The sequence below is a fragment of the Narcine bancroftii genome, chromosome 1 (assembly GCF_036971445.1).
Source record: "Narcine bancroftii isolate sNarBan1 chromosome 1, sNarBan1.hap1, whole genome shotgun sequence".
NCBI lineage: Eukaryota > Metazoa > Chordata > Chondrichthyes > Torpediniformes > Narcinidae > Narcine > Narcine bancroftii.
The window spans coordinates 265378622-265522800 of record NC_091469.1 but is presented as its reverse complement, the minus strand read 5'-3'; the positions used below and the strand labels follow the sequence as shown (position 1 = coordinate 265522800).

Genomic DNA, 144179 nt, shown 5'->3' with positions numbered 1-144179 from the left:
CATCAGCAAATAAATTAATTTTATATTCCTCATCTAAAACTTTCATACCTTGTATCTGTGTATTTTGTCTTATCAGCTGTGCTAAAGGTTCGATCACTAATGCAAACAAAGCTGGTGATAAAGGACAACCTTGACGAGTTGATCGAGTCAATTTAAATGGTTCCGAAATCAAGCCATTCGTCAATACTCTAGCTACCGGTATACTATATAAAGCCTTAATCCAACCAATAAAGAAAGGACCAAAATTAATTTTCTCCAGAACTTTAAACAAAAAATTCCACCCAACTCTATCAAATGCTTTTACTGCATCTAAAGATATTACCATCGGGTGATCTGAAGATTGTCGAAATGTATTAATCAAACTAATCACATGCAGAATATTATCTGAAGCATATCTATTCTTTATAAAACCTGTTTGATCCATATGAATCAACTTAGGTAAAAATATAGCCAATCTATTTGCTAATATTTTAGCTATTATTTTATAATTTACATTTAACAATGAAATTAGTCTCTGAAGATACTTTCAAAGGATCGCTATCTTTTTTTGGGATTACTGTAATTAAAGCACTACAACAAGACTCAGGTAATTCATAATGTTCTGCAACTTGACGTTATACATCCCCAAACACTAGATAAATCATCATAAAAAATCTTATAAAATTCAACCAAAAATCCATCATCACCAGGCGATTTACCATTCGGCATTTCCATCATAGCCATTTTAATTTCCGAATCAGTAAATGGTTCTTCTAACTCCTGTTTATCTGCATCCTTTAATATCAGTAAATTCAACTGTGACAAAAAAAGATGAATTGATCCAGTTTCTTGTTTTTCTTCAGATGTATATAACTTTTTATAAAATGAACAAAATTCATCATTAATTTCACGAGGTTTATAAGTAATAAGAGAATTCCGTCTAATAGCATTAATAGTCCTCGAAACCTATTCTTTCTTTAATTGCCATGCCAATACCTTATGTGCTTTCTCTCCCCATTCATAATACTGTTGTTTAGTCCTATTAATCACACATTCAAATTGATAAGATTACAAAGTATTAGATTCCAATTTCAACCTAGATAATTCTATTTTCTGATCTTCTGTAGCATCTTTCTGGAATTCCTTTTCTAACTCATCAATCTGTTTCTCTAATTCAAGACTCTGATTTAATTGATTCTTTTTTATTTTAGAGGTATAACTAATTATTTGTCCTCTCAAATAAGCTTTCATAGCATCCCATAATACTAACTTACTTTGTACAGAATTAGAATTTTCTTTAAAAAAAATTGATTTGTTTTCAAAAAATCAATAAATTCTGTATTTTTTAACAACATTGTATTAACCCTCCAACGATAGGCCACTTGAATTTTCTCAGAAGTTGCATATGCAAAATATAACAAAGAATTATCTGAAATCACCCTACTTTTATATTCCGCTTGTTGTATTTTCCCTTGTAAATGTGCCGATACTAAAAAAAGTCAATCCTTGAAAACGATTCATGTCTAGATGAATAAAAGGAGAAATCTTTCTCTGTCGGATTAAAACGTCTCCAAATATCTACTAAATTAAGATCTTTCATCAATGCTTGAACCTGAACTGCCATCTTAGATTTCTTAACTTTCTTCAGAGATTTATCTAAAAAAGGTTCCAAAACATTATTAAAATCACCACCAACTAAAATATTATCATTAGCCTGACCCAAGTATAAAAATGCATCTGAAATAAATATTTCATCATCTACATTTGGGACATAAATATTAAGTAAAGTCCAAAATTCACTAAAAATCTTACAATTCAATTTAAGAATACATCCTGTCTTTTCCTCCATTGATTGTAATTCAAAAGATAATTTTTTATGTATCAAAATTGCTACGCCTTTAGCCCTAGAATTAAATGAAGAAGAATTTACATGCCCAACCCAGTCCCTCTTTAATTTTATACTTTCCTTCACATTCAAATGTGTTTCTTGTAAAAAAGCAACATCAATTTTCATTTTCTTAATATACACCAAGACTCGCTTACGCTTGATCGGACTGTTTAAACCTCGAACATTAAAAGTAGCAAACCTCAACTTTGACATATCAACTATTATGACTAAATACCAATAATATCTTTATATAAAAACTCAAATCAACATATATAGGCCCTCCAGTAGGAGAAAAAAACACAAATTAAAAGCTAACTAAAATGAAAATTAAAAAAAATAATTTAAAAAAATCCCCCCCAAAAAAAACTACCAAAAGGTAGTAATCCCGAAACAAGAATTGGGTGTGGGTCACCCACCAGTGGCTGATGACTAGTAAAGAACTTAGAGCAAATCTCTCCCTCCCCAACCAAACAATGAATAACATCAAAATATCATAATAACAAAAAAAAGTAGAATAAGAATACAAAAATTCTTCTGTTCATCCAAGAGATTCCAATCTCGGAGATCCCATTTCAGAAGAAGTTGGACTCTTTCCATTCACGTTTTTCCCATTTCTGCCATTTCTTCCGTTTCCAAAACAACCAGATTTTTCTTTAGGAGACAATGGTGGACTACGCCTTTGTCCTCTTATATCTGGCAATGAATCAGCAAAAATCATTGCTTCATGATCATTCTCAAAAAACCAAAATTGATGGTCTCCATAAAACACCTTCAACACTGCCAGGTAGTGAAAAGAAGACTTATAACCTTTAGGCCACAAAACTTCTTTAACTGGATTAAATTGACGTCGACATTGAATGACCTCTTGACTCAAGTCAGGATTTTAAAAAAACTCTGCTATTCTGAATCAATAACGGAGTTTGTCGTTGTCTCGCATTTTGCACTGCTAGTCGAAGTATTGCTTCTCTGTCCAAATAATTCAAACATCGAATTATTACCGGTCTCGGTGGTTGACCACGTAAAGGTGTTCTTCTTAAAGCTCTATGAGCTCTTTCCAGTACCAAGCCTCCAGAAAAAAATTCTTGCCCTAATACTTCTGGGATTCAGTCTTTAAAAACACTAAGAGGATCTTGTCCTTCTATACCTTCTGGCAAACCAACGATTTTCACATTATTCTTTCTGCTTTGATTCTCCAAGTAGTCTATTTTCATCTCTAACTCCTTCTCGCGTTCTCCCAATTCTGTGACTGATTTTTCAACCTTCAACACTTTTTCTGTGTTAGAAACCACTTGTTGTTTACAGTCCAAAAAAGCAGTCTGAACTTTTTTAAATTCTTCATAAAATGGATCCACACGTGCTTTAACTGTATTCAATTCTGAACTTATACTAGCATTCATTTGAACCATCTCATTCATTAAAGGTTGAATGACAGCATTTAACTGCATATATTGTAGCTCAGAAAAGCTCAGCCCTGCTTTCTCTGACATAGTGGCAGAACCAGGTTAACAGCAGCTCCTGCTGCAACACAACAAAAGGCATTTTAGAAGTTTTACTGCAGGTCTGGACTCCCAGCGACGGCACACCGACTTCCTCAGGGGGTCGCCGCTGGTCTCCCCCGCAGCTCATTATTTTTTCATAAAATCATAGAGGAAAGCGATATCTGCAGAATGAAATGCTTCCTGATGCATTTCCCACAATGGAGTCGTCTTCCTGCATGCGCCCTCCATTAAAATCGAAAGGCTTTCAGAATCGGGATCCATTTCTTGGGAACACGCACCTTCTTCCAGAGAATGGGTAATTCCAGCGCCATCCTTCACTTGGTGAGTAGTAGACATTTTTTTTTCAGCTCCCACAGGCAGTCTTTGTGGTTTAGACACTGAGGAAATTAAACCTGAAGCTGTAACAAGTTGTTTAGGCCCCAGATCTTCAGCACTTCGAAAATGTAACTTCTTCTGCACTTGAGGTTTAATCTTTTTACCATTAATGGCCATAATAGTTCCTTAATACTTTAAACTAAAATTTAAAAAGTTTAAACTTGAAAACAAAGAGTTAAAAAATGAGTACTTAAAAGTCTGGCCAGAGAGGTCGAGATTACACGTCTAGACTCTATGCCATCTTGCCATGCCCCCCATAAATTGCCTTAATTAGCACAAAGACCAGAATGTGATACCTGGGCCAGGGATAGATATGCTTCAATCTTCAACAACATAGAAGAAATGAAATCCAATGCAGGTCCACATGGATGTAGAAGTCTCTGCCATCTGCCATTGGCCTTGACCTTCATCCTCTTTCTTTCAGGCAGCAGTTGGGAATGAAGTGAATCATTCTGATAGAGATGGAGAGGGGAAGAATGCACCTGTTGCAAACTATTTTTGAGAACAATTTGCAATATTCCTACAAAAAATGAAATTGGAACCTTCATTGTCTTGGATATGAACATTGAAAAGCTGGCCAACTTCCATAAAAATGGAACACTATGTTCTTCTATGTCCACCATGTTTGATCAAAAGGATCAGATATATTTCATGGGGGTTCAGAGCCATAATTTCTCCAAAGTTCAAAAAAATTGCCTGACCTGCAACATCATCATCCTGATATATTTTTTTTTACAGGATTTGATCAGGCCCTTGGGAATGCTGTGAATCAATGTGTGCCCTGTGAAGCTGCTTGAAATCAACCTGCTTCAGCACCTTTCCATCTGTGGCCCAGGATTACATTCACAAGCTCTCTGCTGAAATGGACAAACACCACTTTCAGGTTGTGAATGATGTGGAGGCACTTTTCACACAACTGACTAGATTGTGAATCATCTGCGTTATTTCTTTGCATTTTTTTATATGATCAAAATGAGTTTATGTCAGATTATGGTCCACATCAGGTTGCACATGTTTGACCTGTTGCAGAACCAAAATGTTATCCACTATACTATGTCCTTGCCATATGAGTGCAATTGAGTGACTCCAACAAGTCCAGGAACAGTAAAGCCCCCAGAAAGAGGTTCAATGTTGGAAACCTGCAGTCAGACGAAGTGAGAGGAAACTTCCAGGCAAACCTCAAAGCAAAGCTCGAGGATGCAATCCGCCTCACGGACTCGTCCCCTGAAACCCTCTGGGATCAGCTGAAGACTACCATACTGCAATCCACTGAAGAGCTACTGGGCTTCTCCTCCAGGAAAAACAAGGACTGGTTCGACGAAAAGAACCAGGAAATCCAGGAGCTGCTGGCAAAGAAGCGAGCTGCCCACCAGGCTCACCTTACAAACCCGTCCTGGCCAGAGAAGAAACAAGCCTTCCGTCGCGCATGCAGCCATCTTCAGCGGAAACTCTGGGAGATCCAAAATGAGTGGTGGACTAGCCTCGCCAAACGAACCCAGCTCAGCGCGGACATTGGCGACTTCAGGGGTTTTTACGTGGCTCTAAAGGCTGTGTACGGCCCCTCACCCCGTCCAAAGCCCGCTGCGCAGCGCAGACGGCAAAGTCCGCCTCAGCCACAAGATCTCCATCCTCAACCGATGGTCAGAACACTTCCAATCTTTTTTCAGTGCCAACCGTTCAGTCCAAGAATCTGCCCTGCTCCAGCTCCCTCAACAGCCCCTAAGGCTAGAGCTGGATGAGGTCCTCACCGGGGAAGAGACATATAAAGCAATTGAACAACTGAAAAGTGGCAAAGCAGCAGGTATGGATGGAATCCCCCCAGAGGTCTGGAAGGCTGGCGGCAAAACTCTGCATGCCAAACTGCATGAGTTTTTCAAGCTCTGCTGGGACCAAGGAAAGCTGCCTCAGGACCTTCGTGATGCCATCATCATCACCCTGCACAAAAACAGAGGCGAGAAATCAGACTACTCAAACTACAGGGGAATCACGCTGCTCTCCATTGCAGGCAAAATCTTCGCTAGGATTCTCCTAAATAGAATAATACCTAGTGTTGCAGAGAATGTTCTCCCAGAATCACAGTGCGGCTTTCGCGCAAACAGAGGAACTACTGACATGGTCTTTGCCCTCAGACAGCTCCAAGAAAAGTGCAGAGAACAAAACAAAGGACTCTACATCACCTTTGTTGACCTCACCAAAGCCTTTGACACCGTGAGCAGGAAAGGGCTTTGGCAAATACTAGAGCGCATCGGATGCCCCCCAAAGTTCCTCAACATGGTTATCCAACTGCACGAAAACCAACAAGGTCGGGTCAGATACAGCAATGAGCTCTCTGAACCCTTCTCCATTAACAATGGTGTGAAGCAAGGCTGCGTTCTCGCACCAACCCAACCCTCTTTTCAATCTTCTTCAGCATGATGCTGAAACAAGCCATGAAAGACCTCAATAATGAAGACGCTGTTTACATCCGGTATCGCACAGCTGGCAGTCTCTTCAATCTAAGGCGCCTGCAAGCTCACACCAAGACACAAGAGCAACTTGTCCGTGAACTACTCTTTGCAAACGATGCCGCTTTAGTTGCCCATTCAGAGCCAGCTCTTCAGCACTTGACATCCTGTTTTGCGGAAACTGCCAAAATGTTTGGCCTGGAAGTCAGCCTGAAGAAAACTGTGGTCCTCCATCAGCCAGCTCCCCACCATGACTACCAGCACCCCCACATCGCCATCGGGCACACAAAACTCAAAACGGTCAACCAGTTTACCTATCTCGGCTGCACCATTTCATCAGATGCAAGGATTGACAATGAGAAAGACAACAGACTCGCCAAGGCAAATAGCGCCTTTGGAAGACTACACAAAAGAGTCTGGAAAAACAACCAACTGAAAAACCTCACAAAGATTAGCGTATACAGAGCCGTTGTCATACCCACACTCCTGTTCGGCTCCAAATCATGGGTCCTCTACAGACATCACCTACGGCTCCTAGAACGCTTCCACCAGCATTGTCTCCGCTCCATCCTCAACATTCATTGGAGCGACTTCATCCCTAACATCGAAGTACTCGAGATGGCAGATGCCGACAGCATCGAATCCATGCTGCTGAAGATCCAACTGCGCTGGGTAGGTCACGTCTCCAGAATGGAGGCCCATCTCCTTCCCAAGATCGTGTTATATGGCGAGCTCTCCACTGGCCACCGTGACAGAGGTGCACCAAAGAAGAGGTACAAGGACTGCCTAAAGAAATCTCTTGGTGCCTGCTACATTGACCACCGCCAGTGGGCTGATATTGCCTCAAACCGTGCATTTTGGCGCCTCACAGTTCGGCGGGCAGCAACCTCCTTTGAAGAAGACCGCAGAGCCCACCTCACTGACAAAAGACTAAGGAGGAAAATCCCAACACCCAACCCCAACCAACCAATTTTCCCCTGCAACCGTGTCTGCCTGTCCCGCATCGGACTTATCAGCCACAAACGAGCCTGCAGCTGATGTGGACATTACCCCTCCATAAATCTTCATCCGTGAAGCCAAGCGAAAGAAGAAAAGAACATACCCTTAAAATAGTTGTGGCAAAATCGAATGCTCAGACCCCTCTTCCCAAATATTTGGTACTTAGTTTCATACCACAACACATCTCATATGATATCTGAAAGCACACTTGTAGAGTTCTTTTTTAAAACATGAGCCTTGTTCTCAGCTGGTCTTGATAAACCATAATTTGTCCTTCCTTCTTTCTAAGTATTAACTGCAGTAATTGAGAGCTCATGACAAGATGATGAAATCTGCCTAAGTCTGGGGCCTGGACATCAGGTGATGGTCTGGGCTTTCAGACATTCAAGGCACTGTGAATTTCTTCAATAACAATCAAATGTAATAAATGTTTGACCTGCACAGAACAAGTAGAAAATATTGTTCACCTCTTATGAGTTCCAACGTTATCAGCAATTTGTTTATGATCAACCAGCCTCACTGTTACTCTCAAATGAAGATCGCTTTGCAGCAACGAAAAGTGCCAAAGGAATGACCTTTCAATGGACACGTCTGTGTTTTGTTCTTTGGAAATTAGATCAATTGTGTAATAATTCTCCAAATTTTTAACTGCGACGAATTGATAACTTATCTGTTCTGTGTTGATGTGAAGTTGCAAGCTCTCAATGTTCAGGGAAGTTTCATCTGAAAATACGCAGTAATATGTTATGTTATGGTAATTATTAAATTTAGGCTTACCAACAACTAACCAGCAGAGGGAGCCAATGCGCACAGGAACAATCTCCCTTTGGCTTGGCTTCGCGGATGAAGATTTATGGAGGGGGTAAATGTCCACGTCAGCTGCAAGCTCATTTGTGGCTGACAAGTCCGATGCGGGACAGGCAGACACGGTTGCAGCGGTTGCCGGCGGCAAATTGGTTGGTTGGGGTTCGGTGTTGGGTTTTTCCTCCTTTGTGTTTTGTCAGTAAGGTGGGCTCTGCGGTCTTCTTCAAAGGAGGTTGCTGCCCGCCGAACTGTGAGGTGCCAAAATGCACGGTTTGAGGCAATATCAGCCCACTGGCAGTGGTCAATGTGGCAGGCACCAAGAGATTTCTTTAGGCAGTCCTTGTACCTCTTCTTTGGTGCACCTCTGACACGGTGGCCAGTGGAGAGCTCGCCATATGACACGATCTTGGGAAGACGATGGTCCTCCATTCTGGAGACATGACCACCCAGCGCAGCTGGATCTTCAGCAGCGTGGACTCGATACTGTCGGCCTCTGACATCTCGAGTACTTCGATGTTAAGGATGAAGTTGCTCCAATGAACGTTGAGGATGGAGCGGAGACAACGCTGGTGGAAGCGTTCTAGGAGCCGTAGGTGATGCCGGTAGAGGACCCATGATTCGGAGCCGAACAGGAGAGTGGGTATGACAACGGCTCTGTATACGCTTATCTTTGTGAGGTTTTTCAGTTGGTTGTTTTTCCAGACTCTTTTGTGTAGTCTTCCAAAGGCACTATTTGCCTTGGCGAGTCTGTTGTCTATCTCGTTGTCGATCCTTGCATCTGATGAAATGGTGCAGCCGAGATAGGTAAACTGGTTGACCGTTTGAGTTTTGTGTGCCGATGGAGATGTGGGGGGGCTGGTAGTCATGGTGGGGAGCTGGCTGATGGAGGACCTCCGTTTTCTTCAGGCTGACTTCCAGGCCAAACATTTTGGCAGTTTCCGCAAAACAGGACGTCAAGCGCTGAAGAGCTGGCTCTGAATGGGCAACTAAAGCGGCATCGTCTGCAAAGAGTAGTTCACGGACAAGTTTCTCTTGTGTCTTCGTGTGAGCTTGCAGGCGCCTCAGATTGAAGAGACTGCCATCCGTGCGGTACCGGATGTAAACAGCGTCTTCATTGTTGAGGTCTTTCATGGCTTGGTTCAGCATCATGCTGAAGAAGATTGAAAAGAGGGTTGGTGCGAGAACACAGCCTTGCTTCACGCCATTGTTAATGGAGAAGGGTTCAGAGAGCACATTGCTGTATCTAACCCGACCTTGTTGGTTTTCGTGCAGTTGGATAATCATGTTGAGGAACTTTGGGGGGCATCCGATGCGCTCTAGTATTTGCCAAAGCCCTTTCCTGCTCATGGTGTCAAAGGCTTTGGTGAGGTCAACAAAGGTGATGTAGAGTCCTTTGTTTTGTTCTCTGCACTTTTCTTGGAGCTGTCTGAGGGCAAAGACCATGTCAGTAGATCCTCTGTTTGCGCGAAAGCCGCACTGTGATTCTGGGAGGATATTCTCGGCGACACTAGGTATTATTCTATTTAGGAGAATCCTAGCGAAGATTTTGCCTGCAATGGAGAGCAGCGTGATTCCCCTGTAGTTTGAGCAGTCTGATTTCTCGCCTTTGTTTTTGTACAGGGTGATGATGGTGGCATCACGAAGGTCCTGAGGCAGTTTTCCTTGGTCCCAACAAAGCTTGAAAAACTCATGCAGTTTGGCATGCAGAGTTTTGCCGCCAGCCTTCCAGACCTCCGGGGGGGGGGGGGATTCCATCCATACCTGCTGCTTTGTCACTTTTCAGTTGTTCAATTGCCTTATATGTCTCATCCCGGGTGAGGACCTCATCCAGCTCTAGCCTTAGGGGCTGTTGAGGGAGCTGGAGCAGGGCGGAATCTTGGACTGAGCGGTTGGCATTGAAAAGAGATTGGCAGTGTTCTGACCATCGGTGAGGATGGAGATCTTGTCACTGAGGAGGACTTTGCCATCTGAGCTGCGCAGCGGGCTTTGGACTTGGGGTGAGGGGCCGTAAACAGTCTTTAGAGCCTCGTAAAAACCCCTGAAGTCACCAATGTCTGCGCTAAGCTGGGTTCGCTTGGCGAGGCTAGTCCACCACTCATTTTGGATCTCCCGGAGTTTGCGCTGAAGATGGCTGCATGCACGACGGAAGGCTTGTTTCTTCCCTGGCCAGGACGGCTTTGTAAGGTGAGCCTGGTGGGCAGTTCGCTTCTTTGACAGCAGCTCCTGGATTTCCTGGCTGTTATCGTCGAACCAGTCCTTGTTTTTCCTGGAGGAGAAGCCCAGTACCTCTGCAGTGGATTGCAGTATGGTAATCTTCAGCTGATCCCAGAGGGTTTCAGGGGACAAGTCCGTGAGGCGGATTGCATCCTCGAGCTTTGCTTTGAGGTTTGCCTGGAAGTTTCCTCTCACTTCGTCTGACTGCAGGTTTCCAACATTGAACCTCTTTCTGGGGGCTTTACTGTTCCTGGGCTTTGGCTTGAAGTGAAGGTTGAGCTTGCAAACGAACCAGCCGGTGGTCAGTGTGCATTCCACGCTGGGCATGACCCTGGTGTGGAGCACATCTTGTTTGTCTCTTTCTCGCACCAGGACGTAGTCCAGGAGGTGCCAGTGTTTGGATCTGGGATGCATCCAGGTAGTCTTCAGGCTGTCCCTCTGCTGAAAAAGGGTGTTTGTAATGACAAGCCACTGTTCTGCGCAGAGCTCCAACAGGAGGCACCCATTGTCGTTGCACTTGCCGACACCATGCCCCGGTCCGGGCAGTGGGTAGGCGGCGGCGGCCCCGATCCGGGCAAGAGCTAAGGGGAGGCGGCGGCCCCGGCCTTGGTCGAGTGAGGCAGGCGGAGGCCCCGGTCCGGGCAGAAAGTAGGAGGCGGCAGCCCCGGTCCGGGCACAGGGAAAGCAGCGGCGGCCCCGGCCCCGGTCCGGGCAGAGGGTAGGCGGCGGCAGCCCCGATCCGGGCAACAGGAACAATAGCACACTTGAAACACACGGTGCTCTTCCTGCATTATTTGAAACCTTAGCTATTCTGAATAGGCTTGATTTGGAACTATTAATTTAGAGCAGAAAATTGTACAAGAAACTGCTATTTCAGTAAGACTAGAAAGAAAAACCAAGGATTGCACACCAAGGGTGTGAGAATTTTGGTGCAGATGTACATTGAAGAGTCAATATGACAATAAAGTCATTATCCAGAGCAGTTAAATTCTAGAACTGCAGATTTTGGAACGTTGAACAATTAATGAGAAGCGTGAAGGATTCAGTAGGTCAGGACAGGAAACATGGGAAGGAGCATTTTGTCTCTTTCCATTCTATTGTTGAAAAAATATTGGCCATTCATTTCTTCCCAAGGATGCTGCCTGCTGAGTCCAGTTCCTCATTGATTGTACACCAGTTGTCCTCACATCTAATCACACGAATTGGTGCTGCAGGTAATGCAGCTGTGTCGCAGAATCAACAATGTATGCATGGATTTAACCATTGGTATTGTCTGTATTGAGTTAGCATACTTTCCCTGTGATCATGGAAAACGACCCAAGGTTTCCTCTGGGTCTTCCGATTTCCTCACACATCCCAGAGACATGTTGGTTGTGAGGTTAATGAGCAGAGATAGATGATCATGAGTGAGAGAATCTGGAGGGTAGGGTCTGGGGAAATGATAGACAAAGGGGAAATAGGTGCAGTAATGAAATGAATAGGTTTGCTCTGAGAGCCGTTATCGACGTGATAGGCTGAGTGGTCTCCATTTATATTAAAAGGAAATAATAAACATAATTTAAGTAATTGCAGTAATTAATTAAAGATATTGAAACACATTGAAAATATTCAGCTCATCAAAAAGAGTCAGCATAGATTTGTAAAGCATGTTGGTCTTTTAAAAAGAATATTTATGGGTTATTGATGTAAACGGACTTCTAGATGACATATGACAGGAGTATTGTGTATGTGAATCCTGTTCCGTGGGTCCTAAGGGCAACAAATCTGAACATGGACTGTTTGAAAAGTAGTTTTTATTTACATGCGTAGGGGAGTCACAACAGCCGTAAAAGATACACATAGTCGGTGGGTTCAACCACACACTCGCAACCACTCACAGATAGAAAGCTTTACAATCAAGTTACAACAAAAAATATCTGCCACCCTTTGATATCTCTTGCAGGCATGGCTCTTATCTAAACTAAACTAGGGATAGTAATCGCTAGACACACAATACTACAGCTCCCAACCCTTACCTTACCAACGATTACCCACGGTTCCCAACCTGAAGTGGAGCTAGGGCATCCCAGAAGAAAAGAGGAAGATGGCTCACATGTGGTGGGCTTTATAGTGCCATCAGCTGAAGAGACTGGCCCAAGTATCAATGAGGCAATGAAAGGGACCAATGACCATGTTCACCCTGTCATGAGGGAAAGGCTTGACCTTTATCGGTAGGTGAGCTAACTTCTGACTAGGTTCCAGATGGAGAGGCCACTGCAAGCTTTGATAACCTTCTTCACTGTCTGCAACACCACCAATCTTTGTATCATCTGCACACATAATAATCTAATTTACCACCCGATAATCTAGATCATTAATTATATATCACAACAACAATGGCCCTGCACTGATCTCTGAGGCACTCCACTAGTCACCGGCCTCCAATTTGACAAACAATTTTCCACCACTATTCTCTGGTATTTCCCATTCAATCATTGTTGAATTCATTTCACTACTTCAACTTTAATACCTAATAATTGAACCTTCCAAACTAACCTCATACAGAACCTTGTCAAAAGTCTTAATAAAGTCCATATAGACAACATCCACAGCCTTCCCCTCATCAACCTTCTTAGTAGTCTACTTGAAAAACTCTAAGATTTGTTAAACATGATCTAACACATACAAATCTGTGTTGACTACTCCTAATCAATCCCTATCTTTCCAAACAATTGTATTTACCATTTCTAAGAACACTCTCCATTAATTTACTCACAGGCCTATGATAACCAAGTTTACTTTTGGAGCCTTTTTTAAACAGTGGAACAACATGAGCTACCCTCCAATCCTCCAGCACCTCCTCCGTGGCCAGTCACTTTTAAATATTTCTGTCTGAGCCCCCACTATTTATATACTAACCTCCTTTAAGGTCCTAGGGAATATCTTGTCAGGACCCAGAGATTTATCCACCTTTATTCTCTTTAAAATAGCCAATACTACTTCCTCATTAATCTGTATATTAGCCATGGCCTCACTACCAGATTTCTTTACTTCACTTGACCCAATATTCCTTTCCTTAGTGAATACTGAAGAAAAAAATAATTTAGAATTTCACCCATCTCTTCTGACTTCTCACATAGCCTACCCCTCTGATCCTCAAGGGACCCAATTTTATCCCTCACTATTTTACTTTAAATGTACCTGTAGAAACTCTTTGGATTTAGTTTTACCTTGCCGGCCAAAGCAGCCTCACGTCTCCTTTTAGCCTTTTTAATTTCTTAATTAAGATTTTTTTAATACTCCTTATATTCCTCAAACACCTCATCTATTCCCTGCTGTTTATACCTGTTGTCCACATCCCTCTTTATCCAAAACAAATTCCCAATATCCCTTGAAAACCAAGGCTCCCAATATTTTCTAACCTTTCCTTTAATCCTCACAGGGACATATGACTATAATCTCAAAATTTCCCCTTTGAATAACCATTTATCAGTTACATTCTCCCCAGGCGCTGTCAATATCTGTCTCCCAGTACAATCAGCTATTTTGCTGAATATTCCCATGTCACAGGTATGTCCACCCGAGGTCCCACCATTCTCTGATGCCTCCCCATTCTGTAGGGTCAGTGGGGTACCCTTGAGGTGGGTGTGAAGGGAGCAGAATTCATGGGGCAGGTATCACTCTCGTCTCTATCCATTTACATGTACCCTTCCCCTGTCCATGTGTCAAGCCCATCCCCTTGCTAAATAATGGTTCGGACCTTAACTGGGTCTATATGCTAGTTGGACCGGCAAGCTGCAGGTAGCTATTGCATTTTAAGCAGCTTGTAGGAGTACCTCCATCTCCTTATTTTTCTGGGCACTCCTCTGATCTTTCCTTTCTATGACCTCACACTGGTGTCTCAGGAGAGATGCTAGCAGCCAAAAGGCACCCCTTTGACTGCCATGAGTTTTTGGGAATCCCAACTTCTTGAGGAGGGACACCATGTTGTCACCCATTTTCTCACCAGGTACTTAGACCAATCTACTGCTTGCCATAGTCCACCAGCATGCTTGCCAAGCTCCCAAACCCTGCACTATCGTCAGTCCACCTGGGGATCCTATGCTTGCTGCCTGCACTAGCTCTCCTGTCCCAATTCCAAAACATCTCCTCTGCATCTGTGTTCAGTCAAAACTCGAATGACCCCCGCTCATAGTGCCAATTTTGTTGTGTGTGTGAAACTGGTTTGATGGGTCCCAAAGGCAAGGAGTTTGAATAGAATGGTTGAACAGTAGGTTTTATTTACAGGGTAGCGCAGTTGCAATGGGTAAAAGACGTACACTTGCTGGATGAAATGACATGCTCGCAGCAACTTATGGATAGAAAGCTAAGCAAACAAGTTACAACATATGATACCTGCCACCCCTTGATATCTCTAGCAGGCAAGGCTCTTATCTAAACTAAACTATGGATAGTAATCTCCAGACACACAATACTACATATCCCAACCCTTTGTCTACATACCTTATCAACAACTCTCCAGCATTGCTCATGGTTCCCAATTTGGAGTGGAGCTAGGGCAAATGACTCACACATGGTGGGCATTATAATGCCATCAGCTGGAGATTCCAGCCCAGGTATCAAGGGGCCAATCAGCAGGTGTGCACTGACATTTTTTTTAAACTTTATTTATTCATTCAAAAAACAAATAGTAGATAACATATACAACAATTAACCATAAACATGAAAGTTATTTATTATATATAGAAAAAAAAGAAAAGAACCCAGCCCCCCCCCCCCCCCCCACCGCTTCAGCCAACTCTCCTAAGGAGAGCCATAAAGAAAGAAAAAGAAAAAAATATTAAGGAAATATTAAATATACATATTAAGATCTAATCAACATAAATTGAAATGTAAATATTCTGAGTATAACAACCACTTATTAATAAAAAAACTATAATTATCACACGAAACATATGTAATTTTTTCCATTATTAAACAATATTTCATCTTGTTATGCCATCTATTAACATCAATCATATTTGTATCCTTCCATGTACTAGCAATACATTTTTTTGCTACAGATAAAGCTAAATATACAAAAGCAAGTTGAAATTTATCTAATCCCAAACCTTTCAGAGGTTGCAAACTACCCAATAAAAATACTGTCGGATCTAACATAACAAGCTCCCTTAAGCAGCAGTGTCGAAAAGCCCAGATAAATATTGGGAACTTTTTTATTCCTCAGATAAGCTAAATATGATTTTGAATGAAGATCTACCGGACCAATGCCTGAAGAGGGCGCACAAAATCAGTGAACCGGGTGCGGACTCGAAAGGCCAACATGGCCTGTTTCTGCTCCGTAAATGGTTATATGGTTATATGGTTAAAGGCATTTTAATCTTATACAGGTATTCTAAAAACAATTGAATTTTCTTCCAAAAAGATACATGACCAAACAGCATGAAAAAAAGTTCCAACAAAATTACCACATCTAAAACACAAATCTGATTCATAAAAACCATACTTTTTAAATTTTTCAGGTGTTAAGTATAATTGATGTAGAAAATTATAGTTAATCATTGGATAACATGCATTTATCAATCTAGTTACACTATCATAACAGATATCTAACCAATCATCCTCAGAAAAAATAAAACCAATATCCGCTTCCCATTTACTTTTAGATTTATCTCAACCCTTTTTATCCATACCATCCTGTAATATTTGATACATAGATGAAATATAACCGTTCTCTGGTACCTTCATAAGAAAAGTCTCAAATTTAGTCATTTCAGGTAAAATCATATCTCTACCAAACATATGTTTCACCAAAGATCGAATTTGATAATAAAGAAACAAAGAGTTCTTATCAATACCAAAACTGTCCCTCATCTGATTAAAAGATAAAAATTTACCCTCTTTAAAACAATCTCCCAAGTTTTCCACACCTTTAAATCTCCAATGTAATAAACTTCGATTGTGTATTGAAAAATAAATAATTTGATTATTATACAATGGTGTCAAAGCCGATAATTCACCCTATCATTTTATTTTTCTTTATCCATAAATTCATTAAATGTTTTAGTATAGGCACATTATGTTGCTGTAATAAATTTATATTCCATCTAAACAAAAATTGATGTATTTCAAATTCAGAAATATTTGCCATCTCAATTTTGGCCCAACTCGGAGGCCGTTTCAAATCCATCAATGAACTAATAAATTTAAGTTGGGCTGCTTCATAATAATTTTGAAAATGTGGTAAACGTAATCCCCCTAACCCATATTTCCAAATTAATTTAATCAAAGCTACTCTCAAAAATTTACCTCTCCATAAAAAATCCCTAACCATTTTATTCAAATTAAAAAAATATATTATCAAGTAAATACAGAATAGATTGAAACAAATATTGCATATGTGGAAAAATATTCATCTTAATTGTATTTATCCTACCCAATAAATTAATTGGTAATTCTTTCCATTTAATCAAATCAGTTTTAATTTTTTAATTAACAGAACATAATTTAATTTATATAATGATTGATAATTAATATTCAAAATTATACCTAAATATTCAATTCGATTAGTCCATTTCAAATTAATAATATTCTTATAAACTGAATAATCTCCTTCACTTACCGGTAATATTTCATTTTTTTTCCCAATTAACTTTATATCCAGAAAGACATCCATATTGTATTAAACACTCCTTCAAGTGCAAAAGTGACTGAGCTGGGTTTCTTAAATACACCAATACATCATCAGCAAATAAATTAATTTTATATTCCTCATCTAAAACTTTCATACCTTGTATCTGTGTATTTTGTCTTATCAGCTGTGCTAAAGGTTCGATCTCTAACACAAACAAAGCTGGTGATAAAGGACAACCTTGACAAGTTGATCGAGTCAATTTAAAAGGTTCCGAAATCAAGCCATTCGTCAATACTCTAGCTACCGGTTTACTATATAAAGCCTTAATCCAACCAATAAAGAAATGACCATACTTAAATTTCTCCAGAACTTTAAACAAAAAATTCCACCCAACTCTATCAAATGCTTTTTCTGCATGTAACGATATCACCATCAGGTGATCTAAAGATTGTCGAAATCTATTAATCAAACTAATCACATACAGAATATTGTCTGAAGCATATCTATTCTTTATAAAACCTGTTTGATCCATATGAATCAACTTAGGTAAAAACTTAGCCAATCTATTTGCTAAAATTTTAGCTATTATTTTATAATCTACATTTAACAACGAAATTGGTCTGTATGAAGATACTTTCAAAGGATCTCTATCTTTTTTTGGGATTACTGTAATTAAAGCACTAGAACAAGACTCAGATAATTCATAATGTTCTCCAACCTGATGTAATACATCCCCAAACACTGTAGAAAAATCATCATAAAAGATTTTATAAAATTCAATGGAAAATCCATCATCACCAGGCGATTTACCATTTGGCATTTCCATCATAGCCATTTTAATTTCTGAATCAGTAAATGGTTCTTTCAACTCCTGTATATCTGCATCCTCTAATATCAGTAAATTCAACTGTGATAAAAAAAAAGATGAATTGATCCAGTTTCTTGTTTTTCTTCAGATGTATATAACTTTTTATAAAATGAACAAAATTCATCATTAATCTCACGAGGTTTATAAGTAATAAGAGAATTCCGTCTAACAGCAGCAATAGTCCTCAAAATCTGTTCTTTCTTTAATTTCCACGCCAATACCTTATGTGGTTTCTCTCCCCATTCATAATACCGTTGTTTAGTCCTATTAATCACACATTCAAATTGATAAGATTGCAAAGTATTATATTCCAATTTCAACCTAGATAATTCTATTTTCTGATCTTCTGTAGCATCTTTCTGAAATTCCTTTTCTAACTCATCAATCTGTTTCTCTAATTCAAGACTCTGATTTAATTGATTCTTTTTTATTTTAGAGGTATAACTAATTATTTGTCCTCTCAAATAAGCTTTCATAGCATACCATAATACAAACTTACTTTGAACAGAATTAGAATTTTCTTTCAAAAAACAGTTAATTTGTTTTTTTTCAAAAAATCAATAAATTCTGTATTTTTTAATAACATTGTATTAAACCTCCAATGATAGGCCAGTTGAATTTTCTCAGAAGTTGCATATGTAAAGTATAACAAAGAATGATCTGAAATGACCCTACTTTTATATTCCGCTTGTTGTATTTTCCCTTGTAAATGTGGCGATACTAAAAAAAAGTCAATCCTTGAAAACGATTCATGTCTAGATGAATAAAAGGAGAAATCTTTCTCTGTCGGATTAAGACATCTCCAAATATCTACTAAATTAAGATCTTTCATCAACGCTTAAACCTGAACTGCCATCTTAGATTTCTTAACTTTCTTCAGAGATTTATCTAATAAAGGTTCCAAAACATTATTAAAATCACCACCACTAAAATATTATCATTAGCCTGACCCAGATATAAAAATGCATCTGAAATAAATATTTCATCATCTACATTTGGGACATAAATATTAAGTAAATCCAAAATTCACTAAAAATCTTACAATTCAATTTAAGAATACATCCTGTCTTTTCCTCCATTGATTGTAATTCAAAAGATAAATTTTTACATATCAAAATTGCTACACCTTTATCCCTGGAATTAAATGAAGAAGAATTTACATGCCCAACCCAATCCCTCTTCAATTTCATACTTTCTTTGACATTCAAATGTGTTTCTTGTAAAAAAGCAACATCAATTTTCATTTTCTTAATATACGCCAAGACTCACTTACGCTTGATTGGACTGTTTAAACCTTGAACATTAAAAGTAGCAAACCTCAACTTTGACATATCTACAAATATTACTAAATTCCAATAATATCTTTATATGAAAGCTCAAATCAATGTATATAGGGCCTCCAATAGGATAAAAAAATCATGTTAAAAGCTAACGAAAATGAAAATAATTTTTTTTTTTAAAAATCCCCACCCCCCAAAACAAACTACCAAAATGTAGTAATTCCTAAACAAAAAGTGGGTGTGGGTCACCCACCAGTGGCTGATGACTATGTTCTGGGTAAACATGTACCTCTTACTTTGTTCGTTTTAGATTGGTCACAGTGTTTGAGCTACCGAAAGAAAACAGAGACACACACCGAAAGCACTTCAGTTTACACAAATCTTTATTACAAAGTCTTAAGCAGATTTCAAACTACAATATGGACGCCCTCCCTAATCATACTTAACAACGCCTGGACTGGTCCCAACTGCCAAAGCGAGGCAATGACGGCACACTTGTAGTAGGTTGCTGGGCGCCGGTAGCAGCTTCTTCACCTCCCCCGACCTGGACGTTGCTTGGACTCTGGCTGTTCTTCCTTCTTGACAAAGGGTGTTCCCACCCCTCGGAGAGTCTAAATTTCAGCAGCAGGACCACAGGCTTATATACGCCAAAAACAATTAATCATGTACCCACTCCCTCTAACATTTGTCAGTCAAAATCAAAACTGAATATACTATTCTACAATTTAGAAGATTAATTATTATGGAACCAGGATGCTATGATTTCCTGGTTTATCTCGTAGATACAAAGACTTATTAAAACTTCTCGAGCAAGACAGGTTGTGAACAATTCGTCAATTTCAGAGTGTCGCATTTGACAACTGCTTTCCTTGGGCCTCACAGTGGAATTCCATTTCAAAGTGTATCTTCAGATAAATCCCCATGGCTGAGTTTAATTACATCTGCTAGTTCTGAAAGTAAGGTGACCTGAATGTGCCCCCAGTGTCGTCAGTTCCACATAAGCAAAAAGCATCTGGGCACATGGTTTTAATCCTCTATTACAGACTAGTAGAACTTAGACCAAATCTCTCCCTCCCCAGCTGAATAATGAATAACGTCAAAATATCATAATAACATAAAAAGTAAAATAAAAATAAGAAAATTCTTCTATTCATCCAAGAGATTCCAAACTCGGAGATCCAATTTCAGAAAAAGTTGGACTCTTTCTATTCCTGTTTTTCACATTTCTGCCATTTCTTCTGTTTCCAGAACAACCAGATTTTTCTTTAAGAGACAATGGTGGACTACGCCTTTGTCCTCTTATATCGGGCAATTAATCAACAAAAATCATTGCTTCACGATCATTCTCAAAAAACCGAGATTGATAGTCTCCATAAAACACCTTCAACACTGCCGAGTACTGAAAAGTAGACTTATAACCTTTACGCCACAAAACTTCTTTAACTGGATTAAATCAATGTCGATGTTGAATGACATCTTGACTCAAGTCAGGATTTAAAAAACTCTGCTATTCTGAATCAATAATGGAGTTTGTCGTTGTCTCGCATGCTAGTCGAAGTTTTGCTTCTCTGCCAAATAGTTCAAACATTGAATTATTACAGGTCTCGGTGGTTGACCAGGTAAAGGTGTTCTTCTTAAAGCTCTATGAGCTCTTTCCAATACCAAGCCTCCAGAAAACAATTCTTGCCCTAGAACTTGTGGGATCTAGTTTTTAAAAAAACAAAGAGAATCTTGTCCTTCCATACCTTCTGGCAAACCAATGATTTTCACATTCTGCTTTGATTCTCCAAGTAGTCTATTTTCCTCTCTAACTCCTTCTCACGTTCTCTATAAGTGATTTTTCAACCTTTAACACTTTTTCTGTGTTAGAAACCACTTGCTGTTTACATTCCAAAAAAGCAGACTAAAATTTTTTTAAATCTTCACAAGATGCTTCCACACATGTTTTAACTGTATTCAATTCTGAACTTATACTAGCATTCATTTGGGCCATCTCATTCATTAAAGGTTGAATGACAGCATTTAACTGCATATATTGTAGCTCAGAAAAGCTCAGCCCTGCTTTCTCTGATGTAGTGGCAGAACCAGGTAACTGCAGCTCCTGCTGCAACTCAACAAAAGGCATTTAAGAAGTTTTACTGCGGGACTGGACTCCCAGCGACGGCACCCCGAATTCTTCAGGGGTCGACGCTGGTCTCCCCCCGCAGCTCGTTGTTTTTTTTTTGCAAAATCACAGAGGAAATCGTTATCTTCAGGTTGAAATGCTTCCTGATGCATTTCAAACAATGGAGTTGTCTTCCTGCGTACTCCCTCTGTTAAAATCGAAAGGCTTCCAGAATCGGATCCACTTCTTGGGAACACGCACTTTCTTCCAGAGAACGGGTAATTCCAGCGCCATCCTTCACTTGGTGAGTAGTAGACATTTTTTTTCAGCTCTCACAGGCAGTCTTTGTGGTTTAGACACTGAGGAAATTAAACCTGAAGCTGTAACAAGTTGTTTAGGCCCCAGATCTTCAGCACTTCGAAAATGTAACTTCTTCTGCACTTGAGGTTTAATCTTTTTACCATTAATGTCCATAATAGTTCCTCAATACTTTAAGCTAAAATTTAAAGTGTTTAAACTTTAAAACAAAGAGTTAAAAAATGGGTACTTAAAGTCCAGCCAGAGAGGTCGAGATTACACGTCTAGACTCTATGCCCCTCCTCCCCCCCCCCCCCCACCAGGTGTACATTGACATGTGGGCAAGACTTGTCACAGGTGAGGTGACTTCAGAAGAGTTTCCAGATGGAGAGGCCACATGACCCTGAACAATCCACCTTCCCATTAATTTCCAGATGGCAAGGTCACGTGACCCTCCACAATCCACATTTCTGCCAGGTTGCCAACAGGTCACATGACGATCTACAATCCACACTACAAGGAGTATGAAAGCATTGGGATTAATTATCCAAAGGTGTAATTGATATCCAAAAGCCTGGACCAGCCATTCTCAACCTTTTTTTTTGGCTATGACCCCTTTAGGACTCTGAGCAGTTTCTGGACTCCCTTCACTGTGAATCAATCAAGTGTAGTTGGTTACTTCTGTACATCTCTCCTACTGACTAAATAAAAAACTCTGTAGAAAATATTTTATGATATTAGTCCATGACTATCTTAAATATGCTGTAGCTCTCGTTGAGAATGTCTGACTGAGACAAATGATTTACAGTCACAAATTAAATTCTGACATGGCAGTTAGAAATTTAAATGTAGATATTTAAATAATACTTACAGTCATTGTGATCATGAAGCAACATTTAGTTCACTGATGACCTTAAGTGTAAGGAAACTGACATCCTTCCCTGACTTTGTTTATTTGTGATTACAGATTCCCAACACAATAGTAAAAACACAGAAATACTGGAGGAACCCAGCCAGTCTTGTCAGTGTCAAAAAAAAAGCAAAGATATATTGCTGACGTTGTGGGCCTGAGCCCTTCTTCAAGGAATAAGAAGAATGAGCCAAAAGCAGGATGTCTCTGAAAATCTCAGAATTCAGACAATGCTGTCTGGGGGAGGAATCCAGACCAACAAAAGGTGTTAATTGGATGTGATAAGGTACAGGTAAAAATTTATCATGTTTGTGTGAAGGGAGACTGGGGGTGGGGGGGAGGGAGAGACAGAGCTGGAGGAAGGCGATGGGAGGGAAAAAGTGGGGGGAGGATGACTTAACAAAACCCAGAGAAGTTGATATTAATGCCATCCAGTTTGAGGGTGACCTGTCACAAAATGTGTTGTTCCTCCATTATGCAGGTGATCTCATTCTGGCTATGCATGAGACCATGGATAGACATGTCAGCAAGGGGATGGGATGGGGAACTGAAATGAGTGTACACTGGGAGATCCATGCTATTGAGGTGGACAGAGTTGAGGTGCTCAACAAAGTGATCTCCCAGTCTGTGTCCAATCTCTCCGCTGTAGAGGAGACCACAATGGGAGCACCAGATGCAGTAGATGACCCCTGCAGAATCACGTGAAATGCAGGATAAGGTACAAAGCAAGAATGTCAGGATATGATTTGTGCTGTTCTGCATTGATCTATGTTGTGACAGTAACTGTTCATTACATTCATAAATGATGAACATGTTGGATGAAAAAAATCAGGTAAAAGTTGTACAGAAAGGTAGCTTTCACTGTAAGCACTGTAGATGGATATGTAAATGATTAAGTGATATCAGTTTCTTGATAAGAATAGACAAATCTGTTGGCAATAGATTTCCAGATGAATTACTCTCAAACTACTAAGATGGGCTGTTAAAAAAAGATAGAACAAGGTACTCCTTAAATGGTAAAAGGCAAGCAGTGGATGGCCAAAGATTTATAACGATATAAATTCAGGGATTTAAAACAATCAAGGAGCAGAAAATGATGTATCAGGCCATGGGAGGGACAGCCTTTATATCTAGTGGACTTCAGAACATCAGGATGGAAATTGTGTGGCTTCTCTGTACCATCCTGTTCACCACATAAGAGACAAGAAATACAGATTTATTGTCAGAGTATATGCATGACATGACATACAAACAACCCTGAGATTCTTTTTCCTGTGGGCGAGGCAGAATTACCATTTATTGGTAGTGCAACAAAAAATTGTACTCAATGTACATATCTAAACAAGTAAATAAATGTAAACAAATTATGCAATACAGAGAGGGGGGGATTTAATAAAGTGCAAAAGTAAGAATCTTTAAATTAGATCATGATTCATTTTATTGGTGAGAAATTTGATGGTGGAGGGATAACAGCTGTTCCTGAACCTATGGCACCTATACCTCTTTTCTGATGTTAGTAGCAAGAACAGAGCATGTGCTGGGTGTTATGGATCCTTGAAGATTGCTGTTACTCTCTGATGACATCATTCCATGTAGATGTTCTTGATGGTGGGAGGCTTTTGCCTGTGATGTCCTGGGCTGTGTCCACTACCTTTTGAAGGACTTTATGCTCGGGAATATTGCTGTCCCCATACCAGACCATGATGCAGCCTGTCAGCACACTTTCCATGATGCATCTGTAGAAATTTGCCAGGATTTCCAATATTATACCAAACCTCTGCAAATTCATGAGGAAGTAGAGGCACCAATGTGCTTTCTTCATGATGCCAATAGTCTGTTAGGTCCAGGAAAGATTCACTGAGATAGTGATTCCCAAGAACTTAAATTTGCTCATCCTCTCTACCTCTGCTCCCCCAAAGATTACTGGATTGTACACCTTTAGATTTCCTTTCCTGAAGTCAACAATCAGCTCCTTGGTTTTGGTGGTATTGAATGCGAAGTTGTTATTGGTGCACCATTCAGCCAAGTTTTCAATCTCCCTCCTGTGTGCTGACTCATTGTCCCTTTTTATACAACCCATTACTGTGGTATTGACAGCAAATTTGTTGATGGTGTTGTTGTTATTCTGAGCCATACAGTCATAGATGTAAAGTGAATAGACCAGGTGGCTAAGTATGCAGCTCTGTGGTGCTCCAGTACTGTTGAAGATTGTGGAGATGTTCTCACTAATCTTTATGATTGCGGTCTAGAGGAGAAGAAATCAAGGATCCATTTGCACTGTCGGATGTTGAGTCCCAGATCTCGGAGTTTGCTGATCAATTTTGGGCTTGATGGTGCTAAATGCTGAACTGTAGTCATAAGGAGCATCCTGATGTAGTATCTTTGCTGTCCAGGCATTCCAGGGCTTTGTGTAGAGCCAATAAGATGACACTATGATAGGAGATTTGGAACAGACCTATGTCGTTGCTCGGGCAGGAGCTGATATGCTCCAATACTAGCCTTTGAAAACACTTCATCACCATTGATGTGAGTGCCACTGGTCAATAGTCATGTTGGCAGGTTACCACACTCTTCTTGGGCTCTGGTAAGATTGATGCCTTTTTGAAACAGATGGGTACTACACCCTGCCATAGTGAAATGTTGAAGATGTCCATGAATATGTTGGTAAGTTGGTCAGCGCAGATCTTTAATATTCAGCTGGGCACTCTGTCTGGACCAGATGCTTTCCTCTGATTCATTCTCCTGAAAACAGTGGTGGTACTTTCTTGTTCTTGTTGTCTTGTGGCAATGAAGCCATTGAGTTCATCTAGGAGTTATTTCTGTCTCTTACTTTTCGATTTGATTTGATTTGATTTTGTACCAGAGGGTGCAGATGAGGGTTACAAAGACGTCATCAGCGCAAAGCTGCAACTGGAGCTTTCCATTGGTGCAAAAGACATTTTCCTGTATCCAGTTCAGGCTTCAAAAGATTTCAAAAGTTTTGATGCAGTAAAATTGCATTAGATTCTGTCAACTTTAACCGTGAAATGGAAACAAGACGTATTATTAGAACTAAAATGCAAAGTTGAAAACACTTGCGCAGAAAATAAGTTACAACGTTTAATACTCCGCTAGTCCATGGTAGAACCAATATCTTTATTTATTTATAGATAGATTCGTGACGTTGCTTGAAATAGACTTACAATAAACAGGGAGGGATCAGAAGGTGAAAATACAAATCCAATGCTGGAGAAACTCAGCAGGCCAAACAGTGTAGAGAAACATAATTGAAGATACCTTGATGAAGGACTCAAGCCCGAAACGTTGGCTATGTATCTTTATCTTTGCTACATAAAGGACACTGATGAAGTTTCTCCAGCATTGTGTTGTTACTTCAATCACGGGAGGTGGATGTGAAAGGGGGGTGGGGGGGATACAAACAGAAACAAATGGTTCGAATCATTCCAAATACCTGCTGGTTAAGTCTCCAACTAAATTATAGTCCGATACACTACTGTCAAATTTATTCATTACATCGGGAGACTTTTTCTATCTTGTCTAACATCAAATTTAAAACTCTAAGAGATCCTGATTGGAGGATGGATATTTATGGTCCGACAGACTGAACTAAAGTTCAATCTGATTGTTAATCTGAGATGCAAACTGGGTTGTAACAGTTCTGACGCGCTGTCGAGTCTTGTTGGAGGGTGAAGCGTGACGTGGCGGCCAGCAACGCGTTCCGTTTGCGTGCCTGCGCGGCCACCGTCCGTGGTGAGCGAGCGAGGAGTTCCACGTCAGCCGGGGGGGAGACCGTGAGCGTGTCCGGCCGCGGCTAGAGGGTGAGCGGTGGCTGCGGGCGGGCTGGCGGTCGGGATACAGGCTCCATCCGTGCCCTTGACAGCGGGTGCAGTGAACGCGCCGTCTCCAGGCGGATGTTGCCTTTGCGCCTCGTCGGCCTGTGGCGGTTGCGAGAGTCGTTGATGGCGGTCCGCGGGCGGAGCCTCGGCTCGGGGCCTACGCTGGGCTGTGTTCGAGCTCCACGAAGCGGAGATCCACGTACAAAGTTACCTGAAAGGGTATCGGTGGAGCCGGGATCCTTCTCTATTGCACTAGCGAGGGGTTGGAACCCGTAAACAATGAGCGTTCACAAAAGCAAGAGACGTCCTTCGACTTGTTCTAAACTGTGCTGCATGCAATCACTTAATGTTCTCGCAGCAGGGTCTTCCTTGTCTTTGTTAGATTATAACTTTTGTGGGATTTTGCAAGTTAGTGAGTTTTATTTTGTAAAACTGCCCTGAGACGTAACAAAAGTTAAATGGGCGAGCTCAAGGTTCTGTCAAAGATGTATCATGGAGCAGCACATAACAGCTGAGGGAGAGACCCACTGCACTTGAAGGCACCTTGCCAGCCTACCTTTCGTTTGGAGAAACTTCAAATTGTACCCTGTGGAGAGGAGAGCCCAGGAGTTTCTCTGACTTTCTTTTGTCGTCTGTCTTTTTTTTTCCAGTTTACTTGTACCATAATTTTTTTTTCATTGACAATCTCCTTTAGAGTTTGGTATATCCGGTTAAATCCAACTACTGCAGTTTTGACTGATTCCCTCTTGTATATTTTTCTGCATTAGTTTCAATTTTGCTTTGTTGCAGTTGGACAATTTCATTATTGAATTTATAAAAGCTTTTTCAATGCTGTGTATATTTATTCCCTATTTTTCCTTTTCATGCTTTAACCAGGTTACTACCCTTGCTCCTGCGGTTTTCACTGATCCTATATTTTGTTCTTCTGGATTCAGAGAATCAGGCAAGTTGCCTGCAAGAAGCAAAAAGTACTTGACAATGGAACTTCCCACTGACATTTGACAGCTTGCTGCTAACCAAAACATTTCAACTGTTTTTAAACGTCGTTGATGGCAGAGATTTCTAAACTGTCAAAATAGTAGAATAATTAAAATAGCAAATTGGTTAAAAGAATTACTCAGTTCAAATAAAATAATTCATTCGTTTACTTTGATTTTTTTTTGAAACAAGAAATGTGACCCAGTTCAGATGTACAGGTAGTGTTATGCTGACCAGCCATAGTGTTTAACTGAGGAGTCTGTCACAAAGTGCATTGGGCCCATCTGTGCAATGGGTTCAGTTGTGAGTTGAGTGCTTGAGTAGGTCAGGGACATTGATTATGAATTGCCATTTGCAATTCAAGTTTTTAACTTGTTTGTTTTGCTCAGAATGCATCAGAGTTTAAAAGTAAATTGAACAACAAATTGATTGACTTCTGGCTCAGTGTAGTTCCAGTACCACAGACAAGAATTTAGGATTTGTTTTACAATTTCCAACTAACAGACAATTTTATTTAAATATATAATTGTATTATTTTATAATTCCCATGAAGATTATTATCTGCATTCATGTTTTTTTTGTTGAGTTTATTAGAACAACTTTCCTTAACATTAGCCCTTGCCTTGATTCTGAATTCATATTATTCTTTATTTTTCTCACTGATTTTACTTTTGCCTTCAGTTTGATCTTGATCCCAGTTTGTCATATACTTGTATATAATAATCCAACCTCCCTTTTGTCTTTGCGACTTTTGTCATTCATTTATTTATGGTTATGTGAAAAGGGGTTGTTGAAGGAGACATGGTGAGCTGCTCCAGCCATGATAGTCGATCATGGCTGGGTATTGGGTAGTAGACAGGCGCTCATCAAGCTAATTACTTGGTTCAAGGTGACATAGTGTTTCCCAAATGCTGTTGTAGCTGTCCTCATTTTGCCTGGTGGAGAGTTTTAGTTTTCATTGCTAATGTACCTTGGAGGTGATGGGTGTCATAGGTGAGTGATGTGTAGTGGGATACCCAGCCTCTGCAATGTTCTTTACATCAAGGGATGGCACCTGGTGGAACTGCTGCTTCATAACTGAAGCAACCTGGATATTTTCCTATCCTCCAGAGTCATCTGTGTTGAGTTTGAATGTTCTTTTTGAAATCATTTTAATTTCCTCAGGCTCCTGTTTTCTCCCAGGTCCCAAAGCCATGCAGGTGATTAGGTTAATTGGCCTTTGCAAAATGCCACTATATGTGAGTATGTAATGGGTCTGGGATCTTGGGTGAACTTCATGGAAATCGGGTGAGAATATATTGCAGGAAGAATTAGTGGGCAGTGTGCTGGCTGGTTCATGGACCATCAACTTGTTGGGCTGAAATGGACTTAATGTATAAAGCAATGCAAGTTTTGGAAAGAACAAATTTATATTTCATCCTTATCATTTGAAAATTGGCAGCATTGTCATTGGTGAGGTAAACGTGGCAACGCTGATGCTTTTGCAGATCCAAGAGGACCAGGGATACAGCCTTTCAGCTCTTCTCTGCAGGGTCCTACTGCTCAACTATACTACCCAACCATCCCCAGAGCAGGTTTAATTGTCTGTATTAGAGTTTTACTATTCTTCTTTGGCTTGGCTTCGTGGACGAAGATTTATGGAGGGGGTAAAAGTCCACGTCAGCTGCAGGCTCGATTGTGGCTGACAAGTCCGATGCGGGACAGGCAGACATGGTTGCAGGGGAAAATTGGTTGGTTGGGGTTGGGTGTTGGGTTTTTCCTCCTTTGTCTTTTGTCAGTGAGGTGGGCTCTGCGTTCTTCTTCAAAGGTGGTTGCTGCCCGCCGAACTGTGAGGCGCCAAGGTGCACGGTTTGAGGCGATATCAGCCCACTGGCGGTGGTCAATGTGGCAGGCACCAAGAGATTTCTTTAGGCAGACCTTGTACCTCTTCTTTGGTGCACCTCTGTCACAGTGGCCAGTGGAGAGCTCGCCATATAACACAATCTTGGGAAGGCGATGGTCCTCCATTCTGGAGAAGTGACCCACCCAGCACAGTTGGATCTTCAGCAGCGTGGACTCGATGCTGTCGGCCTCTGCCATCTCGAGTACTTCGATGTTAGGGATGAAGTCGCTCCAATGAATTTTGAGGATGGAGCGGAGACAACGCTGGTGGAAGCGTTCTAGGAGCCGTAGGTGATGCCGGTAGAGGACCCATGATTCGGAGCCGAACAGGAGTGTGGGTATGACAACGGCTCTGTATACGCTTATCTTTGTGAGGTTTTTCAGTTGGTTGTTTTTCCAGACTCTTGTGTAGTCTTCCAAAGGCGCTATTTGCCTTGGCGAGTCTGTTGTCTTTCTCATTGTCGATCCTTGCATCTGATGAAATGGTGCAGCCGAGATAGGTAAACTGGTTGACCGTTTTGAGTTTTGTGTGCCCGATGGCGATGTGGGGGGTCTGGTAGTCATGGTGGGGAGCTGGCTGATGGAGGACCTCCGTTTTCTTCAGGCTGACTTCCATGCCAAACATTTTGGCAGTTTCCGCAAAACAGGACGTCAAGTGCTGAAGAGCTGGCTTGAATGGGCAACTAAAGCGGCATCGTCTGCAAAGAGTAGTTCACGGACAAGTTTCTCTTGTGTCTTGGTGTGAGCTTGCAGGCGCCTCAGATTGAAGAGACTGCCATCCGTGCGGTACCGGATGTAAACAGCGTCTTCATTGTTGAGGTCTTTCATGGCTTGGTTCAGCATCATGCTGAAGAAGATTTAAAAGAGGGTTGGTGCGAGAACACAGCCTTGCTTCACGCCATTGTTAATGGAGAAGGGTTCAGAGGGCTTTGGCAAATACTAGAGCGCATCGGATGCCCCCCAAAGTTCCTCAACATGGTTATCCAACTGCACGAAAACATACAAGGTCGGGTCAGATACAGTTTTACTATTATGTGCAAGTTAATTGTCTTGGAGGTGTTTTTTTTTAAATTAATCTGAGAGAACTGGTTCACAATCAATTTTTTCCCTCCCATAGATCGCCAATATTCTTGGGAAAATCCACAACCGCTGGCATCATGACAGCTGCAGAAAATGTCTGTTATACGCTCATAAATGTCTCCTTGGACTCTGAGCCTCCAAATGAAATTAGTTTAAAAGTAGACTTGGGTAAGCTTCTCCTCCACCTCCCCTTTCACTAAATGTTTATATTTATGTAATTGTGAAACAAAAAGAATTGTGCCTCATTTGTTACCTGAATTTTTTTTTTAATCTGCCAGGGTACATTTTCTTTAATCTTCAGACAGGGGAAAAAAAACCTCTTGTTTATAAGCACTTGAAAAGTGGATTCAGTTGCATTTTCATCTGTAGGTGATGCCAGGCCAGAAAATTCAGAGGAGACCTTAGCTTTGAAGTTACTGCAGTGCATTGGGTGGGTGTGGAAAGGGGAATGAAAGGGCCGAGTGGATGTTCCTAAATTAATAAAATGTTTCTTCAGGGCAAAAATTGTAATGAAAATCACAAAAAGATGCTGAAAGTGTGCCTGTTTTTCACTTGGTGAAGACAGCAAGAAAGATGTTAATGGAGCTAAATAGGTCAATATTTAGAATATTTAATCACTTGTATTTTGTGATAATGCATATTTCATCACTTTTAATTCTATTTATTAATTCATGGAACGATGACATTAAGTGCCAACCATATTGATCTGGAGTCAGATACAAATCAGTCCTGATAGCAACATCAAATTGCTTTACCTGAAGGACACCTCACCATTTAATGCTCACTAAGACTAAGAATAACTTCCAGGTTTATTTAATTTTTGAGTTGCTTGTGGCTTGAATTATATTTGTACAAAAACACAGAAAATTTAGATTTATTGTTGGAGTGCATACATGACATCACATATAACCCTGAGATTCTTTTTTTCTGTGGGCGAGGCTGAATTACCACTTAATGGGAGTTCAAAAAAAAACTGTAGACATGTAAACAAATAAAGAAGTGTGAACAGATAACATGTTCACTCTGTGCAGAGAGAATTTTAAAAAAAAACAATACTTCAAAAAATTCAAACAAGAATTTTTAAAAAATAGCTCTCCGAAAGTCTCAGAATTCAGACAATGCTTGTTGCTGGGAAAGGAATCCAGACCAACAAACGGTGTTAATTGGATACTTTCTGAGTCTTCCTGCTTCTGGCTTATTCTTCTTGTTCTTTGAAGAAGGGTTCAGGCCAGAAATGTTGGCAGTATATCTTTGCATTTTTGGGTGCTGAGTTCCTCCAGCATCTGCAAACTTTTGTGTTTCACTTATATTTGTGCAAGTCTGGCTTGTGCAGGTAAGTGTTTTGACAACTTATACTAACTCTTCTTTCAAGTCTGTGGCTAAGTTTAGTTGAGTCATTGACATTGTCATTTTTGCTTCTGTTTAGTTCCAACTATAATCAATATTTTGCAGCTAGAATTGAATCTAATACATTTTAAGTTTACTAATGACCACTGCCATAAAGAATATTAATTGCTAGTTTACCAATGTGGTACTGTAATTTTATTATCTTACTTTTATTCTTTTTAAATGTAATTTTCTATTTTATTCATGTTATAAAATCTTTAAAAAGTTTTAAAAAAAAGAATATTAATTGCTATATTATTTCTTTAACCTCTTAAAAATGAGTTAGTTTTTGTTACTCAACCTTGAATTTAAATTCCATTGACGTGGAAGTGGATCATGGGTTGATTATTCTGTTTACTGGTGTGGAGACCGTTTCTAGTGCTTTTGAAAGCAGCAATATTCTCTTTTGATATTAACTGCTATTGAGGCCTTAACTGTTGTCTTGTCCACTAAAATTATCTTGAAAACATTGCCCTTTGACAATTTTAATTCTTTTAATTTTATGGTTGCTTCATTGTTGCATTACGGCTAAGTTACTTTGCATTCATTCCAAAGTCTAGACAGTTGATGTTCAGACGCGAGTTCAAATCTCAGCATCATATCTGGAAAATTTAAATTCAATGAATAAATCTGAAATGAAGAAATTTAATTTACAGGATTGTCATAAAATCCATCTGATTTGCCACCATTCTTCTGGAAAAGATAACTTCCATTTTTACCAAATCTGGCCTGAACATGATAACAAATAAATAGCTTTTTGCTGTACTCTGAAACTCAAGCTTGAAGCCACATCAGTAGACATTTTGAACAGTGAATTTTTAGAATCTATCATGTGCTGCTTGGAAAAACTAAGTAGATTTGATCTGGAAATGGAATTTTAGAACATCAAAGGGATGTACTGTTGGAATACAGGAAAAAGCAAATTGGAAAGTTTTTTTTTGCAAAGCCTGGCTCAGGCATCGTGAACTTCATGGTCTCCTGCATTGCATAGCTCAATGTAATTAAATGGTCTTTTCAGTTTTTCTTGAATCTAACTCTCCCTGTTTTTTTTTATTGCTTGATCCACCATCTTCCCCAACTTCCTTGTTTACCATTACTCCAGAAAAGGGAGATGTGAAGACTAAAACTGACGCATTGAAGAAAGTGATCATCATGATTCTGAATGGAGAGAAACTGCCAGGCCTCCTCATGACAATCATTCGGTTTGTGTTGCCACTACAGGATCACACAATCAAAAAACTGCTGCTGGTCTTTTGGGAGATTGTCCCTAAAACTACAGCTGATGGCAAGTTGTTGCAGGAGATGATACTTGTATGCGATGCCTACAGAAAGGTACAGAAATGTTTGTGGTTTGAATCTAACAATTGAAACAAATAAATTTGACTCGAGACCGATGAAAGTATCAGTTTTTCTAGCATCTCTGCAGTCACACATTTTGTAATAACTTCAACAGCCTTAAGTACTGCTACAAGAAAATGGGGTGAATGCACCAAACAGGTTTGGCAGTGGATCTGATGTCCTTTTTGAAAACATAATTGTAATTTTTGATCTGAACAAGAATTTTTTATCTTTTGAGGGATAAACTTTGATTTGAGTGTGAAGTTTAATGTGGTTATTTTTGCATTATTTAGTGAATTAAATTAAACTGTTGGGAAAAGCAGCTGAAGAGATTTTTTTGTTGCTAAAATTTAATTTGAATTGTTCTTTAAAATAATGAGATTAAATTTGAGAGGCAAAATTAAATTGGTGATTGAAACATAGATGTACATTTCAAATGCAGCTCAAAGTAAGGTAATTTTGGACTAAATTCACTCTTCGGTGGAGAAACCTATTTCCCAGAGTTGAAAGTTTTCACGAGTTCTTTTGTGAGGTCACTTAGTGAATGGGCCAGAAGTATCCATTGGATGATGGTTTCTTGAAACTTGCTTTATTCATGCAAATTTAGAAAAGCCTAAATTATTGCATTGAAAATAACATTATCGGCTGCTTTCCACACTGGCTGGAATAGTTGAGATGCAAATTCTGCTGAGTTTTATTTTGCTTGATTTTCTGTATCATGCAAGTTTACCCATTACAAATGTAAAATGTTCCATTTGTATGGCAAAGTGATAGATTTGGGATTTTTTTTAATATCATGTCTTTAAAATTTTAACGTGTGTTAGTCAAGTGCTGAGATTGTAGAGTTGGAGAAATACATTTGTAAATGACTATTTCAAAAATCATTTTTAGCCAGAATCTGGTCTACCTTATTTTAAAATCTTTGAAAATGTTTCTTTTTTTTCGTATGGTGTTCATCTACAATAATCAGTATAAGAGTTGCCTGTGACTTAAAGAAACTAAAAAAAAGTGACTGTTTCTTCGAAGGTAAGAAATTAGCAGAAACGTGTGTTATGGACCATGGGCTGTTTTATTTCTGACCAGGGACGTTAATTGATTTTTGCAGTGAGAGAAAGGAGCACAATCTGTGAGGAGCACCAGAGCAGCGAGCTGGGAAAGTGAACAGCTGTGTGGAGTGCAAGAGTTGTGTGCTGAAGCCGGTGGGCTCGCTGAGAGCATGCTTGCTGCTGTTCGCCCCTCTCCTCCAATCAGGAGTGCAACAGACATGCGTGGTGGCAGTTAAACCATCCAGCATGATGTGCGTAAATGTGGATCTCTCTCTTTCCTGATCTAGAGGAAGAACAAACAATAATTCTCCACAAGCAGGAATCCTAGCAATAACTGCAACAACCCCAATTGCAAACTCAAGGGGCTTTTGACATCAGTAATTAAGCAACTTAATTAATGAATGACTAAAAGATGACAATATTTACTCTACTGGAGTTGTCAATGTGTTCACCTAGCAGCTCCAGCTAAAAGGTAGGAGACTTAGCTGCTCTGTTCATATCTGTTCTGACAGCAGATGTTACACTCTGATTCCCAGAGTGTGTGACTGAGCTAAGCTTCTCCAATCCCCTTTCGAGAAGAGGACTTTGTGTGACAAAAGTCACTTGGTATAACCCCAAAGCAGGGTTTTGTCCCAGAAGACTTTGTGTGACAGAGGGTCACCTGGTGCAACCTCAAAGAAGGCTTCGGAGGTGTGGACTTAGTGCTAGTGACTAGGAGGTTGCTGTGAGAAAACTGAAGGTGGTCGTTACCACTTGAGAAACTAAGGAAAGTCTCCTGTATTCACCTGCCATGGCCTTGTCTGTTCAGATACAACAGTCATATCTCTTCACATTCAACTCAAAGACCGAGGAGTCACGTGATGGAGTAGTGGCCGGACGGTGAACTCCAGCCCTCTCCAGAAAAGTCGGGAAAAACAAGAGAAAACACAAAGGCACAGAAATAAAAGTTACAGAAAAGTGAGTATAAAGGTGGAAAGAAGATGGCGACAAAAAAAGAAAAATCGAAAGCAACGGTAAGAAGAGAGGAAGAGAAGACAAAGGAGGAAAAAGGTGAAGGCCTTACCTGTCCGAAGAGGCCCGCTGCGGAGAGAGAAACCCGCTCCCTCAGGTCGGTAAATAATGGACTACAAAAATGGCTCGCAGAGCCGAGTAAAAGTGCGCAACCGCGCATGCGCGAAGTTTCGCGCATGCGCGATGCGAATGAAAAAAAACACACCGACGGGAGGGGGGACCAGCTGGGGAGTCGATCTCCACAGCCGGCAACGACAGCTGCAGAACACCTGCAGCAAGAAGAGACCACAGAAGACAACAGAAACAAGAAAGAAGAGGAGGAAAGGGCAACAAAGAAACAACAGATGGCCAACCCAGAGGAAGAAGAAGAGGAAGAGTATGGTGAAATAGAAGAAGAAAAGAGAGGCAAGGTAAAGGATATACTTGCTCTTATTAGAGGATACATGGAATCATTTAAAGAATGGCAAACACAGGAATTTAAGGATTTAAGAAAAAGAATAAACAACACAGAAGAGAAAATAAATAAAATGGAGATGACCTGAACAGAAATGGGAAAGAAAATGGACAAGATGGAAGAGCGGGCAGTAGCAGCAGAAATGGAGGTAGAAGACTTAAAAAAGAAATTGGAGAAATCTAATAAAAAAACTAAAGAGACACAAGAACTACTAGCTCAAAAAATAGATACAATGGAAAACCATAACAGAAGAAATAACATAAAGATAGTGGGCCTTAAGGAAGATGAAGAAGGCAAGAATATGAGGGAGTTTATAAAAGAGTGGATCCCTAAGACCCTAGGATGTCCAGAACTACAGCAAGAATTGGAAATAGAAAGGGCACATAGAGTATTGGCCTCTAAACCACAACCACAACAAAAACCAAGATCTATTGTAGTAAAATTCCTAAGATATACTACAAGAGAAAAGGTACTGGAGAAGACAATGGAAAAAGTAAGAGAGGGCAACAAACCACTGGAGTATAAAGGGCAAAAAATCTTCATTTATCCAGATATAAGTTTTGAACTCCTAAAGAAGAGAAAAGAGTTCAATACAGCAAAGGCGATTTTATGGAAGAAAGGGTATAAATTTATACTAAAGCATCCAGCGGTATTGAAAATATTTATTCCAGGACAACAAAACAGACTATTCTCGGATCCAGAAGAAGCACGAAAATTTGCAGAACAATTACAAAAATAGACTGAGGGAGGAAGACGGGTAATGAGAGTTAAGATGATCACAATTGATATGTATGTGGGTAAAGACAAAAATAGACTGAGGGATGAAGACGGGTAATGAGAGTAAAAATGATCACGATTGATATGTATGCGGGTAAAGAGGTATAAGAGTGAATAGAGACAAGGAGCATACGTGAATGTATCTGTACTTAGAGAAAAATATAGATAGTATAGACAAGAATTAATAAGGGAAGGTAATGGAATAGAGAGAATAAGGAGGGAATTAAAAGAGTGACCTTTGTGACATATGAAAAGTGAAATCTTTTCTGGGGGAGGCGGGGTGGGGGGAAATAGCGGTCACTGCAAAATCAGTTGACGCTTGCGAGTGGATTCGCAAATCCAAATGGAGAGGGGAGATGTGGTTGTCCGACAAGGGATAAAGGACAACTCAGGAGGTGAATGGGAGATTGGGAATAAATAAGATAGAAATAGGAGAATAAGGAAAATGTTGGATGTTGTAGGAATGTTGTCTTATAAAGAGTTGAAAATAAGAAAACAGAAATGGAAAAGGAGGAAAGGTAAAGATGGAAAAACGGAAAGAGAAGATAAACAAAATATAAAAGGGCTACGCTGAACTATATGTCTTTAAATATTAATGGAATACATAACCAAATTAAAAGGAATAAACTACCAAATTTAAATGAATAAATGTATTCCATTAGAAAAAATAACATATTGGTTAAGAAATAATATTGAAATATTCGAACAAGTATAAGAGCCTTACATTAAATACAATAGCGAAAACCTACCGGGGACAAACATTACCTAAGTTGATGGAAGGAGAAGGAAAGAAAAGAATGGACTCAGTAGAATTTCTGGTGTAATTTTGTTGAATGACAACATTGTCTGACTGGATTAATGCAACCTAGATTGTATACCTAAAATGGATGAGGGGGGGGTGGGGGGGTGGTTTGGGAGGAAAGGGGGGGGGGGGAGAAAAAGTCACTGTATATGTGTGAAAAAGAAATTGTGTATATCATGGCTAATGTGATTTATGGTGTGAAAAATAAAAAAAATAAAAAAAAAAAACAAAAAAAACTCAAAGACCTGTGCACAACTGAACAAAGACATTAAAGCCTGGAGACCAGATTCTGTGGGCTGTTATTTTAACTGACTTAATGAGACTGACTTGGGGTTTGGGGCATTTGGGCTTAGACTGTAATGGTCTGAGTATTTTTATATACACACTATAAATATCCATTGTTAGTATATAGTTTCCATAAAGGCTTATGTTTGGGTGTTGAGTTTATTGAGATAATTATAATATTGACAATTTTGTTAACAAATTTTGAGTTAAACTTAACCCATTTGTTTATGTGTCTTTCAATTGCTGCTGGTGAGCTGTAACACCTGTCAGAGCAATTAATTTGACCTTGGGGCCTGAATGGCGATAAGTCAATACCGAAGGCTATCAAGAACTTGATTTGTGCTGAAAGAAATTTTTGCTTGAAGTTTCTTGATCTTTTAAACTCATTTGGCTTATTTTGGGTGACAATTGATAGCTTTATGGAAACAAAAGACTCCATGCTTGCTGAACAGCTGATGTTTGCTGAAGTGTAACAGTAGCACTCATAAGATTTGTTTGAACTTCATCAGGATCTACAACATCCAAATGAGTTTATTCGAGGGTCCACTTTACGCTTTTTATGTAAGCTGAAAGAACCAGAACTGTTAGAGCCACTGATGCCAGCCATACGTGCCTGCCTGGAACATCGACATAGCTATGTGCGCAGAAATGCTGTGTTGGCCATCTACACCATATACAGGTAAAATCAGACTGATGCAGCATAAGAAAATGCCAGTTGATCTCTTCTGTTGGTGCATTTGGTAAATTAGTCACAATCTGCTGCTCTTTCCTCTGCATTTGTTATCTCTTCATTTTTTTTAACCAATTCCCTTCAGAAAGTTAGATTTGAGTCTCATTTCTGCCATCCTTTCTTTCAGGTCATATGTTTCTGAAACAAAGTTCACTCATTAACTCTCTGGTCACTGAAAACTATTTCTCATTTTTCAAAGTCAATTTTTTTTTCTTCACTGTGCAAAAGGAAATCCACTTTTTTTTAGTGTTTTTTTTTAGCAAACTTCACAAAAATTTGAAAATTTTCATGTTTTAAAAAAAAAAATTGTAAAGGAAAAAGCCAGGTTTCCAGATAATTTCTACGTTTGATAGTATTTTGTTATTTCTTATAGGAACTTTGAAAACCTTATTCCTGATGCTCCTGAGTTGATTCATGATTTCTTGGTGAATGAAAAAGATGCCAGTTGTAAACGGAATGCCTTCATGATGCTCATTCATGCTGATCAGGTAAAATATTTGTTTAACAAATTATGGTCAAGAATAATGAAGACAATGAAAGCTTTGACATTTTCTTTGACATACTTTGTGAATTGAGAATAAGACATCAGATGTGATAAAGAACAGGGAGAAACATTTTAAGGGTTTGGCTGCCTAGCTCAATGTGAAAGCATGGTCAGCAAAACTTAGATTGATGAAATCAAAGAAATGGAACATGTGTTTTTTTTTGTAAGAATATTAAGGAATTTGAAATCAAAATGGTTCAAATTGTGATCCCATATGATCTAAACGAATGGCGGCAAGACATTTAGATTCCAGATTTATTGTCGGAATACATACCATCTTCTTTCTTTGGCTTGGCTTCGCGGACGAAGATTTATGGAGGGGGTAAAAAGTCCACGTCAGCTGCAGGCTTGTTTGTGGCTGACCAGTCCGATGCGGGACAGGCAGACACGATTGCAGCGGTTGCAAGGGAAAATTGGTTGGTTGGGGTTGGGTGTTGGGTTTTTCCTCCTTTGCCTTTTGTCAGTGAGGTGGGCTCTGCGGTCTTCTTCAAAGGAGGCTGCTGCCCGCCAAACTGAGGCGCCAAGATGCACGGTTTGAGGCGTTATCAGCCCACTGGCGGTGGTCAATGTGGCAGGCACCAAGAGATTTCTTTAGGCAGTCCTTGTACCTTTTCTTTGGTGCACCTCTGTCACGGTGGCCAGTGGAAAGCTCGCCATATAATACGAACTTGGGAAGGCGATGGTCCTCCATTCTGGAGACGTGACCCATCCAGCGCAGCTGGATCTTCAGCAGCGTGGACTCGATGCTGTCGACCTCTGCCCTCTCGAGTACCTCGACGTTAGGGGTGTGAGCGCTCCAATGGATGTTGAGGATGGAGCGGAGACAACGCTGGTGGAAGCGTTCTAGGAGCCGTAGGTGGTGCCGGTAGAGGACCCATGTTTCGGAGCCGAACAGGAGTGTGGGTATGACAACGGCTCTGTATACGCTTATCTTTGTGAGGTTTTTCAGTTGGTTGTTTTTCCAGACTCTTTTGTGTAGTCTTCCAAAGGCGCTATTTGCCTTGGCGAGTCTGTTGTCTATCTCATTGTCGATCCTTGCATCTGATGAAATGGTGCAGCCGAGATAGGTAAACTGGTTGACCGTTTTGAGTTTTGTGTGCCCGATGGAGATGTGGGGGGGCTGGTAGTCATGGTGGGGAGCTGGCTGATGGAGGACCTCAGTTTTCTTCAGGCTGACTTCCAGGCCAAACATTTTGGCAGTTTCCGCAAAGCAGGACGTCAAGCGCTGAAGAGCTGGCTCTGAATGGGCAACTAAAGCGGCATCATCTGCAAAGAGTAGTTCACGGACAAGTTTCTCTTGTGTCTTGGTGTGAGCTTGCAGGCGCCTCAGATTGAAGAGACTGCCATCCGTGCGGTACCGGATGTAAACAGCGTCTTCATTGTTGGGGTCTTTCATGGCTTGGTTCAGCATCATGCTGAAGAAGATTGAAAAGAGGGTTGGTGCCAGAACACAGCCTTGCTTCACGCCATTGTTAATGGAGAAGGGTTCAGAGAGCTCATTGCTGTATCTGACCCGACCTTGTTGGTTTTCGTGCAGTTGGATAATCATGTTGAGGAACTTTGGGGGACATCCGATGCGCTCTAGTATTTGCCAAAGCCCTTTCCTGCTCACGGTGTCGAAGGCTTTGGTGAGGTCAACAAAGGTGATGTAGAGTCCTTTGTTTTGTTCTCTGCACTTTTCTTGGAGCTGTCTGAGGGCAAAGACCATGTCAGTGGTTCCTCTGTTTGCGCGAAAGCCGCACTGTGATTCTGGGAGAATATTCTCAGCGACACTAGGTATTATTCTATTTAGTAGAATCCTAGCGAAGATTTTGCCTGCAATGGAGAGCAACGTGATTCCCCTGTAGTTTGAGCAGTCTGATTTCTCGCCTTTGTTTTTGTACAAGGTGATGATGGTGGCATCACGAAGATCCTGAGGCAGTTTACCTTGGTCCCAACAAAGCTTGAAAAACTCATGCAGTTTGGCATGCAGAGTTTTGCCGCCAGCCTTCCAGATACCATACATGACATCAAAAACCAGCCTAAGATTCCTTTTCTTGCAGGCAAGGCAAAATTATCACAAATGGGTAGTACAAAAAAAAAACAACACAAAGCACACACGTAAACAAATGAAGAACTGTAAACAGATAATGAATGTAAACAAATTGTGCAATACAAAGAGAATTTTAAAAAAACATTCAATACCGTGCACAACTAAAACTCCTTAAATGAGTCCCTGATTGTGTTTGTTGTTGAGGATTCTGATGGTGGATTGGTCGCAGCTGTTCCTGAAGCTGGTGGTGTGAGTCTTGTGGCATCTATACCTCTTTCCTAATGGCAGCAGCAGGAACTGATTGTGTGCTGGATGGTGTGGATCCTTGATTGCTTATGCTCTCCTACGGCAGCTTTTCTGTAGATGCTCTTAATAGAGGGGATGGTTTTTCCTGGGCTGTGACAATCATCTTCTGGAGGGCTTATCACTCATGGTTGTTGACATCCCCATAACAGATCATGATGCAGCTGGTCAGAACACTTTCCACTACACATCTATAGAAATTAACCAGGGTTTCTGGTGTCATACAAAACCTCCATAAACCCCTGAAGAAATAAAGTAGAGGTGCTGACGTATTTTTTTTTCATGATGCCATTAGTGTGTTGGGTCCAGAAAAGATCCTCTGAGATAGTGACTCCTAAGAACTTAAATTTGCTCACCCTCTCAAGCTCCAATGATCACTGGATCAGACACCTCCTGGTTTTCACTTCCTCAAGTCAACAATCAGCTCCTTGGTTTTGGTGACATTGAGTGCAAGGTTGTTGTTGGTGCATCATTGGGCCTAATTTTCAATCTCAGCCTGTGGTATCATTGTCAGATTTGTGGATGGTGTTATTGTCGTACCCAGTCATACGTGTAAAGTGAGTAGAGCAGGGGGCTAAGATGCAGCACCCTTTGAAAGGATGAAAGGCTTACTCATAGGATGGTGTTCAAAATTCTGAGTCAGTTTATTTTTCCTTTTAATCTTGGATACCTTGCTCTGAATCTTCTTTTCATCGCATGGTATCTTCTATATGGAAATGACTGCTTTCTATTTATGATATCACAGACAATAAAAGTTTTGAAAAATTGCTTTTTTGGAAGTTTATTTGAATAAAGGTTTTTTAAATGATTGCATGTTTATTATCAGGTCTGGATTGGTAAGTACAATTCAATGAATGGTTTTAATGTAGTTTTGTAATGTTTCCCTAGGATCGAGCTCTGGATTACTTGAGTACTTGTATTGATCAAGTTCATACTTTTGGAGACATTTTGCAATTGGTTATTGTTGAACTGATTTACAAGGTAAGGAAAAAATATTGAACTCTGGGTGGTAGATTTGTACTGATAGGAAAAACCCGACCAATGCTTTCCTTGGAAATCAAAACTATGTGTATGCAAATAGACCTTCAGTTAAAAGGGAGAAGTAATAGGTCAGTTTCTGGAAAATGCTGGCAAAGTTTGGTAGTTGAGTGTGTTATAGGATATGTTAAAATAGTTATGGGTAAAATATGTCTTTAAAAGAGATTGTGGGGGTTTAGTGTAGGTCACACTTCACAAAAAACATCTCATTTAAAATGCAAGAACTTTGCTGAAGCTAGATGTTGAGGCTTTGGTTAACTTTGCAGAAGCAATGAAGAATGCTGATCTATTGTGCATGGGCAATAAAATCCAGGCTTAGAGAGGCTGATAAGATCTTTCAAAGATTAGGTTTGGAGCCCTTTAAGAAGTCGTATGGTTTTTACAAACAGAGAGAGGAAAAAAAACAAACAGGTAATTTTGCTTTTAAAGAGAGAAGTCAGTTCTGCAGTAGCAGTTGAGACTGCAAAATGGCAAGCTGGCAGGCTTGTTGAAAACCCCACTTTGAAGATGGGTTGGGAGTTCTGAGTTCAGCCTGTTAAAAATCCTTGTATCCTTACAAGAGGAAATGGCTGGCTAGAGTGTTTCTCCTGAAACAAGAGGAACTCTGTGATGACCTTGAAGAAGAGGTTATCGTTTGGAAAACGCATGATGGGGCAAATTTCTTCGGCAAAACACTGAAGTGACTGATCAGAGGAAATCAGTTTGTGTGTGCCCAATGAGCAATGAATTTTTCTCTAAAACCAACATGAACTTTCCTGAGTGGTAACCATTTAAATTTAAGCACCAGAGCCTGGTGAAGATTCATAAATGTTAAATTCTGTGCACAGTTTAAGAATTGCTTGATACCAGTGAACTTGGAGAAGTAAACAATGAATGATTAGACAGCGAAGCAGAGAACTTTCCTGAACATAAACACATGACTTGCACATGTGCTTAGAATTAGGAGGTTAAGTTAATAGTAATAAGTTTAAGATTGATCTTGTTATTATGTTTAAAGAAAGTTAAAAGCAACTTTTGTTTAAGTAACCATTGTCTTGGCAAATTTCTATTGCTGCTGGGTTTTGGAGTCCTCTTGACTTGTAACAAGTGTAAATACAGAAGTCCACTTAAAATTTTGTGATTGTGCTCATGTGGAATGAACTCCTGGACCTCAACAGTGGAACAGGAGGTTGTTGGAATTTCCAAGCAGGAAAAAGATTTGTGAGGCCGTTCTTGATTACATGATGAAGTTGGTTGGGAATAAAGCCACCTATGTTTGATTGGTATTCTAATGAATAGATTCAGACTCTTTTTATAGATTTTTATATAATGCTAAAAATTATTTTTTTCATACAAGGGACATATTAGGAGCATTGTTAAAAAGGGCGCATTTGAAAGATCTCAAAGGGGATTGATTTTCTTGCTGTCAAAATATAGCGAATAGGTTAAAATCTGCCCCAGGACTGAGACCCAGTTATTCAGTGCCTGAGACCTGCAAAGAACCCAGGGCTTTACCCAGGACATTCCAGGCTACCAGGATAGGCTAGGTTCATTTAGGGGAAATGAGCAGGGCGTGGCCAACAGGCTCTAGTCAGAAAAATCTGAAGTTGAGGATTTGATGTATATTAATTGAATTGTTTGTGTTATTAGGTGTGCCATGCTAATCCTACGGAGAGAGCCCGCTTTATTCGCTGCATCTACAACCTACTCCAGTCCTCAAGTCCTGCTGTAAAATATGAAGCAGCTGGTACTTTAGTTACCCTCTCAAGTGCTCCAACTGCCATCAAGGTATTAATTTTTCTATGATAAATTGACTGAAAAAGATTAAAAATGCTTTGTTAATACAGTTGAAATTTAACAACTCACCAAAGTCAATGAAATGTTCATTTGGAGTAATTAACTTTTAATGTATTTTGAATAAATCAAATTTATTCCAAAATAGCATCTCTGTTATATATGAACTACTGAAATGTAGAGGTGAAAAATGACTATGCATGTTTCTTAATTCTGACTGCATCTGCAAAATCTCAAACTTCAGAAATTAATATTCGAGATTGAACTTAGATCACTTTGAGTCAGAATGTTAAAAATCAGTGTATTTTCACTTTGCACGACAAAGAATAGAGTTTTTTATATGACACAATGTATTGATTTGTTTGTAACTGAGGTAATTGTGCAAATTGATGAACTCATTCTCCAACATGACATTCCAAACAAGTTACTTATCTTCATCCATGAATTAGGGATTTTTGTTTGTCAGTGTGAGAAGATGATTACTTTCTTGGTTGACGGTTCTGTCTGAAAACCTTCGGTAACATTTCAAAATATCAAATTAATAATTATTGAATGTCCCAGTGGTTCTTTGCCAGTTCTCAAGGGGTTGCCAGTGATTCCACATTATTAATTTTTATTAATTCAAAAGGTAACCTTGATTAGAGTGAGGGGGTAGATTAGAGTTAGCTTTAGTCCTTAGTTTTTAGTTTTTTAAATTTTGTACAAGTTATTTCAATAAATAGGTTTAGCATGGTTGTATTGATCATTTAAATCAATTATTTTTTGGTGCATTTCAAGCATTATTGATGTAGTTTTATTTACTATTTTTCCTCATTTACTTTTTATGTTCATGTTTACTTGTACACAAATGAATTATTATGTAATTGTCAATTTTATATTCATGTTGTATGTTAAACAATAAAAATATTTTAAAAAGAAAGAATATCAAATAAATTTGGTTTGTCTTTTTTCTAGGCTGCTGCTCAGTGCTACATTGACTTAATTATTAAGGAGAGTGACAACAATGTAAAACTGATAGTTCTTGATCGCCTGATTGAACTTCGGGAACATCCTACACATGAGAGGGTGCTGCAGGTAATAGGCCTAGAATTTGTGGCTGAATTTGTGACCATTATGCTTTTATTGTTTCGTGTGTAGTGATCAAAATCCATAATAAGCCAATGTGGCAATTAATGTTTTCAAACTGAAATTGTTTCCCATGTTTCTGCATCTCAATAATGGTGACCCATCAACCCTAAGAGCTTGATTGTTTTTAGAGCACTGCAAAGATCCCATGATGTCATGAAAGATGGCATCTACTTTTTTTTTTTTGCTTAATTTTGTCGTGAAAAATAGCATGAAAATACCTGTTTTGCTTTCTTGTCTTTCCTTTTTTTTGGTTTTCAATAAGTTCAAATTTATTGTCAGAGTACATAAATGACAGCACATACAAGCCTGAGTTTCTTTTTCCTGTAGATATGTATACAAAAGAGAAAAATGTAAACAAAGAAGGAAGTGCAAACAGACTGAAATACAGAAAATAAATATTCAATAATAAAAAATGTGCAAAGTAAGTTTTTAAATGAGTCTCTGAGTTTGTTTAGGAGTCTGATGGTGGAAGAGTAGCAATTGTTTCTGAACCTGTTGTTACTAGTCTTCTGGCACCTCTGCCTCTTTCCTGATGGCAACAGAGGAATTTCTTATGGAAATTTTGAAATGAAGATCTTTATTTCCCCCACATTAAATCAAGCCTAAGTTTATATTAAAAAAAATGTTTTTTTTTCAGGATTTGGTGATGGATGTCCTGCGAGTGCTGACCACAACAGATTTGGAGGTACGCAAGAAAACATTGCAGTTGGCACTGGATCTTGTTTCATCTCGTAATGTTGAAGAGGTATGACCTTTGAGCTTGTCATTTCAATTATTGTCAATCTTGTGTCAAAAATTTGAATTTGACAAATTGTGCATGTTTGTTCTCTGCAGCTTGTCATAGTTTTAAAGAAAGAAGTTATCAAAACAAATAATGTGTCGGAACATGAAGACACTGATAAATACCGGCAGCTTTTAGTCAGAACATTACATTCATGCAGTGTCCGTTTTCCTGATATGGCTGGAAATGTTATCCCAGTGGTATGTGAGCACAAGTTATTCTTTTATCCTGGAAACTTGTTCTGTGCGATATTCTTTTGTCCAGACTAATGCAAAATACTTAAGTATTGAGATATGGTTGTATTGGCAGGTAGACCTGACCATGGAATGGTCAGAAGTGAAGGCTTTGTTGGCAAACCTAATGTTCTCCTTATCCACATCCAGGGTGCTGGATGATCAGTTGGAAGCATGGCAAGGACAGGAAACCTAGCAGATAAGGTCTTGTTCCTCTGAAGTCCGAAAATGACTTTTGCACCAACACACTGAGATTACTCCCTCAACACTGATGCTCACTCCCTTCAGTGCTTAATGATTTAAGTGAATTCCACATAATGCATTTAATAATTTGGAGCCATTCCTATTTTGAAGTTGAGTTTCCATTGAGTAGCAATTTAACAACTTTTAGATCAGCAATGTCATGTGTTCTGTGCAAACATATTTTGCATTTTATAATGCAATAGGATGCAAGACCAGAATTAGGCCATTCAGCCCATTGAGTCTACTGCACCATTCAAACATCGCTGCATTTTCCTGCCTTTGACATCCTTACCAAACAAGAACCTGTCAATATCTGCTTTAAATATGCCAAAGGTTTTGTTGCAATACCTGAGAAAATGGCACCCTCTATTTCAAAGCATTTGCAAACAAAAGTGTTTCAATCTACTTGAATGGGTGCAGAGTGTTGTTGCTTTGTTTTGATTGTGATTTTTGAACCTTTAGGCTTTGCTCTTTGGGAGCAAAATCTTTTATCTGAAATTCTGAAAACCAAACATTTTTATCCCATGGATGTTGTCTGCACACCAAAGCTCACATTTGGCACCAAACATGACCCGACGCGACTCACCCCCGCCCAGCGCTGTATCACAGTGCTCCTACCAGTCCGATGTGCCGGGAGCCCGAGGTGATTTCTTCGACATGAATGGTCTCCCAACCCGTGCCTCCTGTCCCCAACTCTGTTCCTTGCTCTTACCTGGTAGCCCGAGATCCCTACTCCTGCACGAATCTGAAGTCAGTGCAATTACTTAACATACCGCCTTTACTATTATTCGAAAAATTCTGAATTCTGAGGTGTCTGGTCCCAAGGGTTTCGAATGAAAGATAATGTACCTGTGATGGAGAGAGCAAAGGAAGGAATTGTAGCAATATCCTACTTTTTGTACAAAGATATGACAAAATGATGTTCTATCTCTTTAAAAACATAAGACCATTCAAGGTGTACTAATTGTTGCAACAGGAAGTTGCAGACAATTTTATTTCTGTTCTGAGATGTATAATTTTTTTATCACAGCTGATGGAATTCCTTAGTGATAACAATGAGGCAGCTGCTGCTGATGTTCTAGAGTTTGTGCGAGAAGCTGTTCAGAGGTTTGATGGCCTTCGTCCCGTTATCGTCGAGAAAATGTTGGAAGTGTTCCATTCCATCAAATCTGTCAAGTTAGTATGGTTTTTCTTGGCGCGGAATAAAAAATGCAATTATTATGTAACTAATTTTCTTTGTTGCAAAATTTGACTTTTGTTCATCATGTATATATTGCATTTCTGAGCTTTTTAAATGATGGCTGATCAACAGGGTACTTCAGTTTTGCAATTTAAAGTGCATCTGATCTTTCCTTTCTAAGACCAGGCTTGAATTATTTGAGTACAGTGTATATCTAATTCTAATTTTAAACTAGATGTGTTATGGATGGTTTCTGTGCTCATTTACCATTAGGATACTTATTTTGTCTGAAATTGTTTGTGGGATGGAATATATATATTTCAGTTTAGTGCTTTTCATTTAGGATTCAAAGAATTTTTTTTGGATGTAGGTGATCATGACATTGGACTAGAGTATGAAATGTGTAAGTATTTCCATCTAAATCATGGAGATTGTCGCTGAGCAACGTGGTGCCTTTCTTTCATCTTCATCAACATTGCTTAACAAGCTAATAGAAAGATTATAATATTTCAATCAAATCATTCATTGAAGAATTTGGGAACAATAGAAGCAAAACAGCAGTCTTTGTAACCATTGAATAAGTTCAAATAAGCATACTTTGAATGATGACAGTGAAGGAGAGGGATATTTTTCAGTCCTTTCATTCATATTTTCATAATTCATTGTGATGCCATCACAGTCATAGAGTTAATTTTTTTGTCTGATGTTACCAAATTCAACTTTGTTTACTCTTAAACATCTTCATTTCATTAACCTAGAAGCCTTCTCTGGTGCTTTGAAAAGGGTCATTCAAAACTAAACAAACATCTGGTGAAATTGATTGAACTTGACAAAAACAGTAGTGCTATCTTGCAGTTCTCAGAGTATTTTGTATGCAGTTCTAACTCTACCTAAAAATTGTTTCTGTTTCTTTATTTCCCAGATCCTGACTGATTTGCTGAGTGGTTCCAATGTTTTGTGATTTTAAGGATCTGCATTTTTAAGGCTTTTTTTGATTTGATATGTTTTGTTTTTGCTACAGGATCTACAGGGGAGCTCTCTGGATTCTGGGTGAATATTGTAGTTCTAAGGACGACATTCAGAGTGTAATGACTGAAGTTCGACGGTCATTAGGTGAGGTATGTGTGGAGAAACACTTGGATGTTTTTCTCTTCTCTGGAGTTCCATGCTCCAATCCAGTTGCATGGAAATGAACAATACCTTCAAAATAATGGAATGTTGAACAACCTAGATTTTCCACCCAGTTTTCAAGATTCCTTTATTGTCATGCAATAAAACAGGTGTAATATCACACAAAATCTGCTCTAGTCTGTCATGAGGCAGACAGATTTGTCATCAGGAGAAATTACTGGGTGCTTCTTACATTCAGAGAAAGAGAAGCAATAGAGTCCCCCTGAGTGTCTGTGCATTCTCCTCCAGCACTCTCACAGCCTCTGCAGCCACACAGACTCGAGTCCAAACCATCGGCAACCCAAGCTCCAGATTGAAACTCTGATAAGATCATGAAGTCTTCAGCACCTTCTCTCATCCCGATTCTGTTACCTGTCTCCAGCTGTCTACAGCATGGTGTGGTCCTTTGACAGCAGTTTCCAGCAGCTCACAGCCTGCCTGGGTTCCTCGCCTCGAGTCACCAATACCCCACTCCCACCTGTGTGTTCTTCAGCCACAAATGCCCTCACTGGTCTGCTGCTATGGCTACTGTGCTGTGGGTTGTCTCCTCTGCTGCTTCTTCTCAAAAGGTCTCCCTATTTTCTGGTGCCCTCTGCCAGTTCCTTTGCTTCCCCAGAGTCTGCAACCCCTTGAGGCTGCTGCCAAACATCTTAGGCCCAGGCCCAGAGGCCACAGCTTTTTAAATAAACAACCATCAACTCTATTAACAGGCCGTTCAAAGCCTGTAGAGCGCCGTCGGTAGTTGGACTGGGTGGTAGAATCCTGTGGAGAAGCTCTGAGTCTCCTCCCCTCGCTTTCTAAATTCAGATGGTGAGTTGCTCAACCAAGCCCAATCTCTGAATTAAGTAATATTGGAAAATGGAAATAGAAGCAGACAAAAATCAATTGAATAATTAAAAATTGTATCTGATTGCAGAAAATTACCTATTAATATTGTGAATTCAATTGAAATGTATTCATTTCCGGCATACACAAAATCTTCAAGTTAGTCATCCATTTTCTTGAACTATGATTGCAAAGGAGAAAACAGCTTCGAAGAAGGTCACCTGAAAAATATTGTTAAAGGAATCCTTTTCTGTGAAACTTAAAAAGTGATTCTTATTGTGATTTTCCCTTCTTTTAAAAAAAAACACAATTGTGCAGGAATGGAGGATTGAAATCACTGAAGTGCTCATGGACACTTGATAACAAATCAAGTTGTACGTGTTTTCTGATTCCTGCACTAGATTCCAATAGTTGATTCTGAGATCAAGAAGGAAACTGGTGAGCTGAAGGTGGATGATGATGTTCAAGTGGTTCCAACACAAAAACTTGTGACAGAGATGGGAACCTATGCAACTCAGAGCGCTCTTAGTGCAAGGCTTTCCAAAAAGGATGAAGATAGGTACTGTTGTAATATTTTTAAAGCATATTTTAATTGCATCATGTTAAAAGATTTGAGGCAAGCACTTAATTCTGAAACTGAATCTGATATGAGGGGTCTCCCATCCGCCAAAACAATCATTTGAAGATTTGGTCACAAAATCGATAAATATGAGCACGTGCATTCTGGAGTTCTTATCCCACATTTGTGCAAACTTCTGGATTTAACCCTTTAGACTATGGTCATTTTTAACCTTTCCTAATATATACTCTTAGCTGGGGCCATAGGTAAACTACAGTATGAAAGGTTAAAAATCAGTATGAACCAGCTAGTGGTTGCATATAAAATCAGTTCCAGATGTTACAAGATCAAACCAGCAACCACAATGAAGGCATATCACACAGGGGTAAAGATGAACAATTATTAACAAAAATTCACCTTCAACCTTTAATTCAAACATCCCCCCCCTTTTATAACAATGCCCACTGGTTACTATGCAAATTTCTATAACAGTGTAAAACTAATAAATTCCTCACCCTAAATATAACATATGTAATTAAAGTCTAAGTTATATTTCCAGCTAGCCCACAGAAAAACTTAGACATAAAAACAAACAGAACACACAAGACTCACAAAACTTCAATCTCAACTGAAGCAAAGATCATAAGCAAAATTCAGTTTGTTTGGTAAACTGAAGCCAAAAGATCTTTGAGAGAGAGAGAGAGCACAAAATTGGAAGTTGTCTTGAGTTGCTTGCAGAGAGAGGAACAACTGACTTGGTCTGGATCCTTCTGGCTGCCTTCAAAATGTTCAACCTTTTTGAAATCCCAACATTCTAAACTGTCCTCCAGACCATGACTCATACTCTGGGCCACCTTCCACTCCACAGCACCACCCAGTGGTGGTTTATCGTTCAAGTCCAGAAATTTTTAGATCATTTTCTGCACATGCTCAGTCCATCTCCCACTCTCTCAGCAGTCCACCTTCACCTTGGCTCTCTAAGGCAAACTCACTTTTTAACATAAAACCACACAACACATAGGTCAATACACAACACAGAACTCTGTAACACAGAAAACAGGAGTCCAAAGGGTGAAGTAGAATTTTTTTCATTGCAATTTAGAATCATTGTTGAATTAATCTTTTCAAATTTGTCTGTTGAGCACAATTAATTTTGGAGGAGATACTGAAATTGTGGTTAATGATGCAAATTCACTTGAAAACAGTTATAAGCATACAAGTGTGTTAATACAAATTTTGTCTTGTTGGAATAATTTTGATTTAATTGGTGGTTTAAACACTATTTTTCATTGTTTTTATAAGAGCAATTTAGGAAAAAGTAAGATTTGAGGGACGATAAAAATTGCTTTTGTACTTTTCTGGCTTGCATTGCACACAAATTTTTTGAATGGATGCTTTATATTATAATTCTCCACCAAATGTGCATTTAAGTAAGAATTTTAATCTGTTTTCATGTTTGTTGTGTGGAAAAACAGTACATCTTTGATAATTTAAATTTGCAATATTTTCTTTTTAAATCTTGTTTAGAGAGGCATTTTCTTTGGCTTGGCTTCGCGGACGAAGATTTATGGAGGGGGTAAAAAGTCCACGTCAGCTGCAGGCTCGTTTGTGGCTGACCAGTCCGATGCGGGACAGGCAGACACGATTGCAGCGGTTGCAAGGGAAAATTGGTTGGTTGGGGTTGGGTGTTGGGTTTTTCCTCCTTTGCCTTTTGTCAGTGAAGTGGGCTCTGCGGTCTTCTTCAAAGGAGGCTGCTGCCCGCCAAACTGTGAGGCGCCAAGATGCACGGTTTGAGGCGTTATCAGCCCACTGGCGGTGGTCAATGTGGCAGGCACCAAGAGATTTCTTTAGGCAGTCCTTGTACCTTTTCTTTGGTGCACCTCTGTCACGGTGGCCAGTGGAGAGCTCGCCATATAATACGATCTTGGGAAGGCGATGGTCCTCCATTCTGGAGACGTGACCCATCCAGCGCAGCTGGATCTTCAGCAGCGTGGACTCGATGCTGTCGACCTCTGCCATCTCGAGTACCTCGACGTTAGGGGTGTGAGCGCTCCAATGGATGTTGAGGATGGAGCGGAGACAACGCTGGTGGAAGCGTTCTAGGAGCCGTAGGTGGTGCCGGTAGAGGACCCATGATTCGGAGCCGAACAGGAGTGTGGGTATGACAACGGCTCTGTATACGCTTATCTTTGTGAGGTTTTTCAGTTGGTTGTTTTTCCAGACTCTTTTGTGTAGTCTTCCAAAGGCGCTATTTGCCTTGGCGAGTCTGTTGTCTATCTCATTGTCGATCCTTGCATCTGATGAAATGGTGCAGCCGAGATAGGTAAACTGGTTGACCGTTTTGAGTTTTGTGTGCCCGATGGAGATGTGGGGGGGCTGGTAGTCATGGTGGGGAGCTGGCTGATGGAGGACCTCAGTTTTCTTCAGGCTGACTTCCAGGCCAAACATTTTGGCAGTTTCCGCAAAGCAGGACGTCAAGCGCTGAAGAGCTGGCTCTGAATGGGCAACTAAAGCGGCATCATCTGCAAAGAGTAGTTCACGGACAAGTTTCTCTTGTGTCTTGGTGTGAGCTTGCAGGCGCCTCAGATTGAAGAGACTGCCATCTGTGCGGTACCGGATGTAAACAGCGTCTTCATTGTTGGGGTCTTTCATGGCTTGGTTCAGCATCATGCTGAAGAAGATTGAAAAGAGGGTTGGTGCGAGAACACAGCCTTGCTTCACGCCATTGTTAATGGAGAAGGGTTCAGAGAGCTCATTGCTGTATCTGACCCGACCTTGTTGGTTTTCGTGCAGTTGGATAATCATGTTGAGGAACTTTGGGGGACATCCGATGCGCTCTAGTATTTGCCAAAGCCCTTTCCTGCTCACGGTGTCGAAGGCTTTGGTGAGGTCAACAAAGGTGATGTAGAGTCCTTTGTTTTGTTCTCTGCACTTTTCTTGGAGCTGTCTGAGGACAAAGACCATGTCAGTGGTTCCTCTGTTTGCGCGAAAGCCGCACTGTGATTCTGGGAGAATATTCTCGGCGACACTAGGTATTATTCTATTTAGTAGAATCCTAGCGAAGATTTTGCCTGCAATGGAGAGCAACGTGATTCCCCTGTAGTTTGAGCAGTCTGAGGCATAATGATTAATTAATCCACATTTTTGGGATATGTTAATTTTAAATAAATATTTATGTATTCTTAAAGACCACCGCTGCGAGGATTCCTGCTGGATGGGGATTTCTTTGTGGCTGGTGCCCTTGCGACTACATTGACCAAGATAGCTTTACGTTATATGGCACTTGTGCAGGATAAAAAGAAACAAAATGTAAGTAATAATTAGGATTGTTTTGAAAGATCAACAGGAAATCAGACTTGAGGTGCTTGAAACTGAAATATGTTTTTAAAATATGAAGTTGAAAGAATATTTAACTGGTTCATTATTTTCAAAATGTATTTGTTAATTATCAGATTTTTTTTGTAAAATTAGACATTGGAAAAAATTCATATTTGACCTGTTTAAGTTTAAAATCTGGGGAAAAGGGATATTATCTTCTCCAGGTTTGCTCTAATTCTTGCTGGTTCTTGAAGGGTGGAGCAGGTAAGATGAATGAATAAGGCAACAGTGATTTGACAAGAAAAAGAAAGGAATTTATGCAGTTGGAATTTCAAGCAAACAGAGGCTGGAAGAACACAGCAGGACAAGCAGCATCCGTGGAGAGAAATAGTCAATATTTCAGGTTGAGATCCTATATCTGGACTGGGATTTCAAATTTGGTGGGAAAGAGGAGTGATTTGAGCATTGTTGTGGCCGATGTTGATCACTGTTTCTATCAGCATCTCGGAGTTGAGAAGTGAAGGTATTCTGGTACATCTCAAGGATACTTGTGTCATTAAAAGTCAACAAAAAGTCTGGAGCTAATGGCTTATTTTTCAAGGAATTAAGGAGGTTACTGCAGAGATTATGAATCTGTTTGTACTCATCATCCAAAATTATCAAGATTTCAGGGTATTTAGTTGAAAAGGAAGAGAGAGAACAAATCTGGGTGTGATGTGGAGGGTGGTGGATATTTGGTAGAGTACGTTTTGGATGAATTGACAAATGGTTGGGCACCACTAAAATCAAGAAATAGATCAAGAATGTGCAGTTGGTGCAGAAATTGAACTATTTACTATGGTTCTAGTATTAATTCTTGGGTTTTTTAATTTTTTTTGGCAGAGTTTTATTGCAGAGTCCATGCTAATTATGGCTACCATTTTACATCTTGGTAAATCATCACTCCCAAAGAAACCAATTACTGATGATGATGTGGACCGTATCTCACTCTGCCTTAAAGTTCTTTCAGAGTGCTCCCCGTTGATGAGTAATATTTTCAACAAAGAATGTAGAAAATCCCTCTCTCAAATGCTTTCAGCCAAATTGGAAGAAGAGAAACTTTCTCAGAAGGTAATGTTGTCATTGCAAGTCTCTGATTCATAGTTGTTATGGATGTTCTGTTGGTTATTCCCTTATGAGTACACATGCAGTGGACAAAAGTGGTTATTACAGATGATCCCCCTGTTATAACCATTCTGGTAATGGAAATTTGCTCTTGGAAAATTCATAAATAACTCCCAAAATCTGTGAGACAAAACCTTTAGACATTGGAGCAGAACTAGGCTGTCAGACCATCAATCATGAGCTGATTATTTTCCCATTCAGCCCCACTACCTGGCCTTCTACTCATAATCTTTGATTCACTGGATGATTAAAATCCTATCTATAGCTCTCTTAAATACACCCAGCAACTTGACCTCCACAACCTTCTGTGGCAACAATTCCACAGATTCATCACCCTCTGGCTAAAAAATTCCTCCATGTATCTATTCAAAAGTGGATGCCCTTTAATCCTGAAGTCTACTTTCTTGTCTTAAACTCTATTGCCATGGGAAACAACCTCTCTACATCTATTCTGTAATGCCTTTGAACCTTTGAAATGTTTCACTCATTGTTCAAAAATTCCTTGATCAAGTGGCTTGAGATGCTTCAGTCCAACAAAAATATTAAAACAGTAAAAACTATGGACATGCCTTTAAATAGTTTTGAAGATAAACTATCCTCCATTCATTACATTTTTTGTTCTTAGACATTCAACTAGATAAGAGAAATATCTTTCATTGATAATTATGCTGATTTGGATTGAATGTGGAACAGGACAGCACTGAAAAAGGCACTTCAGTCCATGATTTCTGTGCTCAAACACCTTGTCAAATTAAACTAAATCTGCCTGCGCTTTACATTCACTGAATATTCCTGTGAACATCTAGAAGTCTCTTAAATAGAGTCTGGTTCCACCACTGCTGCTGGCAACCTGTTCCAGATATCTACCACTTTCTGTGCATTTTTAAAAAAAACTTGCCCTAATCCAGAAAAAACAACTCTCCTTTGTCCAACCTCTCCTTGTTGCTCATACCAACAAAACAACATTCCAGTAAATCTCTTCTGCATCCTTTCCAAAGTTTCCACATCCTGTTGGTTCTGGGGTGATTCCAGTTCACCAGGAGTGTACTTTGAGTTTTCATTGTGCTTTAGATAAACTTAATACTGTTGAATAATGTTTAAATGTGTCCTGATTATTTTTTTTCTTCTTTTGCTCCAATTAGAAACAGTCTGAAAAACGTAATGTAATTGTGCAGGCAGATGATCCCATTTCCTTCATGCAGCTGATGGCCAAGAATGAAATGACCTCCAAAGAGGACCAGTTTCAGCTCAGCTTATTGGCTGCAATGGGTAACACGCAACGGAAAGAATCCTCTGACCCCTTGGCTTCCAAGCTCAGCAAGGTGCAGTAAAATTATTTGATCTGCTTTAATTAGAAACGATCTGTAATCTTGATGAAAACCTTCTGCTTGTCATCATTTTTTTTAAATTATCTTTGGCAAAACCAACAGTTATTACCTTCAAAGGCCATGGTGTGGCACTAATATAAACTGCCTCAGTCCTTCTGGTGAAAGTATTCGCACCATATTCTTGGGTGGGAAGTGGTAGGATTTCGATCCAGCAGCAAAGAAGGAAACAGCAAAATATTTCTAAGATGGGATGGCGTGTATTCTGGTGGACAGTGAGTTGCTGGTCCTGCCCCTATGTACCCTAAGATCTTTATGTTCCTGATGGTTGACATTCTGGGTTTGGTTGGTTTTTGGAAGGTCCTAGATTTCAATGCATTTTTATTAATGGAATACATTGAATGTTCTGACAGTGAAGAAAATAAATTTTCCTGTGAAATTTACCAAATGGCAGGTCATTTTCATGATATGAAGACTGAAAGTTAGTGAGGAATAGAATATTCCTTTAAAGAATATGTAAAACAAAATAGTTTAGATTTAACAGGCTGAAATTGTTATTTGTTAATCCAATAGTCTCTTTTAAGCTAAGCTTGCACATGCATATTCCTGTGTGTGCTTACTATGTATGAATGACAAATTGCTGTAAGTACAAGGTGATCTTGCTACAATAAGAAAAACTAGGCACTTGTAATGCAACACATAATAACATTAAAATGGCAGGATTCAACAAGAGGTGGAGTGTGGGGAGAAGGTATCATCACTTTTGTAATTTGTGGTAAATTTAGTTCGTATTTACTGTATCTGTCTGGGGTTGACATCATAAATGAGTTGATCTTTCTCTGGTGCTATTTAAGATCACAAAATTTCATAGACAGCAAGGATAACTTGAAGATGCTTTGTTCGCTAGATTTGCATTGTTGAAAAAGAACCTGCCATTCTTTGGATGAATGATATGAGCAAATGAAATGGAGAGAATATTTGTGTTTGGAGCAGTTAGAACAGTTTAAATTGTTCATTGGATGGCATCAAAGTCACAAATAAGCATCTGCAGTAGTTTCTGGATGCAGTTACTTATCAAGTTTTTTTGAGGGAACTTTTATGGGAAACCATACAACAACTGGTTATACTTAAGGATAGTGCCATAAATGTCTGGTTTACAGTTGGTAATGCTGTAAAATGCTTTTTTTTTGTTTTGTAAGTCATTGATGGAGGGCTGATTTCTGGAATTTTCTTTTAACCACCTAATCTCAATTGCCTGAAGTTGTGTAACATTTAAGCACATGTGGTAGGAAGTGGTAGTGGAATTGTTTCTTTTTATTAATTTTTTTTCTTTTTCACACTGTGAACCATATCAATCAAAATATGTACAAACATTTCTCATTAAATTTACACAGTGGCATTTTCTCCCTTTCCCTCTCTCCCTTCTTCCTCCCTCACTCCAAAACCCATAAATATTCAACATATACAATACAATAAAACCATAAAACAATATCTTCACTCAAAGGAAAATAAACAAGAAAAATGTGTCATCTATTTGTTACACACTAGATCAAGTCGTTTTGTCTTCTTATCATTTTCATTTTAGGGGGTGGAGGTCCTAGGCAAGCTCTCTCTGTTATGTACCATGTATGTTCCCAAATTTGTTCAAACAATGTGACTATATTTTTAAATTATATATTATTTTTTCCAATGGAATACATTTATTTATTTCCATGTACCATTGCTGTATTCTTATGCTCTCTTCCATTTTCCAAGTTGACATTATACATTTTTTTGCTACTGCTAAGGCTATCATAATGATTTTTTTTGCTTTATCCAATTTGAGGCCTAATTCTTTTCTTCTTATGTAACTTAAAAGAAAGATCTCTGGTTTTTTTGGTATGTTATTTTTTGTAATTTTATTTAGTATCTGATTTAGTTCTTCACAAAATGTATTCACTTTTGTAAATGCCCAAATTGCGTGTACTGTTGTTTCCATTTCCTTCTTACAGTGAAAACATTTATCCGATAATGTTTAATCCCATTCTTTTAATTTTTGAGGAGTGATATATAACCTGTGTAACCAATTATACTGTATCATGTGTAACCTTGTGTTTATTGTATTCTTCATTGTTCCAGAACATAACTTTTCCCATGCTTCATTTTTTTATCTTTATGTTTAAATCCTTTTCCCACTTAGTGCTTCCTTCAGGTAATCTCAATCTGTTTCCCAATTTATCCTTTAAATAAGATTTCAATTGATGATATGCAAACATTGTACCATGAGTTATTCCATATTTGTACTTCAACTGTTCAAATGTTAGTAAATTATTTCCCAAAAACAATTTTCTATTCTTTTGATTCCTTTTCTCTCCCATTCTCTAAAGGAAAGGTTATCTATTGTAAAAGGGATTAGTGGAATTTGCATCAATAATAATTTTGGTATTTGGTAATTCGGTTTTTTTCCTTTCTAAGTGGATCTTCTTCCATGTATTAAGTCAATGATGCAATACTGATGAGCTTTTATATTGCACCAGTTTTTCATTCCAACAATAAAGTATATGTTCCGGTACCTTCTCACCTATTTTATCTAGTTCTATCTTAGTCCAGTCTGGTTTTTCCCTTGTCTGGTAAGAATCTGATAAATACCTTAATTGTGCAGCTCTATAATAATTTCTAAAGTTTGGTAACTGCAAACCACCTTGGTTATACCTCTCTGTTAATTTATCTAACACTACCCTCGGTTTCTTCCTTTACCACAAAAATTTCCTTATTCTCTTTAGTTCATTTGAAAAAAATTCTGTTAAGGGAATTGGTAACATTTGAAATAAGAATTGTATCCTTGGGAACACTTTTGTTTTAATGCAGTTTACCCTCCCTATCAACGTTAGCGGTAATTCTTTCCAATGTTCTAAGTCTTCCTGCAATTTCTTTATTAGTGGCTGATAATTTAGTTTGTACATGTGCCTTAAGTTATTATCTAACCTGATCCCTAGGTATCAAATTGCTTGTGCTTGCCATTTAAATGGTGATTCTTTTTTAAATTCTGTATAATCCGCATTACTCTTTGGCATCACTTCACTTTTATTTGTGTTGATCTTGTACCCCGATATTTTTCCATACTCCTTCAATTTCATATGTAATTCTTTTATTGATATTTGTGGTTCTGTTAGGTATACTATGATGTCATCTGTAAATAAGCTGATTTTATACTCCTTCTCCTTTATTTTTATCCCTTTTGTTTTATTTTCTGTTCTTATCAGTTCTGCTAATGGTTCTATTGCTAAGGCAAACAATGAGGGGGATAATGGACATCTCTGTCTAGTTGACCTACTTAATTTAAATTGATTCGATACGTTCATTTGCCAATGGTCCATTATACAATGCTTTAATCCAATTTGTATATTTTTCTGGTAGATTGAACTTCTGTAATACTTTAAATAAGTAGTTCTACTCTACTCTGTCAAAGGCTTTTTCTGCATCTAAAGCAACAGCCACTGTTGGTTTCTTATTTCCTTGAACTGCATAAATTAGATTAATAAGTTTACAGACATTATCTGGTGTTCATCTTGTCTTAATAAATCCAGTTTGATCTTGTTTTACTATTTTTGGTACACAATCGCCCAATCTATTTGCTAATAATTTTGCTATTATCTTAAAATCTGAGTTAAGTAGGGATATTGGTCTATATGATGCTGGTGTTGATGGATCCTTCCCCGTCTTTGGTATTACTGTAATTATTGCTGTCTTACATGAATCTGGCAAATTTTGTGTTTTTTCTACCTGGTTCATTACTTCCAGGAGAGGAGGAATTAATAACTCTTTAAATGTTTTATAAAATTCTATTTGAAATCCATCCTCTCCTGGTGGTTTATTGTTCAGCAGCTTTTTTAATATATCCTATACTTCCTCTGTTTCAAATGGATTTATTAGTTTGTTTTGTTCCTCTTCTTGCAATTTTGGCAGTTCAATTTTAGCTAAAAATTCCTCTATTTTATCATCTTTCCCCTCATTCTCAGTTTGGTATAATTGTTCATAAAATTCCTTAAAGTTTTCATTAATCTCTGTTGGGTTATATGTAATTTGTTTGTCCTTTTTCCTTGATGCCAATACACTTCTTTTAGCTTGTTCTGTTTGATGTTGCCAGGGTAATATTTTATGTGTTTTTTTTCACTCCCAGTTCGTAATACGTTTGATTTATTTTCATTATGTTCTTCTCCACCTTATACATTTGTAATGTTTCATATTTTATTTATTTTTTGTCTGCCAATTATCTCCTTTTCATTATATCATCCCTTTTTACTAATTCCTTTTCTGTACTTACTATCTCCCTTTCCAACTGCTCTATTTCCCGATTGTAATCCTTTTTCATCTTAGTTACATAAGTTATTATCTGTCCTCTAATGAAGGCTTTCATTGTGTCCCATAATATAAATTTCTCTTTCACTCATTCTGTTTATTTCAAAATATGTTTTAATTTGGTGTTCAATTAACTCCCTAAATTCCTGCCTTTTAAGTAGCATGGAGTTTAACCTCCATCTATATGTTCTTGGTGGGATGTCCTCCAGTTCTATTGCTAATAATAGGGGTGAATGATCTGATAATAGTCTAGTTTTCCTAACTAGAGAGTTTTCCTAACTCTCCCTTGAATATGGGCTGACAACAAAAACATATCAATTCTTGAGTATGTTTTGTGCCTACTCGAATAATATGAATATTCCTTCTCTCTTGGGTGTTGCCTCCTCCATATATCCATAAGTTTCATCCATGCATTGATTTAACCATATATTTGGCTACTTTATTCTTTTTGCTTGTCTTTTGTCCACTTTTATCCAACATTGGATCCAAATTAAGGTTAAAATCCCCTCCTATTTCCTTGTGTGTCTGCAATCTTCAAAAAATATCCTGCATAAACTTTTGATCTTCCTCATTAGGCGCATATATATTGAGCCAATTCCAAGAGTTTGAGTATATCTGACACTTTTATCATTACATACCTCCCTGCTGGATCTATTATTTCCTCCTCTATTTTGAATGGAACATTTTTGTTAACTAATATGACTCCACCTCTCGCTTTTGAATTATAGGATGCTGCTGCTACGTGTCCTACCCAGTCTCTCTTTAATTTGTTATGTTCTGCTTCAGTTCGATGTGTTTCCTGCACAAATGCTATATCCATTTTTTCCTTCAATAAGTAGCCTCTTCCTTTTAATTTGGTTATGTATTCCATTAATGTTTATAGTCATATAGTTCAACGTGGGCATCTTATATCTTACTTACTCCTCTTTTCCACCTCTTCGCCACCTCCATCCCCCTTTTTCCCATTTTTATCACTTAGTTTTCCTTTATTAAACTCAATGTACAACAATACATTTAAAACATAAAATACCCCAACAGTTCCCACACCCAATAATACGTTAACCCCAAATGCTTCCCCCCCCCCCCCCCCCTCTAAGTTGTCCCGTATCCCTTGCCGGGCAACCACAACTCCCCTTTCCATTTGGATTTCGATCTTGCTCGCAAGTGTCAACTGAAAACACTTTTTTTACACATATAACAAAGCTCTCTTTTTTCCCCCTTCCTTCCTTCCCTTCTCTTTTCCCTCTTTAGTTCTTTACATATACATTGTTTTTACATCTTTATATATACTTTAACACCGTTCTTCATTCTTGTTACATCTCCTCATCTCTTGTTTTGTGCTGCAAACGTCCTGGATCCAAGAACAGTCTGTTTTGCTCCCCGGGTATAAATATTTTAAGTACGGCTGGATGTCTTAACATGAATTTGTAACCTTTTTTCCATAAAATCATTTTCACTGTATTAAACTTCCTCTTTAAGAGTTCAAAAAATATTTTTTGACCCTTGTATTTCAATGGCTTATTATCTTCTCTAACTTTATTCCTTGCCCGCTCCAGTATATTTTCTCTTGTCATCTATCTCAAAAATTTTACTAAGATGGATCATGGTTTTGATGTGTCTGCGGTTTCGGAGCTAGTGCTCTGTGTGTCCTTTCTACTTCCATTTCTTCCTGCATTTCTGTCATTCCCAGGACCTTCAGGATCCATCTTTTTATAAATTCCTTCATGTCTGTGCCTTTTTCACCCTCCTTCAGGCCCACCATTTTTATGTTGTTTGGCCTACTATAATTTTCCAACATATCAATTTTCTGAGATAACAACTCTTGTGTCTCTTTAATTTTTTTTGTCACTTTCTTCCAATATTTCTCTTGTCATTTACTTTCATTTCTACAGCCATTTCCCACTCTTCCACATTCTCCACTCTTTTCCCTATTTGTCATGACCAGCTCTAAACTTTGCATTTTATCTTCTGCTCTTTTCATTTTCCTTTTAATTGCACTAAATTCTAATGATAACCATTCTTTAATGATCTCATTTGTTCTTCAAAAAAAGCTTTATCTATATTCTGTCCATTAGTTTTACCTTCTATTTCTCTGTGAAGATCTTGGTTGTCTTCTTCCTCTTCTTCTGTGTCTGTACCTGTGTTTGTGTCTTCTTCTTCTCTTCTTTGTGTCTGTGTCTTTTCTGTTTTTACTGATGAGCTGCTTCTATCTCTTTGTCGGGCCTCTTCTTGCTGGGCCTCTTGCTGCTGATTCTCCCCTCCTTGGCTGCTCGTCTGTCGGGCCTCCTGTCATTGATCCTCTTGTCGGTCACCCCTCTGTCTTTCTCCCTCGTCTGTTTCCTTGCTCCCACCTCTGCCGCCTTCCTCTTCCTCCAGCTGAGTGCCCTGGTGTCGGGCGTCCCTCAGCTGCTCGCGTTGTGGTTGTCCGCTCCTCTGCTGAGACCCCCCTCCCGTCGGTGTCCTCTTTTCCCTTTGATTGTGCACTGCTCATGCCCGACTCCTTGTGCATGCGCAGTTGCGCACTTTTGTTGGCTCCGAGAGCCATTTTTGAAGACCACCAGCTGGGAGGTAACGACTCCGCAGGGCAGGCACTAACCTTGGGAATCGGGCGCTTCTCACCACCACAGCTCCCTGTTCCTTCGTGCAAGTAAGGCCTTCTTCTTTCTTCTCCGGTGACTTTTCTACTTTTTTTTCCAATTGTTTTTACTTTCTCCTTGGGTGCCATTTTTTTTATCTTCTCTGTAACATTTTCTTCTATTTCTTATATTTTATTTTTATTGTGCTTTGTCTTTTCCTAACTTTTTTCCTATTTTTCTGGAGAGGGCTGGTTTTCCCGACCGGCCACTACTCCATCACGTGACTCCTCTCTCTCTTTTGATTTTCATCAATTTTTTTTCCATAGAAAAAATAAATTGTGAAATCTTATTGTCAAGATAGGACCCATATTTGAACTTGCCATGAACAGACTTAAAGTTGAATTCATTTGTTTGTTTTTTTTTATTTTGACCTGGCACAGAATACAATTTGAGCATTTTTTTTTAGAAAGTTCACTAATAGTCACCAATCCTTAACGAGCGCTGGTTTATAAATTTTATTTTTATTTTTAGGTTACGCAGTTGACTGGTTTCTCAGATCCAGTGTATGCGGAAGCATATGTACATGTTAACCAATATGATATTGTACTTGATGTACTTGTGGTCAATCAAACAAGTGACACACTTCAGAACTGCACTCTGGAACTAGCAACACTGGGTAGGTTTTACCAGTTAAGCAAGACATTATTTTGGCTTGTGGAATATATGTAATCTAATTCTTCTGGACACTGCTCTATGAACAACAGTTTAGGAAAGAAAACCAATTCAGTATTCTTTAGAATCCTGATTATTTTTTATTTATTTTTTCTCTCTCTCACCAGGCGATCTTAAACTTGTAGAGAAGCCTTCACCCCTAACTCTTGCTCCTCATGACTTTGCTAACATCAAAGCAAATGTAAAAGTAGCTTCAACAGAAAATGGCATCATTTTTGGTAATATAGGTGAGAAGGAATTTTGTTTATTCATTCATAAACAATTTGTGTGTAATTCTCAGGAAAAATATTGGATTTGTTGCTTCCTGTTTTGTTACAGATCATTTCTTGAGTTCCTTTTTACAGTTCTTTTTATCCTTGGACAAATATTAGGTGATTCAAAACTTGATCTCAGAAACAACTTTTTACATTTTGTGGTGAACACTGTCGGTTCACTGTTGATATCAACTTAGAGAACCACAGGTAATCCTCTCAACAGGAACTTACACCAACCGCAAAAAGGCAAGGCCCAGCAAGTTGAAAAAAAAATTCCATGCTTTAGGAAGAGCTCTGTGCTCTGTCTAATCATGATATTGCTCACAAAGTGAGTAAAATAAAACTAATGGCTATCAACCGACGACCCCTTTATACTTAATTTCAACTATTGTATTGACAAAAACACTTCAATGTTTGAGATGTTCAGAAGTGTGATTTAAAAATCATTTTCAAAAAAAAAAAATCCTCTCCCAAGTGAAAATCAACTTCTCAAGTGAAGTCTGAAGTTCATGCAACCATGGCCTTCTGTCCAAATCAGGAACAATCTCTTCCTGCACCTGATGAAGACTTTTATTTCATTTTTCCTCTTTTTGGTAAGTGGAGGATATTTATTCCTTCTCCCTTCTGACATGAAAGGGGATTCTGAATGTGGGAATCCTGAAATTATGCTTAGTCATATGAAGTAATGATAGTGGATGCCAGCAACTTTGCCATCTTTATCCTAGAAAATCTGGACCATTGTGTTTCAGAATGTCCAGAGGAAAATAAAACTTTGAACAAAGATTTTGGTTTCAAAACCTAAGAAATGAGAGTCAGCTAGTAGCATGACTCTCTATCCAGTTTGCTGTCCCATTGCTGTCTGCATGGAGTTGCTTGTTTTATTTGTGACCTTGTGGGTTTCATTTCATGTGCAAACAAGTCTATAACTTGTGTGAATTGTCCATAATTTGCAGGTGTTAGAATCTGGTCAGAGTTGCTGGAAATGTGCGAAGAATAAAATGGGATGAATGTGAAATGGGTGTTTGATGGTAAATGCAGACTTGATCATCTGTTTTCTTACCATGACATCAATTGGAAAGGATTTTTTTTCCCTTTCCAGGAATTGAGCAACTTGAATAATTTTGTCTTTGTCTATGCTTCCAGTTTATGATGTATCTGGGGCAGCAAGTGACCGTAACTGTGTGGTGTTGAGTGACATACACATTGACATCATGGACTATATTCAGCCTGCACTGTGCACTGATGCAGAGTTTCGTCAGATGTGGGCAGAGTTTGAATGGGAAAACAAGGTAGGGAAACCATATGAAATAATACTTGACTTGGATTGGTTAAAGTTAAACTTTTCATGGATAATTGATGTGATTGCCCCTAATTTGTTTTTTTTTCAAGGTTACAGTTAATACAAATATTACAGATCTAAACGAGTATTTGCTGCACATTCTTAAATCTACCAACATGAAGTGTTTGACTCCAGAGAAGGTGTGTACCTTTCGAATGTTAGACTTTTCTGTGCACTGACATTTTTGAAATGTGCTGTTCAACTGTTAGATTGTCGAATAGCATTTTCCCAGTACATTTCAATTAATTTGTGAGCTACAATTCTGTTAAATTCTGATTCACATTTTAATACTTTTGTTTATGCTTCATAAATTATGAATTTAGAGTTTCAAGAGACACTTTTTAAAGTGTTAACACTTGCAAAAATGCAGCTCGAGGGTAAATGAGCAGTGAGCGCATGAATACAGAACTGATTGTGAACAAGGCGAAGAGTGAGGGTGAATGGTTATTTCATCCAATTGTTCAGAAGGAAAGAAAAATTAAAAATGTATGATGTACATTGGAGTCTTTCAAGTCAAGAGAGTGAGGCAAAATCTTAAATGGTCAGCCGAACCAACCAATGCTTGACTGAAATCAACAAAGCTAATTAATATTGGACTGAATGAGCAGAGCTGCTTTAATTTATGATTGGACTTCCTCATTTTCTCAATATCCTGGTTCATGAGTACTTCATTTCGTCATCTGAGACACAAGTGTTGGAAGCTGAATGGTAAGATGCATTAAGTAAAAGCACTTAAAGGGTGAAACACTGAACAACTATGATCAAGATGTTTCATACTATTATAATGAGACTGAATTCTGCTGATGTTTCAGAGTTCAATTCTTTTGAGTCTGAATATTATTTACATTTATTAAGTAGGGTTTCATTTCATGTTTTGTTGGAAGATCAGTAATTCTGGTGATATTTGGATGATAGCATCAAGAACCTTCCACTGGCCATATCATTCCATCTCATTTCATATGAGTGGCATGGTTCGCGTAGCGGTTAGCACAACACCTTTACAGCGCCAGCGATCGGGACTGGACTGGGGTTCGAATCCCGTGCTGTCTGAAGGAGTTCGTATGTTCTCCCTGTGCCTGCATGGGTTTTCTCTGGGGGCTGCAGTTTCCTCCCATCATTCAAAACGTACCAGGAGTGTGGGTTAATTGGATGTAAATTGGGCAGCACAGACTTGATGGCCAAAATTGCCTATATGTCTGTCTTTTTTCTTCTTTGGCTTGGCTTCGCGGACGAAGATTTATGGAGGGGGTAAATGTTCACGTCAGCTGCAGGCTCGTTGGTGGCTGACAAGTCCGATGCGGGACAGGCAGACACGGTTGCAGCGGTTGCAGGGGAAAATTGGTTGGTTGGGGTTGGGTGTTGGGTTTTTCCTCCTTTGCCTTTTGTCAGTGAGGTGAGCTCTGCGGTCTTCTTCAAAGGAGGTTGCTGCCTGCCAAACTATGAGGCGCCAAGATGCACGGTTTGAGGCGATATCAGCCCACTGGCGGTGGTCAATGTGGCAGGCACCAAGAGATTTCTTTAGGCAGTCCTTGTACCTTTTCTTTGGTGCACCTCTGTCACGGTGGCCAGTGGAGAGCTCACCATATAACACGATCTTGGGAAGGCGATGGTCCTCCATTCTGGAGACGTGACCCACCCAGCGCAGCTGGATCTTCAGCAGCGTGGACTCGATGCTGTCGACCTCTGCCATCTCGAGTACTTCGACATTAGGGATGAAAGCGCTCCAATGAATGTTGAGGATGGAGCGGAGACAATAAAGGGCAGGCTTTTCAGATTGGGTTTGCTGTTACCCAGAGTCACCCCTCATTTGTACAAGGAATCCCTGCATTAGCAAATTTGTGTTCCTAGAAAACCAACCATATTGCTATTTTCTATAATGCAAACCTTTTTTCCATGGAGTCTGAGGTTGTGTGTTCCTGTAGGATGTTTTCCCCTCTTATTTTTTTCAGCAATGACAAAATGGACGCATTGCTGTATTTTAACAGCTGATGCCAACACTGGCCTCTGCTTTGGCAGGCTCATGAATAAGAAGTGGAGAAATCAGTTAAAAGCATGAGAATCAAGGAAGATGTTCATTGAGATAGATGAGAAGTCAAGGGGGTGTAATAGGTGAAAGCATGATGCTTTAGTGGAAGTGGAGTAAAGGCAGAATAATTACTTTAACCAGCTGGCCATGGATACTGTGAATCAAAACAATCCTGCCCATCACAGAAAATGCCTCGCAGATGAGGAGGCTGGCAGTCTTCCACTCTGAGGTGTTTGTTCACATTTCTGTTGGGGAATAAACCTTGCCTCATATTTTTGACTAGTTTGTGAATTTTCATGATCCGAACAGCTACAATTCAGAAGCCAGCTGCAATATGATGATCCAGGTGCAGAAGACCACCCCATTATATGTCATGTTAGTTGGTACCATCTTGAGAGTTGTGGCATGTGACCAACTGCTTTATGCAGTGTTTCAGTGTCAAAAGCTTTTTGGGTTTCTAGAGATTCTCTGCTTTGGGAAGGAACTGGCTGCTGGTATAATGATCTTTCATCTGACCCCTGTAATGTATATACTGGGGAATCTTGGCCTGCTTGCACTCAATCTGAATCAGAACCCCATGAACTTCTAAATTTGAGTGTATGTGTGGGGGATTATGTCAGTTAAATGAGTAATTTTCATTGATTCCTTTTGGGACCACCAGAATTGGCCTACAAAATCAGTCATTGCTCACTGGTTTCATTTACTCATGACATAATTATGTACAATGTCTGAATGCAAAAAGCACTTCATACTGGCTTTTGCATTTGGGGGGGTGGGGGTGTTTGAATGAAAGGGCCAATTGTGAGAAAGAGAGTGGTATTTGAAAATCCACTTGTGAAGTTGAATTCACAGAATATTGATTATAAAAATGCAGTCTATAAATTCTCTCATGACATCACCGTTGTTGGCTATATAATGGGAAATGAGTCTGAACATAAGATGGAGATTGAGAATTTGGTTTTGTGGTGTCAGCCAAACTACCTTGATCTCAACATCAGCAAAGTAGCTTATTGTGGACTTTTGGAAGTGGCGGTTGAGAGGCTACAGTGGAGAGGGGTAGTACCTTTTAAGTTTTTGGGTGTCCGATATTAGAGGATCTCTCCTGGAGCCAGCATATCAAGGCAACCATGAAGAAGGCGTTTGTGTATTTTCCAATAAGATTCTAGATTCCTTCATTGTCATGTGCAGAAGATTGCAGAATATGTAATATTGCATGAAATTGCTCTGCCTGCCATATGGCAGACAAGGAGTCACCATCAGTATCACTCAGCGCACCTTGCGAGAGAAAGAGAAGCAAAAGAAGTCCCTTCCGTAGATTCGCCTCCTGCACTCCCTCAGCCTCTGCAGTTGCAGTCTTCTGTTCACTCCATCGGCAACCAGAGCTCCAGATCCAAACTTGATCAGGAAGGCTTCAATGCCCAATACCCTTTGAGCACACTTCTTGCCCTCAGCACACTTTTGAATCCTGGTTCTGATATCTGGATTCTTTTAAGCCAGTCTCCAGCAAGCTAAAGCCTGTGTGCCCTGGTCATGGTCACCATCCTGTAGATTCATTTCTTCTTCTCCTTCTCGACAGTGGGGTGTTCTGATGCCTGAGCCAGTCCGCTGCTCACTTGGAGTCCGCGACCCCTCGTGGCTGCTGCCAAGCACAGGCATCGACATCTTGGGCACAGACCCACAATTGCAGAATTTAGTTTACAAACACTTTTGGCCTTTGAATGTCTATATGGAGCCACCAACATAAGGACGGGGCGGTTGACCCCTTTGGAGCAGCGCTGTCTCTCTTCTCTCCTGTGTCCATGTCGAGGGCAGGAATGCTCTTATGGTAGCTCCAACAGGAATGCTGTCGAATGCTCCATTGAATTTCCACAGGTGTAACGTGGAAAATATCACATCCTGGTTTGGTCACTTGAGGGCCCAGGCACGTAGAAGGCTGCAGAATGAATCAAACGTAGCCAAGTCCATCAGAGACACTGACCTCCCATTTGTTGAAAACCATTGTTAGATGCTGTCTCATAAAGGATCCTCATCACCCTGGACACAGTCTCTTTTTGCTGTTGTGTTCATGTAGAAGCCGGAAGTCTAGCACCTGGAGGTTCAAATATAGTGTTTTTTTTAAACTAACTTTTAACAGCTATCAGGTTCTTGAACCTCCCTATGGATTACTCTGGAACCACCAAAAGCTTCTTTTGAACTACTGGATCATCTGTTTCTCTTGCACAAACTGCAACTAAATATTCATTTATTCCTTTATTTTTATTTTTATTATTTTTTTTTCTGTCTCATGCCATATTTAATTTATATTCTTGTAGTTTATCTTGCCTATCAGTTTGGATGCAGCAAGTAAGAATTTGGTGCATTTGTACATTGTATTTGTGTAGATGATGATAAACTCAAACTTGCAGACTGGAATATATTTGATTAGAATCTTATTTTGCACTGCCACCCAGTGGAATTGTTAAAGATTTGTATGCTGACTTCAGTCAGAGTTGAAGAGCAAGATTGGTTAGACATACAGCACAATATCAGGCCCTTTTGGCCCACAAGTCCGTGCCACCCATTTACAGCCAATTAACCTACATCCCCCGGTATGTTTTGAATGGTGGAAGGAAACCAGAGACCCTGGGGAAAACCCACGCAGCCGTGGGGAGAAAGTAACTCCTTCCAGATAGTGTGAGATTCGAACCTCTGTTCCAATCATTGGTGTTGTAACGGTGTTGTGCTAACCATGGTGCCCCAAGATCTGATGGTTGTTTTTGAGGTAGTTGTTTCTTTCAAGGTTCTTCAACTCTATATTTAGGAAACCCAAGTTTAACTGAACATCAGTCTGGTGTTGTGCAGAATGAATTCCATGAGTTGCCATTTTGTCAATTAAAGGCATGGTTGGTATATGACAAAATTTGAATAAATTTAAATAAACAGTAAATGGAAATATCTGGATGCTGTTTAGCAATATAAAATTGGACATGAATCACTGGAGAGCTAGTTATACATCATTTCCCGAAACGGTGTGTAAAGGTGCTAATTATGACATTAATGAGATGATTGCCTGTAATTGGCTTTGTTGAGTCCATACGATTGTGGAATGATCATTTCTTGGTTTGAATTTTTTTTTTCCTCACAACTTTATAAAAACTGACAAATAGCCCATGATTACCTGTTGCAGAATAGGATGTGTGGTTGGAATAGAGCAAAGGGAAATGAATACTTTGGAGATTTTAAAATTAAGTATGGCTTGTGAAAGTTGTCCCTCCTTTTGCGTAGGGTTGGGTCACTGGATAGCAGGTTGGTATTGGTGCAAAACAAAAAAAATATACAGCATGTGAAAACAACAATGCAAGTCTGACCAGCTCCATATGTATACAGCAGCTTTAAAAATTAGAAATGAGCAAATACAATGAAGGCATTTGAAAAGGAACTATTCAGTGCAGTATAACTTAACAGAACAATTAAAATTGGCAGCCAGATATCGCTGAGATCCAATGAGAAGAATTAGAGGTGTGGCAATCTTAAATATGACAGGAAATTTAACATCCTGTTTCTTTGAGACTTTCACGTTAGTGACGATATACATCCTTCAAATTGATAAGACAAATAAAAGCATCCTGTATAAAGAAGTTAAAAAAAAAAATGTGTTCACCTTTAGTTACTGGGTATTGCTGTTAAGGCCAACATTTGTTGCCCATCCTTGTGAAGTCAAGCTATACTTGTAGAAAAATTAGTGAATAAATTAGTGACATAATTGGCATAAATAAGGCATTGTACTTGCACTTCAAATCGTTCGTCTAGTCGGAGAATTTCCTTGCATTGGAATTTTCTGAGAGACAGCTAATTGTCCACTAATGTAAAAGTAAATTTTGTAAAAATGTCTTTTTTCCAATTTCAGGCACTTTCTGGTTACTGTGGTTTTATGGCTGCCAACCTTTATGCACGATCCATATTTGGAGAAGATGCACTTGCAAACGTTAGCATTGAAAGACCAGTTCATCTTGGATCTGATGCTCCTGTGGCTGGTCACATACGTATTCGGGCAAAGAGTCAGGTAAATTGTAAAATGAACCATTGTGCATGATTTTATGGTGAAATGTCATATTCTTGTAAATACAGAAATTTGAAATTACTCTATGAAACATCTCCATCTGGTAAAACTACTTCTGATTATTAGGTCTCTTTTATGTTGCAGGGAATGGCTCTCAGTTTGGGTGACAAGATCAACCTGTCCCAGAAGAAAGTGAAAGCATAGTCCATTTTTAAAATATGATTTTGGCTTAAATTAATGTTTGTTTAATTTACCAATATCCAAGTTTATCTAATACAAGATCATAGATGCTAAGTATGCTGAAGAGAGCTTGTGACTTGTTGACCTTTCCATGAAATGAAGTTTCTATTATATAAGTGAAAAGACTGTAGAACCCTTTCATTTTGTCTTTGCCTTGCTGCAGACATCTCTTGTTTTACACTAATGTTTATTAATTATAATAAAGATAAATTCTGCAAGTGTTTGTTCATCTGGAATTGGGAATTTGCAAAATTTAGTATTAACACTAATATTTGTTCTGAAGAATATGGTCAGCAAGATAATCAAAAGATAGAAAATTCTTCATACCCGTGGTGCTTATGAAAATCTGCTTCTGGATCGGATGTAAAATTCCAGTTAGAAAAATGTTGCAATATGAATGGCACGAAGTGTTTTTTTTTTAATAATTGCAGATCTTTCATTTGGCTTCTAAAACTTGTGTTGTCCATTTGCCTCACTCTGAACTTAATCCCAGAATCAAACCTGTATTGACTCTTCCACAACTGGACCTCCAAATGATAGATTACATCTTGTGTATTGTATTGACTCATTTTCTGGTATTCTCTTTTGTTTTTTAATATTTGTCCAGTTCTCATGGGCATGAGCACAGGATTGAGGAGCAGACTGGGGAACATCTTCAAATAATCTCGAAGCACATATTTATTAAATAAGTGCATGATGTTGTTTTCTGGCTGTTAAGAAAATGTCCATTTTGTGAATGGAAATTGCATATACTATATCTTAGATATTTTGATACTCATTACCTCAAAATACTTGCAGATGTCCCTGGCTCAGTCACATTTCCAATTCTGCTGAGATTTTTGGATGAAATTTTTTAAAATTTTAAAATATGTGGCAATATGATAATTGGCTAAAATTAATATTTTATTAGCCTAATTAGAAATTTAAATTAGTATAGTGATAATTAAACCAAACTTTTCATAAATTGAGAAGTGATAAATTGGTCTGAAAAATCTGTGAGGAATGGTTGAAGGTTTTGCAGAGGACCACAAAACAATTTTGATCAACTTGCACAATTATTTTCATCTTTAAAAGAAATATATAAAAAGGCAAGCAAAGTTTATTCAGTTTATAAATATCCATTGAGGATGTGGTCATGATGCTGGGCAAGTGGCGTGGATCTTGAATTCAAATCTCAATGGCAATTTCTGAAAAAAAAAACATTGATCATTTCATCGGGTCTGAAGATCAGTCGTTTAAATGGACTAATTGTCCTGGGGTGTTTAGAAAAGTTTTGCTGCTATTTTAAACATATATGCAGGTCCTTGATATTCACCACCACCCCTGCAAAAAAAAAAATATTTCCAAAAGCATTTTCAGGTAATCACAGAGTAACTTGTTTACCTGTAGAGATTCTAATTATATTTTCCCTGAAAATATCAATGCATATGATGGCTCTATTTATTCATTTGCTAAATATGGATGTTGTTGGCTCGGCCAGCAATTTTCTATGTCACTAAATTTTAATCATTTCAGAGGGCAAATACAGAGTCAAATACATTGATCTGAATTTGAAGTTGGATGTAGACCAGACCAGATAAGAATAGCATATCATTTCCCTGAAGGATAAGAGTGAACCAGATAGATTTTAATGGCAAATTTTGGAATTTCACAGAATGAATGGTGATATATTTTCATTACAGAAGCTATTTAATCAAATCCCAGCATACACAATGATAAAAAGAACCTTGCATTCTAATTTTCCAGTACAAATATCTGTACAGTCATTATTTTGTCACATTTTCCAAGTCCCTGTTCAATGAACTTGCATGTAATGCCATTTTGTGGCCATTTTCAATCGGCTGCAAACCTGTCTTTTGTTCCCCAAAATGTTTAGAATATATTTCCATGACACCCTGAATCCTTTTCCCATACCTCCTCAACTTTTTTCTCATCTCCACTCCAGATCCAATCCATCCTCTCAAAACATAAACTCTGCTTGCTTCTCCATTCACTGGTCTACTATTCTTTTATATTTGTTCTTTGAAATCAGTATTAGATTTTTTTCCCATGAGTATATGGGTTTGAAATGGTGATTTAAGTAAAGGTTTCTCTGTGACATTTTTAAGGTGACATTCACACTCCAGATTAACTAAAAGAAAAAAAAGAGACTTCCTATTGCTTTGTGTCTTGCAACTATCCACACTAGTAATCTATAAATGTACCTTTTATCCGAGAAGCATGGAGTTTTACAACACAGAAGCAGGTCCTTCAGCCCAACTAGTTCATGCCAACCAAGTTGTTTATTTAGGATCGTCCAATTTGCCACATTTGGCCCACATCCTAAACTATTTATCTACCTACTACATTTTTTAAACTTAAATATATCTACCACTTCTGGAAGCTTCTATATGCCTGCAACCATCTGTGTGGAGGAAGTTGATCCTTGGATCCTTTTTCATTCCCCTCTCATCTTAAATCTAAGCCCTTTAGTTTTTACTCCACTACCCTTGAGGGAAAAAACTGCCTATTTATTTTATATCCCTCTTAAAATTTTGTACGCCTCAGAGCTTATTCTTGTGTGCTCCAGCGGGGGTGGGGGGTGGGCGGGCGGGGAAGGTTGGGGAATCCAGCCTCTCCTTATAACACAAGCCCTCCAGTCCCAATAACATCCTTGTGTTTTTGTGTGCTATTTTTCCAGTTTAATAACATCCTTTTTATATCTCTGTGACCACAACTTCATGCAAGCTCCAAATCTGGCCCAGCAACGCCTTGTTCTATTGTTACAGGACAACCCAATTCGTGTGCTCAATGCCTGACTAATTGAAGGCTAGTTTCTAAATCTTCACCACTTTGTCTACCCATGTCGCCATTTTTGAGGAGCTATTTATCTGTACAATTGGCTCTCTTCATTTTATTTAAATAATCTCGAGGGCTTTACTATTTACTGTGCACGGCCTATACTGGTTTGATTCCCCAAAATGCAACAACTTGCACTCTTTAAAGTTAAAATCTGCCTGCCATTCCTTGGCCCAGTTCAGATTTCAACAAGTTGTAGCTAATGGGATGTTTCAGAGTTAACTGAAAGGAGGAAGTGTTGTGAATCCATGTTTGTTGTCGGTACAAAGGTCAGTGTGAAACTAAGCTCTGAAGGGTATATTTTAGAAAGGTTAAATGAACATACGAATTGATGGCAGAGCAACGTGGAGAAATATGAAATGATGCACAAGCTGCTGACCAACTGCCACTTGGCTAGGCTGATGCTGCTGCCAGTGGGGTCCTAGTTGAGTCTTTTGCTTGCTGCACTCATTAAAGGCTTTGGCAACTTTACCCTCCACCGAGCTCACCACTAGCTATTGGGAAATTGGGTATTTTTGAATGTCTAATAATGTTTAAAGAATTTGTTAAAAGGAATTGAAATAGGTAGGTGGACATTTAAAAGCAATGTAAAATATTTGAGCAAATTTTAAAAACTACCTACTTTTCTGTTGGCAACTAATTTCTACTGTTCATTTCAATGGCCCTGCTATTTTTCCAGCAGGTTAAACTTGGGTTTAACCTGAGAGCCTGGGAAACAGGTGGAAGAGAGACCAGTCCTGTTCGACTCCATCAGGTTTCTTGTTGCCATTGTCAATCAAGTGGAAGTGATTCACCACAATTTCTTGGGATCAGGCAAGTTGTCAGCGTGTCTGACCGCAGATCCATTTGACTTAAGGTTCAGTGAGATAACTTCTTGTATTGAGAAGGTAGTAAGGTTGTTGGATTGGAAGGTGCTGTTGAAGAAATCTTGGTAAAGTGGTTCATTGGATGGATGTTTCACACTGCAGAATGGGGAAATGGAGATTTAGGGAATAAAAGTTCTTTGTTCTGGTTGGGAGGAATCCAAGTGTTGGTGGAGTAACTTTGCTTCATAAACAATGGTAAGGTTTTGGGGATTATTAGGGGACACCCAGCCTCTGATCTGCTCTTCTATCTTCAGTTTTTATGTGGTTGGCACAGGTTCTCCTCAAGATATTAATAAGAGATGTATGATGATGATACAATTCAGAATAAATGAGAGGTAGGTGTTGGAAGGGTGTATTGTTTCTGCTTTGCCTGGATTTGTCAAGGTCTTTGTGCATAGACTGCTGAAATTTCTCAGGATTGCAAATGGAATGGATGGCTGTCCAAACCACGGCCTCCTTTTATGTTCTTGTGATGGAAGAAGGATCATTAATAAAGCAAGGTCAACCAAGTTGGGTCTTGTATTTAACATTACTGTGAGAAATTCCTGCACTGATGTCCTGGGAATTGAATGTTTGACTTCAGCTAGTTCTGACTCTAGTCATGGTGTGCAGAGCCAATAAAGTTTACATCAGGATAGATTTTTCCAAATATCACAGAAAATTCAGCCCTGAATGGAATTTGCATTATTACTGCATGTTTACTGTTTTTCTGCAATTGCGTGTGACTGTTGAATTATATTGAATTTTGGATATATTGCACCTGTAAATTGGCATAACTTCATTTAGCTTAATAATTCTATTTATTTTAATCACTCATCTCTGTTTGATGTGGTCAATAACTTTGATACAGTAAAATGTTATTCTGTTTCCCTCACTCTGATATCTGACAAATCAGGAAAATTTAATAGCGATGTTTATAATCTTAATTCTGATTGATCAGATTTGCCTGATCAATAATTGTCTCCTGAAGTTAGAGGAGTCAGACTTGAATCAATTGGAAATGACATAAGAGCATTGGATCCTAGTGTAATGATTGAAGATCTATATAAAGATGAAAGGGCGTTTATATGATATAACCACACACACACACACACCCCCCCCAAGATCTTCAGTTACTTTCAAGTCCTTCTGTGCAGTGTTTGAAAATTTATGTAGAACAAATCAAGAGCTATTGTTTGTAACAAGAGTCTTTAAATTTTCTGTTGAAACATAAATAACAGAAGACAGTTAAAACAAATAGGACTGGTAATGAGGTGCATAATAAATGTTTTCAGTGCCTGCAGATTGCATTTTATCCAGCATAAAAGAGGCCTTGGATACCAGAAGCAGGGGAGCGCAATGCAAATGTTTCCTCCAAGTGCTACATAGTCCTGACTTGGATTTCTTTTGCCCTTCCTTTGTGCTGCTGGAACTCTTTATTCACTTGTACAATGAGTGTATTATCACCATTTGGATAAAAGCAGTTCATAATCTTGTCAGTAAAAGCAGCAAATAGCATACTGTTAAAAAGATGCATTCATTTTTTAATTTTTTCAGGACTGATCTGCTTCTTGCAGTTTTATATATTTTTTTTAACCTTAAGCAATACAAACAATACAAAGGAGTGATGGAGTGGAGTTTGACTTGAATTACTTTGGTTAGGAAATAAAATCAATTTAATTATCTGATGAATATCAAAATGAAAAGGAAGAATTGGCTGGTGCCTTGCATTTGCTGAAGAGTCTGGATCGAAGGAGTATATAAGAAACGTTAATAAATTCAATTGTGAAGACATTGCTCCTGTCTTCAAAAAAAGATGCTGGCTGTCTACCCTACATTTGCTTCTCAGAATGCTTGGAGACCTTCATCTTTCCCCCACGCTTCTGACTGGTATCAAAGCTAAAAGGTGACGAGAACAGGGTGATCTGAAGGTATTGTGTAGATGATTGAAAATGACAGGTGGATGAAGATGACGTTTAAATATATATGGGACCTTGAGATTAATCAATACATGAAAAAGGAAATCATGAAAATTTATAAAAGCTGCAGTTGTGTCTAGTTATAGGTACCACAATTCCGAAAGGATGTTAAGATTTCAAAAGGATGTAATGTGTATTTGGTGGAAAATTTAAAAAAACTAGGGTAAGAATGAAGATGACTGGTTGGGAAAAAAATATGAAGTCAAGAGTTTTTACACAGTCAATGGTGAGGTCTTGAGGTTACTGGCAGGATCAGAGACTGGGCGTCAAAATGGAGCTTGCCAGCTCTCTAAAGGAAAATATTTGCAGGACGGATGGAGAAGGGTGGAGTGGACAAGTTGGATTGACCTTCATAGTGCAGACTTGAAGGGTGGAATTGTTTGCTTCCCTCCTTGAACCATCTGATTCAAGTCAAGTTTATTGTCATCTGATTGTACAAGTAGAACCCGACCAACCAACATTCTGCAGTTCTCAGTGCAAAACACGCAAACATGCAACTAGACACATAAAGACAAGCAATACCGATGCAGGACGAGTATCTTACCGGTATTTTTTTAAATGTAGATATACTGCACTGTAGCAGGGCATTTCGGCCCACCAGTCCATGCAGCCCAATTTGCACCCAATTAACCTACAACCTCGGTACATTTCGAATGGTGGGAGGAAACCAAGACCCCAGAGAAAACCCACGCAGACACAGGGAGAACGAACAAACTCCTTACAGACAGCGCGGGATTCGAACCCACGCCAATATTGCTGGCGCTTTAAAGATGTTGCGCTAACTGCTGCCCCAACCGTGCAATAAATAAATACGTATAGTTTCAAGAATATAAACATCTCGGATGGTTTTTGGTCAGGTGTAGTGTATCCTTGCTGTTAAGGCTACATCATTGGATGGGCGTTCATCCGCGGAACTTCGCTCTCATTTTTTTTCCCCACAGGACACTGACAGGCTTCTTTTGATCAACCAGCGGATGTAACTGGAGACACAGGAGACTGCAGATGCAGGAATTTGGAACAACAAACAAACTGCTGGAGGAGCATCAGTCGTAGAAAAGGAATTGTCATCGTTTTGGACCAGAACTCTTCGACAAGTCATTGAACCAACCTGACTTGCAGTTAGAGACGCGGTATCACAATCGGTTTGATGGGGGCGCTAATAAGCTAAGAAGTCAGGGAACAGAGCTGAATATATTGCGCAAAAACATCAGGCAATTTAAAAAGAAATGGAGTCTACGCCACCCAAACTATGAAACATAGGTAACATTACACGTGAAATGACAATGTTCATTCCGCGTTAAAATTGAATTCTAAGAAACAGAATTAACAAACTGGTCGTTGCAATTTCAGGGCGCATCCAATGGCCCATTTTTCTTCAAGGGAAATGGCAGCTATTCCACAGCGAACTGTTGCCACTTGGTCATGCCGGTTCAGGATTTAGCCACTCATGCACCCAAATCCAGGGTTGCAAATCTCGATGGATCGATGTCCCCAACAAATCTGTTGCTGCCGGGGAGAATGAACTTGCCGAGATTCCCAGGTCTAATCTGCTGATGAAAGGTGATCTGCATTGCTCACCCTGCCCATTTTAACATTCAAAGATTCATTTCAATCTGTATCTTTGGAGTTTAGTTATTTTATTTCCTGTAATAATGAGTAGCTTGTAATTAAGAGAGGACAGCATTTGGACAACAGGAGAAACGAGTCTAAGAAACTCCCCCCCCCCCCCCCCCGCCGTCTCCTTCCTCTAGTTTTCCCTCTCTCCCCTTTTTCACAATTTAGCACATTTTGGCTGCTTGTCTGGACTCCCCCCCCCCCCCCCCCCAACTTTCTCGCGACTTTGATTAAGATGCCTGCCTGCTTTTTGCCTATATCTTGTCCAGTGGACGCTGCGAGATCGGCTGAGTTCCTCCAGTTTTTCTGTATGGTTTTAGAACAGGAGGAAATAATGACAAGTTGGGGACTTAGCGATTAGTTGAAATGGTTTCGAGTCGGGGCCTTTATCGCGAGGTAGAGAGTGGATTGGTCAATATTTAAAATGCACTTCAAATTAAAATCTACAAGGTTTATGCTCCAAACTGACAGTGAATAATTCTGTTCGATTCGCGAAACCTCATGCCAATGGTTTCAATATGGCAATACAAATCCATTTTAAGCTATTCTCAAGTTTTCATAATCATGGTACTTTGGATGAATGGAAAAGTTGAATAACTTCATTCCTCTCTGCCGAGACGTGTACATGTTACATTAATATTAAATAGGATACCATCATCATTCCTTTCTGCTGAGTGGCTATTGCAGTACATATATTAATATTAAGGAGGACGTTGCCGTTTAAGTTGGATCCGATAGAATGAAAGGGTCGTAACTCCGTAAAAATACAGATAACGTTCACTCGTGCATGATAAAATCTTAATTAGCGTGTTGCCTCAATTATAAGTGTGAATCCACGTGGAAAACAAGCCCCCCCCCCCCCCCAACCGTTGAATTACTTTCGGGTAAAATTTATGAACTAGGGAGTTACTGCGGGTGAACTCACAAAATACTCGAATTTTCTTTAAAACGGAAACAGATTTGCAAGATAATTTGGGACAAGCTCAAAGGAGTGAAATAAGAAAGTCTGCAGACGCTGTGATTGTAATGAAAACCCAAAAGTGCCGGAGTGCTGAGTTCCTCCAGCAATTTTGTGTGTTTACGACCTATACGCATTGTGGTCAGTTGACTACCGGTCAACTTTAATGTGCCCATATAAAGTTAATGATTTTTTCCCCCCAAAAAGCCATTTAAGCAACAGGAGCCCCCCCCCCCCCTCACTAACTAGGTTGACGCGATGTATTGTTTCTGTTCCACGTGCACATCTTCCCACTTTCCGTTTAGAGTCCAGTGATTTTTTTTCAACGGAAGTACTCCTTCCTTGGGTGAATTAAACAACATATCACTGGAGTTTTATCAGGGCTTCCCTCCTTTAAAATTGGCATCGGAAGACAGCCAGAAACACACAGGCTGCAGATCTGTAAACATCCATGGTCGGGGCGCGGGTAAACGTAAACACATCACATTTCTCTCGGTCAGCATTGATTTTTCTAGTTTTAAGCAAACCCTACCCCCCCCACCATCTGATTTCGCTGCTCCCATCTCTTTACCAACTCTTGTACTTTTTTTTCCTCTCTCTAACTTTTTTCCACCCCCTTTGTAGTGGTTTCTCCATCGCCTTTGGACCTCTCCCCATTTATACATGTAATTTCACCTTTTTTTAAAAAAAATTGACATACAGCGTAGCCCAATTATAGACCCCGGAGGAAACAGGAGATCCCGAGTAAAACCCACACAGACACGGGGAGAATATACAAACTCCTTACAGACGGCGCGGGATTCGAAGCCATCTGAAACCGCGCCGCCCGTACTTCATTCAAGGTTTACACCCGAAACTTGACCCGTGGATGCTCTCTGACCTGCCGAGTTCCTTCAGCAATTCTTTGTTTGCTTAAAACATATCAGTTTCCTTCTGTCGGAAAATGATCCCTTTAGCAGTCAGTGCATAAAGCGAATCATCAGGACGAATATTTTCTCAAGAAAATTTAATTCGTACATGTCGAAATGAACGAAAATAACTCGCGCTAATTAGGTGGTGGAGGAGGGAGGGGAGGGGATGGGGGGGGGAGGGTTGTCAAACTTAAAAGATGTGAGAAATCTCTTCCTGGAAGAATGGTAGCTGGAAGACACCGACGAATCGTAATTACCAAAAGGGAGGTAATATTTTTACTGCGAGATATTATGATTTGGAAACCACCGTCTTAAAAATGCGGTAATGCAGAAATAATTAATGTCAAACGGGGTTGTTGCAAAACTAAATTTGGAGTGCATTGGGGAAATAGCAAGCGCTGCTCATTTCAAGAAGCAGAAGGTAGACTGCACTTCTGCGCTGTAACTTTTTGAGTATTCCTTGGTACTGGAATGAATATCGGGTTGAATTTATAAAGGGCTTCAAACAGTCCAACAACAATGGCAGTGGTAGAGAGCGACAGTCGACGAGTTGATTTCCAGGTAGCACCTAATCCCAAAGTAATGGCATGACGAGGGGATTTCTGAAAGGGACGTGAGACGACGATGACGGGCGAGATGGGAACACCAAAGCTTACATTGGGGGAGATGGGTTTGCTGGCTGATTCATATTATGTTGAAATGCAAAGTTAAAACGTTTATGCACAACTAGTTGCCGGTGTAAAACTTCCAAAAAAAAAGGTGGGGGGGGGACATGATGGTTTGAACGTCCAGCGGGTTTATTTTGGGGGGGGGGGGGATATGCGTGGACTGAAAAGAGAGCAGATGAGAGGGATGCATGAACTGCAGCTCTTTTAGAAGAACACGATTGAAATAAAGATTTGCTGCTTTGCCGAATGTTTCTTGACCTTGGTGAAATTGGAAGCAGCGTCGGGCGATGCAGCGTGAAATCTATTACAGTCCGGATTGCTGATTCGAATCGGTTGCCCTGCTCCACGAGGAGTAACATTCGTCTTTTGCCTTCATTCAAGCCAAATGCAATGGGGTGGGGGGTGGGGGTTTAAAGTTTTATTTTAAATAATGGTCGAATGAAGAAAGCGAGCTGAATTCCGAACTGCTGGAGTGAACGCCGTGATTGGGAGAGCGTGAATATTCAGCAGCTCATTTGCGTGCATTATCATCTGCCGTGAGCGAGCGCCGGCCCCACAGCGGCCACCATTTGCCCGCAGTCGATGCTTTCATTTGCTCCTTCGGCGGCTGCGAGGCGCCGGTGTTGTGCCCGCCACCTGAGTCACGTCGCCCGGGGACGCCCATTTGTTCCACAAGGATAAAGTTTTCTGCTCTGAAGTGCGGGTGAAGTTTCCCCACCCCTCTCCGCCCTGCTGCCCGTCTCCCTCTCTCTGTCTGTGCTTCCCTCCCCCGTGCCTGGGTGGGTCGCCGGCAGCAAGGAGGTCGGTGCGGCAGAGCCGAGGCTCGGGCGGAGGCCCAGGCCTGGTTACCATGGCAGCCGCCAAGGACGGAGTGGTGCAGGAAAAGTACAAGCTGGTGGTGGTGGGCGGCGGCGGCGTGGGCAAGAGCGCTCTCACCATTCAGTTCATCCAGGTCAGTGCTTTGGCCCTCGGGCCTAATCCAGGCCGGGGGCTTTGGCCTAGTCGGTGTGGCGAGGGCGGAGATGGGGGTGCGGACGCCTCAGCCTGGGCCCGCTTTGACGAGTCCGGGCTGGCTTCACGGGGGTCGGGGAATGAGTGTGGACTTGTGCTCGAGTTTAGTTTCGGTCGCAGGCCGCTGTACGATTTCCACCCACAACTTTCGCGAGGATTTTTGGAAGTCCTGGTTCAGATAAGATCAAATCGTTTTCCTTACTCCTTCCCACTTCCCCTTTTTGGCCATTGCATTGATTTAGGATTGTGTCCATGACCGGGGGCTGAGCCATGTGCCGTCACCAGACTCGCATCCCTGTTCAGGCTTGGATACAACTGGTAACATTGTATTTGACGGGCATTAAAGTAGCCGATTGCCTCTTCTGTATGTGTCTCCGTGCGAATTTGGCTCAATTCGTTTGTGAGAGGTTGTAAAAGTTTCCGCACGCAGCAACGGCTGTGGGTTGCTGTTGTCAGAATGAAAAATCGAGACCATCTACGACTTGGTGATTCTCCTCTGCCCGAACCTCGTGCGGACGGTGTGTGCACTTTTTGTCGCAAGTATGCGAGAAATGAATATTTCGTGTCTTACTTAAGTGTTGGTTATCCTCCTGGAGTTGCGGTTCACGAGTTGTTTTCCCCCCTTCACTTGTTCGAAGAAGAGTGGGTAAATGGCAATCGCCTTTTATATTTAAGGGTTACGATGTGCTGTTTTGCGTCGGGAGTGAAAAGGCATTTGTTTCGCTGCCTTTACTCAATAATTTGTCACAACGGTTGAAATGGAGCAGCTGTTTAAAGTTGTGTTTACGACTGTTTGCCTTCGCCCAGCTGTCACTTAAACCTGTCCCTGACACACGCCCGTGATGATCTTCCATGGCGGCATTTACAATGCATTTAATTAGAGATGGTTGCTGGCTGGGAAAATATTGAGAATGTTACTCATAATGGCTGTAACCTTAGAATGCCGATTTCTTTTGCAGAAGGTATCTGTTTATCCGTAAGGCTGCAACATTTATTGTTATCACTGAATTTTCCCACTCAATCTGATGAGAGAGCAGATTAACCCAGAAACTCAATTGGCAAATATCGTTCAAACAAGAAAGTCTCCAGACGCTATGATTGTAGTTCACACAAAAATGTCAGCAAGTCACGAAGTTTTCTTTGGGTAGTAAAGATCAAGATGGATTGAGATGGGGAAGCAACCTAACAGCCAGAAGTTCGTTAAGGCAATCCCGTAGTTTTCTTTGGGTAGTAAAGAAACGGCGGCGGCCCCGATACGGGCAGGAGCAAGGGGGAGACGGCGGCCCCAGTCCGGGCACAGGGAGAGCAGCAGCGGCCCCGGCCCCGGTCCGGGCGAAGGGTAAACGGCGGCGGCCCCGATCCGGGCAGGAGCAAGGGGGAGACGGCGGCCCCAGTCCGGGCACAGGGAGAGCAGCAGCGGCCCCGGCCCCGGTCCGGGCGAAGGGTAAACGGCGGCGGCCCCGATACGGGCAGGAGCAAGGGGGAGACGGCGGCCCCAGTCCGGGCACAGGGAGAGCAGCAGCGGCCCCGGCCCCGGTCCGGGCGAAGGGTAGACGGCGGCGGCCCCGATACGGGCAGGAGCAAGGGGGAGGCGGCGGCCCCGGCCTCGGTCGAGTGAGGCAGGCGGAGGCCCCGGTCCGGACAGGGAGTGGGAGGCGGCGGCCCCAGTCCAGGCACAGGGAGAGCAGCAGCGGCCCCGGCCCCGGTCCGGGCGAAGGGTAGACGGCGGCGGCCCCGATACGGGCAGGAGCAAGGGGGAGACGGCGGCCCCGGCCTCGGTCGAGTGAGGCAGGCGGAGGCCCCGGTCCGGGCAGGGAGTGGGAGGCGGTGGCCCCAGTCCAGGCACAGGGTGAACTGCGGCGGCCTCGGCCCCGGTCCGGGCAGTATGGACCGACCTAGGAGGGGAGGCAGGCCCCTCCAGCCCGGGTAAGAAACCTGCATAGGAGAAGGCCACTCCGATATAAAACCTACGACCCAAGGACCTCGCTGCCACGTCCCAGCTTGCTTGGCCACGGCACACGAACCATGGGTGTAAAGGGTGGGGCCAGTACTGCGCGCACTGCACTCCACCTAAAAGCTCCTTTGCGCAGGCCCGAGGACAGGTCCACGTCCTCCCCCTCCACGTCCTCCCCCTCCACGTCCTCCCCCTCCACGTCCTCCCCCTCCACGTCCTCCCCCTCCACGTCCTCCCCCTCCACGTCCTCCCCCTCCACGTCCTCCCCCTCCACGTCCTCCCCCTCCACGTCCTCCCCCTCCACGTCCTCCCCCTCCACGTCCTCCCCCTCCACGTCCTCCCCCTCCACGTCCTCCCCCTCCACGTCCTCCCCCTCCACGTCCTCCCCCTCCACGTCCTCCCCCTCCACGTCCTCCCCCTCCACGTCCTCCCCCTCCACGTCCTCCCCCTCCACGTCCTCCCCCTCCACGTCCTCCCCCTCCACGTCCTCCCCCTCCACGTCCTCCCCCTCCACGTCCTCCCCCTCCACGTCCTCCCCCTCCACGTCCTCCCCCTCCACGTCCTCCCCCTCCACGTCCTCCCCCTCCACGTCCTCCCCCTCCACGTCCTCCCCCTCCACGTCCTCCCCCTCCACGTCCTCCCCCTCCACGTCCTCCCCCTCCACGTCCTCCCCCTCCACGTCCTCCCCCTCCACGTCCTCCCCCTCCACGTCCTCCCCCTCCACGTCCTCCCCCTCCACGTCCTCCCCCTCCACGTCCTCCCCCTCCACGTCCTCCCCCTCCACGTCCTCCCCCTCCACGTCCTCCCCCTCCACGTCCTCCCCCTCCACGTCCTCCCCCTCCACGTCCTCCCCCTCCACGTCCTCCCCCTCAAAAGATGCTCACAAACTCAAGCTAGCATGCTGGAACATCAGAACCATGCTAGACAAGACTGACAGCCACCGACCTGAACGTCGGTCTGCCCTCATTGCACGTGAACTCCTCAGACTTGACATCGACATAGCCGCTCTCAGTGAAGTCCGCCTGGCAGATGTAGGCAGCCTCCAAGAACGCGGCGCGGGCTACACACTCTACTGGTCTGGCAAGCCTTCGGATGAACGACGCCTATCTGGTGTAGGCTTCATGGTCAAGAGCTTCATTGCCTCCAAACTCGAAAACCTTCCGACAGGCCTCTCGGACCGAATCATGTCCATGCGACTCCCACTTCAAAACAAGCGTCACATCACCCTCATCAGTGTCTATGCTCCAACCCTCCAGGCGGAACCAGCAGAAAAGAACAAGTTCTACACCGACCTGCGCAACCTCATCCAACGTACCCCTACAGCCGACAAGGTTGTCATCCTGGGCGACTTCAACGCTCGTGTCGGCAAAGACTCAGAAACCTGGCCAGGAATCCTGGGCAAGCATGGCGTCGGCAAGTGCAACGACAATGGGCGCCTCCTGTTGGAGCTCTGCGCAGAACAGCGGCTTGTCATTACAAACACCCTTTTTCAGCAGAGGGACAGCCTTAAGACCACCTGGATGCATCCCCGATCCAAACACTGGCACCTCCTGGACTACATCCTGGTGCGGGAAAGTGACAAACAAGATGTGCTCCACACCAGGGTCATGCCTAGCGCGGAATGCCACACTGACCACCGGCTGGTTCGCTGCAAGCTCAACCTTCACTTCAAGCCAAAGCCCAGGAACAATAAAGCCCCCAGAAAGAGGTTCAATGTTGGAAAACTGCAGTCAGACGAAGCGAGAGGAAACTTCCAGGCAAACCTCAAAGCAAAGCTCGACGTTGCAACCCGCCTCACGGACCCGTCCCCTGAAACCCTCTGGGATCAGTTGAAGGCTACCATACTGCAATCCACTGAAGAGGTACTGGGCTTCTCCTCCAGGAAAAACAAGGACTGGTTTGACGAAAACAGCCAGGAAATCCAGGAGCTGCTGGCAAAGAAGCGAGCTGCCCACCAGGCTCACCTTATAAAGCCGTCCTGTCCAGAGAAGAAACAAGCCTTCCGTCGCGCATGCAGCCATCTTCAGCGCAAACTCCGGGAGATCCAAAATGAGTGGTGGACTAGCCTCGCCAAACGAACACAGCTCAGCGCGGACATTGGCGACTTCAGGGGTTTCTACGAGGCTCTAAAGGCTGTGTACGGCCCCTCACCCCAAGTCCAAAGCCCGCTGCGCAGCTCAGACGGCAAAGTCCTCCTCAGCGACAAGATCTCCATCCTCAACCGATGGTCAGAACACTTCCAATCTCTTTTCAGTACCAACCGCTCAGTCCAAGATTCCGCCCTGCTCCAGCTCCCTCAACAGCCCCTAAGGCTAGAGCTGGATGAGGTTCCCACCCTGGATGAGACATATAAGGCAATCGAACAACTGAAAAGTGGCAAAGCAGCAGGTATGGATGGAATCCCCCCAGAAGTCTGGAAGGCTGGCGGCAAAACTCTGCATGCCAAACTGCATGAGTTTTTCAAGCTTTGTTGGGACCAAGGTAAACTGCCTCAGGATCTTCGTGATGCCACCATCATCACCCTGTACAAAAACAAAGGCGAGAAATCAGACTGCTCAAACTACAGGGGAATCACGTTGCTCTCCATTGCAGGCAAAATCTTCGCTAGGATTCTACTAAATAGAATAATACCTAGTGTCGCTGAGAATATTCTCCCAGAATCACAGTGCGGCTTTCGCGCAAACAGAGGAACCACTGACATGGTCTTTGCCCTCAGACAGCTCCAAGAAAAGTGCAGAGAACAAAACAAAGGACTCTACATCACCTTTGTTGACCTCACCAAAGCCTTCGACACCGTGAGCAGGAAAGGGCTTTGGCAAATACTAGAGCGCATCGGATGACCCCCAAAGTTCCTCAACATGATTATCCAACTGCACGAAAACCAACAAGGTCGGGTCAGATACAGCAATGAGCTCTCTGAACCCTTCTCCATTAACAATGGCGTGAAGCAAGGCTGTGTTCTCGCACCAACCCTCTTTTCAATCTTCTTCAGCATGATGCTGAACCAAGCCATGAAAGACCCCAACAATGAAGACGCTGTTTACATCCGGTACCGCACGGATGGCAGTCTCTTCAATCTGAGGCGCCTGCAAGCTCACACCAAGACACAAGAGAAACTTGTCCGTGAACTACTCTTTGCAGATGATGCCGCTTTAGTTGCCCATTCAGAGCCAGCTCTTCAGCGCTTGACGTCCTGCTTTGCGGAAACTGCCAAAATGTTTGGCCTGGAAGTCAGCCTGAAGAAAACTGAGGTCCTCCATCAGCCAGCTCCCCACCATGACTACCAGCCCCCCCACATCTCCATCGGGCACACAAAACTCAAAACGGTCAACCAGTTTACCTATCTCGGCTGCACCATTTCATCAGATGCAAGGATCGACAATGAGATAGACAACAGACTCGCCAAGGCAAATAGCGCCTTTGGAAGACTACACAAAAGAGTCTGGAAAAACAACCAACTGAAAAACCTCACAAAGATAAGCGTATACAGAGCCGTTGTCATACCCACACTCCTGTTCGGCTCCGAATCATGGGTCCTCTACCGGCATCACCTACGGCTCCTAGAACGCTTCCACCAGCGTTGTCTCCGCTCCATCCTCAACATCCATTGGAGCGCTCACACCCCTAACGTCGAGGTACTCGAGATGGCAGAGGTCGACAGCATCGAGTCCACGCTGCTGAAGATCCAGCTGCGCTGGATGGGTCACGTCTCCAGAATGGAGGACCATCGCCTTCCCAAGATCGTATTATATGGCGAGCTCTCCACTGGCCACCGTGACAGAGGTGCACCAAAGAAAAGGTACAAGGACTGCCTAAAGAAATCTCTTGGTGCCTGCCACATTGACCACCACCAGTGGGCTGATAACGCCTCAAACCGTGCATCTTGGCGCCTCACAGTTTGGCGGGCAGCAGCCTCCTTTGAAGAAGACCGCAGAGCCCACCTCACTGACAAAAGGCAAAGGAGGAAAAACCCAACACCCAACCCCAACCAACCAATTTTCCCTTGCAACCGCTGCAATCGTGTCTGCCTGTCCCGCATCGGACTGGTCAGCCACAAACGAGCCTGCAGCTGACGTGGACTTTTTTACCCCCTCCATAAATCTTCGTCCGCGAAGCCAAGCCAAAGAAGAAAGAAAGAAAGATCAAGATGGATTGAGATGGGGAAGCAACCTAACAGCCAGAAGTTCATGTTAAGGCAATCCCGTAGTTTTCTTTGGGTAGTAAAGATCAAGATGGATTGAGATGGGGAAGCAACCTAACAGCCAGAAATTCATGTTAAGGCAATCCCGTAGTTTTCTTTGGGTAGTAAAGATCAAGATAGATTGAGATGGGGAAGTAACCTAACAGCCAGAAGTTCATGTTAAGGCAATCCCGTTGGAGAGTGCCCAGACAGAATATTCTTCAATTTGGTGATGGCCTTGATTTGGCGGTGTATTTGACCATGGATGGACCTGTCAGCTCGGGAGTTGTTCTTCTGTTTCATCTTGGAAATATTTCCATTTGCCTTCCAAAGTGAAGGTTTGCAATATTTGAAATTTATCAACATCCAGAAATAAACGTCATTTGATTAATGCCCACTCAGTGCCAGGAATAATCATTGCTTCCACCAGGAAGTGTATTTTTGTTTGAAGAAGCTTAGTTGAATAAGAGTCCTAAGTGAGCAAATGACCTTCATTCTTTGTTTAAGGATTATTATGCACTGTTCCGCGATGGGAGAAAGAGGCTTGTTTTAATTCGGTAACTTACAACTTGAACTTTTAAACAGCTGCTATATTTCAGCTGCATTGTTTCCAGCATTATGTACTGAAGAATCAAAGAAGTACACCGCAGCACTTTACACAAGATGAGAGCTGCAGTTTTTAACTTCTAACAAAATCGCATGGAGTTGGGACCAAAAAAATCCAAATATCTCTCAGTTGCCTGCAATTCTGATAGGAAATCTTGACTTGTGTGTCCCCAATTTTTTTTTTCAAGCAATATTGGTTTGAAATACTGTTCTCACTTCACTCTGCAATTTCAACAACACTTGGTGGTGGCTAAACCAGTCATTCTCAACCCTTTTTTTTGGCTATGACCCTTGACACTGCTCAAAGTTTGAGTCCCTTCCCTGTGAAGCTTTATTGTTCCATATTTCTCTCCTACCGACTACATTTTTTAAAAAAAGTTTTATGATTTCAGTCTAATGAAATGGCTGACCTAAACAAAATTGAATATGAGAGCATCCATGCTGCAAAACTGGACCATTACAGCAAAGCAGTCATTGCTCACTCGAGGGTAACTGGAGGGTAATATTTGCCAATGGTTAATTTTAAATAAAATATTGGGGTAAACTTCATGAGAGAGGGATATTTTAAATCTGGTTCATTCACTCAAACAAGAAGGGAGGCTCCACAAAGCTACAGGCCAGTTAGCATAACATTTGTCAAAAGGAAAATATTAAATGTTACGGCACTGAAGGAAAAAATGTTAATTGGGAATATGATTGACTTATTGCAGTCTTTGAAGAAGTAATGAGCTGTGGAAAAAGGGGAATTGTTGGATGTACGATATTTGGGTTTTCAGGAAACATTTAATGAGGTGAAAATTGGAAGATTTGGGGGTGGAAAAGTTCATGTTGTTGGGAGAGGTATATTGGGATGGTTAGAAAATTGGCTGTTTAGCAATAGTCAGAGTTAGCAGGACGTCTGTGACACGAGCAGTTAGTGACAAATTTAGAACATTGGGGAAAGTTTGAAATTACAGTTTTTACAGGAAAACGAAAGACTGCAGCATGATCTGGGTTTCATTCATTAATATGCACAAGGCGAGGATGAGGAAAGCTAACAATGTGATTGTTCATTTTTGGAGAATTTAAAGCTTCAATTATAAATGGGATTGGCGAGTACACTTTTGCAAGAATGTGTGCAGGATTAGTATTCTGATTTAAGCTTGAGTGTTACCTGTAATACATTGGAAGCAGTTCTAAGAAGGGTTACTGAACCTGAAATATGTGGATTGCCTTGAGGACAGATTGCTTGTACTGTATTTGCTAGAATTCTGGAGAGGAGATCATTGAAATAGACAAGTTATGAAATGTCTCAACAAACTGGATGCAGAGTCAAAAATCTAGAACTTGGCTTAAGTTTAAAACTAAGTTGAAGTGATTTTTTTTGTTCCCCAGAGGGTAACAAGTCTTTGCAACTTAGCCCATCAACGGTGGTGAAAGCAGTCTTTCAATATTTTTGCTAAGAAACATACTGATGACTTTTTGACTGGTAACCCTAAGTATACTGCAAAATGGATTTGTGGTTATAATCAGATCAGCATTGATCTTGTATTAGAGCAAGGTTTGAGACCTGAGAGGGCAATTAATGTGTATGTTTGTATCCCTGACTCCAATTGGTTGTTGGCTGTTTAAATGTTCAGAAATCTATTACATTATGAATACTCCAAGTGAAATTGAGCCATTCAGATTGCTCAAAGCAGCATAACATTTGTTCCTTTATATTATGTAGTTGTCTGAATGTCGATCTGTTTTCTGTCCATTGCGTTCTTTGGATCCCTTTGTTTCATTAGTTATAAAAAAAGTAAATTTTGCAGTCATTGGCAAAGAACTATATTCACCATTCATTATTAAAGATACTTGGGGGCTGTTGGTTTTTAAGCTATTGCAGGGGAATGTGGAGATCCATCTTAGTATGGCAATCCTTGTGAAATCTAGAATGCTAGCGAGCCGATCATGAAGAAGCAGGTTCCTTAACTAAGTAGTTCAGTCTTCTCTGGGATGTGTGGAGTAAAACCAGAAATAAACAGAACATTAATTTTGATGTAAAATAATCTGGAAGTGAAAAAACAAAGTTAAAATTCAAATTACTGTTAAAGAATTTTAATTTGTACTTGAAACACTTGTAAAAGCTAAGTTCTGAGTGGCCATCTCTAATTTGCCATGTTTTGTGAGGCAATATCAGAGCCACATCCAATCATGCTTTTACTTGAGAATCCTAACAAAGAGCCTTCCTTAAATCTGCATTTGATAGCAGTTTGTGTTAATGCTGCTGTCTAATTCAGTAATCAAAGTGCGAGCCAATAGTTTGAAATGTCATGAACAACGGTAAGCTTTATGTGCATTTGAAGAGTAAAAAGTGTAGAATGGTGATATTAGTCAATGAAATTGTTGGAAACTGTTGGTAACCAATTAACATTGTTTGGTGAGAGTGATTAAAGGGTAGTTATTTAATAGCTGAGTGTTTATTGCTTATCTTTATTGGATTTAGAAAGGGTGAATAAAAAGGTGTGTAGTACTATTAGGGATGAGTTCAGTACAGTAGTTAAAATCTAACTTGGAAGATGGTGAAGAATTAAAATCAATTTGGGTGAATTTGAAAACTGTCAAGGGGCAGAAAAAATTGGAAGTTTTTATAGTCCACCAAATTTTTTTTTATATAATGGACTCATTATAATGGGAATTTGGTGCATTTAAGAGGTAATGCATTCCTATTAAGGCATGCAGAAATGAAAAGCGATCTTTCTATGGTTGTCTGGGAAAATTGTAAATTGTATTAAATTAAAAGATGCCAATAAAATTGCTCGAAATGGTACTAGGCCTGAGGGAGCAGAGCACTTGAGAACTGAGAAATAGGAGATAATGTAAATGACAGTGAATGAGTGTGAAAGTACCCTGATATTTGGGAATGGAGTAGTCAAATGGCACTGTGGTATCTTATTGCATGGTGGACCAGGTGGACAATTCCTGCTCCCAAATGTGGCATTGTGTAATATAATTTTTTCTTTAAATTTTTAGTGTAATGGTTTTTAACCAACAAAGTATTTATTCACAATAAATTTACAAAAAGAAAACTGTTAGAAGTCTCTTCTCACCCTTAGTTTAGTATTCATACATTTCCATCACTGTACATTGTAACATAAATTTCTGTTTATATCACTGTCATTGCTCCCCACCTTCACCACATCTATTGTTTCAAGGGCTTCACTCGGTCTCAGCCATTCTCAACCCTTTTTTTTGGCCATGCCCCCCCTTTGCTCAAAGTTTATGGGCCCCCTTTCCTGTGAAGCAATCAAGCTTGGTTGGTTTCTTCTGTATTTCCCTCCTATAAAAAAACACAAATAATTTGTAATTTCAGTCTGTGGCCTTCTTTGAATTTGCTGTGACCTGCAGGAGAACCAGGTGGCCCTTGTTAAGAATGGCTACTCTTGACTGTGGCCCTTCCCACAGTGCCCTCCCGTAGGCTGCATCAAGCCTCTCTGCGTCCCTCAGCAGGTACTCTCGCAGTCTAAAATATGCCAGTTGGTGGCATTCCTTCAACATCTGTGTGCTGTGTTAGGGTTAAATTAGAATGGTTATGGATAAATATGTCTTTAAAAGAGATAGATTGTGGAGGTTTAGTGTAGGTTACTTCAAAAATGGTAATGCTTCACAAAAGACATTTCATTTAAAATGCAAGAGCTTTCCTGAAGCTAGACGTTGAGGATCCAGTTGGCTTTGCAGGAGCAATGAAGAATGCTGATCTATTGTCTATGGGTCATAAAGTCTAGGCTCAGAGTACTGATAAGATATTTCAAAGATTGGATTTGGAGCCTTGGGAGAGGTTTTTACAAACCGAGAGAGGAAAAAACAAACCAGATTCTGAGAGAGAGCAGTAGCAGTTGAGGCTACAAAATGGCAAGCTTGTTGAAAACCCCATTTTGAAGACGGGTTCTGAGTTCAGCATGTTAAAAATTCTTGTTGACCTTACAAGAGGAAATGGCTGGCTAGAGTGTTTCTCCTAAAAGAAGGGAAACGAGGGTCTCTGTGGTGACTGAGAAGAAGAGGTTATCATTTGGAAAACCCATGATGGGGCAAGTTTCTTTGGCAAGACACTGAAGTGACTGATCAGAGGAAATCAGTTTGTGTGTCCCCAATGAGCAACAGATATCTCTCTGAAACCAACAGGATCCTTCCTGAGCAGTAACCATTTAACTTTAAGCACCAGAGCCTGGTGAAGATTCATAAATGTTAAATTCTGTGCACAGTATGGGAATTGCCTGATACAGGTGAACTTTGAGAAGTGAATGACCGGACTATGAAACAAAGAACTTTCCTGAACATGTACACATGACATACACATGCACTTAGAATTGGAAGGGGGTTAGGGTTTAAGATTGATCTTGTGATGTTTAAATAAAATTGATCTTGTTGTGATGTTTAAAGAAAATTAAAAGCAACTATGGTTTAAGTAACAATTATCTTGGTGAATTTCTATTGCTGCTGGGTTTTGGAGTTCTCGGGGCTCCTCTAACAGCTGAAAGACCAACAGATTTCGGACAGTCACTGAGAGACAAGGTTTTGATGGACACAACTTGGTGAGGTAGTTTCAAGAGTAAACATCCAGGTTATCTGATGGAATGCCTCATTGCCGGTGCTAACAAATAGTCACCAGGACTTATCCCAGCTGGTGGTGAGTAGAATGCTCCCAGTCAGATCCTTCCTGTATGACTGGACCATCACCCAGAACATGCATTGTCCCCAAGATGACTAGAATGGAGATGGTTACATTCCTCTTTGCAGAATGCAAATTCGTTAAGACTGTGTAGAGAAGGATGCAAGGGTCCTTGTCACAGTTCATCCCCAGAAGCAATGTGACTGTGGTCTCTGATATGCAGGCTGTTCCCAGGGACGCACACAGTCAGACAATCAAAATTGCTGGAAAACCATCAACTCAGTGAAAGATGGTCTGCCTGAAATCTTTATTGTAAAGGTGTACCTCTAATTACAGTTTCTGTAATTCAGTAACTTAATGGTTAGAATCTTGCATTGAAAGAACAGAAAACAACCCACTTTTTCATATTGTTTAGTCCACAGAATTCAGATAAATGCGCTGTGCTTAAATAATTTTTTAAAAATCTGATCTTGTATTGCAAATGTTAACGTTTCACTTTTTTTGTCCTATTTGCTTTACCAATGTTATTGCTGAGAACAATTTTGGGTGTGGCAAATACTGTTTTACTTTGCATCAACTTGCATGCAGTGAAATTGGCTAAGTTCTTTTCATAGCACATTATCCTGTAATTTTTTTAAAATAGCAATCAGCTCAGATCATGCATAGTCAGGCACGTTTATTCATGCTCTTTTAAGTTTGCAAATTCTCTTGTTTTCGATCTTAAGACAATTTTGCAAAAAGTACTATTGCCTGCAGTGCCGCTCAGTTTAGAGTACCAGGATTTCGCCCAAGTGGAAAAGATTGAACATTGTCTTATTTAGAATAAGACGAGAACTAGCAAGTTGTGCCATAAATTCACTCAAATGCTTAATTTGAATGATGATTACCCATAGGTTTTTGTCAATGTTTTAATTTAAAAAAAACTGATTATGGAAGTGCTATTGAGGAATTAGTCACTGATTCATATTCCATTACTTGGTACTTCTGCACCTAATGTGCTTTGTGTGCATTTTGTGGTGTTCATCTGCAATCTTTGACTAAGTGAAGTATGGAAGCACTATTTTACTTAATGTTGATCACTGCCTTGTGTTGGTTTGTATGTGGACAGGTAGCAAGAATGCTTGCATGTTGCTGTTGGAAAAAAAAGTTTGGATCACTGAACTTTTTGGTTAACTTATTTATTTTTTCCTTTTGTGACCTCCATCTATTCTCACATGCCAGCATCCATTATAAGCCCACTGATTCATTCAGCTATTTTAACTTTGCCTCTTCTTTCTTCCTGCAAGGATTCTCTTCAAGTTTCTCCATCTGTCATATCAGCTCTGAGACATTTCATATTTGTGCCTTTTTAAGATGTCTTTATCTTTTTAATATTTAACTTTTAAGAAAATACAGAATATAGGACTTAATTACATTGTAATATAATAACAATAATATATTGAATGTAAAATCATAGGAAAACATTCATAAGGTCCAAAAATGGAAAGGAGAGTCCCTCTTCTCCCAGTGCCCCCTCCCCGATTTGAAAGGGGACAGGGAACAGAGGGAGATAAAAAGAAAGAAAATAGAAAAGAAAAAGTAACATTTTAAAAGTATTAAATTTCCAATAATGAGTATACTAATTGACAAATCTCAAAATAAATTATGCAATCTGGCCATTTAAGTAATCTAAATAAGGTTGCCAAATTTCAACAAACATAATCTATTTATTCCTAAGACTATAAGTAATCTTCTCAAGGGGAATACAGCTTTGCATTTCCATGTGATGTAGGGAATCGGATTTCCATGTTACCGATATATATTTCCTGGCTATTGACAATGCAATTTTAATACATTTAGATTTACTTTTGGAGAAGTTAACTTTTATAAACTGCCAAATTCCCCAGATGAAACAATTCTGAGTCTAAAGGGAAGTTCACCCCCAGAAATGTTGTCAACACTTCCCCCAATTCTATCCCAAAAGATCTTAATTTCATGCATAACCAGATGGAATGAAAAAAGTTATGAACATTTGTAACACACATCAGAAAATTCTGGTTTATTTCTATGTATCTTTTGAGGTGTGCGATAGAATTGGTGCAGGAAATTATAATGAATCAGTCTATATCTAGAATTAATTAAGGGAGTCCTGCTACCTACACATAGATGTGACCAGCATTGTGGATTGATTACAATGCCCAAATCAGATTTCCATCTCTCCCTCAATCTATGTAGTCCAGATTTAGGGCATTGATCTTGGATCAGAGCATATTGGAGATAAATTTGGGTTCTTTCTTAACCTTAAACCATGTCTTTGCTCCATCACAGCAGATGAGGATCTTTTTACCTTAAACTTCTACCCTCTGACTTCTCCTCATTAAAACAAGAAAAGGGATTTCTTTGTCCTCGCCTTCTGACCCATCAACCTCCACATCCAGCAGATTATTCTTCATAATTTCTGCCACATCCAATAGCTTCCATCCCTGGAATGCATTTCCCCCTGCCTTCCCTTTCCAGCATTCTGAAATACTGCTCTCTATGGAGCTCCCAGGTTCACAAACCACGCTAATGAATGTAACCTCAGGAAATGCAAAATCTACTTTTGTCCCTCTTCCTTACCCTCTGGTGACTCAATCCTAAAAGGGACATCAATGAGTTTGTACTTTCCAATCACATGTATTACCTTGGTGCTTAATAGAACATGGAACAGTACAACACAGTATAGTCCCTTCAGCCCACAATGCTGTGCTGACCTATATAAACCTACACCAAGTTCAATCTAACGCTTCCCTCTGTCACTGTCCAGAACTCCCCATTTTTTTTGCATCCATGTGCCAATCTGAGAATATCTTCAATATCACTATGAAATCAGCCTCCACCCTCACCCCCATCAGTGTCATGTAGGCTGCCACCATTATGTTAATTATAGAAAATAACTACCTTTGACATCTGATCTAGTATTGGCTATTTCTGCCCTGGGAGAAAGGTGGTTGCTGTCAGTGCCCCTCCTAATCTGGTCTCTTTATTGAGTTGCCTCTACTTCTTTTTTCATCCCAAAGGGGGACAAGCCTGAACTTGTATAAACTTTCAATGTTCTGTGCTCTCACTTGCTTCCATAGAATTGTTTTTGCTACATGGTGATGGAACTGAATGTGCAGTGGGTATGATCAAGGCCTTCATGCAAGGTCTGCATTCCAGTTCACCTATCATAATTACAGGTCCATGCTGGATGCCATCTCACTGGCTCTATACAAAGCCCTGGAACACCTGGACAGCAAAGATGCATGCATCGGGATGGCTCTTTATCAACTACAGTTCGGCATCTAACATCATCGTCCCCTCAAAACTAATCAGCAAACTCTAATACCTGGAAATTAACACCCCACTGTGTAATTGGATCACCTCCAGACCATAATCAGTGAAGATTGGTAAGAACTTCTCCACAATCTCCATCAGTACTGGAGCGCCACATGACTGTGTTCTTGGCCCCCTGCTTCACTCAATTTACACCTATAATTGCGTGACTCAGTATGACAATAACACCATCTTCAAATTTGCCATTGATACCATGGTAGTGGGTTGTATAAAGGAAGGGGATGAATCAGCATACAGGATGGAGATGGAAAACTTGGGTGACCAATTGCACTCAGTGTCACCAAAACAAAGGAGCTGATTGTTGATTTGAGGAAAGAAAAGCCAGAGGTCTACGATCCAGTGATCAATGGGGGATTAGAGGTGGTGAGGGTATGCAATTTTAAGTTCTTGGGAGTCACCATCTTGGAGGATGTTTCCTGGATCCAACACACCAATTGCATTGTGAAGAAAGTATGTCAGTGCCTCTACTTTCTCAGGAGCTTGCGGAGGTTTGGTGTGACATCAGAAACCCTGGCAAATTTTGAGAGGTGTGGTGGAAAGAGTTCTGACTTGCTGCATCACAGTTCTGGTATGGGAACACCAATATCCCTGAGTGTAAAGCTCTCCAAAAGGTCCTGAACACAGCCCAGGACGTCACAGGTAAAACCCATCCCACTGTTGATTACTGAGTCTGCCATCGGAGAGCAGCAGTCATCATCAAAGACCCTCGCCATCCAGCACACACTCTACTCTGTTCTTGCTTCTTCCATCAAGAAAGAGGTTTTGGTGCCACAACACTTGCACCATCAGGCTCCAGAACAGCTGCTACCCCATATACTCTTCATCAACAAACTCAATGAGAGACTCATTTAAAGATTCTTACTTGTGGACTTGATTGATTTTCGTTTTGTTCTCTATGAATTGTACCATCAGTTTGTTTACATCTATTTTCTGTTTACAGTTCTACGTTTACACTGTGAAGTTTTTTTGCATTACCAATTAGTGGTAATTCTTCTGCACTGGCAGGAAAAAGGAATCACAGGGATGTTATACATGTACTCTGACAATAAATCTGAATCTAGTTCTGAGGAAGAGGAGGGACTGCAGTGCCTAGTCATCATGCCATTGTGGTTAGATCAGGATGACTCTTTGGAGATGTTTACTCCAAGGAACTTAACTATTTATTATGTCTGTCTTGGGATTGTTGATGCAGATGAGTCTGAGGTTCTCGCTGGCCAGATTTTCAGCTCCTTAATCTTATGTCAAGGGAGATGTCGTGGCACCAAGTCACCACTCCCTTTGTCTCCCTTCCATGTTCTGACTCGTTGTTGTTTGAGATCTGACCTAGAGTTGGTGACATCTGTAAATTTATAGGAGTGGTGGAGTGTTATTTTCAATGCAATCGTAGGTGTGCAGGAAGTATAGAAGGGGATGAGTTGGTGACCTTGTGATGCACTGGTGTTGATGGCGATGTAAATGGTATTACCAATTTTCACAGATGTTGAGACTTCTGAGACATGGTTTCCCCATTGCTTCAAGGTGCAATATGATGGGTTGACTGTATTTCTCAAGCTGGAGATCATTGCTGCTTTATGGACCTTGTGCTTGGTACGAAGAATGAAATGTTGGCTTGTGAGTATGCTTTTTCAACTTGAGGCTTTGGAGTTGCATTTTTTTTATCTATGACTTTTTCAAAGTCTTTTGTTATTTGGGGAGATCCTGTGCAATGGCAGCTCGTGGTATAAGATTCTGGTCTTGAATGGCTTTTGTAAAAAGTCCAAGACTCTAATATAAAAGAGGAGGTAAACTGATTCTCCCTGGTGACTACAAAGTGTGAGGTAAAAGCAGGTGAACATGTGTGAAGTCATGATTAGCAAGGGAAGGGGAAAGCAAACTTCCCAACCAAGTTGTCCACCCGGCCAAAGGTTTAGAATGTGCAATTGTACCAATGGACTGTTGTGAGACTTTGTAGCAGTGCTCTGGGTCTAAGCATTGGCCCTGCTTACATTGCACAAAGAAGGGCTTGTAAGGATGTCTGCATCACTTGCCATGAAAGGTGCTGATGACTGTTGGTTGGACCCTGACTAATGCAGTCTGTCGTCATCTTGTCCCTAAAACACTAACAATGTGTTTACTTTTTTAAAAAAAGTGTGCCAAAAGACTTGAGATTAGCTTGAATTTGTGCTCTGCAAATTAGTTACTAAGCTCTCCACAGTGACTGTTGTTGCCTGAGGTCCACCGTAATTATTATGGTTTTCCTATTGAATAAAGAAAAGAAACTGTAATGATGAAAATGACATGAGGTCCAGAAATGAACTTGTTGGACTGGAAGTGATTTGGAGAAAAACAGCAAACGTGCTGTCATGAAGGACAAAAACCAGTCGAAAACCTGTGACCTAAAGTACAGATCATGGATGTAAAATGAACAGGAGATCCAGCAATGAACTGCCAACAACATGAGACTCTTCAGTGTAGACAAGGCTCACTTCCTCTGAACTGTTGAGAGCCAGGAATGAAGGACAAACAATTGGTTTGTACTGAAAGGATGCTTTGAAGAATATTGTTTTTTAACCTCTTTTTGATCACATGATTGGGGTGAGCTGAGAAATGTTTGTATTGTGGTTCACAAGGTATTATAATTGCATGGCGTAATTTGAACAGTTCAGAGGGTCTTTTCCTGTTTTGGCTTTCATATGTTGCAATATTCAGTCATAGTAGGATAACTTCAGAATCCATGTGGAAAACATTTGTGTTCTTCAGCTCATCAAAATGTCAGTATTTTTGGTTTTCAATTCATACTTTTATTTTTAACTGGTTATCTTTTAAACTGGCTGTATCTTTTAAACTAAATTCCTGGTCCCATTTTTCAGCTAAGAAGGGAGAACTGGTTAATTGTACAGACTGAAGTTTGGATTCAGCTAGCTCACTAATGGAAGTTATCTCTTTAATTATAATAAAATTTTAGGCATTGAGTTTTAAGTTTCCATTTTTGATTCTCTTGGGAATGTTCTTTGAAACTGTCTATTATTAAAATTCAGTGTGTTATCCATTGCTTTTGGCTAGCAAATCAAAATATCAAATGGCCCATATCTATATGATGTCTGCACACAATTCTACAAGATACATGATGAATTTTGTCATGGTTTGAAATCTACTTGATCTGATTCGAGAGGAAATGTGTGGGACTCTGCCACTTGGTGCAAAACTTGGGTAAAGGTTGCCCTGAAATCTGCTCTTCAGGAGTTGGTTGACTTTTTTTTCCATTCATGCTGATGATTTACTTTCATCATGAAGATGATGAAATAACTATACATGGTCCTCTACCAGGAAGTGACTTTAGTCCTGGAAATGATTCTGCCTAATTGTAGTGTTTGGTTTTCTTTGACCAAGAATTTTAGTTGCTTGATTGAATTCTGGAAATGTTTACAAAATTTTTAGTTGACAAACATTTTCTCTAACTGAGCCGTGTTTACTACCATATGCTTTTTTAATGTATTACATTCATCCTACAGATTAGTACATTACACAGACAAATGATTTGTTACTACTCTACCTTGTGCACATTTTGAAAGTGGAAAAATGGAGCATTGTTTTTGCCTGTTTTGTTTGGGTTGGAACCTTTTTGAGAAGATATTGGTGATTTTTCTGATTGGCTGAAAGTGTGAGCTGCCTCAAAGATGACTGCCCAGTAGCACTAGGTTCTACTGTGATGAAATGGCTAGTCATGGCCAGAATTAACATGCACCGCTGCAAATTGCCCATCGTCACAATCACTCCACAGCAGATGGAATATCACTGGCTTTGCACTCAGTTCTGGATCACCTCAAAAACAGCAATTTATACATATGATTGCTCTTCATTGTCTACAGCAAGGCCTTCAATACCATTATTCCCTCAGTGCTGGTCATGATGCTTCAAACTCTGGGTCTCTGTACTCCACTCTGCAACTGAATCCTTGACTTTCTCATTGAAAGACCACAGTCAGTGCGAATTGGAAACAACATTGTCTCCTCACTGACTATCAACACAGGCACACTCTAAGGATGCGTGCTGAGCCCACAGTTCTATTCATTATATACCCATGACTGTGTGGCCAGGCACAATTTTAATGCTATTTGCAAGTTTGCCGATGGCACTACAGATGGCGGCAGAATCACAAATGGCAATGAGGAAGTGTGCAGAAGGGAGAGAGATTAGCTTGTTGAATGGTGCAACAATAACCTTGCACTCAATGTCAGCAAAACCAAGGTGATGATTGTGGACTTCAGAAGGAAGTCAGGAGAACATGACCCAGTCCTCAGTAATTGAGAGGGTCAAGAATTTCAAATTCCTGGGTATCAATATCTCTGAGGATCTGTCCTGGAGCCCCTATGTTAAAGCAATCACAAAGGCGGCTCGGTAGAGGCTATCATATAGGCACTTCCAGGTGGCAAAAATCCCCCAATGTAAAGCCGCATATTATGCCTATATGCGGTTGTCGGGAGGTCACTTGAAAGCACAGGAGGCGTATGCGAGGCGAACTTTGTAACCCTCCTCCGGGAGGGATAATCGCCGCAGCACCGTGGTCTCCCCGGGATCTGAATGCAGCTGCCTGAAAGCTATGGGGATGACGTCAACTGGCGAGCGCCTAACAGCCCCCCTCTCCACTGCCCCTGCCTCCTGGTGCGAGCTGTCGGCGCTGGGGCGGACGGCGTGGGCTGTCCCCATACTGATTCCACTGCCCCATCTCGGTTCCCACACCGAGACAGGGCAGCCATCGCAGGCTGTCAGCGATGGGGCAATAGGTGCGGTCAGAGCAGTGGGATTAGTGTGGGGACCGATACGGGGCTATGGGGAGAGCAGGGAAGTGAGATCAGTGTGGGGACTGACACAGGACTATGAGGAGTGAGCAGAGCAGTGGGATCAGTGTGGGGACCGCTGCGGGGAAATGGGATCAGTATGGGGACAGCCCTTGCCAGCCGCCCCAGCTCTGACAGCCTGCTGCCCCAATCCTGACAGCCTGAAGGGACAGGAGCCAGAGTGTGCTCTAAGGCATCTCCCGTGCAGCTGTCCCTGTCAGATGGCCAGCGCTGCGGTTTCAGCGCTGCCACCTGAACGACCATTCCACAGGTCTGAATCTGCTTCTGCAGGCATATTCTTGGCGGATAATGCACCTGAAGAAGCCTTTTGTTAGATGTCTGAGGAGATTCCGTATATCATTGAAAACTTGATAACTTCTACAGGTGAGATCATTCTGGGTGGCTGTATTACAGCCTGATATGGAAGCGTTAACTCTCAGGACAAGAATAAACTACAGAGGGTTGTTAGCTCGGCCTGTGACTTCACTCCATCAAGGACTTCTACATTAGGCAGTGTCTTATAAAAGCAGCCTCTATCCTCAAAGACCCCCACCACCCTCTTCACTCTTTTACCATCAGGAAAAAGGTACAGGAGCCATCAGACTTCTTCCCCATTGCCATCAGATTCCTAAATAATCAATGAACCAACAGACACTGCCTTGCTTTTCGTGCACTTACTTTTAAATTTTTTTATAGTCCTGTTAATAGATGGTTATAACATGAATGTTTGCACTTTGCTGCAGCAAGACACTGAATTTCATAACAATAAACCCTGATTTTTTTTTTTGAAAGTGGGGAAAAATGTCAAAGTGCATACATCTTCTGCACCCATGGCTAGGGAAGTTGAGCGAACGAGAAATAAGAACAAGAAAAGGCTCTTGGCCCCTTTTGAACATGCCACTCATATTTATAAAGTAATCTTAATTTTCTACTCCATTACTCATTGGGAAATAGGCAGAAAATGGTTGATCCATAGCTGACTGCTACAAAGAAGCACACACTCACAGTATGGGAGGTTAAGCTCTGAGATTTTTTGAGGCTGGAAAGGCTCCTTTTATACAATTGGGAGTTCCTGCCTTTTGTTTGATTGGCTGACATCAGCTGCATGAATAACGATAGCAGGCGGGAATTTTCTTGCATGTGCATACCCTTCTTCCCCAGCCTGTTATTGATCTATTAGGTGAGCAGCTTGGCCAGTGCCATTTTAGGGCTGTTGGTCTTGTACTGCTCTAGCTTTCAACCGCACCAGTTATCTGTGTAAATGGACGTGTTATACTGCTGTTTACTATCGTGTGTGATGCACTATGTGCCGGCTCGATCTCCGCGGTGGCGTCCTGCCACAGATACTCAATTCTCTAGGATGGAGAACTCAATGATTTACCACCTCCTGAGAATTTCTCAATGTTCTTGCATGGCCTAGTCTGTATTCTGATGTCTACTGGTTTTTGACAACTCATTGAATAAATCTTGTTGAATTCTGTTAACAGTTGTTTAAAAAAAAAAGTGAACAACTTGTTTTTTTTCTGTTCATTCCCTTTTATAGGGTAGGCATGCTATCTCACTGGTAACTCTTCATTACACTTAATGGAAAATGTATCATCTCTGAAGGCAGGAAATTGCGTACAACACTCTAGCTCTGTTCACAACAAGGTCATATTTGTTATGCTACTGCACTCAAACTCCTTATCATGAAGGCAAATATTTCAAATGGCTTCCTTATTGTTTGCTATATCTGCAAATTAGTTATCATTAAATTGTGTGCAAGAGTTGATCAACAATTGTGTGAAAGGTTATCCTTTCCCAACAAGTTATTTCAAAATACTGTTTTCTGGACTGAAGTTGATAAAATTGTTATATCGCGTCTACTACATAATCATGACTGATTGTTTGACTGTGCCCTTGAAGTCTCCTTCCATCTTCCTACCTAGTTTTGTATCCTCAGAAAACACCAATGAACTTTTTTTTAAAGCACTGCACTGATTTCTTTGAAATTTGATTTTTATTTTGGTTCAGATTTGAATGAGTAAGATGCAGCTGTTAGCCAGAGTTCTGTTCATACAACTTAAGAGTTACTGAAATGGTGCATAGAGTAATAATGTTTTTGTGGTTTAATTGGGGAAATTGTTGTTGTTTTCGAAAAAATAGAATGGGTTTGTTGGATGGAAGGCAAGTCCTTTTTTTCTGGTGGATGATGAAGGGACTTATCTTGACCAAACAATTATAACAACTTGGATAATAGTAAAACCCTGTTATATGATTCCAAGCAAATGGCAACCTCAAACAACTGGCAAAAAAACCAAGGAAAATAAATACCTTGTATTTTGGCCTACAAGACAACCTTTTTGTAAGTCGACACCTATTTTTCAGCCTCATTTTAAGGGTTTTATGGTATATTTGCTGTATGTGGACCCTAATTATCTGGATGCCTGAGTTGGCCCATTGACCAGCATACAAGTTGACCCCCCCCCCCCAAGATCACGATCCCTGAGATAGGTCGTTGACCGATGTAAACAACAACAATTTCCCCATTAAACAACCCTCCCCCCTCCCCCCTTACCTAGCATGGAGGTGTCTGCTATCATGGAGGGTCCATCAACACAACACAAGTTGTGACAAAAGTACGAAGCCAGTTTCAAATTGAAAGTGATAGAATTGCCCAGAAAACCAACAACTGCTGCTGCAAGAAAATTATGTATATGAGGTTAATAAGAGGTTAGAGGAAGAAAGAAGAGACTTTAAGATAAATATCAAAAATGCAATGTTCTTTGAGAAAAGGAATCACTCATTAGACACTATTAGAAAATCATGTTGAAGAATGGGTACATGAACAGAGGCAAGATTGCTACAGTCACCCAAAATACAATACGGACATTTGCACTGCAGTGGACAAAATTGCACCCAGACCTCAATAAAGATTTCAAGGCTACAGTAGGCTGGTGCAATCGTTTAATGAATAGGAAAAAATCTGGTATTACAACAACAAAAAAAAAAGCAAAAATTGCACAGAAACTACCAAAAATAATGATCATAAAGTTGTAAGTTTTCACCAATTTATAATCCGTAACTGGCAGAAACGCCTGTTTGCATTGGCAAATATCGAAAACATGGGCAAAACTCCAATGTTATCATTGAATTGTGTGCAAGAGTTGATCAACAATTGTGTGAAAGGTAATCCTTTCCCAGCAAGTACAACAATGGAATGGAAAGGTGTTAAAACAGTGCAAACCAGAAGTACAGGGCACAAAAGGACTGTGGTGTTATCGTGCATGGCTGACAGGATGAAGTTAAAACTCATGGTAATCTTCAAAAGCAATATTAAATTGAAAATGAAATTCCCTGCAGGTATTTTTGTACCTTTTCATGAAAAAATTGATGAATGAAAATGGTGTAAAACTATGAATAGACAATGGGTAGAACAGGTGGTTTCTGGAAAGAATGGAATTTGCTGGTCTGGGATATGTTTCATAGCCACTTAACTGAGGAGATTAAAAGTAGATTAGCATTACAATACTTGGCAGTTACCCTAGGTGGTTTGATGTCTATATTACAACCTCTTGATGTCTGCTTGAACAAGCTATCAAGCTACGAGGAATAGAATACATCCATGTCGAGTGCACAAAAGGTGGGGCAATGTGTGCTGCATCATTTGATGTGTTGTTTGACTTCGTGCTCAAGGCATGGGACAAAGTTCAAGTCGAGACTATGATAAAAATCATTTAAAGGGTGGTATCCGTTTTGCAATTGATGGCGCGGAAGATGATTTATTGTTGGACACTGGGACACTGACAATAAAGCAGAAACTGTCTCATCCGATACAGACTGGGACCCAGATGTTGATTGTTTAAGCAGTGAGAGTATGGATGTGCTTGCTGCTATCTTTGCTTCAGAAAGTGATAGCAAGAATGATTTTTGAAGGGATCTAAATGTGTTTTCAGACAATGGTAGTGATTTTGAAGGGTTCTAATTGTGCTGTTGTTTTTAATAAAAATCGCAATGAAAATCTGTCACAGTTGGTTTTATGGTTTTTTTTTAGGTCAACTTGTACACCGGATCTGTTTTCCATGGGTCGACTTGTATGCTGAATTGATTTTTCATGGGCTGAATTACATGCCGGATCGGCACAGATTGGATTTTAAGGTCTCAAAAGTCTATCCGGCGTTCAAGTCGACCCACCCCCACCCCCCATGTTTTGAGAATTTTTTTGGATTTCAAGGCTCTACTTGTATGCTGAAATATACTATAAGTAAAATGAATAAAACATTTTAAAATTAAATGAAGTTTTAAAAATTGTAAATGTTTTCTGAAGTACCATAATCCTTTGAAGATTGGAGCAAATATTCAGTCAGCTGAGTGTCTTGGTTGTGCTTTCTCATGGCAGCTGTTTGAATAGTTGCATTTGAGTAAAATAACATCACCCCAGATTGAAGAACTGTTGATGCTGCTTGCTGTTGGGTTGACTCTCAGTGTCTCCTTATCCCTGCTTAGAAAGAGTCTATATCTTTATTTATCTGTATTAAGTGTCTTACTAAGGCTTTATCTGTAAACTTGGAGGGGGAGGTGTAATTATAACAGTGGCACGGTTAGTATAATGTTGTTACAACCCCAATGACTAGAGTTTAAATTTAAATTTTCTAAATTACAGGAATTATTGTAGTAAAGTGAATTTTACTTAAAGATTACAATACTGATTTTATTTAAAAAATAACTTTACATTTTATACTGTATTTTGTCTTTTAAACTGTTTGTTCTTAAAGCTAGTGTATTAGTTACCAGAAACCTCGCATATCCAGCTTCTAGCAATCCCTGTAGGTGCTGGATACTAGGGGTTTTACTTTACAGGTATTTTGTTTAACACTCTAACTTCAGTTAATGGAATTCTGACTTGGCTGAATCTTCAATTGTTTTAGAGAAATTTTTAAAAAAGTGAGCAAATTTGTATTTGATAGGATGGATTTATTTTACACAGACAATTTGAAGCCCAATATCTCTTTTGAGTAATTACCATAGAATTTTAAAGCCATGTATATTAAATGTATGTTTCATTACCAAGATGATTCTTAAAATTAAGACAATTTTCTTTTAAGAACTTTCAAAACATTTCCATTAAATTTACATTTTAGTAATATATCTGAAATCCAAACTTATCCCCCAACTCTGTGTAAAATATTCCAAACCATTACAATTAAGGCCAATTCTGGAACATCAGTTCAAAGTCCAGTCTCCGAAATCTAGTGTTGGCACGACAACTCTTAAATTGATGTGAAGAAGTGCTTACGAATGAAGTGAGTGATGGACGGACTGTTAAAATTTTTTTGTCGAGATGCTTCCAAAGAAATGTCCTCTTCAGATGAGTGGCAATCAAAATTCCCCTTTTCCTTGTGGAAATGAAGTGAGTGGGTTTCACAAAGCTTCCAGAACCCTTTTGTGGGTCATCTGAAATAGTGACCTTCCCTTTGGGACACGTGTGGCACAATAATCCCCCTTCAAAAGTGACTGTTTGGCCACGGTGTCGTATACTCCTTCTCCTTACAGAAAAATCAGGCAAATTGTCTATTACCACACGAGGTCTCTTAAACACAGTATCCCTTCAGAGCTGCTTCTCCACGTGCTGCTTCCTTTATATGGCCCCTGATCAAACAGTGCACTGTTTCTTTAATATGTTGGTCACATGGTCTCTGCTTGCACTTGTGTTCCAGGCACTTCCTCTCTCTTCAGAAGTAGCAAATTTGAGTACGTTGTCCCCAGCCTACAGTCAATCTTGAAAGTTTGCAGGGTGCATCTATTATTCAGCATGTTCGTTTGGACTCTCGTGAATTTGGGATGTTCTATGAAACATTGTAAATCATTGGAAGAAATATTTACAGAATGTATTTTTGTGCATTTAAAAGTCTGGATTGCCAAGATTTAAGCTCCATTTAAAATTATCAGAGAATATGTTTGGAAAATTCCAGTGAACCAGTATGGACTTGAAGGGCTGACATGGCCTGTTTCCGTGCTGTAAACGGTTATATGGTTATATTGTATCATAATCGTATAGCATCTGTGATATGTTGATGTGTTATGCTCGAGATGGCAGAGGTCACAGCATCGAGTCCACGCTGCTGAAGATCCAGCTGCGCTGGATGGGTCACGTCTCCAGAATGGAGGACCATCGCCTTCCCAAGATCGTGTTATATGGCGAGCTCTCCACTGGCCACCGTGACAGAGGTGCACCAAAGAAAAGGTACAAGGACTGCCTAAAGAAATCTCTTGGTTCCTGCCACATTGACCACCACCAGTGGGCTGATAACGCCTCAAACCGTGCATCTTGGCGCCTCACAGTTTGGCGGGCAGCAACCTCCTTTGAAGAAGACCGCAGAGCCCACCTCACTGACAAAAGGCAAAGGAGGAAAAACCCAACACCCAACCCCAACCAACCAATTTTCCCCTGCAACCGCTGCAATCGTGTCTGCCTGTCCCGCATCGGACTTGTCAGCCACAAACGAGCCTGCAGCTGACGTGGACTTTTTACCCCCTCCATAAATCTTCGTCCGCGAAGCCAAGCCAAAGAAAGATGCTTAATAATATGGACTATGTAAATATGAAAGTGATGCATGTTGCTGATGTGATCAATTTTACTTGAGTGAAAATTGTAGGCCAATCTTTGTTTAGTCTCAAATTATATAAAAGAGATTGAGTGACCACTACACTTTGTGTGCCTAAGCTTCAGTTTCCTGTTGCCAACATTTTAAATCCCCAACAGTGACAACAAACTCCTCTCCCTGGCCTCATCCATTGTCAGGGTGAGGTCAAACATAAACGAGGAACAAAACATCATCGTCCTCTTGGATATTTTAAACTTAATGGCATGAACATTGATTTTTCTAATATTAGGTCACCCTCAGCCCTTTCTGATTCCACTGCTTCCATCTCTTCTTTGTCTCCTGTTTACGCTCACATTCTCTGCTAATAACTTCTGCTCCACCTCCCACACCCTCTCTCTTGATAGTCCTATCACTGTGGGGCCCCTTTTGCTTTTCTCTTTGTTTATAATTTCATCTTGAAAAACGGTTTGTACTCAAAACGTTGACTGACCATAGAAGATAGCTGACCTCCTGTCTGAAAACTTGTTATAGGATGACAATTGAGAGTGTCCTGTCTGGCTGCATCATTGTGTGGTATGGTCACTGACCATATGTCAATACAGCGATATCAAAATGGCTGGAAAAAAAAAATCACTGGGTCTTTCTTTCCACTGCTGATGGTATTTACAGGGAACATTGCTTAAATAGGTCTCAAAGAATTGTAGAAGCTCCTTTCCTTCAGGCACACAATGTCTTTGAACCACCACCATGGAGGAGGTAGTACAGGATAATTAAAAGTGTCTTTCTTGCTGCCACTGGGCAATTTAGTGGTATTTAACGGGTCACCTGCCAGTGTGAAAGCTCATGCATCAGAGCCCGGCCAAGTTGACTTGGCTCCATTGTGAAAGGGAAACCCACTCAACTGGGTATCATTAGTGACGTCATTGCCTACGTGTGTGCGTCGGTCTGGTAGTTTTAATATCAGTGTAGTTATATTTCACAGTGCTTTAAATCATCTCAGGATTACTTATAATATGCAATAAAATGTAAATAGTTGTTATTACTCTATTCTTTGGGGAATAAGATAGTCTGTGGGTTTGTCCTAAGTTTGAAAAGTCTGAAGCCTACTGCAGTAGATTGTTTTTTTTTATACATTGCACATCTATTTAGTGTGAAAGGGGCAGGCTGGGAGATTGATGAACAGTATTCTGTAACTGGGTAAATCATCCCAAAATGCTTGTATTTTAAATTGTATCTATGTATATATGTGATTATTATGTATTGTGTACTTATGCACCTTGGTCCAGAGGAATGCTGTTTCGTCAGGTTGTATATGTATAGCCCACCTCACTGACAAAAGGCAAAGGAGGAAAAACCCAACGCCAACCAACCAATTTTCCCCTGCAACCGTGTCTGCCTTTCCCTCATCGGACTTGTCAGCCACAAACGAGCCTGCAGCTGACGTGGACATTTACCCCCTCCATAAATCTTCGTCCGCGAAGCCAAGCCAAAGATATGTATAGTCAGATGATAAAATTTTTAAGTTCCTACAGCAATTCTTTGCTCATTAATAAATTGTCTGATTATGGTCACTGTGCCAACAAGATTCTGTTGATGAGCCGAAGGAATATTGTTATTAATAGTTTAACAGTGGACCTGTTTTAAGCTTGCTGGAGATAATCGGTGTGTTTTTTGGATTACTATAATTGTATGACATTCAGAACGTGCTAATTTTGTAAAATAATTTGAACTCAATGTGTTGTTTTAGTATCTCAATAAGTGTTCTATATAGAGATAGAGAGAGATTGCGTGCTAGAGAATGTACCAGCATTGAGATTCCTGTAGAATGATTCTTGTGCAGTAGTTGTTATTTTGGGAAACTAGCATCCTTTGCAGGAATTGAATTTCTATTGAACCTCAACTTGCAGAGAAGGGCAACAGAAATCCAAGGAAATCCCATAATTGAAATTTTAACATGAGTGACGTAGCCTGTTTAAATGTTTGGCATCGGTGAAATATTTAGTTAAGAAGGTCCTTGCTGTTTTTCAAAGGGATTTGCTGTTAGAATATTTTCATTTTAAAATTTAGACCTAATGTGAATGGCAGTGCCTTTTGGAACTATTTCAATATATAAATTTTTTTTGGAATACTTTATTTTAATTTTGTGGTCAAACATGTATCAAGAATTAACCATTACCTAAATACATAAATTGAAATGAAAAAAAAATCAATAATACAGGCTGTTCATATTTCAAAACAGTCCCATTCCCCTCCCCCGAAACAAAAAACCCAAGAAAGAAAAATCGGAAAGTGAAAATGGATAAGAGAGAAACCGAAAAGCAGGGAAAGAGCAACTGTCAGGATCCTGGATCCACTTCAGAGGATTTAATTCCTTTTCTTGCCCAGATCTCAAATAAGGGAAAGAACAAGGACATAGAACTCAGGAACAGAATAAATATCCCTAAATATTCAACCATGCATTCTGCAAGTATGCCTGCCATACCTGCAAAAACATGTTATACTTCTTTGGATTATAAGTAATTTTCTCCAGGGGAACACGTACTTCTGCATTCCATTGGGCTATATCCAGAAGGAAATCAGAGTTCCAAGTAACTGCAATACATTTCCTGGCCACTGCCAATGTAATTTTAAGAAATTCTAATTGGTACAGCCTCATTTTGGGTATTATGTCGACAATATTTCCTAGGAGAAACAATTCTGGACTCTGTGGCAATTTCTTCCCAATAATCTAGTCTAATAAAATTCTTAATTTTTCCCAAAAGGTTTCACTTTAGAGCTTGACCAGGTGGAATGAAAAAGGTTCCTGTTTCATCACCGCATCCAAAACATATATCCAGTATATTAGAATTTAATTTGTAATTTCTGTGAGGCAAGATATAGCTGATGCAAAAGGATTATTGCACTTATTATTGTAAAGGTCATGCTGTCCTGACGTAAATTGGACAGTTCTCATCACTAATACAAATATTCAAGTTTGATACCCATCTTTGTTTTGATGTATAAAACTCCAGCTTGGGAGCTTCTGACTGAAGTAAGGAAAACTTTGCAGATGTAAACTTATTTTGCAGATGTGTTCCCCTCTCGAATCAGAATCTCCATTTCATTGCCCTCTGGTGATGTCATGGCTTGTCCTAATTCATCTCTGAAAAAAGCTTTTAATTGAAAGGAGCAGAAGATTGTGTTAAGAATATATTTTTTTAAACTGTTGGTCAAATGATATTAGTTGTCCTGCACGTAACAATCTTCTACATACCTTATCCCTTTTCGGGACCATGCCATGTATGTAGAATTTTATTATCCATTGTTAAAGGATTTACTGGTAATCTATTTTGAGTTGTGGGCATTTTCGGATATTTTTTTTCTTTTGTTCCAATTAAATTATTCAATTTACATCAAATATTTAAAATATGCTCTGTTAGAGGTGCTTCATTTCCACCAGAAATATATTATGCCCCATTTATACATGTCTCTCTTTTTTCTCCTCTCCCTTTCCCCCCTTTCCCCCCTTTCCCCCCTTTCCCCCCTTTCCCCCCTTTCCCCCCTTTCCCCCCTTTCCCCCCTTTCCCCCCTTTCCCCCCTTTCCCCCCTTTCCCCCCTTTCCCCCCTTTCCCCCCTTTCCCCCCTCCCCCCCTCCCCCCTTCCCCTCCCTTCTCCCCCCCTCTATCTGAAATGATAAATTTCATATTGGATGTCCAATAGTGGTAAAATATGGGAGTTGCTAACCCCCACCCCCAACCAATATGGTATTTCAATATTGATTGCAGTTTATTTGTGGAAGAGATTTTTATTTTTTTCAAAGAAAACTACTGCTATATTAAAAAAAAATTTAAATCCTGCAATTACTGTATACGAGTATTACTTTTAATTACCTTGATTTGCTTTTTTAGAAGTGGTTTTCAATTTTTGTTTTCAAAATTATGTCCAAAACCCATCTTGAATAGACTGTGAATATTGCAAAATACAAAATTTCTCTATGATGCAGCATTAGGCACTTTCAGGTGGCCAATTGCCCCACATGTAAAGCCGCATGTTTAGGCAATATGCGGCTGTTTTGAGGCCACCTGAATGTGCAGGAGGCGCTCTTGAGGCAAGCTACGTAACCCTCCTCCGAGAGGGATAATCAGCTCAGCTCAGTGGCTCCCCCAGCCACCTGAATGCAGCCGGCTAAAAGAAGATGTTAAAGGGTCAGGCTGCTGATCACAGCTGACACTGGGCAGGAGCCGGAGTGGGCTCAGAGCCGCATCGTGTGCAGCTGTGTCCTTCAGGTGGCCAGCGTTGTGCTTTAAATGCTGCCACCTGAATGGCAATTTAAAGGGCCGCCTCTGCTTCTTCAGGCGCATTCTTAGCGTCGAATGCACCTGGAAAAGCCTCTTGCTGCTCCTTGTTGCACAGGATATGTGACAAAATCTGAGTGAAGCAAAATGACCCTCCTTGTTGTTCAAGTGCATGTGATGATTGTGATTTTTTTTTTTCCCTCTTGAGGACAAGATGCAGTTTACGAAAAAGTTTGGGAAAGTTTAGATTTGGACTTGAAGCATGTGATTTCTTTGGTGCAATGTAGAAATAGTTACAGTATTTATATTTTATGCTTAATTCAAGGTTTTGATCTAGTTTTTCAAAGTGCTCATCACAATAAGAAGCTTTCTGTTGCAGTTGAACAGACAGTTTTCAATTTTATCCACTTTTAAAGAGAATATGGTTTCTGAACAAAATACTGAAGCTGAACCAAAGATCCTACGATCACAAAATAAGACAGAAGGACTGGTTTAATACTGGGGGAGGGAAACCCATTTGCAACTTGGGTAAAACTAGTATTTGTAAAAATATTTTAAAATTAAATTCAAAAGTTTGCAAACTATTTGACATGATGTGTATCATTGAAATATTTTGCACGAGTGCCTGTCATTAATTTTTGAAATTTTGTAATAATTTCACGTGCACTGAAATTTTGCAAACAATACATAATTGCCTATTATAATTTTAGATGAAACATACAAAATGGAAAACTTGAGTGCATTCTTATCAAGTTTTGTACCATGCAGCAGAAGTGCTACTTTTAATAAAGTCCAAAATCCTATCTGATGTTATAAACAGGAGCAATTGGTTTTTAAAAATATTTGTAGAAGTGCAGTATTTGTTAACAACATCCAATATTCATTCAGCAAAAGGCACTGTGCTATTTTGCAGCTTGCCATAAGAAACTGAACCCTGGTGTTTTTTCTGTGCACCAGCAAGTGCAAGATACCACAATTTAAACAAAACGAGTAATTTGGAAAAAGTGCCCAGCTTTGTTAAAACCACAAAACAAACTGAAAATCATATGCTATTGATCAAGGCATAATAGGAGTCATGTACTGTGTGGATTTAAGTGTCAAAAGAAAAAAAAAATGCCACCATGTGTCTGGAACCTACAAAATGTTTTTGCACATGCTGCACCAAAGCAGTTGAATGCTCTCTTCAAAAGGGAGCCACATGAAAAACTGAGCAGTTCAGGTTAAAAAATGTGCAGGTGATGAATCAACTGAATAATTTGTGAAGAAAATATTTATTATATTTACAATACAGCAGTTTCAGGAGCTTTATTGCAACAATTCAGACAACTGAGAATGAACTCTCCCCATCTCTGGAAGTACAATTATCCAATTTCACTTTGCATCGACATGTTAGTTTTCTCTCTTTTTCAAAACTGCCTTTATCCAAAATTCCACAGAAAAACATGTTGCTATTTCCAGCCCCCCCAGTCTCTCAACTCTCCTGGCATGATGCAACCATCTAATTTCATGTTAGCTTTCCATAAAAACCCTACACCATTACCTGTGGAACTCATCAAACTTTTCTCTTTACCCCAGTTTGAGACTCCTGTGTCTATGCCAACATTTGAGAAATCAAGAAACTGTGTACACTGACAACACCGAATACCAGCTAACAGCTTCTCCATTTTTGTGGAAAGATTAATTTGAATGAGAGGTGATATTGAAATAAAAACATAATAAATTGGAGTAAGAGTAAGTTTTTCAGCCTGTTGACCCTGATCTTCCATTTAAAATAATTGCTGATTTGATGTGGATTCTGCTCCACCTGTCATAAATCTTAATTCCCCCATCATGCATAAATTTTGGTGTTCTTAATCTATGCAACAGAATGTCCTCCACTGCTTCCCTGCACAGAGAATTCCACAGATTCTTATCTCATGGCAAACTACCCACTCAATTTGAGGCTCTGTTACCTAGTTCCAGTATCTAAAGCCCCATTCACACTGCCACTGGAACCCAGTAATTAACTGCAAATCTACAGGTTAATGTGACTGTGTGAACCCTCGCGAGCCAGCATGCAGGCATCAGATCACTCCACAGATGAACCGCCTAAGGAGGGTGTATCACCGTGGATTCATTTTGAATCGGTGTAGCAGTTAGCCCAGTGTGCAAGGGACCGGGTATGCAGGACCTCGTTGCTGGAGGATAGACACCCCTTTTCTCTGGGATGTTGGGTGGTGAGCGTGAAAGGGCACAAATAACTGGTTAACATTGACTAACTGGTGAATTGGCATTTCGACTGGACCATTGTGAAAAGTGTTCTGCTAGTGGAAAAAACTTTCCTGTCTATCCCTTTCATAATTTTGTTTTCCTTAAATGTAAAGGGTGACGTGGAAGTGGTAGGTCATGAGGTCTATAATCTGTCTTTTATGATGCTATCTTGAATAGTCTTGCATTCTAAAATCAAAGATGTCTTCCTTGATTGGTCCTTTATCACCTCAAACGTTCATTCACTTTGCGTTTGCCATCCACAAAATGTAGTGCAATTAATTACTTGCCTTGGGTATTCCAACAGCTAACCATATGCACTCAGCTTCACAACATGGCCAACTTCCTTTTCAATTTGTTGTTAAGCAAAGCTTGACAATCTCTTTGTCTCTGCAATATCGTATCTTGCCTCCAAGATTCTTGCTGAAATGGAATTGATTGACGTGACCAATTGAAACACTGATCAACCCAAATGATTTCTTCTCTGCCTCAACCTTGGTAGTCAAGCTGCAGTACTGAGACAGCATTTGATATTTTGTCAGTGATAACTTGGAGAATATAAGTATTCATTAAAGCATCAACCATCCTCATTGTAACTCTGACTGCTAATGGAGAAAGAAAATTTAGACTATCATCAAGGGATAACCTGCAGTAGAAATGGCTTCTTCTGATACATGGAAACAAGACTTTAAGACATGCTAGGTACTGTTTTTCCTTATGTTCTCATTTTCTGTGCCTTTTCAACATTTTTCTTTTCTAAATGCCATATCAACCGATAAACTGGAGAACCTTCATGGAAACTCTGACCTCATTCTGTGAGACCTCTCTTATGCTATCCACCACTTCTTATTACCTCTTCACCTTAATTTCTTTTCCAAATTCTAATGAGGTAATTGACCTGAAATGTTGAATAATTTTTCTCTTTGCACAAATGTCAGATGTTGAATACTTTTGGCATACCGTATTTTGTCAAATTCTGCTTTCAGTGTATGTAGAGTTTAATTTTCATTTTGCATCACCTTGGGTTTCTTAAACTCAACTGTCTTGCATCATGCACTAGTTCAGAGGTAGGCCATTGTTCCTAAGGAGATAAATGCCTCTCTACAATGATTCCTGGACACTGACGGAAATGGACATTGCACCAGTTGCTTCATCAGTTGGTTTGAAACATAAATAAATTCTTAAAATCTTTATCGATATTTAACAGCCAGTGGGCAAATTCCAACTCAATGATTGTTACAACTTTGAACTCCATCTCAACAATGTGAACTAATGGTAGGGCCTTTGATTTGTTTCATGGATGATTGAGCGGTCTGGTCCCCTAGTTAGAAACATTAAACAAGTTGTGTATGATATTTCCATCTTCTGGCTTGGGTAAGTTGTTTGCTAAAATGTTTGCATTTTGTTCTTCACAGTTAACCTCCTTGCAGTTTCTGTTCTCTAGCTTTTTTTCCTTCCTCGTTGGACTGTGATCCATGGTCGCACTACATTAATGTGATTCCTGGGCAAGGATTACCTTTTCTTCATCCTGCATATGTGCAGGCTCTGTTATTGAGGGTTTTCTTCTGGATATTATCTACACTGTCATTTATTGATGTTTGGCCTCCAAGTGTGTAAATAACATGTTTTTGCTCTTGGGGAGGGATATTCACCCTTGTGGTCTCCCTCCCTGTTCCAGTCATCACTACCACCTATGGTTCCATTGCTGTTGAGTTGCCAGAGAGAGATGAAAAATCAATTCAGCTTATAGAAAATATTTGGAGTGGGATTAATCACTTCCATCTAGTCAAACTGCTACCTTTTCAAAGTATTTGCTTTAGAAAGTACAATACAGGTTGAACCTCTTTAATCTGGTGATGGGACCTGGTCATTGCCAAACCAGAGAAAATGCTGGAAAACAGGAAATAACCCCTCCGGGAACCCCCTACGTAAACATATCAAAAAGAGAACAAAGCTTAAAACAGGAAATAATACGGGGGTGGGGGGGAGTGGGGGTCCATGGTTAGCATAGTGGTTAGTGCAACGCCTTTACGGTGGCACTGATTGGCACGTTATTATAAACTCCTTACAGACAGCACGGGGCTTGAACCCCAGTCCCAATCACTGGCGCAGTAAAGGTTGAATCTGGTGTCTTTGGGACATGCCCCTCATAGCACGGGGCTCAAACCCTGGTCCCATTCGTTGCAGATTCAACCTTTATAGCGCCAGCAGTTGGGATCCAGGGTTCGAGTCTTGCACGGTCTGTAAGGAGTTTGTACTAACAGTGGCCGAATTCAAAACATGCCAGTCCCCGCGAGTTGCCGGACCACAGAGCGCCGGATAATAGAGGTTCAACCTTTACATTGATTTGAATATTGCTCAAATGTCAAAATCTAAACTAGAGTGGCAGATTTGTGTTCAACTTCAGAAAATAACTTTTCCATGTACTCAAATCTAAAAATGGAGGATTTAACCTGTTGCTTAAAAAAAAAATTGTCTACCTGTGATGAAGATGGCCCCATTTCAGTCTGATCTCTGTAGTATTGATTGTAATTTTAAAAAGATGATGTTTTCACCTTGTTTTGTATTGAGAGGCAAAATAATTTTGGAAGCTTCAGTGGAGAGGAAAATGACAAATTTTGCCATTATTTTCATAAACTTGTTTCTCTTTAGTTTGGACAGGTTTCTCCATTTTTGTGTAGTCAGTGCATTGCAAACATTCAGGATGTGGTTAGCTTAACTATATGCCTTTGTGGTACAAGATTGTTTTGGTAATGAAACAGATGGGCAGTTGCAGAAAAGTTTCACCATTTGGCACCATTTTGGGGTTGTTCAATTGTTTTTTTGCAGATGTGTGGCACTGCATAATATGTGTAATTAATGGGACAGGGCTAACAGCACTTAATTTCACCGTGCTGATGGCATTTTGAAACTTAAGCTTGCAATTCTGTGTGACAGTATTGTGCAGATTGCTACACAGGGTTATTGAGGACCAGAGAAGATCTTGTATCAATTGGTGTATGAGCATTAAGAATAGTGTGAAGGTGCATTAAGCATAAATTGTACATTAGTGATAGTGAATGAAATAACACCAGTAAGAATTTAGTGTGAAAAGAGGCAGCTATTATGCATTTGTTGTAGCAACAGAATCAAAGGTTAGTTTTATAATGTTAGTACACCATTTGTTTTAATCAAAGTGCTTGAAGATCCATGACAGAATTGTACAAAGTCCTGATGTTTGATTCAACACTTTGTCTTTGTTTAATCTTGTTCATGTAATTTGTATTTCAGACAAATATTTTTGAGACCTCCAAATCAACCATTTTGTCTCAGCTTTTTTGCACATTTTATTAGCTGTCTTCAAACAATTGTTTTCACTCAATCTTGTGTGCAAGGTTGGGAGAAGAACCATAGAGGGCATAATTGGTGAATATAACTATGGTAGTTTGTCCATTTTCCTGGAAGTAAAATCCATTTCCAATTTTTTTTGTATAAGCAATTTGAGAAATTGGGAGGATGTTCTATGCTTGTATTTCTGGTTGCAGTTTTTTCATATTCTAGTTTTAAATGCCTGGCAAAGGAAGTTTGCTGCAATACATGTGAAGACTGTTTTAAGCTACTTTTTGGCAATCTCATTGTAAAACAAAATTAACATTCTAAAACTGCATGAGTTTTTAAGCAACTTGTGTTTGCTGGCATTGCAGGACTTGATTGTCAAGATTGGTTTCAGATAGGATGAATTTCCCAGCTCCTTCTGAATTCAGACAACTTTCCTTAGGAGAGTTGATTTTTTTTTGCATGTTTGCAGGTATTCTGAGTTTTCTAATTACAGATTCTTGATGAAAAAATAAAATTATTTTTTTGGGTTGGGGAAGAACTGCTCAGGGAAGCTTCTGTTTTAATTTGTTAAATATTCGGGCTTTGCTGCAAGGTGGGGATAATGTAGTTCCCTTGAATGGATCACCTTGTGGTCCTAGTGAAGATGCTTCTTGTGACTGAGGAGAACATTCCAATATTTAAAGTCAATATTTCCAAATAGACATGGTATTTGAGAGCTGAAGGAAAATAGGTGGTGGAGTTTCCATGCATCGAATTCTGTTATCCTGTCTGGCTGGGATCAAAAATTTGAGAGCTTCTTGCTGAATAACTGCAGTGTATTTTGTAGATGGTATACAGTGTGGTCACTGTGTTCCAGTGATTTAGGGAATGAATGTTATGTGCAGAGGACTGGGTATAAATCAAGCAAACTACATGATACTAGGATACTGCAATTACAGATATGTTTAGAAGTTTGAGAATGATGATAATATAATCCTTAATTCTATTTCAATTTTGCCTCTGGAGGGTTTATTTTGGAAGATCTAAAATGAGCTCATGTAATTGTAGCATGAATTGTGATGTGAAATGCATGGGTTAATTTTTTTTTAATTATTTATTTGAAATGCAGTCATATGTGATATATATTTAAATATTTATATTGGAGAGCTGTGGCAGTTGTAATTAGTTTTGTAATGGCCCAAAGCTGCCGTTTCAAAATACCAAAAAAAATAGTGTACTCTGTTCAGGAATGTGAACAATATACAAAAGTGTTGGAGGAACTAAGCAGGCAATGTAGCATGCATTGAAAGCAATGGGAAATCTGTTTCAGGCCCTTCAGGAATGCAAAAAAAATCAGACAAATGCTCGAGTGAAACCATGGGGAGGGATGAATTATGATGAAATGAGGGTGTGCTATTTCAACTGATGCATTTTTTGCTTTGTTTATGGTCCCTCAAATGAAGGATCACCATTCAGTGTCAGATATTTGAAGTTCTGCCAATCTTGAGAAGCAGATGTGGGATCATCAGTCTGCTTCTGTTGCATTAGTAAACCATTACTAACACAGAGACTGACCCCTAACACATCAGTTCCAGCCATGAACCTGCATGGTCACCAATCCTCTCCATATTTCCATCTCCTCAGCAGGAATCCCATCTTCAACATGCAGTTAAGGAATCTCTTATCTTATATTTGAATAAACAAATCCGCTAAATTGTTTTGAGTTCTACTTTTCAGTGCATTAAGTGGTAAATTGTATGCTTGGACCTGATTACATTTAAAATTCTTTCATGTCCATCAGTGATGTGAACCCTGAATTTGGCTAAATATTTTTGTCACTCCTCAGCTGGACAGGAATACAGTTATGGTACATTAACATCAGTTATAAATTTAAAATTCAACTTTTAAAAATATACAGGAATTTTTAAAATGTATAGAATGGCAAGGTGAGTTGCTAGCACAAGTGTTACAGCCGCAACTATTGGAACGGTGGTTTGAATCCTGCGCTGTCTGTTAGGAGTTTGTACTTTCTTCCCTTGTCTGTGTAGCCTTCCCCCAGGGCCTCCGGTTTCCTTCCACCGTTCAAAACCCAACGGGGGTTGTAGGTCATTCGGGTAGCATTGGCTCCTGGGCTGAAAGGGCTTGTTACTGTGCTGTATTTTTAAATTTAAATGTAGCAGCATGCAGCTTGTGCAGATTGTTTGAAGCGTACCAGTTTTATTTCACTTTGCTCTGCTGTAGATTTTGTGGCTACTATTCACATTTAAAACCTTTTTGAGCTATGTATTGCAGTGTATACCTAAATATTTCTATGTATGTTTTTTTTTAAGCTGTGCATTTTGGGAAGAATAGAATGATGCATTGCAAATACTGTGTAGCACCTTGCCTTACAGGTAGTCCTCAACTTTTGACCTTTGCAACTTGCATCCACTCTCACATTTAAAAAAAAATCTTTATCAAAACGACTGTACAAGTACTTATTTTGTATTAAGAGTACTTTATACAGTGGTCCACGCTCCTGAACTATACGAGTTACAGCCAACTGGCCGGTCACAATTACTGTTGTAAGTTGGAGACGACCTATATAGACAACCATCAAACATTTTGTTTGCATACTCCTGAACTGTATCAGTAAACCAAAGCAATCGCACAAAAAACCTGCCACACACTAACCACCTGATGTAGTTTCCATTTTAAGTGCCCTTCACCACCACACACACAGATTATGGATACAGGTTGAGAGATACTGATCTGTTTTTCTGTTTTTACCCTTTCCCACCACCCCAACCCCTCCCCCCCACCCCCGATCACTGGGAGCCCATGTTCCAGTGATGGAAGTCTGTTAGAAGTTTTCTTGGGGAGCAGGACACTTGGCAGGCTGCAGGGAGATCGGCGAGATATGAATTGGAAAATCTCAGAGCACAGTCAGGGCAGGCTGTCGGTGGGGCTGCCAGCTGCCTGCTGATAGGCCAACTGCTCTGGCTTCCAGCACCTCACTGGGCCCCTTTGGGGCTGCTCATCAGCGCCAGAGGCTCAATTGTGGGATCAGTGAGCAAAATGACTGTGTTCCCTACCCATAATCCCCCATACAGCTAGAACCACTCTGTTTTCCTGGCTGGCACTGGCAGGGCGTTTCCAGCTGCATGGGGAATTATGGGTGGGGAAGACGGCCATTTCACTCTTTGATCCTGCTGGCCAGATGCCGCTTGTGTGCTGGAATAGCCCAAAGTGACCTGTATTTGGCGAGGGACTTGGATATTGGGTGGGTAAGGCGAGGATAATGGCACTCTGGCTATGCCCCACCTGCCATACAAGGAGTAAGTAAGATGTGTTGGAGAGCTATCATCTGGCCATGGCAAGATTGAGATCAGTGTGCCAAACCACAACAGTACCACCCTTTTCTGGGTTTCACCGTAAGGTTGGGATTGGTGCAAAGGAGGTAATATTCAAATGGGTGTGGAATGTTGAAGTTGCAACGGTTAATGTTTTGGTGGGAGTTAAAATGAGAAGATCCAGAGTGGGTCGAAGGTCAGAATGAGGCATTCAAGAGGAGGAAGGCTGGAGGAAGTTGAAGGATCCTCAATGGGGGATTAGAGAATCATTGAAGTTTGCTTAGAGGTGGAGAAAGAAGAGTTTGGCATCGTGATGAGGGCAAAGAGGATGAAAGCAAGGCCTCTACCGAGCATGGAGCATTCCATCTCAGAGGGGGAAGGTCAGAGGTGATATTGAAGACTTGGCAGGGGGTTGGAGTCAGGGTGCTTCAAATAGAATCTGCTTTGTTTTTGACAAATGGGATTTGAACTTGGTCCTGTAGAAATGGAAGTGAAAGTTATAATCATGGTTCAAACTTTACTTGATCAAATAAAAATAGCTGTGGAATTTTTAATCTTATGTTTAAGTGTATGTAACACAATACCCAAGATGTTTTGTTCACTTTGCCACAATATAGTGGTTAGGCTACTGTTGGAATATGCTGTCATTTTAACTGCATTGATTTTGAAATTCATATACAAAAACAGTATGGAGCATATCACATTGGATGTGTGTTGATTTTTTTAAAGAAGGACAGATTTTAAATGGAGAAAGCAGGAGATTGATAACACATTGAAGAGTTTTAATGAGATGAATATGTAACTACTTTTTAAAGATACCGGTAGTAATTGAAACTGTCACTTTTAAATTGCAATAGTTAATGAAAAGTTAAAGCAGCCATCAGGAGCATGATTAACCAAATATGGACATTTGTTCTACAATTCTGAGAGCCGTGCAATGCTCAAAAATTTATAACAATTCAAAATGCATCAAAATGGAACAGAGGTAGAGGGGGGAAACCGAGGATAGCACTAGATAAATTAACAGAATGGTATAAACAAGGAGGCTTACAATTGCCAAACTTCAAAAATTATTATAGAGCCGCACAATTAAGGTACCTATCAGATTTTTATCAAACAAGGGAAAAACCAGACTGGACGAGATTAGAATTAGATAAAATAGGGGAAAAGATACCTGAACACATATTATATAAATGGGACGAAAAATTGGTACAACATAGAACTTCTCCAGTATTACACCATCTCCTCAATATATGGAAGAAGATTCATGTAGAAAGAAATAAAACAAATTATCAATTACCAAAACTAATATTGATGCAAAATAAGCTACTCCCTTTTACAATAGACAACCTTTCCTTTAGAAAATGGGAAAAAAAAGGGATTAAAAGAATAGAAAATTGTTTTTCAGGAAGTAGATTCTTATCCTTTGAACAAATGAGAGATAAGTACAATATAACTGGAGATTCAGCGCTGGCATATTACCAACTGAGATCCTACTTGAAAGAGAAATTAGGAAGCAATTTGAGTTTACCAGAGGGAAGTAACCTTGAATATGTGATTACAGATACAATGTTAATCAAAAGATTTATAACAAATATGTATATTAAACTGCAAGAAAAGGAGAATGAGGAAACAAATGGTAAAACTAAACAAAAATGGGAACAAGATTTAAATATAAAGATAAAAAAGGAAACATGGGAGAAATTATGTTCTGGAACGATGAGAAATACAATAAATACGAGGCTGCGTATGATACAATATAATTGGTTACACAGACTATACATTACACCGCAAAAGTTAAATAAATGGGACCCAACAGTATCTGCTAGATGTTTTCGATGTAAAAAAGAAAGGGAAACAACAATTCATGCAATCTGGACATGTGAGAGAGTAGAAAAATTTTGGGATGATCTCAATCAGATATTAAATAAAATAACAGAAAACAATATACCAAAGAATCCAGAGATCTTTCTCCTAAGTAACATAAAAAATAAAGAATTTGGAATTGACTTGGAAGATGCACAAAAAAGATTTGTTAAGATAGCCCTAGCCGTAGCAAAAAAATGTATTATGTCAACCTCGAAATTGGAAGATAATTTGAAAATACAACAATGGTATATAGAAATGAATATTCCATTAGAAAAAATAACATATAGTTTAAGAAATAATAATGAAATATTCGAACAAGTATGGGAGCCTTACATTAAATACAATAGCGAAAACCTACCGGGGACAAACATTACCTAAGTTGATGGAAGGAGAAGAAAAGAAAAGAATGGACTCAGTAGAATTTCTGGTGTATTTTTGTTGAATGACAACATTGTCTGACTGGCTTAATGCAACCTAGATTGTATACCTAAAATAGATGAGGGGGGGGTGGGGGGGTGGCTTGGGAGGAGGGGGGGGGAGAAAAAGTCACTGTATATGTGTGAAAAAGAAAAAGTGTATATCATGGCTAACGTGATTTGTGGTGTGAAAAATAAAAAAATTTTAAAAAAAAACAAAACAAAAAAAAATGGACCAGAGGTTTGGGGTTGTGGTTGCTGTAATTCATATTTTTTTTAACTGACACTTTTCTCTTTTTACAGTCTTACTTTGTTACTGATTATGATCCAACAATTGAAGATTCCTATACCAAACAGTGCGTTATTGATAACAGGGCAGCACGGTTGGATAGTAAGTATCCAAGAAGTCACTTTGAGTTATATGGACAGTTCATTGATCTAAACATCCTTAAGTTACCAAATGTAAAGCCTGCCCTGACCATTCACAAATCACTTTCATTGGAATTGAGTTGCTGGCCCTCTGATTTCTACAGTCTAATTAAAATGAATGATTAGGATTTGTTGTTTTGTAATTTGCTTACAGGCTCAGCAAAAGAGCAAGTCCCATTCCACCAACCTCTCCTCATGGACTTGTAAATTCTTTCTTAGTGATATTTATCCATCTTGCATTGTGTGCTGTAATGAGATTAACACTTTTTACATTCTCTTTTATAATGGAAGACAATCAGGCTAAATTGTGTTGGATGATGACTAACGGTCAAAATGGAAATTGCTAACTTTCAGCTGGATGCACTTTGAATTCTCAACTAAACACAGAAGTTAGGCATTTGCTGAAGGCCGGAGACTGGAGCACCTGTCTGCACTGCCATTTGACATTCAGCTACATTTTTTTTTACAAGTTTGGCATTGAAGAAAAATAGTGCAAACATTTATTTCAACAACCAATAAATTTTAATTTGATTTATAATTTGTTTACTTTAACACTCCCAGTTTCTAATATTGCACTTGACTAATGATCACTTTTAATTTATGGTTAAGGAAACTTGCTTTTTACCTAGGTAGGAGAGAATGATAATGAATGATTAGTGTGTTAATTTGAAATGTCAAAAGCTGCAGATTCTGGAATTTGGGAAAGCAAAAATGCCAGAAATCAAATATGTAGATTGAAATGAAATGCATATTTTGAGTTGATGATCTATCATAGTTGATTGTACTTTGTATTTTGTCTATTGTCTGCTTTTTAACTAATCTGATGGATTTTCCTTGTATGTCCTAGTTTTAGACACAGCAGGACAAGAAGAGTTTGGAGCCATGCGAGAGCAATACATGAGGACAGGGGAGGGTTTTCTGTTAGTTTTCTCTGTTACAGATAGAGGAAGGTATGTTTAACAACATGACTTGTAGCAGCTTTGTATCAATTTGTATTGGGATGGTGTGAACTCCATCAAAACTTGGGGAATTAGATCATTTTTTGTGGGTGTCGACTTTAAAATAAAATTTACCAATTTTTCTGAGGTATTTTGTCCCTGTTTGCAATCATCCCAGTTCTGGATATGTAGCAGCAGAATGTTGTTTCTCTTCTAATTGGATTTTTTGTGTTACTGTCCTTTTCAAATCCTTATTTTGGATTTTGCTCAGTATGTTGTTAGGGCAAGCAGGTTGCTTGACGATTAGCATCTCAATCAAGCATAATGAAACATGGCACAATTCTGGCAAAAGCTTTTGAAAACTTTTTTCTTGGGACAGGTTAAAAGTTGGATTGGCATTAATCAAAAATTTTCTATTTTACTCTTTCTCAAGAATATAAATCTGTTGTTTGATGAATTCTTGCCAAATTGCAATGAAGGTTGTTATTTTCTTTCACAGTTTTGAAGAAATTTACAAGTTCCAAAGGCAGATCCTTCGAGTGAAAGATCGTGATGAATTCCCTATGATCCTTGTGGGAAACAAAGCTGACTTGGAGCATCAAAGACAGGTGAATACCAGGAGTGACCTTGCTTTTAGTGACTGATCAATGAAGATAACAAAAATAAAAGCTGTCTCCTGGGGTTATTGATCTTTGAGTTTTGATTGATGTGCAGTTTCCAAACAGATACATAAATGTTAGTGGGATGGAGACCTTTGGTTAAAATGCTAAACCTTTTTTGTATGGTATTTTTAAATTAAAATTGTTTGTATTTTTCATATTAAGTTAATGTTGGCCAGTGTCTTATTAGTTAACTTGCACTAAATTGCTGATTAGAAATACTGACATCAATCTGACAATTGAGGAAAAACTTGCCTGTCAGGTTAATCATTGAAATGGAAGTAGAAACTAATTTAATGAACAAGTTAGGAACATTACCAACTAATTATTGCACTAATTTCACTAAAATTATTTCTTTTCCATTTTATCCTCATGTTTCTGTTTGAAACCTATTTTGCTTTGGTTATGACTGGTTAATGCAAGTTATTCTTATAACCTGTTGCAAAAACCACATTTGGTTTACAAATTTTCTTGGGAATGACCGTCTGCCATCCTAAATTGGTTTGGTGTATGTGCCTGCAGATCTATTGCATTGCAGTTTACTTTTTAAAACTGACCACTGAAATGACCCTCTTAGCTATTGTAGGGAATAAGTGAATGTGAGGGTGATTCTGCTATGCTGTATGACTGATGTACTTGTTTAGTTGGTGTTTGTTATTTTGAATCAATTTTCCCCTTCCTGTCCATTAAGAACATGAGATTTTGTTATAATTTGACTACATTCTCTTAAGGGAATGATGTATTCATGAAATAATTTGCAGTGGATAAGTAGATATTGTTTTTGAAGTGTTTTGCTTTGCTTTTGGTGATTCTTTACTATTGATGCCTCACTGCTAAGAGGAATGCTCAAAGAAAAATTTGAAATGTATCTGTTCTTTGAATTTATGACTGTTTATATAATCACATAAAATTAAGTAGTTCAAATATGTTAATCTTATTGAAAGTAGAATTTAATTGCAATAGAATTTTTTTTTTCAGTTTTGATTAAACCTTAATCCAGGCAAGTCAGATATAAGAAAACATTGGCAAAAACAGTTGCCTGAAAGCATGAAAATCTTGTATCTTGCTTCATTAAAATTGTGCTGTATACTGTTTTGGGAGTTTAAAAAAAAAAAAAATTAGTTATACACCATGGTAAAAGGCCATTTCAGCCCACAAATCTGTGCTGCCCAATTTACACCCAATTAACCTACAACTCCAGTATGATTTGAACTGTTTTTATATGAAAAACTGGAGAAACTCTTTTGCTAGTTTTTTGTATAATTTGAGAGTATCTGTACAATGTACAGATACACCAAATTTTTTGCATGCTGCAGTAAATGGGCACATTTGGTACATCAACCACAATTGCGCACGCTAAATTGCCACAATATTCAAGGCAGAAATGGAGGTAATAAATATAAAAGGATAGATATTCTCAGTTGCAGTTGATGTTTGAATAGTTTAGAACTTTTAGTGGCCATGGAGTGGTTTTGAGTTGGGGTAATGTGAGCAGTTTCAGAAGCCCGATAACTGTAGATGGGTGGGTGGGGGGGGGGGGGTGGGGGGAACTGTTCTTGATCCTGGAGATGCTGGACTTCTATACTTTTTGTCTTAAGGAAGCAGCAAGAAGAGGTTGTGATCATATTGGTGGAGATGCATCAAGATTCGGATTTATTTCAGAGTACGTTCATGAGATTCTTTTTCCTGCCGGTGAGGCAGAATTACCACAAATTGCACACTTGTAAACAAATAAAGAACTGTAAACTGATTACGAACGTAAACAATCCATTTACATATAGTAGGAATAACAATAAAGTGTACAAGTCCTTAAATGTGTCTCTGGTTGAGCTGCCTACCTTCTGTTTCAGTGACACAATTTGAAGGATTGTGGGAAAGAGCATTTGTGTCAAGTACCAATGATTGATTTGGTCTTCCAGTATTTAATCAAAAGAAATTGACTTTTGCTAGTCAACTGAACAAACACCCTGACAGCAAATAGGCAATTGAGTGACAGGGATAGGTTGATTTATCTAAACTGAATATATTTTAATGATTCTGAGACATGACATAGCCAAGAAAGAGCAAAGGTTATTCCTTTTGATGAGTGAGTTAACTTTGAAAGTAAAGTCTCATTCAAATGATACTTTGTGACAGTGAAGAACAAAAACAATCACACAATCGACAGTGAATTCTGTGGTAGATATTTGAATTTGGAGAGGTCTGAAGAGGTGAAGGAAAGTTGGCCAGATATTGTACGTGCCATTTAAAGTGATTTGCACGATACAAACATGAAGCCTTCTAACTTCCAAGGCCAATAAATGGACTAAAATCTTAAATATTCAACACTTTCATTTTCTCAGAAATCCCTACTCTCAATATTCCCTCAGAAATCCATACATTTTGAAGGATGTTTTTGTTCTTTTGAGGAATTACAAAGGAAATTTGGTATTGGTGGAAATTCTGTATTTGTGTATTATCAGTTAAGATCATTTGTAAAACAGATATGTGGCCGACATATGATTTTATTGCCTGAAACTAGTTTTGAGAAATATGTACTTTCCATACCAAAAAAAGGGTATATATCTGATTTGTATTGTATTTTACAAGAAAATGAAAGTAAGACAGATTGGGATAAAGATAAGTTGAAATGGGAAAAAGATTTAGGTTCTATAATAGCTGAAGAAGCCTGGATGGAAATTTGTCAGAATAGTATTCGGAAATTGATCAATGCTAGATTAGCGATGATTAATTATAATTTTATACATCAATTATATTTAACACCAGAGAAATTAAAAAAATTTGGTCTTAGTAAGTCAGATTGTTGTTTTCGTTGTGATCAGACAGCCAATACTTTTTTACATACAGTTTGGTTTTGTGATCGATTGCAACAGTTTTGGAAAGGTATTCAATCTATATTTAATAGTTTATATAATATCTATGTTGTATTAGATCCTGATATATTTTTATTAGGGAATATGCAATCATTAATTGACTTGGGCTTAAATGATTATCAGATTTCTTTTATCTATTTATCCTTAGCGGTGGCCAAGAAATGTATAACGCTTACTTGGAAAGACAGAAATACACTAACCTTAGATAGGTGGTATTTAGAGATGAAGTCTTGTTTAATTTTGGAAAAGATATCTTTTTCAATTCAAGATAAGATGTCTTTTTATAAGCTGAAGTGGACTCCATTTGTTAAGTACATGCAATTAAGTTTGACTTAAATATGTTTTATGTGTGATATTTTAGATTTGATAACTTTTTTTATTAGTATTTTTACTTGTTATTTTTTTTGTTTGTGAGTTTTTTTTATATATAATATTATTAACTTTATTAATTCTTCACTCTTTATTTTGGGGGGGGAAGGGTGTTTTTTTTTTTAGTGGCCGTATATATGGGGGGGGTTAGTCTGATTTAAGTTAGGTCATTAATGCTGTGTTGTAATAATTACTTTATTTTTGTTTTTCTTTAAATGTAATCTTTTTTGTTTTATTCATGTGATAAAATCTTTAAATAAAGTTTTAAAAAAAAGAAATCCATACATCTGTTCAGTTTTGACCATTAAACAGGTGTTCAACTCGTGGGCAGCTTGTGGGTTGATCAGCACTGAAATAGCCCATGTTAAGAATAAAGATTTGTGCCTCCAGTTAAAGTGGAGCTGCTACTTGTTTAAAATATAGCCATTTGATTAATTTACAATCATACCAAATGCAGAATATTGATAATGCAGGCTATCTTTTATTTAAATCTAAATTGCGTGTATGGTTTCAGGTGCAATGAGAGCCACAGTAAGTTGAAATTTGCCATCTAAAACCCAACTTCCTTGAGACATCAGATATTACATATTCATCAGAACAAATCTCTCCAGGCAAATTAATCTCTCAATCTTTATCAGTAAAATTTCTAAGCTATGATGAAGTTGTCCCTGCTCAGTCATTATTAGTCTGGATTTTACCATGATTATTTTGCGCAATTTCACCTTTACAATCTTGATCCAAATGCAGACAAGAATTACATTTCTGAGGTTAGATGAGTGGCAGCTCTTTATCTGAAGGCCACTTTACAGCAAATAAGTTGTCATTGATCCCTATTGAAAAGTGAATAGACAAGCATTCTGGTGGCTGATGCAACATTTCGGCCCCCATGCAAAAAATGAGCATTGATGGAATATTTCCCATTGATCTTCATGAATACATCTACAATAGCAGACTGCTTCCATGCAATCCAGCAGCCAAACTTTGAATTTTCCCTGACACATTCATGCTGTGTCACTACACCCTGTCTGCTATCTATACAGTGCAGAGCATTTGCTCAAAGGCTGATTCAGAAGCTCATCCCAAACCTGTGATCTACACTAAGTACAAGAATAATAGTTGCACGGGAACACTGCCACCTGCAAGTTCCCTCAGAATGTGAAATATTGCTTAATTGTCCCTTGGTTTAATTTCTGGAACAAATTCAGCTGATTAACTGCAGCAACTGACATTAGTAAATTGAGGATGAGCAGGAATGGTGCTCACATCCAGTAAAGAAATTATTTATGGAAGAAAAAAGAGAACCCACTGTTATTTTGACTCCTGATTCTCGGATTCATTTCCCACTGTGTTCTCCAATTGTAGGTATCCCTGCCAACGGCTAAATTTTTTTTTGCATTCAGTATTATGCACAGTACAGGTACTTGATATTGTCAGACATTTTTTCTTTCTTTTTCAATCTTTTTATTAAATTATGGGTAAATCGTGAGGCGAATAGGAGTACATAATCAAAAGGGTGGGGGGAGATCACTATATGACATCATCTTATAAGATATTACAACAGTTAATGAATATGTTCTTCTCAAATTGAAATCTTCAAAAAACAAAAAAGAATTATATAAAACCACACTTAATCTTTTTTTTAATAAAAGAAAAAAGACTGGACATCCTATCTGAGAATTTGTAAATAAAAATTAATCATGTCTTCACTAACAAAGAGAAAAGAAATAAAATAGTCCGGAGGGAAAATAATTATACAAACAACACATTTTTAATGATATGTTTAATGTATTTTTTTTTCCTTTGCAGATAACAACAGAGGAAGGGCTACAGCTTGCAAGACAACTCAAAGTAACATACATGGAGGCTTCAGCGAAAATTCGGTTGAATGTAGACCAAGCTTTTCATGAGCTAGTTCGAGTTATAAGGTAGGAATAATTGTTATATTGGTTCACTGGTTTTCCTTGGCAAGAAAAAAATAAAACCAAAGGAAATGGTAATTACAATGGAAATTCTTCCACAAATTTGTGTGAAAGCTTTTCAGATTTAAGATTTTGGTTTTGGATGAAACTTTTAATTTTTTTTAAGAATAAAATTCCATCATGTCCATCTTTAATTCAGGACTTTTAACTGAGATTGGTTAACCCCTTTCAATTCCATGATCTTTTTTTTTAAAAAAAAAGGCCTGCTGCTTTAATCTACAATGTAATAATCCAGTCTACGTACTTGTGAAATAGCTAGCCATACGACAAATTAACTTTAATGCAGAGAGATGTGAAGTGATAAATATGAGAAAGAGAAGAGACAATATAAGCAAAATGAAACTGTTGATATACAGTAAAAGCCCCCAGTGTCTGGAACCTCTGGGGATTGGTCGATGCCAGATTTGCTGGTTGCTTGAGATTGTTGTGTGATTAGTGAACTGTCCGCAAGGGGGGTGCCAATTTAAATTTTCATATTTTTTACCTATTTATTTTCCACAATTTTTTTTTTTTTTGCAAGAATGTCAGTTGCTTGAATTCTGGATATGTGGATCTTACTGTATTTTGTAGGCTGTGTGCAAAAGTCTTTGCAGATTGCAGGGCAAAATGGCACAGTTGTAATGCTTGCCTCTTCAATAGAGGTGCAAACATTCAAAGTCCCATTCATTATACTTGTGGGCACCACACCTAAAATGATAGCGTGCTTAAAGATATTTCACTGGATATTTACCAGGATTACACAACTGAATCAAAGCCTCACTTAATTGAAGTGATGGTGGGGATGGGGCTGACAAGGTGATGATTAATGATAACAAAGCTAATGAAGAAAGTTGATAGTTGTCTTGCTCAGGAGTAGTTTTTTTTCATAAAGTAAGAATATGTTGTCTCCACTGGTAAATCAGATTCAAGGTTGCTAACTTTTTTGCATTAAAGCTCTAATCTGAACTCCACTTCCTTAAATTGTGTTGCAGATTGAATCATAAATTAGAAAGAACTGATGCATCTTGTTGGATTTGTAAGGATACAAAAACATGAGGGCAAATTGGATTGCTATAAAAGTTCTAGCTAAGGCTGAATGGATCAATCTTTCTTCAGTAATTCTTCAACTTTTAAACACAAAATAGTACGTTCACTTAAACAGAAGATAACATGCTTATTTTGTTCCCTGACAGGAGATTTCAAGAGCAAGAATGCCCTCCGTCTCCTGAGCCATCACGGAATGAAAAAGACAGTAGTGGCTGCCACTGTGTTTTGCTTTGAGACGCTGATTTGCCTATTCTCAACAGCTGCCAAATCACCTGTCCCCAATTCTGCCTTCAAAAACATTTGTGTCAGTCAATATTGCCTCTTTACTGCATGCTTACTATTTGGTCGCAGATTGCCTTCGTCTAATAAAAAAATTGGCTTGATGTGCATTTGATCTGGGGATGGGGGTAGAGAAGAACATTTTGTCACCTCTTGCAGGAGGTGACATTTAAGGAATATAAACACTAAGGCTCCTACTTAAATGTCAGTTCTATTTGTTTTGGGAATGATAATCCTATTAGCTAAGGAAATACTGAAAGTAGACAATTAATTTGAGTTAATTTGCCTTGGTGTTTAAAATCCATGCTTATATGTCCAAATTTCCATTTAACTTTTAATGTTACAATTATGTACTAAATATCTTTTATATGCAAGGATCCTTGATTTCCAAGAAAAACAAGTATCAAATGATTCTAAGTAACCGGCAAGAAGGAATGGTGAACTGGTCATTCCCTTGCCCTGGATAAGTCCACAGAAATAAGCCTTAAATGTTATTGGTAAGTATCTCTGAGTTTTGTGTAATGCTGCAGTTTGTTCCCGTGGCCAAATCCAGTCAGTCTACTGTATTTATTTTAAACAGCCCAGAGAGATTTACAGGAATCAATGTAGCCAAATGCCTGTGATCTCACTGGGTATGAACATTCAAGATTTTTTAAAACTAATTTCACATCACTGAGGAGTTCCAAGTCTTCTATTTGTCTTCCTTTGATGTGACTGTATTTCAGGATAAGGGAGTCAAAGTGCTGAAATGTCCTTGTTTTTCCTCATGTAATATAAAGAGATGGAATTGATTCTTCCATTGATGAAGATTAAATGTTTTGCTATATACTTTTATACATTATTTTCTTATCAAACTAGTTAACAAGTATTTTTATATGTTTGTAAACAAATATGCTTTCCACAGCATAGCTTGTGTATATGTAAAGATGAGTATTTAATTCTCACATTTCACTTTTAACTGACAGACTTAAAGGTATAATTTTCAAAACTGTGGTAATACTTTCCTAATGTCGTTGTGGCAACTGGGTGCCCTGAGCTGTATCAGGTCGTGTGCCTGCAAAGTGTACCCATGCATGTGGAATTTTACAGAATGCTCTGACCAGGCATTTCAGAAGGTGAATCTATAGTATAAAAGTCTGAAATCTGAGAAACTCTTGATATTTTTGGGTTTGACTATGAATGGTCTGTGAGTGCAAGTTCAATGGATTAATAACTTGGTTTGAGATTTTCCCTTTGACCTGGATCATTGAAAAGATGTACACAACAATCCTGATACTGTCTCTACATCAACTCGAAGTTTGATCTTAGTACACCGTTGTATAGAGTCTGGTGCTAGAATAAAGGATGACTCATTTAGTGGAAGACTTGTTATTTTCTCGATGCCTTCTTTACCTTGACATTTAAATATTTTTATTAGTAATCAATACTTTTGCTCTGATTGTGGACTAAATGTCTTGTTGCCTTTTAATTTTGCCTCTATTCATAAAAGGCCCTGAATCTTAAAATTTGATTGCAGAACTGGGAGTGTTTTTTTTCCCCCTCAACATGTTGTGAAACTGGATGCATTGTACCATACAAATGTGTTATCTGCCAATGTAATGTATGCTTGCAAATGGTGGGCTCAGGTTTTAATATTGACATGAATTTTAAGATGGGCTGGATTGGATCACTATCAAATTAAATGAACAGTGGGGGGGGGGGTGGCAGATGCAATCAAATAGAGAAAAAAAATTGTCAGTCCATTAAGCAGTGCAGACATGGGCACAAAGCTAAATATACCTAACAGAAGAAGTTAGATTGATAAAGCTGCTGAACTTGGAGTTGATCAGCATGTGAGAATATAATATTGTTGATGGCATAGAAGGATGGTTGAAAGACTGCATTGGCCACTCCATGTTCCAGGCAATGTAAAAGAGGTGTCCAGTATTTCAACAATGAAGACTAATATCCAAAAAGCCAGTTCTATTTGTTTCAGGAATGATAATCCTATTAGCTAAGGAAATGCAGAAAGTAGACAATTGATTTGAGTTAATTTGCCTTGGTGTTTAAAATCCATGCTTACAAGTCCAAAATGCCATTTAACTTTTAATGTTACAATTATGTACTAAATATCTTTTATATGCAAGGATCCTTGATTTCCAAGAAAAACAAGTATCAAATGATTCTAAGTAACCGGCAAGAAGGAATGGTGAACTGGTCATTCCCTTGCCCTGGATAAGTCCACAGAAATAAGCCTTAAATGTTATTGGTAAGTATCTCTGAGTTTTGTGTAATGCTGCAGTTTGTTCCCATGGCCAAATCCAGTCAGTCTACTGTATTTATTTTAAACAGCCCAGAGAGATTTACAGGAATCAATGTAGCCAAATGCCTGTGATCTCATTGGGTATGAACATTCAAGATTTTTTAAAACTAATTTCACATCACTGAGGAGTTCCAAGTCTTCTATTTGTCTTCCTTTGATGTGACTGTATTTCAGGATAAGGGAGTCAAAGTGCTGAAGTGTCATTGTTTTTCCTCATGTAATATAAAGAGATGGAATTGATTCTTCCATGGATTTTGACATGATAGGCAATAGAACAATGGAATGGAAAGGTGTTAAAACTGTGCAAACCAGAAATACATACCACAAAAGGACCTGGTTTACTGTACTGTTGTCATGCATAGCCAATGGGACCAAGTTAAGACCCATGATAATCTTCAAATGCAAAATTAAACCGAAAATGAAATTCCCTCCGGTTATTTTTTTACATTTTCATGTAAAAGGATGGATGGATGAAAATGGTGTAAAACTATAGGTAGACAAAATGTGGAACAGGTGGCTGGGGACACTTAACTGAAAACACTAAAAGTGGATTAGTACTACATGATACTTGGTGGCTATCCTGGGTAGTTTGATGTCTATATTGCAATCTCTCGATGTCTGCTTGAACAAGCCATTCAAACACCATGTGCACGAGGAATGGAATATATGGATGTCGAGTGCAAAAAAGCCATTTACAAAAGGCGGGCAATGCATGCTGCATCACTTAATGTGCTGTGTAACTTCATGCTCAAAGCACAGGACAAAGTTAAAGTAGAAACTGAAAATCATTTAAAAGTGCAGTATCTCTTGTGCAATTGATGGCACAGAAGATGATTTATTGTGGGACACTGACGATGAAGCTGAAACTGCCCCATCAGATACAGACTAGGGGCGACATGATGACTGTTTTAACAGTGAGAGTATGGATGTGCTTGCTGCCATCTTTGCTTCAGACGATGATAGAGTGATATTTTGAAGGGTTCTAAATGTGTTTTCAGACAATGATGGCAATTTTGAAGGGTGTTTATTGTGTTCAATAAAAATCTCAATGAAAATCTGTTGCAGTTGGGTTTTTTGGTTTTTCAAGGGTCGACTTGTACGCCGGGTCATTGGGAATTGGATTTTGAGCTTAATTTAAGGGCTCGAAAATATATCAGTCATATAAGTCGATCCCCATTTTTTGGAGAGATTTTTGTGGGTTTCACGACTCGACTTGTATGCTGAAATAAACGGTAAATCGAGGAGTGGCAGATGGAAGTTGACTGACAAATGTGGGGTATTGTCATTGTGAATAGTCAGGCCCTGAAGAGTTGTAGAACAGAGAAACTACTGCTGTGTGAAGTTGTAAGCAAATTGGATTGTGAATTATATGAATTTGCAATATGGAAGGAAATTATTCGCCCATTCATTTGAAGTCCTAACCTTTTTCTCTTTCCATTATCATGCAGATTTGTTCCTTTCAATGTATCCATTTTTGAAAAAAATAAACATGAAGACATTAGAAATGAGAGGGGTGGGATTACAGATTTTGGCTACTTCCACGCTCAAAGACCCACTGTTCTCTCCATTTTCAACATATTTTAAGACAGATAATTTTGTAAAAGAGCATTTTCCCCATCCTAGCTTTTGTCCTTTCTCTTTCATCTCTAATCTCACCAGTTTACGGACTGGCCTGGTAGAAAAGAAATTCCACGGAAAGCCATCAGATTTTGACAATATTACTTAAAAAAATAAAAATAAATTGTGATCAATAGCAAAAATTACAGGTGGTTGAAATAAAAGAATTCTATAGTAAATTGACTACAAATACCTTGGATTTATCTGGTGTCTTTTACATAATGAAGATATTTTAAAAGCCAATTTTTCAAGCACTTTTATTGTATTAATAAGAAACATAATAGTCAACTTGTGTGTTGCCAAAATTGAATAAACAACTTGATAATGGGGCAGATCTTGTGTCCCAGTAATGGAAATGGAGATTTAGCTGGGTATACTTGCAGAACTACTTGTGTCCAGTGATGGACTGAACTGACTTAGCAACTCCTGCACTGTCACTTTGGCTGTGGTCTGTTTCTAAGGTGAGTCCAGTGGGACAGCATGGACTTCTACAGGTTTCCCATTGTTTTTTGGGGTTAAATATAGCTCAAAAACGGTAGTTCCCATTATCAAATGTATAAGTAAAATTAACTTGGGGATGAAAGCAAGCACATTTTCAAATTGTCCATTATAATGCTTTTCATGAAATTTTACCGTGCTTATTTACCAATTGAGATTGCAGTAACATTGAATTTGTTTTAAAACAATAACTGGGTTTGGGGCAGGGTTTCACTAGATTTGTAAAAGAAGCTTGCTTTTTCAGATGTAGCTTAAATTTTGTGCTGGGCCATGTCAAATTGTTGGGACCTGTTCAATTGCTGGAAGACACACATGAAATTATGTTGAAACGAGCATGGCCCAAGTGAAACACAGAAGTCTGCAGATACTGTGATTGCAGTAAAACACACAAATGCTGGTCTCACAACATTCATAGGAGGTAAAGATATATTACTAATGTTCATTCTTCAAGTCCTTCAAGGAATGAACATGATTCAAGAGCAAATGCCAAAAATATAGGTTCAATCAAATACATTTTCCTGCAGTTTAGATTCCCAATGCTTTCCGGGATGAAGGAAAGGATGCTTTTAAAATGCAGTTTAGGGTTGGGTTTCATCTGAGAGCCAACCTATGTCTTGATCAATTTCACTCAATGTTACACTTCAGGCACACTGTACTGCACTGAAGTATGAAGGTTGAAAGTCCAACATTTACTGATTCTGATGTAAGTAAAGTGACAGCTCACCCCATTTTATAGACAATCCAGCACTGTGACTACATCTGCTGGCTTAAAGGTGGGACCACAGTGACCCCCCCTCCCCCCCTCTGTTCATACTATATACTCACAAGAAGAGGTGCAATATCATACCTTGAAGTGACTAAAAGGGGCTATAGATTCAAGGATAATGCTTCTGAGGATTTTGAAGTTGGAGATGCTTTCTATTAACTTTATTTTTAATCTTTAAAACCTTGCCTCGGAGTAAAAATGGCAGTACAAGCCAAATGGAAACTATTACATGCTTGACTTAGAACCACTTGTAAAACAGGTGGCGGCATTCCTTTAATAACCAAGCAATAGTTCACAATTTTCTGCTTTGCAGAAATAATGTGTCAACTTGGCTTCAGAGTATTTGCTGATGTCCAATGCCTGGAAGGTGCCAGTTTGGTCTATTTTGTGATCAGGCCATGCACACAGCCTTGATTTTGTTGCATTAGAAGGAACCATATCAAACCCATGCATGGATTTAGGAAACAGTTTGATATTGAATTAGCTGTCAATTCATAAAAGTAGTTAAAAATTATTTTTTACAACAATATTAACACTTTTAAAACACAATGTGTTCAAACATGAATGAATGCCACTTTCTTTCATCCAGATGGAAGAAAGTGCTGGGTTATTTGGGTTATGTTCCTGTGTCTAATGGCTGGGGAATTGTTTTAACTTTGCACTTCACAAGTCTGCAAAAAGTTGGAATAATGTGATCTTAATATGCAAGGTGTAAATTGGATCTGTAATGGAATGCTGCTCAAATGAAATGCAAGATGCTCAACACCATTTGGGGCAAAGCAGAATCTTTGATAGACATTCTCAGTAAATATTCAGAATTGGAATGAGTTTTTAAAAAAAAATTCAGTTGTTTCACCTGATAGCTGCCTTTTATATTTATCCTGGTAAATTTGTCATAAAGTTGAGAATTATTGAAGGTTAAGAATTATTGAAGGTAGTGGTTGGGGAAGTTATTAGATCCATTAAGATAACAGCCATTGCAGGGAGTTTCCCGATAATTATGAGTTCTTTCAGCAAATGTTTGGACTGCTTCCATTTTCCTGGGAGATGTCTCCTGCTCAGACTCATTACAGTCATTATATAGAACTATGGAGTTGAAATGAAACATTGATTTTAGATGGTAATTGTATTGATGAGTTTATCTTATAATGTGATGCTTTGATCAGCAAATTTCTTGGAATGACTTAAATGTGCAAAAGGAAAATGAAAATGTGTTTTAATTGATGATGGGAGTAGGCTAGGTTTGTAGATAAATGTTGGATAATTTGTCTTAAGAGGTTACTTGTTTAAATTTGAAAGTAGTAAAAATGAAAGTCAATCAAGCTCCATTTAAAAAAAAAATTAAATTATGAATAAAATTCTTGTTTTTGATTGAATTTCTTGTAGCCTAAGAAATTGATTTGATTTTTTTAATGTAAGTTGAGTATACTTCTCAGAAAAAAATCTCACTGTTAAGCACAAACATGCATCACTGATCTACTTTAGGATTCGAGTAATAGTACAGGTGCAATATCTTTTATCTGAAATTCTGAAAACAGAACATTCATGGATATTGTCTGTCCACTAAAGGTCGCGTTTGGTGCCAAACATGATCCGACGTGACCCACGCTCAATTCACTTGAATATCCCATGTCAGTCCATGCTGGTAATTAGTGGAATCCTTTGTATTTAATAAAAAGTCCCAACACCTCCAATTTGCCTGATTTGTTGTTGATGCCCCCCCCCCCACCCCACCCCTTGTCCATAGAACTATAGAATGCACAGAAAACAGGCTATTTGGCCCTTCTAGTCTGTGCCGACCATTCTGCTAGTCCCAGCACCACTTCAACCCACCCACCCGTCCATCACTGCTGCCGCAACCTCCCCTGTCCACAGACCCTTCTAGTTGGAATGTGTCTGTCTTGCTTGAATCGGAACTCAGTGCAATTACTTAATGTAACACCATTATTATTCTATTATCTGAAAAATTCGTAAAAATGGTCCCAATGGTTTCGGATAAAAGATTCTGTTCCTGTATAACAGTTTTATCTCTTTAATGCCTTCTATCGTTCAAAGCAAACAATGAATACCTGGAGGGATTTGATGGTTGAGGATAGAAATGGTCCGTCAGCCTTTTGGGTCAGGACTCTTTATTGAATCAGTTGATGAAGGGTTCCAACCAGAAATGTTGACTGGCCCTTCAACTTCTCATTAAGATTCCAGAATCTACAGTTTTTTTGTTTAACTATATATAGTTTATATTTTTTCAGGGAAAAAAAATTGAGTGAAAAATTTACATTTTAGGGCACCTTTTTCTTCATTTAAAATGAAGAAATGGCCGGCACAATCAGCACTACCCTATTGCAGTGCAGTGACCCTGGTTTGAACCCAGCGCTGTCTGTAAGGAGTTTACATTCTCATGTGTGCATGAGTTTCTCTCATATTCCAAAGTTGTATGGGGTTATTTGGGTTGTGCAGGGTCATGAAGGCCAATCAGTATGCTCTATTTTTAAAAAAAATTTTTAATTCAACTTTGTGTTCTCAATAAATGTTTGAGAGTTTATAATCTTTTCCACTTAAAATTTCAGGACATTTCATGCTGATTGGAGGATTTGTCACTGGACAGCATCCTCTAGTGGGATGTTTGTACAAATGCTGATCTGCCCTTAACACTATGGCAAATGCAGTAATGACTTGATTTACAAATGCTTGAATTACAGCTACTTAGTGCGACACTAACCTTTTTGGCTGTTCACAATCTCTAAAGCTGTTTTTCTTGATAATTGTTTGACTTTCTCTGCAGATAGGAAAGCACGATAATGAAATTTTGAAAAGGCGTCTATCCTTAGTTTTATTTATTGAAACATTTTCCTTGGGTAAAGTGAGAGATTTATAATTTTATTTATGGATTCAAAGCATAATTGAAAACGCTATCATTTAGCTGAAGCCCCATTAAAAAATTGCTGGTATGCACAGTGTTAGTGATAAAGGTAATGCCATTGTGTTAATCTGATGTGTATTCCCAAGGGGCAAGCAGAAGATGTGACCCCATGCCTCTAATACCATGAAGAATGACCACCAGCCTGATTGATTGCTTCAACCTTTGTTCTAGCATCAAATCCTGCCAGTATTAAAGATGGCAATGTTTATGGAGATGCATCTTCGCTATAGCTGTTTAACTAATGACCATCATTGAAAGCTAGATGTGGAAATTGTAATATGAAATACAAGACGCTGGAATCGTGAGTGATTAAAGAAAAGCTGGAGAGGCTCATCAGATCAGACAATATCCATGGAGAGAAATGATCAGTCAATATTTCGGGTGTGAATAGTACTGAAAGATTGCCCTTCCCAACCACTGACTCATCAGCAAACTTGGATACATGACACTTGGGCCACTAATGCAGATTGTAAACACTTCAAGCTATTGTATTGATCCTGATGCAGCTCAATGTTTGCACATGTTAAACTGAATGACCTATTTACCATAATCATTGAGCTTCAGTTCATTTTACAGTAGTATCCTTAACCACATGGTTGGGATGCGAACCAGAATGGTGGAATGTTTAGTGAGATTGAGGGGAAGGACAAGCAGTGGGGGGGAGCATAAATGCAGTCAGTTGGAAGGATTGAAATGTGTTTATTTGAAAGTATAAGGATTAAGGGTTTAAGGGTGGTGAACTTGGAGCATGGATTGGTCAGTGGAATTATGATGTGGCTGTTGGGGAGATTTGGCTGACAGAAGATTGAGTTTGGCTGATAAAGGTATAGGATGGAAGGTGTAAGATGGGGGAGGGGAAGGGGAGCAGTAGCATTGCTCATCAGGAATAATATCACAGTTTCAGAAAGGGAGGGGGATTGTTTACTGATAAAGTATGTGTGGAAGTATGAAATGGGAAGCGTGCAATCACTCTAATGGCCCCCAAGTAGCCTTTGGGGCATTGAGAAGCAGATAAGTTGACATATTTTGGAATGGTGCAAAATTAACAGGGTTGTTGTTATGGGAAACTTTAACTTCCCCTAATAATAAAAACATGGCCGACCTGCTGAAATGGCTGCACTGCAGCTGGTGAGGATTCGTGGGGAGCGGAGACACAGCGACAGTGTTCCTATGTAGGGCTTCATGGCCAAGTCTGTCCACTGACTATCCCGTACAGATTAGGGCTTGTTAAAAGAGCCGACTGACTTATTTTAAAATCCTGCGGCTGCTGGATGCCTTTCACAGATCTAGATTCACAATATATCTATAACTAATATCCTGCTGGTTAAATTCTCACAACTTCAGTAAATTTGTTAGATATGGTTTTCTTTCAGCTTAATCATGTTTTGCATTGATAAGTTCCTCGAAAACAGATACTTGATTATTGACACTGGCATCACAGGGGTGGGGGTGGGGGGGCGGGTGGACTGCACTTGGTGACAGCAAAATGTCTGTCTATAATTTTTTTTATGCAGTGTTTCAGCAGAAATGTATTATAAAAATATCCCTGTAATTAGTTATTACCACAAAAACATTTTTCGTAAGCCCAGCTTGCATGTATCAGTATCAAGACTAAAACTCTATGCTAATTTACTTTTTTAACCTTCTAATGCACTCTGGTCGGATACAATGACGCTTCGAATCATGTTTCATGCGCTACAAGCTGCACTGTTTTCATTGCTGGTGAAAAATTTTATGTGCAGGTTGGATGGAAGTTCAACAACTAGGAAAGGAAATTTTCTGAATTAGTTGATGTTCACTTAGTACTGAAATGCTTGTTTATTTGTTCCTGTTTATTTTTATGGTGTTATCTAATTTGGGTATATGCATTTGTGTAAAAGTTCTACATTATTTGAGCCATTATTGACTATGCAAATATAATCCATTAATGTATCTTGTGTAACAATGAAGTTTAATGTCAGAATCAACATAATGTTGAAGTTCTTAAATATTTTTATTTTGAATTCTATTATTACCGAATTTACACTTTAACCACATTAGACTATAAGTGTAAATACATTTAGGATGTGCATGTGATATTGTAATTTAAAGGTGTAATTTTAATTTTGCTAGTTGTTTATCTCACTTCTATTACCATTACATTCAGTGATATACGAAAATTGCAATTTACAAGTAACATTAATACAAAAAACATTAAGGATTTTGTATGGTCTGGTATGGGAGGAGGTCTGCGGGGGGGTGGGGGGGGGGGAAATGAGGTGATACCATGAGTTACTGCACTGGGTGACACCAGTATTAGCACCACTGATGACTGCAATGAGCCTCTGCTTGTTGTGTTCCTTCCTTGACTTTGTGTAATATTTACTTATCTGCCTGAGTCTGGGAAATTGTGGAAGATCTGAATTCCATTTGGCATCTCTAGAATCCATGAATTAATCAAGTTTATTATCACCTGATTGCACGTGCAACCCGAAGAAACAGTGTTCTCCAGTCCTCGGTGCAAAACATGCACAACCAGACATAACATGCATACAGGTAAGCAATATTGTTTTGTGAATATGAGTCTCGGATGGTTAACTTGAACAGTTTCTATGGTCTTTCAGTATTCTCCTTGCCCATGGGTAAAAGCTGTTCCTCAGCATGGTGGTGGAATTAGTAAAGATTTATTAGCTTCTACTCCCATTTTAAAATTTTGGAAAGTGGAGAAAGGTCACAAATGGCTAAGTTTATTGTCATCTGATTGTACAAGTGCAACCTATCGAAACAGTGTTCTCTGATCCTCAGTGCAAAACATGCAGACACACAACCAGACATAACAGACAAATAATACATATGCAGGACAAGCATTTCATCAATACAAATAAATATTATTTTGTACATATAGCATCCCGGATGGTTAGTGCAAGCTGTACCTCAACCTGCTGGTGTTGGCTCTGATACTTTTGTATCACTTTCCCCAATGGGAGCAGCTGAAAGCTATGGAAGAGGTCCTCAATGATTATGTGCACTCTTCAGATTACGATCCCAGTAGATTGACCTCCAATCCATTTCTCTGCAGCAACTATACCACACTGATGCAGCCAGCCAGTGCGCTCTTGATAGAGCTTCTATAGAAGGTTGACTGTTGCACTTCCTGACAAGTGAGTTGTGTGTCCACAATAGTCTCAAGCGGACTTTAAATACTTTAGTGCTCTCCACTCTCACAACAGGGTTGTTGATGTGTCATGGAGGGTGGTCATTCCTGGTCCTCCTGAAGCTGGTGCTGCTTGGTGCTATCATGCAGTGAAGATCATGCCTGCTTGGCCTCCTGATGACTGAAATGCACCCTGGTAGTCAAGTTGCTGTATGCATACGGATTTGAAATCAAAACTACCTCACTACAATTGTCCAGTTTACGAGAAGATTCTTGCATTTAACATCTGAAAGATATGGGTTTCCTCTCAATCTGTTGCATGTGCACTCAGTGAAATTCCAAGTTCCTGAACAACTACCCATGACCAGGAAAAAGATCTCGGTGAAGGAATGATAAGATTCAGTCTTCAGCCTTTTATCAATTAAGGAAAACTGGTTGAAAACATCAAAGTCTCAGATGTAGCATAGAACTTGTAGTTAACCAAGCAGCAGTAATCTGTGTCTTCATATGTGCTTTTGAGATTGAGGCTACCTACTCCAAAGCATTGCTATTCATGTTCTGATCTTCAAATGTGACTTGCCAATCATTCTGTTCTCATTGACCCACATTGGTTCCTGGTTTACCAGTGTTGTGATTTTTACAATTTTCATCTGTGTGTTTAGATCTCTCCATTGCTGGTTTTCTCCCCAGTTTCTGCCTCCTTCATAATTACTGAGTCCTAATATCTTTAAAAACTCAAGATTTCTTCAACTCTATTTCTTGTACCATTTCTAGACCAACATCAGATCCATTGCCAAGAAGGCCCAAACATGCCTCTACTTCCTACGGATGTTCAGGAAAGTTCAGGTTCCACCCTCCACGTTCTATAGGGGATTAATTGAGAACATCCTATGTAACCGCATCACTGCCTGGTTTGGGAACTGTACTATCTCAGAACATGTCCCTGCAGCGGATTGTAAGGACTGCTGA

At 39.6% G+C, this 144179-nt stretch overlaps 2 protein-coding genes across 3 annotated transcripts; both read left to right on the top strand.

The window, feature by feature from the left end:
* The first annotated feature begins 25982 nt into the window (after positions 1–25982).
* Positions 25983–71256, top strand: copb1 (COPI coat complex subunit beta 1). Of its 2 annotated transcripts, none has more exons than XM_069897609.1 (22): positions 25983–26092; positions 30087–30217; positions 32538–32767; positions 37658–37827; positions 38252–38366; positions 41646–41738; positions 43425–43562; positions 44523–44642; positions 45334–45441; positions 45531–45677; positions 46984–47129; positions 48155–48251; positions 49530–49687; positions 52876–52996; positions 53888–54115; positions 55312–55491; positions 62940–63084; positions 63248–63367; positions 64538–64683; positions 64784–64873; positions 70646–70801; positions 70943–71256. In XM_069897609.1, the coding sequence occupies exons 2-22, from the start codon at positions 30127–30129 to the stop codon at positions 71000–71002; spliced, it is 2859 nt and encodes a 952-aa protein (XP_069753710.1). In that variant the 5' UTR covers positions 25983–26092; positions 30087–30126; the 3' UTR covers positions 71003–71256. The 2 variants fall into 2 exon arrangements, with proteins under 2 accessions (XP_069753710.1, XP_069753701.1); XM_069897600.1 differs by lacking the exon at positions 25983–26092 and adding an exon at positions 29869–29975.
* A 10103-nt stretch (positions 71257–81359) lies between these two features.
* Positions 81360–133336, top strand: rras2 (RAS related 2). The gene is made up of 6 exons (XM_069897585.1): positions 81360–81803; positions 123726–123813; positions 124699–124801; positions 125289–125397; positions 130497–130615; positions 131842–133336. The coding sequence occupies exons 1-6, from the start codon at positions 81702–81704 to the stop codon at positions 131927–131929; spliced, it is 609 nt and encodes a 202-aa protein (XP_069753686.1). The 5' UTR covers positions 81360–81701; the 3' UTR covers positions 131930–133336.
* Positions 133337–144179: the final 10843 nt, after the last annotated feature.

What these genes read in the sequence shown, in the direction of transcription:
- copb1 (XM_069897600.1), top strand. Translation starts at nt 29,923, where the DNA reads ATGCCCCCCAAAGTTCCTCAACATGGTTATCCAACTGCACGAAAACAT. An exon ending in TGCTCATTCATGCTGATCAG is followed by an intron (nt 38,367 to 41,645) that starts GTAAAATATTTG and finishes ATGTTTCCCTAG; the next exon opens with GATCGAGCTCTGGATTACTT. An exon ending in TTCGACGGTCATTAGGTGAG is followed by an intron (nt 48,252 to 49,529) that starts GTATGTGTGGAG and finishes TTCCTGCACTAG; the next exon opens with ATTCCAATAGTTGATTCTGA.
- rras2 (XM_069897585.1), top strand. Translation starts at nt 81,702, where the DNA reads ATGGCAGCCGCCAAGGACGGAGTGGTGCAGGAAAAGTACAAGCTGGTG. An exon ending in ACTTGGAGCATCAAAGACAG is followed by an intron (nt 125,398 to 130,496) that starts GTGAATACCAGG and finishes TTTCCTTTGCAG; the next exon opens with ATAACAACAGAGGAAGGGCT. An exon ending in GAGCTAGTTCGAGTTATAAG is followed by an intron (nt 130,616 to 131,841) that starts GTAGGAATAATT and finishes GTTCCCTGACAG; the next exon opens with GAGATTTCAAGAGCAAGAAT.